Here is a 144,179-nt window from a genome sequence, read left to right on the forward strand (position 1 = left end):
CAAAATTGTTAAGTCCTTGTTCCAAGTGACTTCTGTCAGGCATACATACGATGTTCTTTTATGATTACCAGTTTATTAAAGTTTTTTAACCCTTGAGCCAATTTTTTTAAATTTATATTTTCCTTAAAAATATTTCACATCCTATGTCGTGGCTTAGGGGTTAACAATCTCGACTAGTATCCATGAGGACATGGGTTCGATCCGTGGCCTGGATCAGTGGGTTAAGGATCTGGTGTTGCTGTGAGCTATGGTGTAGGTCAAAGATGTGGCTTGGATCCTGCATTGCTGTGGCTCTGGCACAGGCCGGTGGCTACAGCTCCAACTGGACCCCTAGCCTGGGAACCTCTGTATGCAGGGGTGTGGCCCTAGAAATGACAAAAAAAAAAAATTGTCCAAGTCAATTTTCAAGATTAGTATAAAACTACACTGAATAATTCACTTCTATTTTCAAAGTCTCTCATATCTGTAATATATTCCCTTTATTTCCAATATTTTCTCTCTTCAGATTTGCTATTTATCTTTCTTTTCAAACACCAATTACTATTATGATCAATTTTATTTTCTATGTCATTACCTTCTACTTTTAAGTTCTCTTTAAGTTAATTTTGGGCGATTTTTTTCTGCTTCTCTGTGTCTATTTCCTTTTCTGATCTTGCCTATCAAAAGTGTATCCTTTAAGAATGTGCTGCCTTATTACCTCAGGGTGTTTACCCATAAAACAAAGCAAAAAAAAAAAAAAAAAAATAGAGCCTTTACGTTATTATCTAAGTGGCTACACTGTACTAATTTAGAGTCAGTCATAGTGGGTTCCAATTCCCCACCTCCTAGTTATGTGATCTTGGCCAAATGTGATTTCTTCATCTGTAAAGATAGAAATAATAATACAGATTAAGCTTATTTGCACATTAGTTAGCATAGAAACAGGCCCATATTCGTAACCCAAGAGACATCTGATTAAGACAAAGGGCCTCAGTTACCCAGTTTTTAAAAATGAGGGAACTGGGCTGACTAATCCCAAATTCCCTTCCAAATGAAAAATTTTACTTCAATCAGTGCATCCTGCAGACAATCAACCCACCCATTCACCCACACAATAATTAGTAAGCCCTTCCCTTGAACTAAGTATTCTAGATGTTAGGAATGCCACGATGAATACAAACATAGTTCCTACCTTCCAGAAGGACAGAAGGGGATGTAGGTGTGAGGATCAGCTTGTTAAATAGGTAACTACAATGCAAAGTGGTAAGTGGTCTAACAAAGGCTGTGGGAATTCAGAGACTTGGAGGAGTATGTACAACAAAACTCCAAGAACTAGGATGGGGAAGTTCCCTTGTAGTGCAGCCGGTTAAGGATCTACTGTTGCCCCAACTGTGATGTGGGTTTGATCCCTGGCTGGGGAACTTCCACATGCCATTGGTATGCCCCTCCCACAAAAGGTCTAGTTGGAAACCTAATTTAGGGACTTACTACTTAGTAGCTGTGTATGATCAGGCAATTAACTTTGGTGCATCTATCTGTAGAAATGAACAGTAATACTATCCAGGTAGTTTATGTTAAAGATTAGACAAGAAAACACAAAGCATTTGCCAGACTCAGGAACGCAACAAATGGAAACTATTGTTATAAAAGGCTAAAGAACGGTATTTGCCGTACTTCAAGAAAGGAAAGGCAGGGGTCAAGGGAATTTCCCAAATGTGTTCACAAAACAAAATTTGTCGGAAGGCAGTAAGGATGGGAAAAAACAGGGTGAGAGAAGAATCAAGGTGGGTGATGCTCTTGGAGGGCAGAGAATTCTAATTTCTCTAATTTCAATTGCTAGCGCAAAACCTGACCCATATACTTGCTATAAACATCAATGGAAGAACATACCTTAAGCAACAGGGTTGAAGAAAACAATCTGGGCCAAACTGCTGAAAGTAAACATTTTATAGTGAAAGGAACCTTGGAATCACGACACCTGGTGCGGTCTTTCGACCAATGACCGGTGTTTTATACTGGCTTTACAACTTACCTGCTGTTCAGCCTTAGCAATAATTACTGATACCTTGAATCTCCTCACCTGTAAAATGGAGATTACACCTACCTTACAAAATTAGTGTGAGAATTGGTACCAAGCGATTATCAACGAGCCTGGCAGTAGTAAAACCCAATAATGTTAGCGCTGCAGCTGCTAACTTCTCCTTTAGAGCTGTTTTCCATACTTATGAAATGAAAGGGTAAAGACACATTTTCTCCAATGCTCCAACCAGCACTAGATTTGCGAAGGACGAAAGGCCCCGCCCGGCCAGCGGCACACACACTCAGGTCACCTACGCCGACTGCAGTCCTGAAGCCTCCACCTGCGTCGCCGAGCCATGGCGGGCCCAGCGGATGCCTGGCCATTACACAGATAGGGTCTAGACAGAAGGGGGGTGAAACTGAGTGGAATTTCACCAAACACGAATCCACACCACCATCTCTAGAGGCGAAGCCCCGGAATAAAAAGGGGAGGGAGCTAAAGCGGAGAAAGCGCGAGAGAGCGGGGAGGCCGGAAGTGACGCACGGCCACGAGGAACCGGAAATGACCGCAGCACGCCGGAAATTCATTCGTTTCCAAGGCATCGGCTTCAACACAGCTCCAGCCGGGTAGCTGGAGTCGGGACGCTGGAAAGCGACTGGGAGAAGAGGGTACCCGCCGACGGCGGTCGCCGCCACAGCGAGTCGCGGGGAGTAGCAGCCGAAGACGGCGGCCGCCGCACCAGCCATCGCGTGTGGAGGATAAAAGGCCACCACGGCGACCAGTCCAGGGAAAGGGTTAGTCGTAGAGAAGACAGTGACCACCGCTGCAGGGTCTCGACGGGAAGAGTAAGTGAAGATGTCGGCTTCTCCCGCAATGATTCGAGAAGAGTCAGTGAAGACCTGGGTCACCGCCGCAGTGTCTCTCAGGAGAGAGTCAGGAGAGGTGGTAGCCACCGTCCCAGCAACTCTTGGGAGAGAGTAAGGGGAGACCGCAGCAGCGACGTGAGTTTAAGTGAAGTCGGAAGCCACCCCACTAGTGACTCTGGGGGAACCGTCAGAGAAGACCGCGAACTCTGCCTCAGTGGGACTTGGGAGGTGATCAGGGAGGTCCGGGGCCCCCGAACCAGCGACTCCGGGGAGAGAGGCAGTGACGACCGGAGCCATTGCCTCAGCGGCTCCTGGGACGGCGGGAGTGTGGATGGCGGTCGCAGCCTCAGCAGTTCCTGGGAAGGGGTAAGTGAAGACCGCGGCTACGTGGCCAGCGAATCCTCTGCGCTAAGCGTCCGCGAAGACGCCAACCACCGCCGCTTCTGGGACAGAGAAAGTGAAGACGAAGGTTCCCGCTGCCTGGGCACCTGGGAGGGATCGACGCAGGACGGCGGCCCCGGGCCTACAGACGAAGAGGAAGACAGCCGCTGCTGCAGTGGTTCGTGGGTCACAGCAAGCGAAGACCGCCGCAGCAGTAGAGGCCTGGACTCAACTCCTCCCCGGAGTCCAGGGGATCACACCATGCCTGGGGTGTCCGATTCAGGCCCCTCCACCTCCTCCACGGAAACTGCGACCCCATGTGAGTCAGACAACTTCGCTGGTCCTTGTCTGCCACACACCTTTTCTCACTTCAGCCCCACGGGAGCCTTCGCTCCTTCTGGCCATTCCCTTTCTCACCTGCCACCCCTCATGACCCCTAATTGACCTATTTTTAGTGTCCTAAAGCTGTTCACCTGGCCCGCATTCTAACTCACTTCAGCTGTCCTTACTTTCCATCTGCCCCGCATTCTTGAGACTTCTTTCCCAGCTGACATCAACTCTTGTTAAAATTAATGGACCCTTTTAAGTTCCTGGCATCTCTGCAGCATTTGACTCCGTGGATATTATTATATTATATATTGGACTTACCTAATTTTCTTCCTTTGACTCTATTGACTCTCCCTTATCTGTCTATCTTTCTCTCTATCCATCTATCCATTCATTCATGCATGCTGACTTTTCTTCAATCCTCTTCTAAAATGTTGCTTTTTTCCATGGATAGTGCCATCATTGATGCTTTTTTTCTTGTCATGTATCATGACTTCAACCCTACTGAGGACCTCCAATCTGTTATTCATTCGGTAAATGCTTATTGAGCGCCTATTGAAATATGAAATATTTTAATTAATGGAGTATGAAAATATGAAAAATATTGATAACATATATCTGCCTATGTGAGATAAGATGTGCTTTGTGTCAAGGATATGTGAGCAAAGAAGACGAGCACATTCCTTACCTTCTAGTGGGGAAGGTACATACTAAGCAAATAATGATTAATGTGGTGACTATTATAACACTCCTCTGAGTAGAGCGACCTTAGCGCCAGTAGGGGATGAGGTTGAAGATCAGAAAAAGCTGCCTAATAATGAGACTCAGCTAATAATGAGATCTCAACTCCAGATCTCTCCTCAGAGTATTATGAGGCTGCATAGGGTAACTGCCAGAAGTGTTGGCGAGCTCTTTACAAATCATTTTGATGTTGGGGAGCTCCCTGGTGGTCTAGTGGTTAGGATTTGGCACTTTTATGGGCACAGCCTGGGTTCGGTCCCAGGTCTGGGACCTAAGATACCACATCAAGCTACTGCATGCCATGCTCCATCTCCTCTCAAAAAAAAACCCTATCAATTTGAGGTCAAAAATTGTGCCTCTTTGTTTGGTTTAGGAAATGCTTTGATTGAACTATTTACTTCTTCCTTCAACAACTGTCTGTTCATGCTTAGATATCTTTATTGCTTCTGGTTCACAATGCACATCAACATATTTCACAGAACAGTAAGGCTGACAGTGCAGTCTTGATGTTTGGAACATTAAATCATAAAATATAAGACACTAAAATGTTTGAAGTAAAAATTGTGACCCGTCATTCCTTTCTTAGTGTAGGACATATGAAAAATTTATGAAAAACTTGATATGAAAAATATGAAAATATGAAAAATATTGATAACATGTATCTGCTTATGTGAGATAAGATTCTGGTAAAGCCTTTTCCCTGGAGAGTGGGCCTTTTTTACAGTGGGCCTTTTTTACATTGGGCATATTTCAAAATGGCTACTTCTCTACTTTACCAAAAACATGAAGTGATTTTTCTTGATTTTTCACTGTGATAACTTGGTGGGGTTTTGAAGTAAAAAATCTATGAAAATGAGGGGGCATCCTAAGACCATGGCCTGAGGAATTTTTCACTCAGGCCAGTAAATACCCAGCCCCTAGCAGTTTATCAAAATCACCATTTAAGTGTTTCTAGAAATTTATGGTTCCTGTGGCTTCTGCTCCAGATAAGCTGAACTTGATTGTGTTTCTCTGTATTTGCCTGTCTGTTCCATTTCAGGGTGACTGTTTGCCCTGAGACCTTAATTCTCTGATGAATCTAAGAAAGCTGTTTTCAGTTTGTTCAGCTTTTTGCCTCTATGTATGGGGGTGATAACTTCCATGCTCTTTACATACTGAAGAGCTAAAATCAAAGTCTGATTTTTTTTTTAGGGCCACACCTGCAGCATATGGAAGTTCTTGGCCTAGCGGGTCAAATCAGAGCTGTAGCTGCTGGCCTAAGCTATAGCCACAGCAATGCGGGATCCAAGCTGAGTCTTGACCTACACCACAGCTCACGGCAACACTGGATCCTGAACTCACTGAGTGAGATCAGGGATCAAACCCAATCCTCATGGATGCTGGTCCGGTTCGTTACTGCTGATCCACAATGGGAACCCTTGAAGTCTGATTAAGATATTAGTCACAAACATCTCGGCAGTAAATTATTTGGAAAGCCAAAGTGATTTTGTGTTTTCAGTTCAGTTGTTGCTTTAGTCTTTTTTTTAGTTTTGTAATGTATTTTAAGCAGTTGGATTTTTGTCAGTAGGTGCCAGGAAGAAGGTGCATTTTGGTAGTATACATGATGCAGTCCGAGCTGGAGATGTAAAGCAGCTTTCAGAAATAGTAGAACGTGGTGCCAGCATTAATGAAGTTGATGTTCTTCATAAATTTACCCCTTTACATTGGGCTGCGCATTCTGGAAGTTTGGAGGTAAGAAACTATATAAATTATTAAACTGAGATTAAGTCTGGAGCTGTTAGAAGTTTTGTAAATTTAGCAAACAGAACTAAGTCCTTAGGCTAGGCACTGCAAATATTTTTCTTTTCAATTCAGTCTAACATTTGGGTGTTTTGGTTACTATAGTTTTGTAATCAATTATCCTATAACTTGGTGGCATAAAATAACTTTTTTTTGGCTGCTCTCATGGCACATGGAAGTTCCTGAGCTAGGGATTGAACCTGTGCCAGAGCAGCAACCCCAGCTGCTGTAGTGACAATGCCAGATCCCTAACTCACTGTGTCACAAGGAAACTCCTATAATAACCATTTATTTATGTCCAGGAGTGAATCAGCAATTTGGATTTCAGGGACAGGTAGTCTCTGCTCCATTATATCTGGGCTTCAGTTAGAAGTTTTCAAAAGCTGGGGCTGGAATCTTCTGAGTGCTTGTTCATGCAGACGTATGGTGATAAATGCTGGCTATAGGCTGAGCACCTTAATGGCTTGCCATGTGGGCCTTTTTGTGAAGTCTCTACACCTGTGCTAGTTTGTGCTTCCTCACAGTGTAGTGGCCAGGTTCCAAAGGCAAGCATGGAGGGTAACTTACAGAGAATAACATAATACATTCCTGGCTCTATCAAATCCTAATGTTTTTGCTGTAGTTGTTTCAGATTTTTCAAAAGGAAATATGGACTTCAAATGTATCTGTGATATTCTGAGCACCCCTTCCAGCTATCATTTCCCTCCTTCCAACTCCAGAGATAACTATTACTCTGAATTTGGTGTTTATTATTACTTTCTATATCTTATGCTGCATTATATATGATTATCACTGTTCTAAATGAAATATAAATGTCATCATATTTTGTGTATCATTCAGTGGCTTTTTTTTTCCAACAGCGTGTCTTTGAGTTTTAACCACGTGGTTACATATATGCACTCTAATTCATTTCTTTCAGCCATGTTGTAATATGCTATTCTTAGGTGAATATCAGAATTTATTCCTTTCTTTTTTTCTTTTTCTTTTCTTTTTTCTTTTAGGGCCACACCCGCATCATATTGAGGTTCCCAGGCTAGGGATCAAATCAGAGCTACAGCTGCTGGCCTACATCACAGCCAAAGCAACAGAAGATCCTAGCCACGTCTGTGACCTACAGCACAGCTCACGGCAATGCCAGATCCTTAACCCAGTGAACAAAGCCAGGGATTGAACCCGCAACCTCATGGTTCTTAGTTGGATTTGTTTCTGCTGCGCCAGGATGGGAACTACCAGAATTTATTCATTTTTTGATTGATGAATATTTCATTGGTTTCAGTAGTGTGGGAAGTGCTTAGTGAGTATTTTATGCACAACTTCTAATTCTTGGGCTGTGTACAAAAGCTAGATGAAATTTTTCTTATGATTCATGGTTGCGTGTGGGGAGCTTATTTTAGCTATTACATTTCCCCAGCCTGTAGGGCTGCAATAGGTCTATTCACTATGTGTCTCTCTTTTTGCCCCTGCTGCACAAACAAAAACTGCTTTCTGTGAATATAAATTTCTTGTTTAGGCTTCTCTGCATCTTGGAACCAAATCTGGTTCAAAGAATCTCTCTCCACCAGTCTGTGTGCCCCATTTGAAATGTAGGGATTTTTGCTTTGGTCTGTTTGTGGCTTTCTTTTCACCTGGGAGAAGTGTGTCTTAATGGGTCTTTCTGTGCTTGCAGCCGTGCATGGCTATTTTCTCTTTGGTTTTCTCCCACATCCCTGTTTGATCTACACATTGGCAGCTTTCCCATCTGTTTGGTGGTTTCACATGTCTCCAAGTTTCATCAAGTTGGGGTTTTCTTGTCCTTTAAAAAAAAAAAAGATTTTGAAGCGAGGAGGAAATACTGATTTTACTCTGCCACTTTCAAATAGGATTGGACTTCTTTCTATATCATTTATTTCCTCTCTTTCCTGGGATCCTTTCAGCTTCTCTGGTACTCTCATTTAGTCTCTTTGGTTAACCTACTCTGCCTTCCCTAAAATTAGTGTTATTCTTTTTTGTTTTTTTCTTTTTAGGCCACGCCTGTAGCACATGGAAGTTCCTGGGCTAGGGGTCGAATCAGAGCTATAGCTGCTGGCCTATGTCACAGCCATGGCAACACCTGCTCGGAGCCACATCTGTGACCTACCCTGCAGCTCAGAGTAATGCCAGATCCTAAACCCACCAAGCAAGGCCAGGAATTGAACCTGTATCCTCTCGGAGACAACATCCGGATTTTCACCTGCTGAACCACAACAGGAACTCCAAATTAGTGCTACTCTTTATGCTTCTGCTAGTGGCCTTCTCTCTCACTTTACACACTCTCCCCAGGCCATTTTTAAATTTCCTTGGCTTTATCACTTCTACATAATAATTCATTGATTTGCTTTCCCTCCAGAATTTGAATTCTGGCTTATGCATCTAGTGCTTATCCATAGCTCATGCATATCTGACCTACATCTCAAATTCAACTGGTCTGAAACTAAATTGTTATTCTTTTCCCTTCCTTTCTTAGATTTCTAGGCTAATGTCCTTGGCATCATTATTGAGTTGTCTCAGTGTTTTGCAGAGGGTGTCAGCATTTGTCTAGATGAAGTTCACTTCATGATGCACACTGATGTAGTGAGAGCTGATCACTCGGTTGGTTCTGTTCCATTTTTGTCTCTCAGATTTGTCCTCTCCATCCTCATTTCCAGTCCTCCGCTGCCTTAGATCTACTTGATTTCCTTGTTTTCTGTCTTGTCTACCTTTAGTTCATAACCAACACGCATAATTACTGTGTTAAAATATAAATCTGATCTTGCTTAAGTCCATATGGTGACTTTTTCTACCCTGTAGGGTAAAGTTGAAATTGTTTAATATAGTAGACTTGTCTTTCCAGCCTCATCTCCCATCATACTTGTTTTATGCTGCTGTATTGGTGGCTACTGTCATTTCCCAAACTACTGTTTCATATTATCATAGACTTTGTACATGCATTTCATCTTCCTAGTCTCACCTTTTCCTTGTGGTTAGCTGGTTGAAATCCAGGTCAGGTAGCACCTACTTGGCAGAGCCTTCTGGGGTTCCCCCCTCAATATCTTTCAACTAGCAACTTTTTCTTCAATTTTATACATATTTTAAAATTGTGTTTATCACATTGAATTGTATCCTCTATTAGATTTTGAACTCTTTGAAGGTACAATTTAGGTTTTATTTATCTTTTTTTCCCCACAGCATCTAGCACAGTGTCTGGAATATTGGAATAACATTGCGGATTCTCAACAAATGTTTGTTGTATTGTTGAATTAAGTTTATGTTCTAGTGTCTAGCACAGTGCATGGCGGACGTTCAAGAAATGTTTGCTGAATTTGAGCAAAAATAAGTCTAAATCAGAAGGTTTTGGTGCTTTTCTACTTTCTCATTTAAGGATCATTCTCTTTTGAGTATTGCATTAATATCCTTACATTTTGTTATCCTTTCTGAAATTTCTTAAGACTTGTGGTACTTTGATAGTATAAAATAATCACGAAATTGAAGTTCTCTTGTGATGCAGTGGCTTAAGGATCTGGCATTGTCACTGCAGTGGCTTGGGTTCCCTTGCTCAGGAATTTCCACATGCTGTGGGTGCAGCAGAGAAAAACATCACTAAATTAACAACTGCTGAAAACTATGCTTTATTAGACTTCATTTTTTTTTCTCCTGTTGGATTGTTGCTGAAATATTGGCCACCTCTCTACACCAGTGCCAAATAGAAACACAGAGGCAGAGTTGGAGGAAACAGAAAAAGTAGCTTTCGTTGCCAGGCAAAGAGGGGAACACAGCAGCCTAGTGCCTCAAGGACTGTGACCGCCCCCTTGGAGGAGGTAGTGAAGAGTCTTAGAGTGTTTGAGGAACAGGGCATGATCAGCTCCTGGACATTTTCTTGGTTGGTGGCTAGTGAGGTCATATGGAGTCAGCGTCATCAACCTTCTGGTTCCAACCGGTCTGGGCTTTACGTGCTTGTGGGCAGCACAGAGTTGATTTCTTCCCCCGGTGGGGACTTCAGCAGCTGCAAAACACCTTCAAGGACATGGCTTGGAGTATTATCTATAGTCTTGGAAGAACTGAAAGTCCTCGACTTTGTTGAATGGCTGAATTATTAATACTGTTTTCTTTTTTTCTGTTTTTCTTTTTTCACTCTCTGATAAAATTGGTTCTTTGACTAAAGTTTGTAGAGAAAAAGTCAGGTGGAGGACATGAGTTGGGGAGATCCACTCTGAGAAGGCCTCAAGGGTACTGCTCAGTTACGAGAGGAAATATGAAAATATTGAGCGAGGCCAGGGATTGAACCTGCAACCTCATTGTTCCTAGTCAGATTTGTTTCCCCTGTGCCACGACGGGAACTCCTGTTAAACAAATTCTTTAAAAAATCATTTCTTTTAGTTCTCTAAAGGGCCGCTCCTGCAGCATATGGAGGTTTTCAGGCTAGGGGTTTAATCGGAGCTGTAGCCACTGGCCTACGCCAGAGCCGCAGCAATGTGGGATCCGAGCCGTGTCTGTGACCACAGCTCACGGCAACGCCGGATCCTGAACCCACTGAACAAGGCCAAGGATCGAACCTGTAACCTCATGTTTCCTAGTCGGATTCGTTAACCACTGAGCCACGACGGGAACTCCAATCTCTTTAAGTGGTTGTTTTTGACAACTCTGTCTAGCTTTATCATTATTTCTTGGGGGCGATTTGCCAGGTTCCTCACTTAGCCACTCTTGAAGTCCTGCTGATCGGTCAATTGTTTTTCAACAAACACGCAATGCAGTCCAATGGTGAACAGTATTTTTATTAAATGGAGCTGGCACCAGCTGGATAGTCACATGTAAGAAAACGAACCTCAACTCATAATTGATATCATATGTAAAAATGTACTGAAAACAGGTCTTGGACAAGTGTAAAACTTAAAAAATTTCTAAAAAATATATATGAAAATATCTTTCTTTTTTTATGATTTTCTTCCATTATAGCTGGTTTACACTGTTCTGTCAATTTTCTCCTGTACAGCAAGGTGACCCAGTTACATGTACATGTATACATTCTTTTTTCTCACATTATCATGCTCCATGATAAAGTGACTAGATATAGTCCCCAGGGCTATACAGCAGGGTCTCCTTGCTTATCCGTTCCAAAGGCAATAGTTTGCGTCTGTTAAGCCCAAGCTTCCAATCCATCCCACTCCCTCCCCCTTGACAACCGCAAATCTATTCTTAATGTCTATGATTTTCTTTCCTGTGGAAAGGTTAATTTCTGCCATATATTAGATTCCAGATATAAGTGATATCCTATGGTATTTGTTTTTCTCTTTCTGACTTCACCTAGTATGTCTCTAGTTCCAACCATGTTGCTCTGAATGGCATTGTTTTGTTCTTTTTTATGGCTGAGTAGTATTCCATTGCATATATATACCACATCTTCTTAATCCAATCATCTGTCAATGGACATTTACGTTGTTTTGATGTCTTGGCTATTGTGCATAGTGCTGCAATGAACATGTGGGTGCATGCGTCTTTTTCAAGGAAAGTTTTGTCTGGATATATGCCCATGAGTGGGGTTGCTGGGTCATATGGTAGTTATCTGTATATAGTTTCCTCCATACTGTTTTCCATAGTGGTTGTACCAGTTTACATTCCCACCAGCAGTGCAGGAGGGTTCTCTTTTCTCCACACCCTCTCCAGCACTTGTTATTTGTGGACTTATTAATGGTGGCCATTCTGACTAGTATGAGGTGGTGCCTAAGATTTGTATTTCTCTAATAATCAGTGATGCTGAGCATTTTTTCATGTGTCTGTTGGCCATCTGTATATCTTCTTTGGAGAAATGTCTACTTAGGTCTTTTGCCCATTTTTCAATTGGGTTGTTGGCTTTTTTTGCTGTTGAGTTGTATAAGATGTTTGTATATTTGAGAGATGAAACCCTTGCCAGTTGCATTGTTTGAAATTATTTTCTGCCATTCTGTAAGTTGTCTTTTTTTTTTTTTTTTTTTTTAATGGTTTCCTTTGCTGTGCAAAAGCTTGTCAGTTTGATTGGGTCCCATTGGTTCATTTTTGCTTTTATTTTTGTTGCTTTGGAAGACTGACCTGAGAAAACATTTGTAAGGTTGATGTCAGAGAAAGTTTTGCCTATGTTCTCTTCTAGGAGTTTAATGGTGTCTTGTCTTACATTTAAGTCTTTAAGCCATTTTGAGTTTATTTTTGTGCATGGTGTGAGGGTGTGTTCCGGTTTCATTGATTTACATGCAGCTGTCCAGTTTTCCCAGCACCACTTGCTGAAAAGACTATCTTTTCCCCCTTTTATATTCTTGCCTCCTTTGTCAAAGATTAATTGACCGTATGTGTCTGGGTTTACTTCTGGGTTCTCTGTTCTGTTCCATTGGTCTGTATGTCTGTTTTGGAACCAGTACCACGCTGTCTTGTTTACTGTAGCTTTGTAATATTCCCTGAAGTCTGGGAGAGTTATGCCTCCTGCTTGGTTTTTGTTCCTCAGGATTGCTTTGGCAATTCTGGGTCTTTTGGGGTTCCATGTAAATTTGGATTGTTTGTTGTAGTTCTGTGCAAAATGTCCTGGGTAATTTGATAGGGATTGCATTAAATCTGTAGATGGCTTTGGATAGGATGGCCATTTTTACGCTATTAATTCTAACTCAGGAGCGTGGAATATCTTTCCATTTCTTTGAGTCCTCTTTAATTTCCTTGATTAATGCTGTATAGTTCTCAGCATGTTAAGTCTTTTGCCTCCTTGGTCAGGTTTATTCGCAGTATTTGATTTTTTGGGGTACGATTTTAAAAGGGATTGTATTTTTGTATTCCTTTTCTAGTATTTCCATTGTTAGTATACAGAAATGCGACTGATTTCTGAATGTTAATCTTATATCCTGTTACTTTGCTGAATTTGTTGATCAGTTCAAGTAGTTTTGGGGTTGAGTCCTTAGGGTTTTCTATATATAGTATTATGTCATCTGCATGCAGTGACAATTTTACCTCTTCTCTTCCAATTTGGATACGTTTTATTTCTTTTGTTTTTGGATTGCTGTGGCTAGGACTTCCAGTACTTTGTTGAATAAAAGTGGTGAGAGTGGGTATCCCTGTCTTGTTGCAGATTTTAGTGGGAAGGCTTTCAGCTTTTCTCCATTGAGTATTGTATTTGCTGTGGGTTAGTCATAAATGGCTTTTATTATGTTAAGGTATGTTCCCTCTATAAGCAGGAAAAAATCTTTCCAAATCATAAATTTGACTAAGAACTTGTTGCTAGAATATATGAGACTCTCACAAATCAATAGTGAAAAAATTAAAAATCCAATTAGAAATGGGCAAATGACTTCAAGTAGATTACCTTAGGTAGTATAGCCATTTTGAAAAAAACTTCTTGAAGGTAGAATCTACAGGCTTGAACATATAAAGACAGTAACACTATATGTAGTGCAGAACTCTAGTACTGTATTATATTGAGACTTAGTTTAATTAAATAAATCTTAAATGCGGAGTTCCCTTTGTGACTCCGCAGATTAAGAACTCAACATAGTTTCTGTGTGGAGGTGGGTTTGATCCCTGGCCTCACTCAGTGAGTTAAGGATCTGGCATTGCTGTGGCTGTGGTATAGACATGCATCTGCAGCTTGGATTCTACCCCTGGCTCAGGAATTTTCATATGATGCAGGTGTGGCTGTAAAAAGAAAAAGAAAATTTTTAAAATTTTAAAAAGCTTAAATGGATATGTATATGACTCCCTCCCTTTTTAAGATATGCTATTTATTTTTTTTTAGAAAGTAGTAGAAAAAAAAAAAAAAAAAAAACAACAAAACGGAGTTCCCATCGTGGCTCAGTGGTTAACGAATCCGACTAGGAACCATGAGGTTGCGGGTTTGATCCTTGTTTAGTGGGTTAACGATCCGGCATTGCTGTGAGCTGTGGTGTAGATCGCAGACGCGGCTTGGATCCTGTGTTGCTGTGGCTCTGGTGTAGGCTGGCAGGTACAGCTCCAATTAGACCCCTGGCCTTGGGAACCTCCATATGCTGCGGAAGCGGCCCAAGAAAAGACAAAAAGACAAAAAAAAAAAAGAAAGTAGTAGAATAACAATATTTTCTCTGATACAGAAGTTTCTGAGCCCATTTAATCTATGGCAGAGTTTGTAAATTAGCAGTCATTCAGTGAATTTGACCACACATGCATTTTGTTTGTCTTGTAAAGTATTAGCTAAATGTAAGATTGGGACCAGTATTTCAGTCATCTCAAAAACTGGCTAGGATTCAGTAGGATTTCACCTTTTGAGCAAGGAATGTGGTCTCCTGTTTGCCCCAGCTCCTACCTCTCCCTATTGTTTACCTAACAGTAAGACCAAATGAGGGTCACCATATCATAATGCCTGTGCTTTTGTTTGGGGTATAGCTGGCCCCCCCATTTACTTACGATGCTTCTCAGGCTGTAGTATTTCATGAGTACAGACTAACCTAAAGATATTAAAATGTTAAAAATGTCTATTAACATGGTTAATGTGTATTTTCTTAATGTAGTGTCTTCATTGGCTCCTCTGGCATGGGGCTGATATCTCACAAGTAACCGGGAGGGGTTGGACAGCAGCTCACATAGCCGCAATCAGGGGACAGGATGCTTGTATGCAGGTAATAATAACTTTGGTTACTTTTTAAAAATTTGGTAAGTTGAATTATTTTGGCATACTCCTATTGGGCTGTTGCCTTTCTTCTAATTAATTTCATAGATTAAGTTCTGTGTTCTAAACAAAAACGTACTGGATTCTAGGACTCATATATTTGGGCACCAACTGTCACTCAAACACATTGTCTAAGAACAGAAATAATTTTATCTCTTAAGTAGTTGGATGTTTGGGTTCTTTTAAGGGATGTCATAGCATGCCTAGATGATCTTCTTTATAGCTTGCCATGCCTAAAATTCCTTTTTTATGTATTTCCTGGCCAGAGTTATACATAAATATGTGGCAGGCTCTAGTTTATTAGAGTAGCTAGATTTAATCAGTGTGGTGAAATGGACTGGAACTTGGAGGAATACAGATTTGTGTATGTGAACTGTCCCTGCCTGTAAGAAGCCTGAGACTATGGAATGACAGAAGCTCTCCCCAGTGAGTTAAAAAACAGTGCAAAGTACAGTCTGTGAATAAGGTTCTCATGAAAAGTATAGACGAGAATTGCAGAACTTACAGGGGAGCCACAAATAGAGGAAATAAAACTTCAGCTAATCCTAAAAGAATGGGTTGATTTGAAAAAGATAAATAGTGGAGTTCTCTTGTGGTGCAGTTGTTTAAGGATCTGGTGTTGTCACTGCTGTGACTCAGGTTTGATCCCTGGCTTAGGAAATTCCATGTGCCGCGGATGTGGCAAAAAAAAAAAAAAAAAAAAAAAAAAGCGAAGAAGCATTGTGGGAAGGGAATGTGGTTTCAGATGCAAATAAAAATAATGATTTTCACTTGTTAAACCGTTTTTTCATAGTCTTCCATGTATCACTTCATTTAATACAACAATCTTATGAGTTCCCGTTCTTGAAGACTAGGAAACAGATTCTGGGAGTTAAGTACTTTGTCTAAAGTGACAAAGTCAAGGTTTGAACCTAGACTTTGTCCTATTAACCTCTATGCTATATATATATATATATATATATTTTTTTTTTTTTTTTTTGGCCACTCCTGCTACATATGGAGGTTCCCAGGCTAGGGGTCCAATCAGAGCCATAGCTACTGGCCTGAACCACAGCCAAAGCAGCGCAGAATCCAAGATGCATCTGTGACCTACACCACAGTTCATGGCAACGCCAGATCCTGAGCAAGTCAGATTTGTTAACCACTGAGTCACAACGGGAACTCCTTTAAGCTATAATTGTATGAGAAGTCTTTTTGTTTTTGTTTTTGTTTTGTTGTTTTTTGGCCATGCTGTGGAATATGGAAGGTGAAGTTCCCAGGCCAAGGATTGAATCTGAGCGGTGGCTGCGACCTATGCTGCAGCTGTAGCAACTCCAGATCCTTAACCTGCTGTGCCACAAGGGAACTCTATGAGAAGTCTTTAAATTGAATAAATGAGATGTGTTCAGGGAATATACCATTATATGAGTTTGATTGAGTGTAGATGGTTTGTTATGTGGAATGTTAATGAACTAAATTTGAAAAAGCCATATTTGTAAAACATCTTAGAAATAAAATAAAGGTTCATTTGTATAGGAGAGTTATCTATGAATAGAGTATGTGCGTGTGCAAATGTACATACACATGGACGTTAACAGGGGAATATGTTGCAGGAAATTATTTAAGCTAGGTATAGCTAGGATCTAAGATGAAGAGTTTGGAAGCAAGAAGACCAGTTAGAGACTCTTGGTATAATCACTAACCATAGAAGGTGAGATTTTTGGTATACAGTTATAAAAAGAAAGAAAATCATTGAAGACATCTTGCAAAGCAGGTATTGACAAAGCATAGTGAGAATGTAAAGTTCTGAGTCAGAATGACAGGTAAGGAGTTCCCATCATGGCGCAGCAGAAACAAATCCAGTTAGGAACCATGAGGTTGCATGTTCGATCCCTGGACTCACTCAGTGGGTTAAGGATGTGGCGTTGCCGTGAGCTGTGGTGTAGGTCACAGATGTGGCTCGGATCTTGTGTGGCTGTGGTGTAGGCTGGCGGCTGTAGCTCCAATTGGGCCCCTGGCCTGGGAACCTCCATATGCTGCAAGTGCAGCCCTAAAAAGCAAAAAAAAAAAAAAAAAAAAAAAAAAAAAAAAAAAAATAATGACAGGTAATTATGGCATTATAGATAGATAGATAGGGACATTTGAGAGGCAGGGGAGATTTAGAAGGAAAGATGCTGAGTTCAATTTGGCACATTGTTGAGGTTCAGGTGCCTATAGGTCGTTCACGTGCAGAAGGGCCAGGCAGTTAAAAGGGTGCTGGAGACAAAGATTTCAGGAGTAAAAAGCGTAAAGAAGAGTGTAGAGTATTGAGGATTGAATGTTGACAAAGATTACTGATGGCAAAGGGAGGAATCAGAGAAATTAGTGAAGAATGCCAAGGAGAAAGAGAGATAGGAGAGCCAAGATCCATTAGGACTGTACAAGTGAAAATAGAAGTTTAAGAAGTTAGGCAGAATATCTGTTCCAGGATAAAACACTTAAGGAAATGCCGGTGAACTAGAGAACTCGCCCTAGGGGAGGATGGCTGTATTTCTATGCAATGACAGGGATGGCACTCAGTTTGCAGGTGGATTTGAAGTTGAGGCAGTGAGGCATTAATTTGAGAAGTAGGCCGCAAAAGGAAGGAGCAAATAAAACAACTTAAGGGGATATCAGGGTCAAATGAAACATTACTTGATGCTTTTTTTCCTTTAAGTATTGGTTTAACTCATTCCCTCTGCCTTGATTGGCCTCTTCCCCAAAGTGACCTCTTCATTCTTAGAGCTTTTGTGAAGCTTTTTGTGTACTATATTGTGTTATTGTTATCTTGTCAGGGACTTCTTTGTATAGTTTATTATCTTTGTCTTTATACATATCCTAATTCCCTAAATTGATATGTCTTCATATACTCTGCAGTGACACAGTAGGCACTCAGTATATGGTTTGTGATGACTATTGGCTAATTTGCTAGTGGGAGTCAGACAGAATGATGGAGACTCTTCTTCCTAAAACACTTGATAAGAATTATGACCAAGTAAACTTTTGCTGAGATACTGGTAGATATAGGCTGGTTACAAAACAAAAAAATGTTGGAGAGAGATAAAACTAAAGAATACTAGCTAATAATTTTTTAAAACAGTTACTCTGTATATTATATAAAGTGGCATGTTATGTATCTGATATAGGAGTTCCCGTCATGGCTCAGCAGAAACAATCCGACTAGCATCCATGAGGATGCAGGCTCAATCCCTGGCCTTACTCAGTGGGTTAAGGATCTGGTGTTGCCATGAGCTGTGGTGTAGGTTGCAGAGGCAGCTGGATCCCGCCTTGCTGTGGCTGTGGTATAGGTTGGCAGCTGCAGCTCCAATTCGACCCCTAGCCTGGAAACTTCCATGTGCTGTGGGTATGGCCCTAAAAAGACCAAAAAAAAAAAAGTCTCTCAAGCATTTTTTTAGGACTAGCTAAATATTTCTCACTTTTTTTTTTTTTTTTAATGTGTCCACAGGTTGTGGAAGTTCCTAGGCTAGGAATTGAATCATCACCATAGCAACGACCATCACCACAGCAGCCACAACCTCAGATCCTTAACCTCCTGAGCCATCAGGGATCTCCAAGAATTTCTTAAACTTTGCATGTAGCACATATGCAAGAACTTATATGATAACTTAGCTATAGTTTAGTAAATGGCTTGCCTTTAAATAATCTGCCTCTGCTTTTATGATTTAACATCTATATTCATATGAGCTCACTTTTCCTTTCTCTTCTTCTAGGCTCTTCTAATCAGTGGAGCAAATCTGGCAGCTCAAGATGATCGTGGATGCACTCCTTTACACCTTGCTGCAACACACGGACATTCTTTCACTTTACAAATAATGCTCCGAAGTGGAGTGGTGAGGGATTCCTGTTAATAAGAGAGAATGTATAACCATATAGATGGACTAACATTTGGTACTCTGGCTATCACTTCCTCACTTTTAAAATCCCTTATATGACTTTGAGCAATTTGATCTCTCTTTAGCTTTTCCATCTTAAAATATGGGAGCAATAATTTAGACAAATCAACAACAACAAAAACACCCAGTTTACTGGTACAAAATATTTTGGAGGCTGTCAGTTTAGAGTTTAATAGGGAAGATTCTGAAGCTTCCAAACATATCTTAACCAGGGATTGTAAGCCTTTCTGAATTGCTGTATTTACCTATGGGTTTTTTTGGTTTGTTTTTTGTTATGTTGGGTTTTTTTTTTTTTTTTTTGGCTCTTATTTCATACACTGATTTAGAAAGTGATTTACATCTCCAGAAATTTCATTTATTGTGATAGTTGTTTTTAATATTACCCGGTGTTGTGGAAAAAAAAAAAAACTCTTTATACTCTCAATATGATTTGATCATTTGAATCCATCTCTTTTCATTTTATAAATCTAGAACTTGTGACCAGTAAAATGTTGCTTAAGCTCCTCTTTAAAAACTAGTTTTTGGGAGTTCCTGTTATGGTACAGTGTGTTAAGAATCTGACTGCAGCAGCTTGGGTCACTGCAAAGGTGTGGGTTCAATCCCTGGCCCAGTGCAGTGGGTTGAAGGATCTGGTGTTGCTGTGGCTGTGATGCAGGTCACAGCTACAGCTTGGATTCAGTCTCTGGCCTGAGAAGTTCCGTATACCACAGGTGTGGCCCTAAAAAAAATTTTTGGTTAATTATGTTCTTTTAAAGACTTTAAAATTTCATTGCTATCTTATTAGCTCATATGTCCAAATCATTGGTTGCAGTAAATATTTCTGTTATAGTTAATATTTGCCATATAGCTTTAAGAATAGCCTCCAGTTTTCATTTGCAGAGTTAAGATGCAAGACTGTTTCCCCTACAAAACAGAAAGAAACTAAGTCCTCGTGAAATGTTACCTCTAGGATCCCAGCATGACTGATAAGAGAGAATGGAAACCTGTGCATTATGCAGCTTTTCACGGGCGACTTGGCTGTTTGCAACTTCTAGTTAAATGGGGGTGTAGCATCGAAGATGTGGACTGCAATGGAAACCTTCCAGGTAGGTATTTGAAAAAGCAAATATTTGGTCTTTTCTGTTAATGTAAACTTTTAAAATGTTGGGTCATGTTTAAGAAATTTAAGCTGTCATCATTCTAATAGCTCCTAAAAGGACTGAATAGGTTGGCATGAGCATTTATCTTGCATTGTGTTTGTTATGTACCCCCCTCGAGATTGTTTTTTGTTTTTGTTTTTTCCTGGGACCATATCAGCAAAGGAAAAATTGGCAAAGTTAAACTTGGATTTACACCCCCCTCCAGTTGTTTGCTTCATCTACTGTCCAGTGTTATTGTTTAACTTCATAGGTGTCTGTTCCACGGACTTCTTAAAAAAAAATAGTACAAATAGTGGACACTAGTGTATTTGATTTAATTTTCTCATTGCAGTTGTCTAGCTTGTGATCAACTAGATTGAGAAAGAGGATAGTCTCCTTCATGTCCTTTTTCTGGTTACTACCAACTTCCAAAGTTAATCACTACCCTCAATAATACACTAGTGTCTTTTTGTGTGCAGCTTCTTTTGATTTTTCAAAGTGGTCGTTAGCAATTTATACACCCACGAGCTGTGTATAAGGCTTTCAGTCACTCCTCTTTCTCATTAACTTTTTTTTTTTTTTTTTTTTCCGGGCTGTGCCTGTGGCCTATGGAAATAGTTCCCAGGCTAGGGGTTGAATCAGAGCTACAGCTGCCAGCCTACACTGCAGCCACAGTAATGGCAGATCTGAGCCACCTCTGTGACCCACACCACAGCTCACAGCAATGCCAGATCCTTAACCCACTGAGCAAGGCCAGGGATTGAACCCAAATCCTCATGGATACTAGTTGGGTTCATAACCCACTGAGCCACCTGTGGTCGGAAATCCCTCACTAACATTTGGTACTATTCGTTTTGTTAGTTTTAGTCATTCTTTTGAACATGCGGTCATATCATGTGGTTTTAATTTGCATTTTCCCTGATGACTAGAGATGTAGAACATTGTTTCATATACTTAATGGCTGTTGGGTTGTTTTCTTTTGTGAATTACCAGTTCAAAGCTTCTGCTTTTTTTTTTTACTGTCTATTTTTAAAAAAGTGAATTGTAAGGGTTCTTTATATATTCTAGTGATAAGCTCTTTGTCAGTTACATTTATGGCAAATATCTTTCCCACTTAAGTATCTTTTCCACTCTCTGCCTTGCCTTTTCATTCTTTAGAGATTTCTTTTAACAAATGGAAGTTTCAATTTTAATGTAGTCCAGTTTCATAATCTCTTCCTTTGTGGTTAGTGCTTTCTGGATCCTGTTAAAAAATCTTTCCCCACTCTGTCATCATGAAGACACTCTTTTATATTATCTTCTAGCAATTTTTATTATTTTACTAATCATTTAAATCTCCCAACCTCCTGCAGCTGACTTTTCTGTAACAAGGTTTGGGGCAATTACATTCTTTTTTAGTTCTTTATTGGATTTGCCTGATCACTTTTTAGTCTCTTACTGTCTGCTCATTGAAAAAAAAAATTCAACTCTTACTTCTTTAAACATATATAAATAGTTTGTAACCATGTGTAGTATATTTTTAATAGTGTAATGTAGAGGTTAAGAATAGCCTCAGGAGTTCCCATCGTGGTGCAGCAGAAATGAATCTGACTAGGATCCATGCGGTTGCAGGTTCAATCCCTGTCCATGCTCAGTGGGTTAAGGATCTGGTGTTGCCGTGAGCTGTGGTGTAGGTCGCAGACACGGCTCGGATCCTTCGTTACTGTGGCTGTAGTGTAGAATGGCAGCTGTAGCTACAATGGGCCCCCTAGCCAGGGAACCTCCATATGCCATGGGTGCAGCCCTAAAAAAAAAAAAAAAAAGGCGAAAAAAAAAAATGTAGCTCAGAGCTAAGACTGCTTATATTAAGACTTCTCTCTTAAAAATTATTAATTCAAAATGTATTTATTAAGCATCTGTGTATCAGTCTGTCTCCTAGATTCTGGGAATATCACTGCAAATAAAACAGAAAAAAGTCTCTACCTTTGTGTGGTGGTGAAGGGGAAGACAGACAGTAATAAAAGTTAATGAACAAAATACATTTATTAAATAGGGATATGTGTTTGGATTAAATAGCAAAAAAGAGTAGAATGTTATAGATATGAAGTTTAAAATAAGGTCATCAGGGAAGCCTTCACTAAAGAGGTGAAAGTTGAGTGAAGACCTGGAGTTGAGGAAGCAAGTCTTGTGGGTGTCTTGGGGGAAGAACGTTTCAGGAAGAGATAACAGCAAATGTAAAACTTCTGAGGCAGAAATGTGCCTGGTGTTTTTGAGTAACAGCAAGTCGTAACAGCAAGTCAGTGTGATCGGAACGGAAGTGAGGGGGTGAATAATAGCTGATGAGCTCAGAGACGTAACAGGAGCCATTGAAGGACTTCGAGCATGGGTGTGACTATGATCTAACTATATTTAAGAGCCCCATTGTGGCTATTATGTTTATAATACTAAATTGGAGTGAGGGCGTGGGCATGCACTGTCAGGCACTTGATGCAATAATTAGGCTACTGCTTGGTTGGGCCAGAGTAGAGGCGGCAAATATAGTGAGAAGTAATTGAGGTTCGTGTAGCTTTTAGAGATAGAGCCAATAAGACTCGTTGATTGATTAGAGGTGAGGAATGACAGAAATAGGAATTAAGGCTGGCTCCAGGGTTTTTGGCCCAGTCTTCATGGAAAGAAGAGTTTCCATTAACTGAGATGGGGAAAGCTGTGTAAGGAACCTGTATACAAAAAGGGTAAGGAGTTCAGTGGGTTTTGGGGTTTTTTTTTTGTGGTTCCCCCACCCCCATTTTCAGCCACACCCATGGCATATGGAAGTTCCTTGGACCAGGGATTGAATCTGGGCTGAATCTGTAACCTAAGCCACAGCTGCAGCTATATGAGATCCTTAACATTCTGTGCCAGGGAACCAGCAATGCCACAAAGGCAAGCCAGATCATTAACCTACTGCGCCAAAATGGAAAGTCCTTATTATTGTTATTATTTTTGGTCAAGTCCACGGCATGCAGAAGTTCCTGGGCCAGGGATCGAATCTGTGCCACAGCAGTGATCCAAGCCACAGTAGTAACAAGGCCAGATGCTTAACTGATAGGCCACCAGAGAACTCCAAGAGTCCAGTTTTTGATAAGGTAGTTTAGAAATGCCTATAGCTCATTTCAGTTTATATGGTGATTAGGCATATAGAGGAGTCTGAAGTTTCAGGAAGAGTTTTTAGTGGAAGGTTCAGCTGAGAAAGTGTGGAGTGGCCTGTGCTAGCAGCCTGCCTTTAGTTGGACATTGTGACTTGTTTCTCCTGAGTTGTACTGGTTGCTTGGGCACTGCCCACTTCTCCAGAGATAAGATTTGTGTATCAGTTGGGCTGTTTCCCAGTCACTTCTCAAGAGGTGTAAGGGCTCTCTTGTTCTTTGTAGTCGTTGCCTCTAAGCTTGTGATACCTTAGGGCCATTCCTGTTTTTTGCAGATTTTGGGTTATGGCCCTCAGTCAGTCTGATTCATTATATTTTCTTTCAGGGATTCCTTAACATTTCTTGTTTGTTCATGGTGTTCTTGTGTATTTTTCTCGTTCTTTATGGCTTTAAAATACAACTTTCCTGGAGTTTCCATTGTGGCTCAACAGTAACAAACACGGCTAGTTTCCATGAGGATGCGGGTTCAATCCTGGCATCACTTACTGGGTTAAGGATCCAGCATTGCTGTGAACTGTGGTGTAGGTCGCAGATGTATCTCGGATCCAGTGTGGCTGTGGATGTGGCCAGTGCCTCCAGCTCTGATTGGACCCAAAACCCCGGTAACTTGCATATGTGGCAGGATCAGCCTTAAAAAGTAAAAACAAAAAACCCAGCAACTTTCCTATTACTTTGAAGAATTTAAGAGGAGAAATAGATAGTGTGTGTGCTTAGTCGCAGTTTTGATCCAGTCTTCTTGTTGACAATAAAAATGTTTATGGAAAAGTGACAAAATACATATTGATAAAAATGACACCAGCCATATTTGCATAGTGACTATTTTGGTTTACTTCTTCCACTTTTCCCCCAAAATATAAAGATAAATCAGCCTATATGTCTATCGTCTGTCTTATATGGCAAACTTTTTTTTTTCATTGTAATTTTAAGCTACAAAATTGGTATTTCACTTTCCAAGAAAATGTTCTGGGGCCTGCTTTTTGGTGACCCTCACGTGGCCTTTCTACATTCATGGTAAGTATAAGTACTTAGCCATTTTATTTATTGCTGTGGTGTGACTGGAAGGCTACCTGAGTAAGGGCCTTAAGCTGGAAAAATGGTCTGTTAGCTCTGCATACAGTACATCCCTGTTATATGGGTTAGGGATAGGCATCTCCCTAAGAGGATCAGAATAAGTGTGTTATTTCTTTTTTCAAGTTATTTTATGGTCAAGTTGAAAATAAACTTATTTCTTTTTTGTCTCACCTATAGTTCACTTAGCAGCCATGGAAGGCCACCTTCACTGTTTTAAATTCCTCCTCAGTAGGATGAGCAGTGCCTCCCAAGCTTTAAAAGCCTTCAATGATAATGGAGAAAATGTGCTAGACCTGGCCCAGAGGTTCTTTAAGCAGAACATTTTACAGTTTATCCAGGGGGCTGAGTACGAAGGAAATGATCCGAAAGATCAGGAAAGTAAGTAATAAACCTAAAGTGTCTTAGCATTTAATAAGTAGAATAAATTGAAAAGGAAGAGAAGTTAGAAGGCAAATGCTATATTAAAACATGTTACATATCATTGTCCACACTTTCATCCAGATTTTCTTCTTTATATGAAATATTACAATCAGAAATAATATAGATACTAATGTAGTAAACACTCATCTATCACTGGACTTTTTTCTTGTCTTTTCCTTTTTTTTAGGACTGCACCCCACAGCATATGCAAGTCCCCAGGCTAGGGGTCCAAAAAGAACTGCAGATGCCAGCCTATGCCACAGCCATAGCAACTCGGGATCAGAGCCACATCTTTGATCTACATGGCAGCTCACAGTAGCGCTGGATCCTTAACACACTGAAAAACGCCAGGGATCACACCTGCATCCTCATGGATACTAGTTGGGTTCATTACTGCTGAGCTACAAAGGACTCCTCTACCACTGAACTTAAGAACAAAATATTATCGATACAGTTGAAGTTTCTTAGTTCTGTCACTCCCTTTTCTCCTTCCTCAGAGGTCTATAGATTTATAATTCCATTCTTTGGTTTTATAGTATACACACACATACACACACACTTGAAAAATATGTAGTACTATTTTGTGTATTTTAGAGTAAGAGACTAAACAGTTAAAACAAGAAATCGTAAAATTCAGCAACTTAAATAAGTTTATTTCATTTATATGGTACCCCATGTTTGAGAGTGACTGTTCTGTGCAGTCATTCAGGGACCTACTATGTTCGCAGCTAGCTCTCTTTAGTTGTTGCTGATTCTGCCAGAGATGGAGAGAGAATAAGAGTATAAGCCAGGATTTTCAATATCTAATTTGCATTCATCACCTTTTTTTTTTTTTTTTTTTTGCATGCATGCCCACTGTATGCTGAAGTTCCTGGGCCAGCAATCAAACCTGCACCATAGTTGCAATCTGAGCCACTGCAGTGATGACACCAGATCTTTAACCTGCTACTCCACACTCATGAATTTTGCTTACTTCCTTTTGGCAAGAATTTAGTCATATGGCCACACCAGGCTGCAAGGAAGACTGGGGAACTTAGTGCCTAGTTGAGAGGCCTCAGCTCAGCTGCAGCTCTCTTACTATTGAAGTAAAGGGATTGTAGCACACAACTAGTGGTCTTTGAAACTTCATTGAAGACTTTATAAAAATGGAGTTCCCATCGTGGCTCAGTGGTTAACAAATCAGACTAGGAACCATGAGGTTGAGGGTTCGATCCCTGGCCTTGCTCAGTGGGTTAAGGATCTGGTGTTGCCGTGAGCTATGGTGTAGGTTGCAGACACGGCTCGGATCTGGCGTTGCTGTGGCTCTGGTGTAGGCTGGTGGCTACAGCTTTGGCTAAACCCCTAGCCTGGAAACCTCCATATGCTGTGGGGAGCGGCCCTAGGAAAGGCAAAAAGACAAAAAAAAAAAAAAAAAAGACTTTATAAAAATGGCCTAAAACAGTATGTATCCCCCTTCTATACTTGGTTTTTTCACAAGATAGTATGCCTTTTGAGATTTATTAGATAGAAAGCTGTATCCTAGTTTTTCTGTTTGTGTAGTATTGCATTTTATAAAAAATATTATTCCTCCGTTCTCCAATTTGACATTTTGATTGTTTACAGTTTTCAGTATTACAGTCAATATGAAATGGATATTCTTGTATGTGTCCTTGTGTACATGTACAAGAGGTTCTTAAGAGAAGTGCTCCACTACCTTTTTCACACACAGCCCACGTAGAAAATGCTGTTTGTGTGCACACTGGGGTCGTTGATTGAAGCTTCTTGAGGTGCTGCCTCTTTTCTCTGAAGGTTAAGAGTTAAGAGCTCTGCCTTGGTAAATCGTTGAGAAACTACTTCAGTTTTTACTTGATGAGATGTGCCCGTCTTCAGCATCAAGTAGATATAAATGCTGCATTCTTCATGAAAGTGTTTGTAGAAATTTACGCTCTCATCAGCTGTGTTTGGTGAGAATTTAGAGAAACAATATTCAGTATTGTCAGACTTTCAAAATTTCTGAAGAGGTTTAATTTGTGTTTTGATTAACCCTAACCCTAACCTTTTGATTTACTAATGAGGGTGAACATTGTTTCATATTGGCTATTTAGTTGTCTCTTCTATCTGTAGAACTGTGTAGTCTTTTTTTTTTTTTTTGTCTTTTTGCCTTTTCTAGGGCTTCTCCCCACGGCATATGGAGGTTCCCAGGCTAGAGGTCTAATCGGAGCTGTAGCCACCGGCCTACACCAGAGCCACAGCAACGCGGGATCTGAGCCGCGTCTGCAACCTACACCACAGCTCATGGCAACACCGGATCCTTAACCCACTGAGCAAGGCCAGGGATTGGAACCCGCAACCTCATGGTTCCTAGTCAGATTCATTAACCACTGCGCCATGATGGGAACGCCTCTTTGTCCTTTTTTAAATAATTAGAGTTCTTTCATATTGTCTTATTATCAATCTTTATTAAATTTATCTGATACAGATATTTTCTCTCACACTATGGCTTGTTTTTTCACAAATGATATCCTTTAAAAAAAATCTAGGAAGCTCATGTGTGGTGCAGCAGGTTAGAGATTGGATGTTGCTGCAGCTGTGGCACAGGTCACAACTTAGCATAGGTTGGAACCCTGGTTTGAGAACTTCCACAGGCTGTGGGTGAGACCCCCCCCCAAAAAAAAGCTACTTTATTAAAGTATTGTTTACATACAGTAGAGTGTGTTTATTTAAATTATGCAGTTCAATGAGTTTTGATATGTCATGAACCCACCACCACAGTCAAATACAGAACACTTCCATCACTTGGGTTTTTCATACCCCCTTGCAGATCGTCCTTCCTTTCATCCTGGACCCACACACCCACTGATTTCTTTTCTATCACTGTATGTTAATTTGAACTTTCTAATGGAACTCGATTCATTCGTGTTATATATATCAATAGTTCACTCCTTTTTTTTTGTTTGTTTTAGGGCTGCACTCGCAGCATATGGCAGTTTCCAGGCTAGGGGTTGAGTTGGAGTTGTAGCTGGGGGCCTACGCCACAGCCGAAGTAACATGGGATCCAAGCCATGTCTGTGAGCTACTCCACAACTCACAGTAATGCTGGATCCTTAACCAACTCAGCGAGGCCAGGGATTGAACCTGCATCATCATGGATGTGAGTCAGATTTGTTTCCACTGAGCCACAACAGGAACTCCGATAGTTCATTCCTTTTTATTGCTGAATAATAATCCTTTGTGTGGATTTTGTTTATACATCCTGTCTTATTGATGTCTGTTTATTTGCCAGTACTACACAGTTTTGATTATCGTAGCTTCATGCTAAGACTTACAGTCAGATAGTTTTTTTTTTTTTAATTATAGTTGATTTAGGAGTTGCCATTGTGGCTCAGTGGATTAAGAACCTGACATATATCCACGAGGATGCAAGTTCAATCCTTGGTCTTGCTCAGTGAGTTAAAGATCCAGCATTGCCAACAGCTGCGGCATAAATCACAGATGTGGCACAGATCCCACGTTGCAGTGGCTGTGGTGTTGGCAGCTGTAGCTCTGATTCAACCCTTAGCCTAGGAACTTCATAAGCCACAAGTGTGGGCCTGAAAAAGCAAAAAAAAAAAAAAAAAAAAAGGCAAAAATTAGTTGATTTACGACACAGTGCTAGTTTCTGCTGTACAGCAAAGTGACCTAGTCATGCGTGTGTGTGTGTGTGTATGCATACACATTCCTTTTCTTATGTTATCTTCTATCGTAGTCTGTCACAAAGACTGGATATAGGTTCCTGTGCTATACAGTAGGACCTCATTGCTTGTCCATTCTAAATATAATAGTTTGTATCTACTAACCCAGAACTCCCAGTCCATCCCGTTCCCTCCCCCATGGGCAACCACAATTACGTTCTCTATGTCTGTGAGACTTTTAAGTGGTAGATAGGTTCATTTGTGCCAAATTTTAGATTCCACATGTAAAGTGATATCATGTGGTATTTGTCCTTCTCTTTCTGACTTACTTCACCTAAGAGAATCTCTATTGCATCCATATCGTTGAGAATGGCATTATTTTGTTCTTTAATATGGCTGAGTAGTATTCCATTGTACATATGTACCACATCTTAATCCATTCATCTGTAGATGGACATTTAGGTTGTTTGTATGTCTTGGCTATTGAGAGTAGTGCTGCAGTGAACATAGAGGTGCATGTATCTTTTTGAATTATGGTTTTGTCCAGATATATACCCAGGAATGGGATTGCTGGATCATATGGTAATTCTATATTTAGTTTTCTGATGAATTTCCATTACTATTTTCCATAGTGGTTGTGACCAATTTACATTTCCACCACTTGTATAGGAGGATTCCCTTTTCACCACACCCTCTCCAGCATTTGTTATTTGTAGACTTATTAATGATGGCCATTCTGACGGTATGAGTAATACCTCATTTTAGTCTTTCACCTCTGTGGTGAGGTTTATTCTTAGGTATTTTTTAAAGTGTTATTTGAAAAGGTATTTTTTTTAGTAAGTTGATTTACAATGTTCTGTCAATTTATGCTTTTCTTCCACCCACCCTCCCTCCCCCCATCCCCCCATCCCTCCCTTTCTTCCTTTTTGGCTTTTTAGGGCTGCACCCATGGCATATAAGAAGTTCTGAGGAACTTTAATACTGTTTTCCATAGTAGTTGTGCCAAATTATATTCCCACCAGCAATGTAGGAGGCTACCCTTTTCTCCATACCCTCTCCATCATTTGTTGTTTGTGGACTTACTAATGATGGCCATTCTGACAGGCATGAGGTGGTACCTCATTGTAGTTTCGATTTGCATTTCTCTAATAATTTGTGTGTTGAGTAGTTTTCATATGCCTGTTGGCCATCCATATGTCTTTGTCTATTCAGGTCTTTTGCCCATTTTTCAATTGGGTTATTGGCTTTTCTTGTCAGATTATATGAGTCATTTATATATTTTGGAGATTAAGGCCTTGTCAGTGCATTGTTTGTGACTATTTTCTCCCATTCTATAGGTTGTTTTCTCCCATTCTGTAGGTTGTCTTTTTTTTTAATGCTTTCCTTTGTTGTGCAAAAGCTTATCAATTTGATTAGGTCCCCTTGGTTCATTCTTGCTTTTATTTCTGTACTCTGGAAGACTGACCTAAAAAAACATTTGTAAGGTTGATATCAGAGGATGTTTTGCCTGTGTTCTCTTCTAGGAGCTTGATGGTGTCTTGTCTTACATTTAAGTCTTTAAGCCATTTTGAGTTTATTTTTGTGCATGGTGTGAGGGTGTGTTCCGGTTTCATTGATTCACATGCAGCTGTCCAGTTTTCCCAGCACCACTTGCTGTAAAGACTATCTTTTCCCCCTTTTATATTCTTGCCTCCTTTGTCAAAGATTAATTGACCGTATGTGTCTGGGTTTATTTCTGGGTTTTCTATTCTGTTCCATTGGTCTGTATGTCTGTTTTGGAACCAATACCACACTGTCTTGTTTACTGTGGCTTTGTAGTATTTCTTGAAGTCTGGGAGAGTTATGCCTCCTGCTTGGTTTTTGTTCCTCAGGATTGCTTTGGCAATTCTGGGTCTTTTGGGGTTCCATGTAAATTTGGATTGCTTGTTGTAGTTCTGTGCAAAATGTCCTGGGTAATTTGATAGGGATTGCATTAAATCTGTAGATGGCTTTGGATAGGATGGCCATTTTTACGCTATTAATTCTAACTCAGGAGCATGGACTATCTTTCCATTTCTTTGAGTCCTCTTTAATTTCCTTGATTAATGCTGTATAGTTCTCAGCATGTTAAGTCTTTTGCCTCCTTGGTCAGGTTTATTCGCAGTATTTGATTTTTGGGGTACGATTTTAAAAGGGATTGTATTTTTGTATTCCTTTTCTAGTATTTCCATTGTTAGTATACAGAAATGCGACTGATTTCTGAATGTTAATCTTATATCCTGTTACTTTGCTGAATTTGTTGATCAGTTCAAGTAGTTTTTGGGTTGAGTCCTTAGGGTTTTCTATATATAGTATTATGTCATCTGCACGCAGTGACAATTTTACCTCTTCTCTTCCAATTTGGATATGTTTTATTTCTTTTGTTTTTTGGATTGCTGTGGCTAGGACTTCCAGTACTTTGTTGAATAAAAGTGGTGAGAGTGGGTATCCCTGTCTTGTTGCAGATTTTAGTGGGAAGGCTTTCAGCTTTTCTCCATTGAGTATTGTATTTGCTGTGGGTTAGTCATAAATGGCTTTTATTATGTTAAGGTATGTTCCCATTTTGGTAAGAGTTTTCTTCGTGAATGGATGCTGGACTTTGTTAAATGCTTTTTCTGCATCTTTTGAGATGATCATGTGATTTTTTGACTTTTCCTTTGTTCATGTAGAGTATGATGTTGATGGATTTGCATATGTTGAACCATCCTTGTGAATCTGGGATGAATCCCACTTGGTCGTGATGTATGATCTTTTTTTATATGTTGTTGGATTTGGTTTGCTAAAATTTTGTTGAGAATTTTTGCGTCTATATTCATTAAAGATATTGGCCTATAGTTTTCATTTTTGGTAGTAGCTTTGTCTGACTTTGGTATTAGGGTGATGGTGGCGTCATAGAATAGAATGTCTTTGGGAGTGTTCCTTCTTCTTCAACCTTTTGGAAAAGTTTAAGAAGGATGGGTATAAGTTCCTCTTTGTATGTTTGGTAGAATTCGCCTGTGAAGCCATCTGGTCCTGGACTTTTATTTGTAGGGAGTGTTTTTCTAGTGGTCAGTCTGTTCAGTCAATCTATTTCTCCTTGTTTCAGTTTTGGCAGGCTGTAAGTCTCTAGAAAGTTGTCCATTTCTTCTAGGTTGTCAAATTTGTTGGCATATAATTGTTCATAGTATTCTCTTATGGTTTGTATTTCTGCAGTATCCATTGAGATTTCTCCTTTTTAATTTCTTACTTTGTTTATTTGGTTTTTTCTTTCCTCTTCTTGGTGAATCTGGCTAGAGGTTTGTCAATTTGGTTTACCTTTTCAAAGAACCAGCTCTTGGTTTTATTGATTTTTTTTTCTATTGTTTTTTGAATCTCTATTTTATTGATTTCCTCTCTGATCTTTAGGATTTCCTTCTTTCTATTGACTTTAGGTTTTGTTTGTTCTTTTTCTAATTCATTTAGGAGGTGGGTCAAGTTGTTGATTTGAGATTTTTCTTCTTTTCTTTTTTTCGAGGAAGACCTGTATTGCCATGAATTTCCCTCTAAGCAGTGCTTTTGTGGCATCCCATAGATTTCTAGTGGCTGTGTCTTCATTATCATTTGTCTCAAGGTATTTTTAAATTTCCCTCTTGATTTCCTCATTGACACATTGGTGTTTTAGTAGCATAATGTTTAGTCTCCATGTAGTCAGTTTTTTTCTCATTTCTTTTCCTGAGGTTGATTTCTAGTTTCATGCCATTGTGGTCAGAGAAGATCCTCAAAATAATTTCTATATTCTTAAATTTGTTGAGGTTAGCTTTGTTCACCAGTATGTGGTCAATCCTTGAGAATGTTCCATGTGCACTTGAAAAGAATGCATGTTGTAATTTTTTTGGATGTAATGTCCTGAAAATGTCAACTAAGTCTAAGTATTCTATTGCATCATTTAGGATCTCTGTTGCCTGTTGATTTTCTTTGTAGATGATATGCCCATTGATGTGAGTGGAGTGTTAAAGATTCCTACTGTTATTGTATTCCCATCAATTGTTCCTTTTATGTCTGTTAGTATTTGTTGTATGTATTTGGCTGCTCCTATATTGGGGCATATATATTGATACTGTAATATCCTCTTCTCTAATGGTTCCTTTTACCTTTATATAGTGTCCTTCTTTGTCTTTTTTTATGGCCTTCTCTTTAAAGTCTATTTTGTCTGGTATAAGTATTGCAACTCCTGCTTTCCTGTCTTGTCCATTGGCATGAAATATCTTTTCCCATCCCCTCACTTTCAGTCTATATGTATCCTTTGCCCTAAGGTGAGTTTCTTGTAGCCAGCATATTATAGGCTTTTACTTTTTTATCCCATCTGCCACCTGTGTCTTTTGATTGGAACATTCAGTCAATTGACATTTAAAGTAATTATTGATAAATATGTATTTATTGCCATTTTAAACCTTGTTTTCCCGTTGATTGTATGTTTTTCCTTTGTTCCTTTCTTTTTTTGGTTGGTTGATTTCCTTTTATTTTATGCTTGTGTCCTTTTAGTTTTTGTGAATGTAATGTTTGGTTTTGATTTGTGGTTGTCTTGTTTTTCAAGTATGGTAACCCTTTCCTGTATGTGCTTGCTTTAGCCTGGTAGTCATATAGGCTCAAACATAATATAAAAAAAATTATAGATATTCTTACTTTCTTTTCCAACATTCTATGATTTTGAAGTCCTTTTTCAGCCTCTTCATGTGTGTCCTTTTGCTGTTCCTTATGCTTATCATCACTTTTTACAGTAGGTTTTTTTTTTAATAAATCTGTATATTGGCTTATTTAAGTGATTTTTTTTTCCAATTTTGATTTCCTCCATTCTGTTTCTTCTTTTTTATTTAGAGAAGCAATTTCAGGAGTTCTTTTAGAATGTGTTTAGTATTGCTGTACTCCTTTAGTTTTTGTTTGTTGGAGAAATTCTTTATTTTTCTTGCCATTTTAAATGATATTCTTGCTGCGTAGAGTATCCAGGCTGCACATTTTTCCCTCTTAGAACTTTTAATATATCTCGCCACTCTCTTCTGGCCTCTAGTGTTTCTGTAGAGAAATCAGCTGATAGTCTTATAGAGGTTCCCTTATAATTAACGCTTTGTTTTTCTCTTGCTGCCTTTAGAATCCTCTCTTTATCTTTAACTCTTGCCATTTTTATTATAATATGTCTTGGTGTGGGTCTCTTTGGGTTCAACTTGTTTGGGGCCCTCTGTGCTTACTATATCTTGGTAACTGTTTCCTTTAGATTTGGAATGTTTTGAGACCTAATTTCTTCTAATATATTTTCAATCTCCTTTTCTTTTTCTTCTCCTCCTGGAATTCCTATTATGTGTAGATTGGCCCACTTTATATTATTCCATAGATCCCTTACATTGTTTCATGTTTTTTCATTTGGTTTTCTGTCTGCTGTCCTGATTGGGTGATTTCCATTATTGTATCTTGAAGTCACTGATTCCTCTGCATTATTCATTCTGCTGTTGAGTGTCTTTAACTGAATTTGTGTCTCTGTAAATGACTATTCTCATTTTTCTTGGCTCCTCCTTATATTTCATATATGCATATTATCTGCATTACTGTTTATATGTGCTCTTAATTCCTTCATGTTCACCCTTAATTGCTTCAGTATTTTCCCTATCTCCTTTTTGAACTCAGTGTCTATTTGACTGCAGAGGCCTATTTCATTGTTGGTTCAGCTGAATTCTCCCTTAACTGGGAATTGTTCCTGAGCTTCTTCATTTAGCTTATGTTTTTATTTTTCTGTGAGTTTAGGGAACCCAACTACTGTAGTCTTGGAGGGCTATTTCTATGCAAGAGCACCTGTTTGTATTTTGGGGAGGTTACTACTTATTTTTGGCATGGGAGTTTAGATATTTGCTGTCTCTTTCTTCAGTGTGAGCAGGCTGTTATCCCCTTGATAGGGTACTCAGTGTGTTTCCAGGGAAGAGGAGGCAGTGGACAGGGCTAGTAGTCAGTGCCTGGTTGCTGGGCTCTTGACAGTAGCAAGGACCTGCAGGAAGGTGGTTTAGGCTACTCCTAGTTGCAGGCCCTGGGAAGTGGTAATGGGCCTCAGGCAGATTTAAGTTTTGCCTAGAACATTTGGCAGTGGCATTGATAGGGTGTGTGAGTTCCCAGGGGAGTGAGAGCAACAACAGGTGATGTTCTGTTGCAGTGCCCTCCTCTGTGGTGCCCTCTGAGATGATTGGGGCCACAAGTGGTGCCTGTTCACGGACCCCTAGTGGTGGTGGGCCGTGCCCGCTTCTGGTGTCAGAGATAACTGTGGTGGTTTGCCCCTGCCACCTGTAGACCATGAAAGAAGCACCCCATCCTGCTTAGCTCACACAGGAGGTGCTGCACAGGCTGCTTCTAGTTGTAGGGTCCTGGGAAGTGACAGTGATCTGACATGTGTAGGAAGTGCCCAGAGTGTTTGGCAGTGGCAGCAGCAGGGCAGGTGTGTTCCCAGGGGAGTGAGATCAACAAAGGATGGTGCTCGGTTGCAGTGCCCTATTTTTTGCTGACCTCTGAGATGACTGGGGCCGCAGGTGGAGCCTGTTCACAGAGACCTGGTAGTAATGGGCCACACCCTGCTCTGGTTTCTGAGATGACTGTTGTGGTTTGTCTTTGCTGTCTGTGGATCATGCAAGAAGCACTGTGTTGTGCTTAGCCCCCTGCTGCCCTTAGCCCATACAAGAGGTATCCTGGCACCTATAGCCTGCACAAGAGGTGCCTGGTCTGTAGCCAAGCAAGCGGTGTCTTTCCACCCTTAGCCTGCGCCAGAGGTGCCCCATCCTCTGAGAGCCTGCATGTGTGCAAGGAAAGAGGTTCCTATGGTGATCTGCCCATCCTCCTATTGCCCTCCCCAACAATGGCACCTTACTTCTCCTCCATAGGACATGGGCTCAGACCTCCTCCTGGATTCCCACGGCTGTAGTGTTTGGCTCCCCAGCCCATGGCACACTGCTCCCTAGCCCCTCAGGCTTTCTTCACGCAGTTCTGCAACCCTAGTCCTCTCCCTGGAACTGACCTCTGGAGCCTGAGTCTCAGCACCCAGTCCTTGCCTAAACAACTCAGGCTGTGGTGTCTGGGGGCTGTGGTGCAGATGATCTGTGCAGCTTTCACTTTGCTTTGCTGCTGCACTTTTTTCAGTGACTTTGAGGTCCGTCCATCTTGGCTGATCTCGCTGTTGGTAAGGTGACTTCCTAGGGTATGGGTTCCTTTTCTCTATAATAGCTCCCCTCTCAGGAGTGCTTGTCCTGTCCTATTTCCTTTTCTCTCTCTACATGTCTGTCTTTTTTTTTTTTCTTTTGATCTACCCAGTTATGTGAAGGGTTTCTTGCCTTTTTTAAAAAAATGATTTTTATTTTTTCCATTATAGCTGGTTTACAGTGTTCTGTCAGTTTTCTGCAGTATGACAAAGAGACCCAGTCACACATACATATATGTACATTCTTTTTCTCACATTATCCTCCATCACGCTTCATCACGTGACTAGATATAGTTCCCAGTGCTATACAGCAGGATCTCATTGCTTATCCATTCCAAAGGCAATAGTTTGCATCTGTTAACCCCAAATTCCCAATCCATCCCTGACCCTCCCCCTTGGCAACTACAAGTCTGTTCTCCATGTCCATGATTTTTTTTTTCTTGCAGTTAATTTTTAATGTACTTGGAGAAACAGCAGTGTTCTAGCTAAAAGCCTGTGTTTTGTGTGACAAGTGTATATCGTCTCAACAACTCTTTGAATCCCTTTCCTTTTTATTTTTTTAATAATGGTTTTTATTTTTTCCATTATAGCTGGTTTACAGTGTTCTGTCAATTTTCTACTGTACAGGAGCATGATAATGTGAGAAAAAAGAATGTATACATGCATGATTTTCTTTTCATTTGTGCCATATATTAGATTTCAGATATAAGTGATATCATATGGTATTTGTCTTTCTCTTTCTGACCTACTTCACCTAGTATGAGTCTCTAGTTCCAACCATGTTGCTGTGAATGGCATTGTTTTGTTCTTTTTTATGGCTGAGTAGTATTCTATTGTGTATATATACACTACATCTTAATCCAATCATCTGTCGATGGACATTTATGTTGTTTCCATGTCTTGGCTATTGTGCATAGTGCTGCAATGAACATGTGGGTGCATATGTCTTTTTTTTTTTTTTTTTTTTTGCCTTTTCTAGGGCTGCTCCCACGGCATATGGAGGTTCCCAGGCTAGGGGTCTAATCAGAGCTGTAGCCACCGGCCTATGCCAGAGCCACAGCAACACGGATTCCGAGCCGCATCTGCAAGCTACACCACAACTCAGGACAACGCCGGATCCTTAACCCACTGAGCAAGGCCAGGGATCAAACCTGCAGCTGCATGGTTCCTAGTCAGATGCGTTAACCACTGCGCCATGATGGGAACTCCACATGTCTTTTTCAAGGAATGTTTTGTCTGGATATATGTCCAAGAGTGGGATTGTTGGGTCATATGGTAGTTCTCTGTTTAGTTTTCTGAGGTACCTCCATGCTGTTTTCCATAGTGGTTGTACCAGTTTACATTCCCACCAACAGTGCAGGAGGGTTTCTTTTTCTCCACACCCTCTCCAGCATTTGTGATTTGTGGATTTATGAATGATGGCCATTCTGACTGGTACCTCACAGTAGTTTTGATGTATATTTCTCTAATAATCAGTGATGCTGAGCATTTTTTCATGTGTCTGTTGGCCATCTGTATATCTTCTTTGGAGAAATGTCTACTCAGGTCTTTTGCCCATTTTTCAATTGGATTGTTGGCTTTTTTGCTGTTGAGTTGTGTAGGTTGTGTATTTTAGCCCTCGCCAGTTGCATTGTTTGAAACTATTTTCTGGCATTCTGTGAGTTGTCTTTTTTTTTTTTTTTTTTTTTTTTTTTTTAATGGTTTCCTTTGCTGTGCAAAAGCTTGTCAGTTTGATTAGGTCCCATTGGTTTATTTTTGCTTTTATTTTTGTTGCTTTGGAAGACTGACCTGAGAAAACATTTGTAAGGTTGATGTGAGAGTATGTTTGCCTATGTTCTCTTCTAGGGGTTTGATGGTATCTTGTCTTATGTTTAAGGTTTCTTGCCTTTTTTGGAGGTTTAAATTCTTCTGCCAGTGTTCAGTAGATGTTCTATGTGAATCATTCTACATGTAGATGTGTTTTTTTGATGTGTTTGTGGGAGAAGGTGAGCACTATGTCTTACTCCGCCATCTTGATCCTTCTCCAGATCTTGTTTTTTAATCCAATCTGCTACCCTGTATCTTTAGCTTGGAGCTTTCAGTCCCTTGACATTTCTGGTAATTAGTGATATATATGTTTTAATTGCCATTTTAAACCTTGTTTTCCAGTTGACTCTCTCTCTGCTTTGCTCCTTTCTTTTTCTTATTGTGGTTGGGTGATTCCTCTTCCTTTAAGCCTATGTCCTTTTCTTTTTGTTTTTTTGTGAATCTGTGTTTGTTTTTGATTTATGCTTGCCCTGTTTTTTCAAGTATGGTAACCCCTTCCAATAACTGCCTGCTTTAGCCTAGTAGTCATATAGGCTCAAACATATTCTAAAAAAAAAAAAAAAAAAAAAAAAAGTCTAGATTTTCTTACTCTTCTTCCCTACATTTTATGATTTTGATGTCCTTTTTTACACCTTCACATTCATCGTTTTCCTTTTCTTTGTGATTATCATTGCTTTCACAAATAGTTTTTTTTATTTGTATGGCTTATTTAAATGATTATACTTTCCAATTATTATTTACCCCATGCTTTATTTTCTTACTCCTTTCCTATATGGAGGAGACCTATCAGTATTTCTTTTAGGATAGGTTTAGTATTGCTGTATTCTTCTAGTTTTTGTTTGACAAATTCTTCGTTTCTTCTTCTATTTTAAATGATAATCTTGTTGGGTAGAGTATTCTAGGTTGCACATTTTTCCCTCTTAGAACTTCAAGTATATCTTGCCATTCTCTTCTGGCCTGTAGTGTTTCTGTAGAGAAATCAGCTGATAGCCCCATGGGGGTTCTCTTCTTTTTTTTTTTTTTTTGTCTTTTTGTCTTTTTTGTTGTTGTTGTTGTTGTTGCTATTTCTTGGGCCGCTCCCGCGGCATATGGAGGTTCCCAGGCTAGGGGTTGAATCGGAGCTGTAGCCACTGGCCTACGCCAGAGCCACAGCAACTCGGGATCCGAGCCGCGTCTGCAACCTACACCACAGCTCACGGCAACGCCGGATCGTTAACCCACTAAGCAAGGGCAGGGACCGAACCCTCAACCTCATGGTTCCTAGTCGGATTCGTTAACCACTGCGCCACGACGGGAACTCCAGGGGTTCTCTTCTAATTTACTCTTTATTTTTCTCTTGTTGCCTTTAGAATCCTCTCCTAATCTTTAAATTTACCATTTTTATTATAATGTGTCTTAGAGTAGGTCTGTTTGGGTTCAACTTGTTCAGGGTCCTCTGTGCTTCCTGTATCTGGGTATTTGTTTTCTTTAGATTTGGGAAGTTTTCAACCACAATTTCCTCAAATATATTTTCAACCCCCTTTTTTTCTTCTCCTTTTGGCATCATGAGTATGAATATATTGGCCTGCTTTATATGATCCCATAGATCTTTTATATTCCTTCCTTTTTTTTTCATTTGTCTTCCTGTCTACTGTCCTGATTGGGCCATCTTCGTTATTCTCTCTTACAAGTCACTTATTTGTTCCTCTGCATTTTTTTTTTTTTTTTTGTCTTTTGTCTTTTTGTCTTTTGTTGTTGTTGTTGTTGCTATTTCTTGGGCCGCTCCCGCGGCATATGGAGGTTCCCAGGCTAGGGGTTGAATCGGAGCTGTAGCCACTGGCCTACGCCAGAGCCACAGCAACGCGGGATCCAAGCCGCGTCTGCAACCTACACCACAGCTCACGGCAACGCCGGATCGTTAACCCACTGAGCAAGGGCAGGGACCGACCCCGCAACCTCATGGTTCCTAGTCGGATTCGTTAACCACTGCGCCATGACGGGAACTCCCCTCTGCATTATTTATTCTGCTGTTCAATGCCTTTACCTCAGCTTTTGCCTCTGCAAATGAATTTTACAATTTATCTTGGTGCCTCCTTGTGGTTTCTAGTTTCTTTTTAAAATACTCTATGTTACTTTGATAGCTATTCTTAATTCCATCGGTATTTTCTTTACCTCTTTTTGAACTTGGTGTCATTAGACTGCAGAAGTCTGTTTCATTGTTTGCTCTGTCAGGGGAATTCTCTGGTTCTTTTAACTGGATGTGGTTCCTGTGCTGCTTCATTTTGCTTATTTTTTTTTTTCTCTGTGAGTTTAGGGAAAACGGTTATCTGCTGTGGTCTTGCAGGGCTACTTTTATAGGGTGAGTGTCCCTGAATATCTTGTGAAGTCTTATTTTTTTGGTGTGAGAGCTGCTTTTCAGTTTGGAGTTTGCTGTCTTTTTCTTCAGTGTATGCCTCTCAGTAGGGGGTGTGCCAGTGTATGGCCTGTGGGTGCTTCCAGGGAGGTGAGGGCAATTGGTAGCACTCAGTTGCAGGGCCCTCCATGGGGGCAACCCCTGAGGTGACTAGGGCTGCAGGCACTGCCTGGTCATGGGACCCTCAGTGGTGTTGGGCCGTGCCCACCTCTGGAGTCCCAGATGGTTGCAGTGGTTTGCAGCTGCCCCCAAAGCTGGTGAAGGAGGTGTTCTGCTGCCTGAGAGTCTGCTGCACATGCACAGAGAAAGAAGGACCCAAGTTGGTTCCCCCCCCGCCTTTAGCCTTCCCCAGCAATGTGGGCTTACTTCTGCAGGCACAGGCCTCCTCTTCTCCCTCGGCTATGGTGCGTTGTTACCCAGCCTGTGGAGCACTGCTCCCCAGCACCCCCGGGCTGTTTCCACACAGACAACCCTAGTCCTCTCCCCAGCACTGACCTTCAGGTCGCAAGTCTCAGAACCCACCCCTGGCCCAAGTGTCTGAGGCTGCAGTATCCTAGGCGGTGGTACCGATGGTCTATGCAGCTTTCTCTCTGCTTTGTCCTTCTCAAATTGGCTGCTCTGCTTTCCTCCAAGGCTTTGAGGCTCCACCTTCATCCCACCTGATCTCCCAGTCAGTTAGGTGGCCTCTCAGAGTGTGGATTCCTTTCCTTTTTCACAGCTCCCTCTCAGGAGTGCTGGTCCTGTCCTGATTCCTTTTTTCTCCTTCTTTCTCTCTCTTTTTCCCCATTTGTTCTACCCAGTTGTGTGGAGGGTTTCTTGCCCTTTTTTGGAAGTCTGAGATCTGCCAGTGTTCACCACATGTTCTGTGTGAATCATTCTGTGTGTGCGTGTGTGTGTGTGTGTGTGTATTGATGTGTTTGCGGGAGAAGGTGAGCTCTATGTCCTACTCCTCTGCCATCATGATTCCTGCCCTGCCCCTCACCCCCCATAGTTTAAGGCTCCAACTTTGTTCTTTTTATTTTTTTGCCACACCTACAGGCATGCGAAAATTCCTGGGCCAGGCATGGAATCTGTGCCATAGCAGCAACCTGAGCCATTGTAATGGCAATACTGGATCCTTTACTCAATTCACCACAAGGGAACTCCCAACTTTGTTATTTTTAAAATACTCTTGGGGTGTTCCAAGTTGTGTTCTTTCCATATATAAAAATGAGGTTAGCTTTATCTCAGGGTTGTTAAGAGAATTAAATGAAGGAATCCTTACAAGTGCTTACTGCTATTCCTAACATTCAGTAAGGGCTCAGGAGTTTCCATCATGGCACAGCAGAAACGAATGCGACTAGGAACCATGAGGTTGCAGGTTTGATCCCTGGCCTCGTTCAGTGGGTCAGGGATCCGGTGTTGCTGTGAGCTGTGGTATAGGCCACAGACGTGCCTCAGATGTGGCATTGCTGTGGCTGTGGCATAGGCCAGAGGCTACAGCTCTGATTTGACCCCTAGCCTGAGAACCTCTATAATGCTGTGAGTGCAGCCCTAAAGAGACCAAAAAAAAAAAAAAAAAAAAAAAAAAAAAGAAAGAAAGAAAGAAGAAAAACCACAGTAAGTAAGGGCTCAATATATGTAGTTGTTATCATTAAAAACATTTCATTAAGTATTTCCTATATGCTAGGTACTAGGTCAGGTGCATTCACATCTGTACATGTATATGTATACATGTATGTACACACACATATGCACACATATGTACTTTATCTGCTTCTAGTTCTTTTGCTTTCTTCACTTCCTTGTAAACAGAGGAAGTGGTTTGTACAAATGCAGGACTTCAGACCAAGTATGTCTCTATACAAAGGGTTGAAAAATGACCATCTGCTTGTGTTTTGTGGTGGCCCAAGGGAAACAGGGAATATGGCTGAGACTAGTTCTGGTACAGTATATTCCTGTCATGTTGGAGATCCTGAGGGATGGGAAGCCTGGATCATTATTAATAATCTTACTTTGTGATCCTCTTTTTATTACTTGTCATTGCATCAGCTAAACTAATTCCAATATAACATAGTCATACTTGAGTTAATGTTGAACCTGATATGTGTGACTGATTAAGGCAGGGAAAAAGAATCAACTCCTGTGTTTACTAAAATGCTGATTTTTTTATCCATAGCTTTAGCGTTTCCAGGTCATGTGGCTGCTTTTAAGGGTGATTTGGAAATGCTTAAAAAATTAATACAAGATGGAGTAATCAATATTAATGAACGTGATAATAATGGATCTACTCTTATGCATAAAGGTGAGTTGTGTTTCAGTTCTGATACAATTGCTATTATTTGCCTTAGAAAATAACTGTTCTTCAGAAACACATGAGAATGTATGTGTTTTCCGATACCCTATGTGATGTCAGTTTACCTCATATGGTATATATAGTGCTTAATTCTCGTAAATGTGATATTCCTTTTATGATATCAGATGCTCACACATTATTATATTTAAGGGTAATTCCAAAAGAAATTCTCTTGCGACACTGCCGTATTAGTTAAGATGTGGAATTCACTGCCAGAGAAGTTTCTGAGGACTAACATTTTCTTTGGACTAACAATACCTACTAATTCATTAAAATGGAAATGTCTCTCTTGAAAAAAGGTATAGCAGAATTTTCTTCTGTCTTGCATTCTGCAAAAATGTTTGTACTTTCATAGAAATATCAATGAACAATACATTTGAATGAATTTTCAAAAGGTCTGCCACTGCTCTTTGTACTCACTTTCCTTTTACATGGAATTCTAAAATACTGATCTTTTGATTATTTTTTAATCACACTTGATTAAATTTTGAACTCAGGAGTTCCCGTCATGGCTCAGCAGAAACAAATCTGACTGGTATCCATGAGGATGCAGGGTTGATCCCTGGCCTTGCTCAGCTGAGGTGTAGGTCGCAGACATGGCCCGTATCTGGCATTGCTGTGGCTGTGTGTAGGCCAGCAACTATAGCTCTGATTCAACCTCTAGCCTGGGAACTTCCATATGCCTCAAGTGCGGCCCTAAAAACAAACAAACAAACAAAAAAAACAAACCCAAGAACAAATTGTCAACTCGGTGTTGGAAATATTACACTCTAGGATTTATTCTTGACAATCATACTTTTTTTTTTTTTTTTTTTTTTTTTTTTGTCTTTTGTCTTTTGTTGTTGCTATTTCTTGGGCCGCTCCCGCGGCATATGGAGGTTCCCAGGCTAGGGGTTGAATCGGAGCTGTAGCCACCGGCCTACGCCAGAGCCACAGCAACTCGGGATCCGAGCCGCGTCTGCAACCTACACCACAGCTCACGGCAACGCCGGATCGTTAACCCACTGAGCAAGGGCAGGGACCAAGCCCGCAACCTCATGGTTCCTAGTCGGATTCGCTAACCACTGCGCCACAATGGGAACTCCGACAATCATACTTTTATTTATAAAATCAAAAACCAGATTGGTTAACCTACTGCTTGTATATTCCCATCCTACTTCACTCATGATTGTACTATAAGTTTCTTCATAATCAGTGGCAGATAATTCTTTTCAAAGTCTTAGAGTAAAAAGACAGTAGTTTTGTTAATACAGTCTTGTGTTTGAATTGGACTTTATTTCATAAGTAACTTCTGATAATCCCAATCACAGATTATGTTCCCGTTGGCTCTGTTCTTAATCATTAACATTTACTTAATTAACAGTGTATCTCAAGTATAGAATCTAAGCACCATGTGTATCAGTAGTTTTATGAGCGAGAGGATGGGTGGAGCAGGAAGAAGAGGAATGTGAAAGGAGTTTCTCTTATCATAGAGAGGTTGCCACTTTGGTAAACAGCGTACCCTAGACTTGGAGAATTTCCCTGCATCTTTTTTTGCTGACTGTCTAGGCGTAAAACTCTTCACTATGAGATTTATGAATGAGGAGGAGACCTAAAATGTGCATAAAATGTCTTTTTTTAAAAATTGTGTCTGTGGCATGTAGAATTCCAGAGCCAGGGATTGAACCCATGCCATAGCAATGACCCAAGCTGCTGCTGTGACAATAGTGGGTCCTTAACCCACTCTGTCACCAGGGGAGCTCCTAAAATGGATTTTTTTTTTTAAATGTGGGGGTTCCCACTGTGGCATGGTGGGTTAAGAATTTGGCTGCAGTGGTTCAGGTCGCTGCAGAGGTACTGGTTGGATCTCCTGTCCCGTGCAGTGGGTTGAAGGATCTGGTGTTGCTGCAGCTGCCACCGAGGTTGCAACTGTGGCTTGGACTCGGTCCCTGACCCAGGAACTTCCATATGCTTCAGGTGCAGCTGTAAAATTAAAAAAAAAAAATATGGTGCCCTGGAGCAAAGCCCCCCAATTTATATGCTAGATATAACCTGTTTTTATTGCTGATGTGTATGTGAGGTGTTATTGTAGCACTGTAGCAGAGGATAGGCTCACTTGTGGTTGTTATAGAACATCTTTTAGGAACAGTCAACTTCACTTATGGCTGGTTTTAGCCTCTCTCACCCATTTATCTACCACTTGAGCTGAGATGGAAATGAGGGTCTCGGAAAAAAGTTCTGAAGAGGTTGATGTACAACACGGTGTTTGGGATGCAGCCTTTGTGAGAAAGTGGGAGAGTGAAAGTAAGGAGGAACCAGAAAGGTTTGCCCTTGACCTGTTCTCTAGCCTCTCTGTCCATTAAGGACTCCTGGGTGTGGTGGGTCAGATGCTGTGGTAGAAGGGTGACAAGTGGCCACATCTTGGGGGAGGGGTATTTTGTGTACATCACTCTATTCCTAGGGAATATCTATATGTTTAGGTCATACCCAAATTGGGTGAATAGCAGTTGATGTCTCCATGTAACTTAATTCATATTTTCCATATCTTGTCAATCTAGCTACTCTCTACTTCGTTTTCTTTCATTTTAATTGATTCATTAAATAATTGTCTATGATTGAGGCATTTGTCTTAGTCACTTACTGATTGTTAAATCCAATATGACTTCTCTTTTCTCTTTTCATTCATTTGTTCTTTTTTTTTTTTTTTTTTTGTCTTTCTGTCTTTTTAGGGCCACACCTGTGGCATATCGAGGTTTCCAGGCTAGGGAACAGCCATAGCAACGCAGGATCTGAACCGCATCTGTGACCTACACCATAGCTCATGGCAACACCAGATCCCCAACCCACTGAGCAAGGCCAGAGTCGAACCTGTGTCCTCATGGATACTAGTCAGATTCATTTCTGCTGAGCCATGATAGGAACTCCTCATCCATTTGTTCTTAAGCCATAATTATTTCAAATAATTTCTTAAAATGTCTCACCACTGCATAATTTTATTTTGTTAAATTAATCATCAGCATATCTTAATCAATATACAATAAGGATTTGGGGTAAAAATACTTTAATTGTATTTCATTGTAGATAAATTAACCTTCCCCCGACTCCCCATTGTAAACATTACCTATGAAAGTATTGGGTTACACTCATACTGTTTTATAAAACTCACCATTATCTGTGATTCATAAATATGACCGTGTAACTCTTAGGGACAGAGTGTGTCGCTCTTTTTGTCTAAAGTGGGGTTATTTCTAGAGATCTGGAAATTCCCCTAGTATTCTCTGTTAGCTGGTTTTGGATTTGCTTAGAGAAGCCTCAGGCTCTTCAGGAGCCAACTCTGAATTTGGCCAATGGCTCTGAGTCAAGCAGAGGAGAGCAGGACAAGAGTTCTTAAAAGATCTTTCGTAAGCTGGGCTACGGGGCCGTAGTGAGAGGGTTCCTTTGTCACTGGGTCTGACTTTGTGTCCTTTCCTCTCTGTTGCCAGCATTGGCGGTAGATTGACTTTTTCAGGCATCAAAGTCATACCAAAGTTCATATTCTTTGATTCATTTTACTGAAGCACATGTATATTCTGCACCAACCATGTGCCTGCACCATGAAGAGAGTATGGGGCCCAGACCTTACTGCTAAGGAGCTACATACTTATACCATACAGCTAGGGAATTGTAAAAGTCAGGATGTGATTAGTGGCAAAACTTATCTGGCTATTAAAAAACATGCAGTAGTATGGAATTCCTTTTGTGGCACAGCGGAAATGAATCTGATTAGCATCCATAAGGACAAAGGTTTGATCCCTGGCCTTGCTCAGTGGGTTAAGGATCCAGTGTTGCCATGAACTGTGGTGTAGGTCGCAGACATGGCTCGGATCCCTCATTGCTGTGGTTGTGGTGTAGGCCAGCAGCTACAGGTCTGATTTAACCCCTAGCCTGGGAACTTCCATATGCCACATGTGCGGCCCTAAACAAACAAACAAACAAACAAACAAACATGCAGTAGGAGTTCAGGAGTAGATATTGAAGAACAGAAGATCTTGCTAAGGGTTAAATCATAGGAATTCAGAAATAGTACCTTATGTTTACATGATACTTCACAGGGTGTAAAATTGCCATCACATTTAATCCTTATTGTAGTTTTATGAAGCAGCAGTGTATTCTCCTTATAAATATGAAATCATCTCTGTAAAAGATGAGGAAATTGGGGTCCAGAGGGATCAGGTTTATTTTTTTATATATTTTTAAATTACAGATAATTTACAATGTTTTAGATGTAAAGCAAGGTGATCAAGGTATTCATATACCCACACACACATTTTTTTTTCAGATTCTTTTTCATTATAAGTTGTTACAAGGTATTAAGTATAGTTCCCTCTGCTATACGGTAGATCCATGTTGTTTAACTCTTTTATATATAGTAGTGTGTATCTGTTAATCCCAAATTCCCAATATATCTCTTTCTCCTCAGGTTTCTTTCTTTCTTTCTTTTTTTTTTTTTTTTTTCTTTTTAGAGCTGCACGTGTGGCATATGGAAATTCCCGGGCTGGGGGTTGAGTCGGAGCTATAGCTGCAGGTCTACACAACAGCCACAGCAATGCAGGTTCTGAGCCGTGTCTGCGACCTACACCACAGCTCATGGCAACGAACCTGCATCCTCATCCTGGATTCGTTACCATTGAGCCACAACAGGAATTCCTTCTCTTCAGGTTTTTTGACTGAGGTCACACAGCTAATAGAGCAGAATTAAGATTTCATTCACTTTTTCATTCACTTATTTTTTTATCAACTCTATAGACATTTATCAAGGGTCAGTGTGTGAGCCACTTGCAAAGTTCTCTCCTATCCTCCAGTCTATCGTTTAGTAGACCTACACTCAGATCTTTTAAGTTTTTTGAGGGTTTTTTTTTTTGTTTTTGTCTTTTCTAGGGCCGCATCTGAGGTATATGGAGGTTCCCAGACCAGGGGTCTAATTGGAGCTGTAGCCGCTGGCCTACGCCAGAGCCACAGCAATGCGGAATCTGAGCCACGTCTGCGACCTGACCTCCACCACAGCTCATGGCAACGTCAGATCCTTAACCCACTGAGTGAGGCCTAATTGGATTTGTTAACCACTGAGCCATGACGGGAACTCCAGTTTTTTGAGTTTTTTATGCATGGCTTCCCTGAGTCTTGAGATGGATCTAGAAGGATGGGTAGAAGTTAGATGAGCACATAACTGAGTGATAGGCACTGGGTGAGAAGACGCATAAGCAGAGTATGGAGGTGAAAGTTAATATTGAGTGCACTTGTGTTTAAGGAGAGGTGGTAAGCAGTTTAGGTAATCAAAGAGGGGCCTGTGAGTTTGTGGTGAGGGTCAGAGGGATAAGCTATTTATACAAGATGGCAAAAGTTTTCAAAGCCTTTCATGTTCACACAGACTGCTTTCACATTCTGGCCTGATACAGGGCTAGTCAGGAGCTGTGGATACAGCAGATGAGCACTGAATTAGGATTCCAAAAAACCTAGGTTATGACTTCAAATCCCTTGCTTATTGGCTGTGTGATGTTGAATAACCTCTTTGAACTTCACCTTTTATATTTTATTATTATTAATTTTTTTTGTCTTTTTGCCATTTCTAGGGCCGCTTCTGTGGCATATGGAGGTTCCCAGGCTAGGGGTCTAATCGGAGCTATAGCTCCTGGCCTACACCAGGGCCACAGCAACACTGGATCCGAGCCACGTCTGCAACCTACACCACAGCTCACAACAGCGCCAGATCCTTAACCCACTGAGCAAGGCCAGGGATCGAACCCCAACCTCATGGTTCCTAGTCAAATTCGTTAACCACTGAGCCCCGACAGAGACTCCCAACTCTTATATTTTATGCAAAATTCTCCGCTTAGAGGCTGAGTGCTGCAGATATTTGATTAAATATCTAATGAATGAATAAATGAGAGAGAATAAAACATCTGTCCAACCTACTTTTGTTGATTATCGCAGGGACAAGTATTTGCAAAAATACTCTGTAATGGTACTGTCCAAAATTTTAGAAAATTGTTACTAGTAACAGTAACTTTTGGTGTGCATTTACTGTTTTGTTTTTACAGCTGCTGGACAAGGTCATATAGAGTGTTTGCAGTGGCTAATTAAAATGGGAGCAGACAGTAATATTACCAACAAAGCAGGGGAGAAACCCAGTGATGTGGCTAAGAGGTATCCCTATCTACTTTGTTTCTTTCTTTTGTTCTTAAAGTTTTGCATTTACTCTGCTATACTCAGAAGTCTCTGAAGGTTTCTGGAATTATAGGACTTGGTTAAGTGCTGATGGAATGATAATTTTCAAGTTAAATCAACATTTGAGAGTGTATCAGCTCTTCTCTCTAAAGCTGTGATTCTCACCTGGGAGGTAGTATTGTCTCCTTTGCTGGGGGCGGGCGGGGCATTTAGAAGTGTGGAAGTTGTGGGGGGGAGTTGTCACAGTGACAGAGACCTTCTCTAATATTTACTGAAGTCAGGTCCAGGGATACCAAACATTCTACAGTGCTCAGAACAGGCGGGTACAATGAAGAATTGTCCCACGCAGAGGTTGGGAAATACTGTGTGATAAAAAGAAGTAAATAAAAGGAGTCACACGAATTTTTTTTTTTTTTTTTTTTTACAACTTTGAATCTTTTTTCTTGAAGTATCTTCATTAACAGTGTTGTGTTAGTTACAGGTTTATACCAAAGTGATTCAGTAATATATATGTAATACATATATATATATATGTATATATCTACATCTATTTTTTTTCAGATTCTTTTCCCTTATAGGTTATTAGAAAATATTGAGTATAGTTCTCTGTGCTATATAGCTCTTGCTGGTTATCTATTTTGTACATAGCAGTGTGTATTTGTTAACCCTTACCCCCTAGTTTATTCCTCTCCTCACTCTTTCCTCTTTAGTAACCATAAGTTTGTTTTCTGTCTGTGGATCTATTTCTGTTGTGTATATAAGTTTATTTGTATCATTTTTTTTAAGGTTCCACAAATAAGCAATATCATATGACATTTGTCTTTCTCTGGCTTACTTCACTTAGTATAATATCTATGTTCAAAAGGAAAAAAAAGAAAAGGCGAGTTTCTGTTGTGGCTCAGTGGTCAACGAATGGCTGGGAACCGTGGGGTTGCAGGTTCGATCCCTGGCCTGGCTCACTGGGTTAAGGATCCAGCATTGCCGTGAGCTGTGATGTAGGTTGCAAACGCAGCTCGGATCTGGCATTGCTGTGCAGAGGCTACAGCTCCCATTAGACCCTTAGCCTGGGAACCTCCATATGCTGTGGGTGCGGCCCTAGAAAAGACAAAAAGCCAAAAAAAACCAAAATCTGTGTTCATCCATGTTGCTGCAAATGGCATTATTTCATTCTTCTTATGGCTGAGTAGTATTCCACTGTGTGTGTGTGTGTGTGTGTGGTGTGTGTATTCCGTTTTTATATGTATAAATCACATCTTCCTTATCCAGTCCTCTGTTGATGGACGTTTATGTTGCGTCCATGTGTTGGCCATTGTAAATAGTGCTGGATTGAATACTGAGGTGCATGTGTCTTTTCGAATTACGGTTTTCTCTGGATATATGCCCAGGAGCAGGATTGCAGGATCATATGGTAACTCTATTTTTGTTTTTTTAAGGAACTTCTGTGCTGATTGTACCAATTTACATTCCCACCAACAGTGTAGGAGGGTTCCCTTTTCTCCACACCCTCTCCAGCTTTGTTATTTATAGACTTTTTTGTCTTTTTTTTTTTTTTTTTTTTTTTTTTGACTGCTCCCGTGGCATATGGAGGTTCCCAGGCTAGGGGTCGAATCGGAGCTGTAGCCACTGGCCTACGCCAGAGCCACAGCAGCGTGGGATCCGAGCCGGGTCTGTGACCTACACCACAGCTCATGGCAACGCTGGACCCTTAACCCACTGAGCAAGGCCAGGGACCGAACCCACAACCTCATGGTTCCTATTTGGATTCATTAACCACTGCGCCACGATGGGAACTCCAATTTATTTATAGACTTTTTGATGATGGCCCTTCCAACTGGTGTGAGGTGATACCTCATTGTAGTGTTTTTTGTTTTTTGCTATTTTTTTGAGTTGATTTATAGAGTCACATGGATTGTGAAACAAATTTTAATATTTACATTTGAATTAAATATAACACCTATTATTGAACATCTCCAGCTCATTCATGTCAGGTCCTCAAGGAGTAATTAGTCCATTCATTTGTTCATTTGGTTGTTTTTCGTTCAACTTCCTGTATTCTTACCATGTTCCAAGTGCTTTTAGCATTAGGATTATAAAGATAAAAAAACATGATCCTTGCCCTCAAGAAACTTAGAGTCTTGTGGAGAGACAAATGTGCAAATATAACTTTTAATAATTATCATTATGTCATATTCCTTGTTATGCATAAGGTACAGGAAGAACATAGGAAAAGTGCCCAAGTATTTCTCGTTGAAATTTGTGGGGAAGAAATATTAATACAGAGAATATTAAGGATTATAAAGAAAACTTTGGCGGGGGGGCAGAATTTACATAGAAGTCAGGGAAAACTTTTTTGGTTTTTTTAGGGGGAAGCAACATTTATGCTGACACTTGAAGGAGGAAGAGTTGTAAGTTAACATCTCGTGTGTCTGAGGAACACACGTGATTCAGAACTGCTGTAGTCTAAAGTAGGAGAGTGGATTAAAATTGCTTATGAGGCTTGACAGGATGCAATGGCCTAATTATTCATTACATTGTCATGCTATTTTTTCTTTGTGAGTTCATGTTCCTTAAAATTTTGTCTGTGGTATCTTTTTGAAGCTTGGAATGTGATCTTGTTTTACCACATACTAGCATCATTATCAATTCAGGCCCACCTTATCTGTATTTTTTGTTGTCTTTTCTAGGGCCGCACCTATGGCATGTGGAGGTTTCCAGGCTAGAGGTCTAATCGGAGCTGTAGCCACCAGCCTAACCCCAGAGCCACAGCAATGTGGGATCCGAGCTGCCTCTGCAGCCTACACCACAGCTCACAGCAATGCTGGATCCTTAACCCACTGAGAGAGGCCAGGGATCGAACCTGAAAACTCATGGTTCCTAGTCAGATTCGTTAACCATTATTTGTATTTTTAAAAAGATCTTTATCAGGATATGGTTAGCATACAATAAAGTATGCATATTTGAACAGCACAAACCAATGGATTCTGATATATGTATACACCTGTGAAATCATCACCACAATCAAGACAGCGAACATTCAATCACCCCCAATTCTCCTTGTAATTTCTCTCTTCCCCAAGCAAACACTATACTAATCTGCTTTCTGTCACTGTAGATTAGTTTGCATTTGCCAGAATTTTATATAAATGGAATCATAAGTAGTAGTTTTTTTTTTTTTTTTTTTTGTCTTTTTGCCATTTCTTGGGCTGCTCCCGTGGCATATGGAGGTTCCCAGGCTAGGGGTCGAATCAGAGCTACACCTGCCAGCCTACACCACAGCCACAGCAACGCGAGATCCGAACCACATCTGCAACCTACGCCACAGCTCACGGCAACACCAGATCCGTAACCCACTGAGCAAGGCCAGGGATCGAACCTGCAACCTCATGGTTCTTAGTCTGATTCGTTAACCACTGAGCCATGACGAGAACTCCGTAAGTAGTATTCTTATATATCTGGCTTTTTTTTACTCAGCATAATTCTGTGTGTTAGTGGTTTCTTTCTTTCATATTGCTGAATAGTATTCCATTGGATGTCGAATTCCATAGTATTCCACAGTTTGATTATCCACTAACCTGTTGAAGTGCACCTTGATTGTATCTGTTTTTGGGCTTATGAATAAAGCTGCTATAAACATTCACAATACAGATTTTTGTGTGAACATAAGTTTTACGTTCACACGGGTAATACTTAGGAGTCGGATTACTCGGTCAAATACTAAGGTTGTGTTTATAAAAAACTGCCAAAAGTGCCTTCCAAAGCAACTGCATCGGTTTGCATCTTCACCAGCAATGGATGAGAGTTTCTGTGTTTTTTTGTTTTTGTCTTGTTTAGGGCTGCACCAGTGACATATGGAAGTTCCTAGGGTAGGGGTGGAATTGGATCTGTAACTGCCGACCTATACCACAGCCCCAGCAATGTGGGATCCGAGCTGTGTCTGTGACCTATACCACAGCTCACGGCAACACTGGATCCCTGACCCACTGGGCAAGGCCAGGGATCAAACCCTTGTCCTCATGGATACTAGTAGGGTTCATTACTGCTGAGCCACAGCGGGAACGCCCCTGTGGCTTTTTATTTCAACAGCATTTGATATTGTCAGGCTTTTTTGATTTTCATAATTTCAGTAGGTGTGTAGTGGTATCTCACTGTGGTTTTAATTTGCTTTTTCCTGGGAATTCCCATTGTGGCTCAACAGGTATCATGAGGATATGGTTTGGTCCCTGACCTTGCTTAGTGGATTAAGGATCTGGTGTTGCCATGAGCTGTGATGTAGGTTGCAGATGTAGCTCAGATCCCATGTTACTGCAGTTGTGGCATAGGCCAGCAATCAGATCCCATTTGACTCCTAGCCTGGGAACTTGCGTATATGCCAAAGTTCCTAAGAGAGAAAAAAAAATTTTTTTTTAATTTGCTTTTTCCTAATGAGAATTGATTCTGGGAAGCTTTTCATGTACATATTTGCCATTTGTATATTTTCCCTTGGTGAATTGACTATTCAGATCTTTAGTCCACTCTTAAAAATTGGGCGGCTTTCTTATAGTTGAGTTTTAAGAGCTCTTTCTATATTCTGGATACTAGTTCTTTCTCAGATTTTTGTTTTGCAAAAGAATTACTCTCAGTTGTGGCTTATTTTTTCATTCTCTTAACAATGTCTTTTTTTTTTTTTTTTTGGTCTTTTGTCTATTTAGGGCTGCACCCGAGGCTTGTGGAGGTTCCCAGGCTAGGGTCTAATCAGAGCTGTAGCTGCTGGCCTACACCACAGCTACAGCAACACCAGATCCTTAACCCACTGAACAAGGCCAGGGATTGAACCCACGTCCTCATGGATACTAGTCGGGTTTGTTAACCACTGAGCCATGATGGGAACTTCGTAACATTGTCTTTGGAGAGCAAGAATTTTTATCAACTTGCTGTTTAATGAGTTATGCTTTTGGTATTATAGCTAAGAAATCTTTGACACAAAGCCACAAACATTTTCTCTTACGTTTTCTTTTCGCTGTTACATAGGTTTTACATTAAGGTTATTGTCCCTTTTGAGTTAATTTTTGTATATTGTATTATAAGTTAGGCATCCAGCTTTTTTTTTTTTATATGGATATCTAATTGTTCTAGCACCATTTGTTGAAAAAGCTGTCCTATCAGTATCATAGGGGTAATTTAGGTCTGTGAGTGTATCTGAAGTTACTCATAATTTCTGGTCCACATTTCATTTATGCCCAAAATGCTGAGTGTGAGTATACTGTTATAGAAGAAACTTGAATCTGGTGTAAAGCAAGTACTCAGTAAATAATAGAGGTTGAGTTACAACCTAGTAATAGAGATAATGAATTCTATTAATCTTACAACTTCCTATGATAATTATTATAGTTAGTGAGTTGCCAGTACTTGGTGAAAGGTAAGAATATATGTGTGCATGTGGTTATATAAGTGAGAAAAATAGGATTTGAGACTTTTGTGTTTAGTAATGCTCATTTACTAAGAGAGAGTATTAAACATTTTGGTTAGCAAAACTGTGGGGAAAACATGCAGATTACATATATATATAATCATAACAACTTGAAAACCAAGGGTAAATTACTAGAAGCTTCATGAGATGTGGGAAAGATAAAATAGAAAATGTGGATAGGAAGCACATTATTTTTTTTTTTTTTTTTTTTTTTTGTCTTTTGCCTTTTTGTCTTTTGTTGTTGTTGTTGTTGCTATTTCTTGGGCCGCTCCCGCGGCATATGGAGGTTCCCAGGCTAGGGGTTGAATCGGAGCTGTAGCCACAGGCCTACGCCAGAGGCACAGCAACGCAGGATCCGAGCCGCGTCTGCAACCTACACCACAGCTCACGGCAACGCCGGATCGTTAACCCACTGAGCAAGGGCAGGGATCGAACCCGCAACCTCATGGTTCCTAGTCGGATTCGTTAACCACTGCGCCACGACGGGAACTCCGGAAGCACATTATTTTTCCATTAAATCTGAAAGCCATGCTGAGTACTTCGAGGGTTGTAGAAGGATGATGATTAAGGGGGATAAAGCTGTAGTTTTCCCTAAAACTGGAACCAGAATTAATTCTACAAACTAAATTTGGCCTGGGAGTTCCCTCTGTGACACAGTGGGTTAAGGATCTGGTGTTGCTGCAACTGTGACTTAGGTCATAGCTGTGGCTTAGATTTGATCCCTGGCCCAGGAACTCCATATGCTGAGGGTGTGAACAAAGAAGAAGAAAAAATAAATTAGGCCTTCAGGAAAAGGTAGTAAATACAGGTAATCAGGTAGGGTGGTTTTGTACTTTCTACTCAGTTGAGCAGCTGTTTGGGGGCACACCAAATATGCTTTTGATATTGGTTCACCTCTTCCAGTTGGATTTTTGCCAGTAAAAATTATGGAGTCAATCTGTAATACGACTGCTTGTCTTTAGTTTCCAGTGACTGAATTTTCCACATAGCTGGATATGGGTCAAATTGTCACTGACCATCAGGTACAGTTTTGCTTTTTTACTGGTGAGTGAGTTGGTGGCCTAATGCAGAGTGTAATTCCCTAAATTAAATGAAAACTGAAATTTCAACTAGAAAAATGTTGTGCATCTTGTTAATTAGTAATTCTTTTCTACAGGTTTGCCCATTTAGCTGCAGTAAAACTATTGGAAGGACTACAGAAATATGAGGTAGATGATAATGAAATTGATGAAAATGATATTAAGTTTTTTATAAGACATGGTGTTGAGGGAAGCACTGATGCCAAGGATGATTTAGGACTCAGTGAGTCGGATAAAACAGATGCCAGAGGTAAGTGCGCCAACTGTTTCATGATTTGTCCTTTAAAAAAAATACCGGAGCCAGGGAGTTCCCTAGTGGCTTAGCAGTTAAGGACTCAGCATTGTCACTGCCTGTGACTTGTGTCACTGCTGTGGTATGGGTTCCATCCCTGGCCTGGGAACTTCTGCATGCTGTGGCACAACACCCCCCCCCCCCCATTCCACAGCCATTTTTACCACAAATTTGGGAATTATTCTAAAAACAACTACTGTCTGCAAAAATAAAATAATATTTTTTGGGGAGCCAGAACTAGTACAATTTTTTGTACTAGGGATTATTGAACATGTAAAGAATATAAGGAGTTTCCTGTCATGGCTCAGTGGTAATGAAGTTGGCTAGGATCCATGAGGATGGGGTTCCATCCCTGGCCTTGCTCAGTGGATTAAGGAGCTTGCATTCCTTTGAGCTGTGGTGTAGGTCATAGATGTGGCTTCGATCTGGCATGGTTGTGGCTGAGGTGTAGGCTGTTAGCTGCAGCTCTGATTTGACCCCTAGCCTAGGAACTTGCACATGCCACAAATGTGGCCCTAAAAAGACAAAAAACAGAATAAAACAAAATGAAACAAAATGTGAGACCTGGTTTCTGTTCTTCAAATAGGAAAGGGATGTTTTCATGCTACAGTACCCTAATTTCACTTCTCATGATAACTCTCAGAGAGCCACAGTTCACATGAGTGGATGCGAACTGTTTCATTGGCCCCCTTTCATAGAAAAAAGGTGAGAAGGATCTGTTTGAACAGAGACTACTGAAAACAGAGGCAGCTGTAGTAAAGTAAGCAGAGTTTGGGTACTGGATTACTTATCAGAGCTTTACTTCTTTCTTACTGTGTTACTCTCTGAGCCTTGGTTTCCTTATCTATAAAAATGAGAATAGGAGTTCCTGCCATGGTGAAGCAGAAATGAATCTGACTAGGAACCATGAGGTTGCGGGTTCGATCCCTGGCCTCACTCAGTGGGTTAAGGCTCTGGTGTTACCGTGAGCTGTGGTGTAGGCAGCTACAGTTCCGATTAGACCCCTAGCCTGGGAACCTCCATATGCCATGGGTGTGGCCCTAAAAAGACGAAAGACGGAAAAAAAAAAAAAAAAAAAAAAGAGAGAATATTAGAGAGTTCCCTGGTAGCCTACTGGTTAAGGATCTGGCTTGGTCACTGCTGTGGTACAGGTTTGATTCCTGGCCCAGGAACTTGCACATGCCATGGGCACGGCCAAAAAAAAAAAAAGGAAAAATATTAATGTAGTGTCACCTCCACAGAGTTATTATAAAGGTTAAATTAATGCACTAGAGAATAGGAAGGCTTAGCCCAGAGTAGAGGCTTAGTAAATGTCAACTCCCTTCCTCTTGATCTCTGGTAAGTATTTTATTTAAAAATTTAAAAATTTATTTATTTTTTAAAAATTTTATTGGAATATAGTTGGACTTACAATGTTGTGTTAATTTCAGGTGTACAGCAAAGTGATTCAGTTGTACGTATACATATATCCGTTCTTTTTCAGATTCTATTCCCATGTAGGTTATTACAGAGTGTTGAGTCATTTTCCCCTGAGCCGAACAGTAGGTCTTGTTACCTATCTATTTTATACACAGCAGTGTGTATATGTTAATCCCAGCATCTTAATTTATTTTTCCTGCTCCACATTTCCCCTTTGATAGCCATTAGCTTGATTTCTAAATCTTTGAGTCTGTTTCTGTTTGGTAAGTTTTTTGTATCATTTTTTATTAGATTCCACATTTTAGTGATCTCATATGATATTTGTCTTTGACTTATTTCACTTAGTATGATAATTTCTAGATCCATCCATGTTGCTGCAAATAGCATTATTTTGCTCTTTTTATGGCTGAGTAATATTCCATTGTGTATATGTACCATATCTTCTTTATCCAGTCCTCTATGGACGTTTAGGTTGCTTCCATGTCTTGGCTATTGTAAATAGTATTGCAGTGAACATTGGGTGCATGTATGCTTTCTTATGGTTTTTCTCCAGGTATATACCCAGGAATGGGATTGCTGGATCATATGGTAGTTCTATATTTAGTTTTTTAAGGAACTGCCATGCTGTTCGCTATAGTGATTGCACCAGCTTACATTCCCACCACCAGTGTAGGAGGGTTCCCTTTTTTCCATACCCTCTCCAGCATTTATTGTTTATAAACTTCTTGATGGTGGTGGTTCTGGCTGGTGTGAGGTTCTAGAAAGTATTTTCATTATTTTGGCAGGAAGAATTCTGACAGTTGTTCCAAAACTACATTCTCTAAGGGAACTTCTAATTCATGTCTAAATTAAAAAAAATTTTTTTTGGACTTCCCTTGCAGTGCAGTGGGTCAGGGATCTGGTATTGCCACTGCTGTGGTGTGGGTTCAATCCTTGGCCTGGAAACTCCTGCTGTGGATACTGGGGGAGTGTGGTCTGGGGGTTAGGCGAAGAGCTCCCAGAGCCCTGTCAGCCAGAACCTCACTCTCCAGGGAATGGTGGAAGCCTCTTCCTTGGTGAATGCAACCAGAAGCTGCTCATGTCAGGGGCTCCCAACAGGCAGCCCACCTAGGTCACTACAGTGAGCTCAGAGTCAGTGATCCCTTCAGAATTTCTTGATAGCCTTATTGTATTTTTGTTTTTTAGATCCTGGAAGTTCCTAGGCTAGAGGTCAAATCAGAGCTGCAGCTGCCAACTTGCACCATAGCCACAGCAACACGGGATCCTTAAGCCACTGAGCCACAATGGGAACTCCAACAGCCTCATTTTAAATAGCTTTATTGAAATATAATTGATGTATGATTCAGTTAACTCACTTGAGGTGCACAATGAACAGTTTTAGTATATTCAGTTTTGTGCAACCATTATTACAATAAATTTTGTAACATTTCTATTACCTCAAAAAGAAACCTCCCATTAATAGTCAACCCCTATTACCCTACCCTCCTCTCCAGTCCCCCAGACTCCTCCAATTAGATCCTGTTAATCTACTGTCTAAGTTTGCCTTCTCTGGGTATTTCATACGAATGAAATGATACCATGTGTGGTCTTTTGTGGTTGGCTTCTTTCCCTTAGCACAGTGATTTTTCAAGATTCATATGCACATTGTAACATGGATCATTACTTCATACTTTATTCCTTTTTATTGCCAAGTTATATTCTTGTGCAGATATGCTATATTTTATATATCCATTCATCTGTTGTTGGACATTTGAGTTGTTTCACATCTTGTCTATTAAGAATGCTGCTGCTATGAACATTCATATACATGTTTTTGTGTGAACATATGTTATCATTTCTCTTGGATGTATACCTAAGAGTTGGAATTATTGCATTACCTGGTAAATCTATGTCTAACATTTCGAGGAGCTTCCAAACTGTTCTTCAGAGTGACTGCACCATTTAATTAAATTAATTAATTAATTAATTTATTCTTTGTCTTTTTGCCATTTTTTGGGCCGCTCCTGCAGCATATCGAGGTTCCCAGGCTAGGGGTCTAATCAGAGTTGTAGCCACCGGTCTAGCCACAGCCACAGCAACTCGGGATCTGAGCCGCATCTGTGACCTACACCACAGCTCACGGCAACGTCAGATCCTTAACCCACTGAGCAAGGCCAGGGATCGAACTTTTGCAGCCTCATGGTTCCTAGTTGGATTCATCAACCACTGAGCCATGATGGGAACTCCAATGACTGCACCATTTTATTATACATTCCCACCAACAGTGCAAGAGGCTTGCAGTTTCTCCACATCCTTGCCAATACTTGATAGCATTTGTCTTATTGATTTTAGCTGTTTTAGTGAGTGTGTAGTGGTATTTGGTGGATTTGATTGGTGTTTCCATAATGATTAATGATGTTGAGTATCTTTTCATATGTTCATTGATCACTTATATATCTTTTTTGGAGAAATGTCCATTCAAATCCTTTGCCTATTTTTCAGCTATGTTATTTCTCTTCTTACTATTGAGTTGTAAGAGTACTTCCTGGTGTTAGTCCCTTATCATGTGTATGATTTGCAGGTATCTTCTCCTATTCTCTAGGTTATCTTTTAACTTTTTGCTTTTGGCCACTCCCACGGCATGCATAAATTCTTGGGTCAGGGATTGAACCTGCACCACAGCAGCAGCCTGAGCTGCTGCAGTGACACCACCAGATCCTTAAACCACTGTGCCACAAGAGAATTCCCAAAAGTTTTACATTTTGATGAAATCCAATTTATTTTTTATTTTGTTTGTGCTTAGATTTCTTTGTGTTGGTTGTACTGAGAATTAGCAAGGATTTCATAGATCAGAAAATGAAGTTGATTTGTAGAATTTCAGTGTCTTCTGAAGTTAAGTAGGAGAGATTTTTCAAGTGATCATTGTTGGTGAATCACAGAATTTTTTTGTCCTTTTGTCTTTCTAGGGCCGCACCTGCGGCATATGGAGGTTCCTATGCTAGGGGTCCAGTCGGAGCTGTAGCTGCCTGCCTACACCAGAGCCACAGCAACGTGGGATCCAAGCTGTGTCTACGACCTACACCACGGTTCACAGTAACACTGGATCCTTAACCCACTGATCGAAGCTGGGGATTGAACCTGAGTCTTCATGGATGCTAGTTGGGCTCATTAACTGCTGAGCCATGACGGGAATTCCGAATTTTTAAAGGATTTTTCAGGAAAGACCAGGAAGTAAGGACAGTTTCTTACTGTGGTGTGTTTGACACAAATGTATTCTTATACCCATGCCATAGAGTAAGACTCTCAGTGGTGCCCAGCTGAGGGTGCTTGCAGCTAGTGAAGGTACTAGATATGGAGTCATGTGCTATTTTCTTTTTTTTTTTTTTAATTTTTTGTTACTCAAATGAATTTATCGCATCTGTAGTTGTATAATGATCATAACAATCTGATTTCACAGGATTTCCATCCCACAGCCTGAGTACATCCCCCCACCCCCCAAACTGTCTCCTCTGGAGACAAAAGTTTTTCAATGTCTGTGAGTCAGCATCTGTTCTGCAAAGAAGTTCAGTCTGTCCTTTTTTCAGATTCCACATGTCAGTGAAAGCATTGGATGTTGGTGTGTCATTGTATGGCTGACTTCACTTAGCATGATAATGTCTAGGTCCATCCATGTTGCAAAAATGCTGATATTTCGTTCTTTTTAATGGCTGAGTAATATTCCATTGTGTAAATGTACCACATCTTGATCCACTCCTCTGTCGATGGACATTTAGGTTGTTTCCATGTTTTGGCTATTGTAAATAGTGCTGCAATGAACATCTGAGTACATGTGTCTTTGTGAGTCATGGTTTTCTCTGGATAGATGCCCAGGAGTGGGATTGCTGGATCAAATGGTAATTCTATGTTTAGTTTTCTGAGGAATCTCCATACTGCTTTCCACCATGGTTGCACCAATTTACAATCCCACCAACAGTGTACTAGGGTTCCTTTTTCAACACACCCTCTCCAGCACTTCTTGTTTGTAGACTTTTAGATGATGGCCATTCTGGCTGGTGTGAGGTGGTACCTCAGAGTGGTTTTGATTTGCATCTCTCTAATAATGAGTGATGTTGAACATCTTTTCATGTGTTTCTTGGACATCTGTATGTCTTCTTTGGAGAACTGCCTGTTTAGATCTTCTGCTCATTTTTTGATAGGCTTTTTTTTTGATATGGAGCTGCAGAAGGTGTTTATAAATTTTGGAGATTAATCTCTTGTCAGTCGATTCACTTGCAAAGATTTTCTCCCATTCTGTGGGTTGTCTTTTCGTATTGTTTAGGGTTTCCTTTGCTGTGCAGAAACTTTGAAGTTTGAGTAGGTCCCATTTGTTTATTTTTGTTTTTATTGTCAATACTCTGATAAGTGGATCTGAGAAGATGTTGCTGTCGTGTATGTCAGAGAGTGTTTGGCCTATGTTTTCCTCTAGGAGTTTGATAGTGTCTGGTCTTATATCTAGGTCTTGAATCCATTTGGAGTTTATTTTTGTGTATGGTGTTAGGGAGTGTTCTAATTTCATTCTTTTCCATGCGGCATGTGCTGTTTTCTTGTCCCTATTTAAATTTTTTTTGGGGGGTCTTTCTGTCTTTTCTAGGGCTGCACCAGCGGCATATGGTGGTTCCCAGGCTAGGGGTCTAATTGGAGCTGTGGCCACTGGCCTACGCCACAGCCATACCAACACCAGATCCTAGCCATGTCTGCAACTTACACCACAGCTCACAGCAATGCCGGATTCTTAACCCACTGATCGAGGCCAGGGATCGAACCTGCAACCTCATGGTTCCTAGTTGGATTCATTAACCACTGAGCCATAATGGGAACTCCTTGTCCCTATTTAATTTTATTCCAAGGCAAAATACAAAGGACTGGACAATCTCCTTGGAACTCTAGGTTTTGCCAGAGCACCTCCAGGGGATTAGTTGGATTCCTTGTCATCCCAGACTCCTGGAACTGAGCCTCAATTCAGAGCATTCTTTAGTGAATTACATGTAGCGTCAAGGCATCACACGATGCATAATCACTTGAGGTTTGACTCCTGGATGTTACTATCACATGACATCCAGCATCCAGTTCACTTCAGGGACAAGGCACTCAGTGTTGTTCAGGTGGCCACTTCTATCTTGACAGGACTCTTGTGAGGGTTAAAATGTATAAAATGCTTAGTGTAGTGTCTGCAGATCACGGGCACTGCACAAATACACGATGGCTCTTGTTTTTGATGAAAAGGTTTATCTTTGTTAAGATCTCTCTTTGTGGAGCTAATTCCAATTAATACTAGCTCTTACTTCCAATGACCCCATAGAATAGTTCTTTCAAAACATAGCCTTCAGATATTAAGAATTATATAAACATAACATGTAACATTAAAAAAAAAAATCTGCCTTACTTGCTTGCTAGTAGTTACCATGGTTCCCAGACCTGTCTGCCTGTCAGAATTGTATGAGGAACTTGTACTGAGTACCAACCAATACCAGAATCTGTAGGACTGATATGGGTCTAAAACATACACATTTAAAAAAAAACAAAAAAACCCCGGAGTTTCTACTGTGCTCAGCAGGTTAAGAACTTGACATAGTGGCCATTAGGATGTGGGTTCCATCCCCAGTCTTGTTGATTGGGTTAAGAATCTGGCATTTGGAGTTCCCTTTGTGGCTCAGTGGTTCACGAACCCGACTAGGATCCATGAGGATGTGGGTTTGACCACGCTCAGTGGGTTAAGGATCCGGCGTTGCCGTGAGCTGTGGTGTAGGCTGAAAATGTAGCTCAGATCTGGCCTTGCTGTGGCTGTGGCCTAGGCCGGCAGCTGTAGCTCTGATTCAACCCCTAGCCTGGGAACCTCCATATGCTGTGGGTGTGGCCCTACAATAGAAAAAAAAAAAAAGAATCTGGCCTTACCTCAAGCTGCAGCAAAGGTTGCAACTGTGGCTTGGATCCGGAGTTGCCATGCCTGTGGCATAGGCTGGCAGTTGTAGCTCTGATTCACCCCCTAGCCTGGGAACTTCCATATATCCCAGGTGCAGCCCTTTAAAAAAAAAAGGAACCTTTAGTTGGAGTTCCTGCTGTGGCACAATGGGATCGGTGGCATCTCTGTAGCACTGGGATGTAGGTTCATTCCCGGGCCTGGCACAGTGGGTTAAAGATCTAGCAGGTGTGGCATTGGTCGCAACTGTGGCTTGAATCTAAAAAAAAAAAAGTACCCCAGTTGATTCTGATGTATGCAATTTGGATCCTCCAGCTCTTAGCTACTGAGGGATAAGTCAGAGTGGTAAGTATCAGGGAGAAGAGGCTGTGATTTGTGAACCTGGCCATAAGGCAGTTTTTCAACTTGTACACTGAGGACATTGGGGCCAGATATTTCTTTGTTGAGGGGGCTTCTCCTGTGCATTTTCAGATGTTAGTAGCATCTTGTGCCTCTAGGTGCCAGTCACATACTTCCCTCCAAATCCCGAGGTTTGACAAGTAAAAAGGTCTCCAGATGTTGCCAGTGGTCCTTGGAGAAGACAGTCACCCCAGGTTGAGAACTAGTACCACAAAGCATAGAAAAATCAATTTGATAGTTGGAGAATAGCTAAAAGGAGCTCTCAACACACTTCCTTCTCAGTATTCTCTTGCATGGATATTACAAGTGACTGATGATCAAATTTGGGAGCTGGATTAGTTCTGGTTTATTTTAAATAAATCAAGAATATTTCAGTTTTTCTATCTTTCTGACATACAGTAATTATGCGTGGTCCTGTAATATTGCACCAGTCCTAAAACACTGATAGCCAGCCCGCCTGCCTTCCTTCCTCCCTCCCCTCTCTGTTCATGGTATTAATAGTCATACCCATCTGATGTAATCTCTAATAGCAGGAAAAAAAATCCCCTTTAGGTATTTCATTGCTTGCTCACCCTAATATTCTTTTACTGATATTTATCCTTCTGTGTAGATGCTACCCTCCCTCTATCCCCTTCCCCAGGCCACACAGACACTGGCTCTCGAGGAAGAATATGCTCCAGGACCAGCATTCTGTGAACACATGCACCATTAATCTGTCTAAACTAGATTCCCATTCAACTCTGTCTTGCAGTGAGAGCTTATAAGAAAATCATAGAATTGAGACACCTCCTGGAAATTGCTGAGAGCAACTATAAACACTTGGGAGGAATAACAGAAGAAGATCTAAAGCAGAAGAAAGAACGGCTTGAGTCTGAAAAGTAATGTCCTCAAAATTTTAACATACTTACGTTTCTAAATGCCATGTGAGAGTGTGTTGATGAACCGTCTATTTTTTCAGCCCTACCAAAGAGTGTGAGTTCCCAACCTGCTTTCCTCCTAAGCCCCTAGATGTTAAGATTTTTCAGATATTGTGGTAAAAGATACATAAGCAGAAAATGGATCATCTTAACTGTTTTTAGGGTAGAATTCAATGGCCTTAAGTACATTCACATTTTTGTACATTCCCGTCTTAAGAATTCTTTTTATCTTGCAAAGCCAAAACACTATAAGTAGCATTTTTTTTTTAGATTTTTTTTTTGAGACCACAGCTACTTAGACCTTTTCAATTAACAGTCTATAGCCATTCCTATCAAACTGGTCTGCTTGATCACAAGTCTGCCACCCAGTCCTGTGTTCACCCACGGTGGCCCCCCTCAGATGCTCCCAGTCATGGGGCATGAGTGCTTGCACAGTCCCTCAGCCCTTACTTCCTGCACCTGCCACTGGCTCTCCGCACATCTGATACCTTGTTAATTAATGGTATTTAGGACAGAGGAGACCTAGTTCCTGTTTCCTCCCACTGCCTCTCTGCTTGTCTCTGCTTTCCACTGTGGACAGGGAGCACAGGACACAGGAGGGGCGACATCTGGTGTAATGAAGAACAGTGCACGTGGCTTCTCCGCTTTCCCTGCCCTTTCCTTTGGCTGGGTCTTTTTGCTTCATACTCTTAGAACCTCCTGTTTGCCTTTCATTCACCTTTTTCTGAATCTAGTCTCAGTAAGAGGGCTGGTAAATATGCTCAGAGGAACATCTAAGTCTTTGATAAGGATTAACATGGGTAGTTGGGAATTTGAACAGAAGACAAAAGATCAAGCCAGAATACTCTATCTTGTGATGGGGTTTTAGACACTAAGAAATTGTGGTAGACCAAAAAAAATTTTTTTTAATGTTAGGAGCCTTTTTGGTATCTCACAAATTGCATCATATAAGTAGCTAGCTGTCCACTGGCTCAATACTGATTAAAGTGTTTGAGATGTCAAATATTTTTAGTATTGGCTTTTGCCCAGGACCCTAGCTGAAAGTTCTTAAATCCCTTGTAGTCTAGAACAGTACTTCACAGTGAAACAATTATTTCCTAGATAATGAGCTTTAATTTTTGTTCCCTTGTCTTTCAAGGCAGATGACTGTACTGCTGCATACATTGCTTCTGCACACACTGTTAAGCTAGGTGCTAGATAAGCCTTTTATATATATTTCTTGCCATCTTCACAGCTCCATGGGCTATTATCTTACTACATGGATTAGTAAACCAAGACTAACCTTATAGGTTAAGTAACCTGTATAAAGTCACAAAGGGAGGACTAAGGGTGGGAGGCGGAGCCAGGATTTGAGCTTGAGTCTGTAAGACGCTAAACCTACTAGCCAAGGTCATTGCAACTCCAGTAGTCTTTAATGGAATTTTTAATTCTGATGTTCACATTTTCAGTGTGAAATGGTTATACTATTGATGTAAGTAATGTGAACAGAATTTTTTTTAATCATTGCTTTAGTCTTTTTGCTAGAATGTTTCTTACTAGTTGAGACTGATGTTTCTTCTCCGTAAGCCTTAATTCTTCTCTAGCGTTTCTTTCCCGCTTTGTTTTAAGTACATTTTAAGACATTTATTCTTGGGTATGAACTCCTCATCTTAGATCTAATGGTAAAGAAAACCTGGATAAGTATTGGTTTGAGGGATATCCTTTTTATTTTGTTATTAATAGGTTAGCTGAAACTCAGAATACAGGAAAAGATGGTCGTATTACTCTGGGGCTGATTTTCTTTTCTCATTTGCTGAATTCTAGGTTTCCACAGTAGCATTCTTCTTCTCTCTGCCCAACCTCAACCCCACTCCCTTGCATACCACAGCATACTACTGTATGCTCTTAGATTGCCTTCTTTGGGACCGGACGTCCAACTCTGCAGGCCTTGGGAGTTCTGTTCCCTTCACCATGGGGCAATAAAGCAGAAGAAAACCCTGGTTCAAGTCATAGCATCACTTGTCTGGATTTATTTTAACATTTTCCTGTTATGTCTCCCAATTTCTTGTCTCTGCTCCCTAACTCCCCACCCCCATACCCTGCAGTCTCTTTATCATGTTAAAACGTAAGTCAGATAAATCTCATACATTGTTGATTGAAAGAAAACAGGCACACAAATGTATATAATGTACAATTTCATTTGCAAGCAGAGACAAAGCTGATCTAACATGATAGGTATTCTGAAGTGTGATTGCCTGTGTGAAGCAAGGACTGCCTGGGAAGGGCATGAGGGAACTCTGTGATGATGGAAGTATTTTATACCTTGGTAGTGGTGGTGGATGCAAGGGTTTGCACATTAATGGAAACTCACTGAATTGTGCACCTAGTACTTGTATAATTCACTCAAAGCAAATTTTACATCCTAAACAAACAAAAAAGCTGAACAAAGCAAAAGAAATCTACGTCAGATTGTGCTGTTTCTCTGCTCCGAGCTTCTGATGGCTTCCCATTTCACTGAGTTAAAGCCTAGTCCTTGCTGTGACTTACAAGGCCCTCCTTGCTCTGGCCCCCTTTTACCTCTGACTCTGTTCTAGCCACACTGGCCCCTGCCTAGGGCCTTTGCACTTGCTCTTCCCTCTGTCTGGAATGTTCTTCCCCTGAAGTCTACTTGATTATCTCTCTTATTTCCTTGGGGACTTTGCTCACAAGCCCCTTTCTCAGTAAGGCCTTCCCTGGCCAGGTATATGAAGTATTATTTCCCTCCTCAACATTTTCTATTTTCTTTATTTTTCTATTTCTTTATTTTTTTCTCTCTTAGCATTTATCACCTTCCAACATACATATATTTACTTATTTATTTTCTTTGCTGTCATCCTCCACTGATAAGGTAAGCCTCACAAGGGCAGATCTGACCTGTTTTGTACACTACGCTGTGTCTAGATCATAGTAGACTCAATACATATTTGTTGAATAAATGATTTCTTATTTGCTTTAAATATAATGTATGAATACTTCACTGTTATAAAAAATAATTGCTAGTTGGCACTGGAGATTGACTGGAAACAAATTTTCTGGACAGGACTATCAAAGAACTGCAGGGCCAGCTGGAGTATGAACGGCTACGTAGAGAAAAATTAGAATGTCAGCTGGATGAGTATCGAGCAGAGGTGGATCAACTCAGGGAAATGCTGGAAAAAATTCAAGCCCCCAACTTTGCAGCTGTGGTTGGTATCCTTCATGACACATTTGTCTTAAGAAGTAGTATACAAAAGTAGCTAGGAGTATAAACTTCCGATGGGGCTATGTGGGTTTGAATACTGGCTACAACCCATTTTGACCTGGACGAGTCATTTAACTTTTCTATGCCTTAGATATAAACTGGAGATAATAATTTTGAGTGTTGTAAGGATTAAAAGCATGCATGTGTGTGTATATTACTCTATAAACTTTATACACATACACACACACATCTATCTATCAGCTATAATTGCAGCCTGGCTCTTAAATGTACAGTAAGGTTTTTTTTTTCTTTTTTTGACCACACCCATGGCATATGGAAGTTGCTGGGCCAGGGACTGAACCCGAGCCACAGCAGTGACCTGAGGTGATGCAGTGACAAAGCCAGATCTTTTAACTGCTAGGCTATCAAGGAACAACTACAGTACGTTTTTTGCTTATTTTTTTATTATATAAGGAAAAAAACCTTTTCTTTAAACTCAGTGAATTTTATTACATTCATAATTGTTCAGCCATCATCACGACCCAATTTTATAACATTTCCATCCCCAGCCCATCCTTACCCTCATCCTGTCTCCTTGGGTAACAATAAGTTTTTCAAAATCTGTGAGTCAGTTTCTGTTCTGCAAATAAGTTCATTGTATCTGTCTTTAGATTCTACTTATAAATGATGGCATATGATCTTTGGGTCTCACTGTCTAACTTCACTTAGCATGATATTTCTAGGTCCATCCATGTTGCTGCAGATGTCATTATTTCATTCCTTCTTATGGCTGAGTAATATTCCATAGTGTACATGTACCACATCTTTATCCACTCCTCTGTTGATGGACATTTAGGTTGCTTCCATGTCTTGGCTGTTGTATATAGTGCTGCAATGAACATTGGGGTACATGTATCTTTTCGAGTCATGGTTTAAGGTGGTACTTCATAGTCTCTTTAATTTGCATTTTTCTAATTAGTGATGTTGAACATCTTTTCATGTCTTTTTTGGACATCTGTATGTCTCCTTTGGAGAACTGTCTGTTTAGATCTGCCCATTTTTTGATGGGGTTGTTCGTTTTTTTTTTTTTTTTTTGGTATTGAGCTGCAAGAGGTATTAATATATTTTGGAGATTAATCCTTCGTTGGATGCTTCATTTGCAAAAATTTTGATTTTATGGGTTGTCTTTTTGTTTTGTTTAGGGTTCCCTTTGTTGTGCAAAAACTTTTAAGTTTAATTAGTTCTCTTTATTTTTGTTTTTATTGTCATTACTCTAGGAGGTGGATCTGCGAAGATATTGCTGTGGTTTATGTCCAAGTGTTCAGCCTGTGTTTTCTAGTAACAGGTCTTATATTTAGGTCTTTAATCCATTTTGAGTTTATTTTTGTGCATGGTGTTAGGGAGTGTTCTAATCTCATTCGTTTACATGTAGCTGTCCAGTTTTCCCAGCACCACTTAGTGAAGGGACTGTCTTTTCTCCATTGTACATTCTTGCCTCTTCTATGAAAAAAATTTTTATAAGCAGAGTCATCAATAAGAATTCTAAGACAACTGCAGAGGATGTATATTTTAACATCCTAAATATCCAAAATAAACTGCTGTAAAAAGAAAGAGATATGAAAAACGCAGAGAACAGACGCACAAAAGCATCTGGAGGATAGAGAGTGAAAGTGACAGCAAGAAACCCCCAGTGGTGCTTGTCTTTCAGGCCATCTAGTCAGAGTAGAGAAGGAAGAAAGTGTGTCAGGGAGGCTTTGGCCCTCATGTTCCTCTGCTAGTAAGATGTGGCCCTTGTGGACAGCTGTGTGACATAGTGTGGGAGCTCACGTACATTTCATGTTTCCCTTCCATAGGGAAATTTTTCTTTAGTCCTTGTGGGCGAGTTAACTTTGCTTTAGATCTGTATCACCTCAAACATGATCTATAATAACTTCGTAGCTCCTTTTAATGTTGTACAAACTAACCACTAGTCTCTTTATTAACTACTTTAAAAACATTACAATGATACATGTGCTTGTTGTAAAGTGTTAAAAACAGGGCAGATGCTCCTCCACATACAGAGTTCTACTCTCTAGAGGAAGCTACTGGTAACAGTTTGGTGTGTCTCATATTAGACAACATTCTGTTCATCTGCAGTGACATATGTGTATTTCTATATGCAAATTCAAACCCATTCTCTGGGTTTTGGTATCTCACCAGTGCTTACTTTTCCAAGGGACATCATGAAGCATAATAATTAATCCATTCTCTCTACTTTTGCAGTGATCCATCTGATACCAGTTTAGCCCCGAGGACACTTAGGTGTGGAGAAGCTAGCAGGTGCAGTCTGGTGGTGTTGGCTAGCAGACACACACCTTTTATAAACCATGGCTGGCAGTTCAAACCGCTCCCCCTCCCCCTTGTGGCAGGAACTCTGCTAGCTCGGCTCCTCAGAGGCAGGAAGCTATGTTCTTCACCAGCTGCCTAGATTATTTGGAGATCACGAGCTGCACACCTTTTGAGTTAATCCAAATTGATTTTCTACATAGAAAATTTTGGTTTTTAGCTATTTAAAAATACTCTTTTCTTGCCTCAAAGCGTTTTTGTTCCCAGGGTTGAGTTCCATGTCACACTCTAGAGCACTTCTCCCTAAAACCTTGCTCTCTAACCTAGGTTCTCAGCGCTGTCCCTGTCCCCTGGGCAGGCCTGCTGTAGGTTATACCAGTTTTTGTAAAAGAGCAAATGGCACTGACTTGTCATGCCAGCTGTTTATTTTCTCTTCTCCAAAAGTCTCTGGGTCTCAATTTCCTCATCTTTAAAATGGAGATAACACCTATCTCATGGGATTGGATTGCTATTAGATGAAATACAATGTAGAAATGCTGAGGTGGTTTCTGTTTCATAGTATTTGTAGTATATTCTCCCCTCCTCATATCCTTTTGTCGTTTTTCTTCCTTTCTGTTTTCTACATTTGAGTTGTATAAACACAGTCAGTAGATAAATAAATGTGTAGAGCCCTATGCATCTGACAGTAGGAGGAATTAATTTATTTTGGAGTATAAAATGAACTTTTGATTCAATGCATATTTATATTGTCTGCAAGAGAGTTCTGACTAAATCTTTCTCCTGCCACCTCCTGGTAAGGAGCTATGATTGCAATGTATCTTTAAGACTTTTTACCCTGTAAAAGAATCTGTAGTAGTGTAATTTTTAGTGAGAAAAAAAAAATTCTAGGATAGTTTGATATAATGCACTTAAATAGTTTAATAATAGGAACTGGTTTTGATAATAACTATTTCTATAGTGCCTTCTCAAAACATAGTGTTATCTCAGCCTGCATTAACCTACCTCAGCAGCCTTACTTTCTTCTATTCTCCTGCATGTAGCCTACCTTTTGTGATCTTGCCCCACACTTTCCCACCCCCAAGCCTTTGTTCATTTTTTCTGTATACCTTGAAGGCTGTCAATTCTGCTTCTCAAAATAACTTTGGGAACCATCTTGTTTGTCAACCTTGTCCTAACCCCTCTGGCCACATACTTCTCCTTTCAGCAAGCACTTTGTACCTCTCTTAGGATACCTCATAATTTGTATTAGTTTGATTGGCTACTTTACCCACAGCACTGAAAATGCAAGTTCTGTGAGATCATCTAACTTGCCTCGAGGAAGAACATCATCATCGACAACAGTTACTGAGTATCTGTTATGTGTTGGGTTCAGTACCAAGAACTTTATATCTGGCAGATGTTATTATCTTAGTTGTACAAATAAGAAGCCAAATCTCAGAGAAAATAAGGAATTTCTGTAAAGTCACACAGCTTGCTGGAGGGGTAGTCATGATTTGAATTTAACTGCTTAACCCCAAGTCCATGCTTTTTTTTGGGGGGGGGGCACTTCCACAGCATGTGAAAGTTCTTGGGCCAGAGACTGAACTTGCATCACAGCAGCAACCCAGGCTGCTGCAGTGATAACACTGGATCCTTGCGAGAACTTTCAAGTGGAACTCTTCTTCATCACTGGTGGTAGTGTAAATTGATCTTAAATCACTTTGGAAAATTGTTTGGTCATATCTGTTGAAGCTGAATGCATACATACCTCTGACTCAATTCCCACTGTGGAATAAATACATGTCTCTTGATGTACAGACGGGCACCAAAAGACATGTACAAGAATGTTAATATAAGCACTATTATAAATACCTCCCAAACTAGAAAAAACCCCACAAATATTCCATCGACAGTAAGAGTAAATACATTTTGGTATAATCATACAATGGAATGTTATAAAGCATGGAACTGTATGGATTACTGCCTTACACATCAGTGAGGATCAATTTCACAAACATAATGCTGAACAAAAGAAAATTAGACAATAATACTGTGGAATTCCCATCATGGCTCAGTGGAAACAAATGTGCCTAGCATCCATGAGGATGCAAGTTCAATCCCTGGCCTTGTTCAGTGGGTTAAGGATCTGGTGTAGCCGTGAGCTGTGGTGTAGTTGACAGATGCAGCTTGGATCTGGCATTGCTGTGGCTGTGGTGTAGGCCAGTGGCTACAGTTCCGATTTGACCCGTAGCCTGGGAATGTCCATATGCAGATGCAGCTCTAAAAAAACCAAAAATAGTACTGTATAATGTCATGCAGTCCCAAAATAGGTAAAATAAATAAATCAAGGTAATGGAGGCAAATGGTTGCTTCTGGGATATGGGTAATGTTCAATTTTTATTTACTTATTTATTTTTTGGGGCCGCTCCCGCGGCATGTGGACATTCCCAGGCTAGGGGTCTAATCGGAGCTACAGCTGCCAGCCACAGCCACAGCAACGCCCAGATCTGAGCCGCTTCTGCAGTCTACACCATAGCTCACGGCAACGGCGGATGGTTAACCCACTGAGGCCAGAGATCAAACCCGCAACCTCATGGTTCCTAGACGTATTTGTTTCCGTTGCGCCATGATGGGAACTCCTCAATTTCTTGATCTCAGTTTTGGTCACTTTGGGTATTTTCACTTTGTAAAAATTCATCACACTGTACACTTTTTGGAGTGTTCTTTGTATATTGTACTTAACCTGTGGTGTAGGTTGCAGACGTGGCTCAGATCCTGAGTTGCTGTGGCTGTGGTATAGGATGGCAGCTGCAGCTCCAATTTGACCTCTAGCCCAGCATCTTCCATATACTGCAAGTATGGCCCTAAAAGAAAAAAAAAAAAAATTAAACTAGATGGAAACTATAATAGCTTTGTCAGAGATACCTGTCCACAGATTGAGGCAGCACTGAACTCCTCATAACTTCTACCTCTAAAACCAGTATCATGCGTGAAGTCTCTGGTGTTAAGCTTTGGGTCATGTTTGCCAATCAAGAATGGCCAACCCAGAAGTGGTAATATCCCATAAATCTTTAACTTACCCTTGTTTTCTACCTATACAGACATGGAACTGGGCTGATAGTCTCTACCGGGCTTCTCTGTCCTCTGACAGCATAGCCTCTGAGCCTGCAATGGTCCTTGGAGCAGTCTGAGAGCTTATGTGAATTTATCCAAGCTAAGCTGTTAGTCTAGGGAAATTCCCTAAGTTTGTGATTTCCCTCTTCTTGTTCTTTTTTTTTTTTTTTAAATCGGTTATACTGTTTTGACACAGTTAAGAGACTGTTCTTGTAATCACGAAGGTGGGATTTATCTCCTTTTAGTTGCATATGCTTTCCAGAACTTGTCAGTTTGCATGGAATTTTTTAAAAAAACAATTCCATATACCCAGGCAATAATTTTAGACACATAATCTCTTTCAGCAGTTTCATAAACAGTATTATTAATCTGTCTAACACATCTGTAAATTCCTTCAGATGGAAACTAATATATATTTAAAATACATTGACTTGGCACACAGGGTTATTGTTTAACACTTAGAATTGCTTCTGGTGCCTAAGAACCATGATTCATGCATTAAGTATGTCAGTATTGCAGTATCTCCATCCTCTTTTCCCCAGTTTGGTAAAAACACATATTAGGGAGAAATGTGTTTCTGGCTATAATTTATAGTGAGGAAATGAGTAATCTTGAAGAGTGTTCCCCAAAGGCAAAAATGTCTAGAATTTGGAAGTTTGGAACTTTTAGTAAACACTTACTGGAGGCCTATCAAGTGCCAAGCACATATTTTTAACTAGTTTACAGTAAGGCTTGGTTTGATAGAACAAGTTTCCTATTTGGTGCTAATAGAGGCTTTGGTATTCCACCATTTCTAGAATATTTGGGATTTTTAACCCCCCCCCCCCAAAAAAAACCCTACATGGGAGTTAGCATGTATGAAAAGCAAAGGGAAAATATTACTGTTTCTGAAAGTCTTGTAATGCTTTTAAGCACTAGAAAATTGGCTATCTCTGACAAGTAGCTTTCTCTCTTGCTAATTTTGTTCTTTCTCTAGCTCCATTCTAGTTGGACAGGGTTAAACTCCTGCCCTACCTCAGGGTCTTTCTTCTGGGGACACCTTTACATTCATCCCCTAAAGATCTTGAGGACCTCCTGAGACCTGGGGGGTGAACTGAGCACTTTTATACCTGCTACCCCAGCACTCCATTCTCCGGAGTGGGAACCAGATCTCCTGTCTTCTGTGTACTACAGCATGGTATACACAGTGTACAGGACTCTCAGGAACTGAAGGAGCCAGCACAGCTTTGGCTGGAAGACAGGACTAAGGAATGGTTTTAAAACGAAACCTTTGGTGTCAGACAAAATCCATTTAATGCTGTGACCTGGGAGAAGGTTGTTTAACCTCCTTGACTTCTGTTCTTGCATCTCTAAAATGTTGGTAACATGACTGATTTCACCTTGTTACATATGTAACGTGTGAAATATAGTGCCATCGAATGCTAAGCCCAATAAAAGGTTTGTTGTTACTGGTCCTCAGACTGGTTGGCAACCTTTTTCAAAGGAAGGGACCATTATATTACCTTAGGTCTTCAGGGCCCGGCCACGAGGAGGGAGGGCTAGCAGATTCTCTATCTGTTCCTCAAGTTTGCAGCTAAGTGGGGGAGGGAACAGTCATGTGGTTGTTTTCCCAGGTGGTGTTGGAATAATGGGAGCTAGCTTCTACGTTTCTACACTACTGTATGAGCTAAGCCGACTGACCTCATTGGCAGAGGTGTAGGCGGGAGCATTTTGGGGAATGCTAAATCCAGCCGTGGGCTCTCCTGATGGACAGGTGCCTTGTGATGTTCCTCAAACTCCTGCATTCAGATCTGTCCTGCCCAACTGGGTGCAGAGCATTTTTTGACCAGAAGAATTCAAAGGTGGTTGACATCTAGTGAGTATCGACTGTTTCTAGTGTTCTCTTGCTCCTTCCCATAGCATTTCTGTAATGAATCTTCTGTGCTGAGAATACCAGAACAGATGAGAAATACTCAGAAACAGGTAGCAGGGCAAAGTGGAACATGAGACAGGAGCAGTCGAGGGATGTGTGAACAGAAGAGGAAGTGCAGGACCCAGGAAATCTGATTCCTAGCACAGTGGAGCTGCAGAGGATCCAGAGGATGGCATGCTAATGCTGTGTTATTTTCTTTGGTTATATGTTGTGAAACGTTGGTCTAACATAGAAGCAGAAATAGTAAGGTGTTCTGTGTGTTGGATACATGAGGTAGAGGTGGGAGTGGGTGATCTCTCAGGGTGCCTCCCAGGCTGATGCGTCAGCACAGTGTGATGCCCGAGCACTTCAGACATAAGCATTGATTCACACAAAATCCTAAAAGAGTTACAAGCCAAGAGTTGAAAGTATTAGCATGGTTAATTTTTTCCTTTTGGAACAGACAATGTAGGAAGATGAAGATGTGTCTAGCATGGAAATCTTATTTGGCTCTTTTTTCCTCTGTAGGAAGATGACTCTTCTTGTGAGTCAAGCAAAGAGAAGAGGCGAGTGAAGAAAAAGGTGTCTTCTGGGGGAGTTTTTGTGAAAAGGTACTAATCAGTGAAATAACTTTAAACTTGATTTAAAAAAATTTTTAAATTGATATGAACGTACATCTGTATAAATTCTTCTCAGAATTACTCTGACATGCTGTTATTCCAATTCTGAAGGCAGAAATATGTCATATAATGTCAAAGGGATTAAAATTACAGGGGCTGTTGTATTACCCCTCCCAACATACTTTTTATGTATTTAAGTAGTAGGCAAGTCAAGATGCTGGATTTGAGTAATTAATTTTGCAAGTATTCACATAAACTTTAAAATAATACAGTGTAATATTCAAAAGGTCTATTTATAGATAATAAAGACTAGAAGTTCTATTATAACTTCGTAATAGAATTATATATTTTTTACTTTCTAAAGTAGAATTTTAACTAGTGTAGATATAGCTCCCCCCGTGTTTCGACTTGATACTTTATAAGAATTTTTAAAAAATATTTTATTGAAGTGTAATTGGTATATAATGTGTTAATTTCTGCTCTACAACAAAATGATTATTATACATATACACATTTTTTCATATTCTTTTCCATTAGAGTTTATCATTGGATATTGAACATAGTCCCCGATGCTAGACAGTAAGACCTTGTTGTTTATCCCTTTGATATAGAATAGTTTGCATCTGCTAATTCCAAACTCAACCCATCCCATCTCCTTTCTGCTCCGGCAACCACAAGTCTGTTTTCTATGTCTAGAAGTCTACTTCTGATTTGTAGGTAAGTTCATTTGTGTCATATTTTAGATTCCACATGTAGGTGATATTGTATATTTGTCTTTCTCTTTCTGACTTACTTAGTATAATCTCTAGGTCCATCATGTTGTTGCAAATGGCAATTATTTCATTCTTTTCCAGGGTCGAGTAGTCATTCCATTGCGCATATATACCACCTCTCCCCCCACCCCTTTTTTTTTTTTTTGGCCATGGCCATTGCATATGAAAGTTCCTGGGCCAGAAATCAAACCTGTGCCACAGCAACAGCTGGAGTTGCTGCAGCTGACACTGCTGGATCCTTAACCGCTATGCCACATGGCAACTCCTGTTTCATTCTTCTGTGTACACCCATCTTCTTAATCCATCCGTTGATGGACATCTAGGTTGTTTCCATGTCTTGGCTGTTGTGAACAGCATTGCTATGAACACTGAGTGCGAGTGTCTTTTGGAATTACAGTTTTGTCCAGACATGTGTCGGGGGTAGGACTGCTGAATCATATGACAACTCTGTTTTTAGTTTTTCTGAGGAACTTCCATACTGTTTTCTATAGTGGCTGCACCAGTTTACACCCCACCAAGACTACAGAAAAGTTGTTCCCTTTTTCTCTGCACCCTCTCCAGCACTTTTTTTTGTAGATTTTTTTGATGATGGTCATTCTGATTGGTGTGAGGTGATACCTCATGTAGTTTTGATTTGTATTTCTCTAACAATTAGCAATGTTGAGTGTCTTTTCATGTGCCTGTTGGCCATCTGTACGTCAAATTACTTGATTTTTAAAAAGCATCTGAACTCGGGAGAAAAAGACCACTAAGTTTTAGAAAAGGACAACTTTACAATAACAACAAGATAGCTCACTAAGGAAAGTTCATATAGAATGGAAATCAGCTGTTGAAGATTTTTTTAAAAAACCCCATAATGTGTTTGCTGAAAATACACATTTAAATAATCTGTTTTAGAAATCAACCAGTGTTCTGTCTTGCAAGCTTTATAAGAAAGGAATAATAGGACAGGCTGAAAAACATGTGGCTTTATTCTTTTTCCCCTGTGACTTTGCTGATCAAAACCCAACCATGGCTTTCATTTCAGTTCTGCCTTCAATTCCGTCACTTTTTTCACTCCACCTATTCCTTTCTTGAGCTAGCAAGTGAGTGGCTCTCTTGGGGCACAAGTCTAGACCCTGCCTCCTCCTTCAAGATTTGATTACTGGCTTTGGGCTTGCTTCACTGGCAACAGCCTTCTCACCACACACCAGACTGCCCCTCTTTAGACCCTGGCAGGTGTCTCACATGGACGCTAAAGGCCATTTTGGTCCAGTATCATTAGGACCAGTTTGCCCTGACATGAGTGCATGTGATGGTTAAGACCAGCTCAGCCTGGTCTGGAGCCTATAAGCAAGTGTTCGTATCCTTTTGGTAACCTTTATAGTCATATTGTCAGCTTTTCTGTGGTTTCCCATAGGCTTTCAATCTGTAGTAAAAGTAGTTGTCAAGATCTACTGGGCACTTACTATGTGTGATCTGTGCCAAGCCCTTTACATGTATTATTGCTTAATTCTCCCCATGGCTCTATGACAGGTATGCTAGTCAATATGTGGAGATTAAGTAATTTGCCAAGAGTCCCTCAGCAATGTGGAGCTAGGATCCTAACTTTGGGAGGGAAATTTCAGAGTCTGCATTCTTCTTGGAATTCCCAAATCCAGTATTTCTCTCAGCTTCTGGAACTACACACAGCCTTATTTTTTCCTTCTAGCCTGGGGACCTTAAAGTAATCCCAACCCTGGAAATAGTTTGTTGTACTTGCTCCAGTTTTATCAAGGCCGTATCTCTAGTCTCTGTCTGTACCAGTGAGGTAGGAAATACCAGAAGAGTGCTGTAATAGAAGCAGGCGCCCTGTGGCAGAGTTCCCTGGCTGTCTCCCAATAGCTCTTCTCCCTCTTTTCCAGAGTATTAGTATGTACCTGGCTTGTGGGTGCTCAGGATAAGGACTAGGTTCCCAGTCTCCTTTGCACGTAACAAACCAAGTTGTGGCCCACAGAATGTGAGCAAAAATGGTGTGTATAAACTTGGTGTCATGTCCCTAAAGGGAAAGGGCTTTCCCCACATCTTGCCCTTTTCTTCTGAAATGAGTCACTGAACCTTGTGAATGAGGGCATCACCATAAATGGTGGAGCAGTAAGAATAAAAAGGAGCCTGGACCCATGAAAAGATGCTCAACATTGCTAATTACTAGAGAAATGCAAGTCAAAACTACACTGAGATACCACCTCACACCAGTCAGAATTGGCCATCATGAAAAAGTCATAACAAATGCTGGAGACGGTGTGAAGAAAAGGGAACAACCTTCCTACATGCTTGGTGGGAATATAAACTGGTGCAGCCACTATGAAATACAGTATGGAGGCACCTCGAAAAACTAAAAAGAGTTACCATATGGTCCAGCCATCCCACTCCAAGGCATGTATCTGGAAAAGACGAAAGCTCTGATTAAAAAGACAAATGCACACAATGTTCATAGCACCACTAATTACAATAGCCAAGACATGGAAGCAACCTAAGTGTCTATCAACAGATGAATAAATAAAGAAGATGTGGTATATATACAATCGAATACGACCCAGCCATAAAAAGAATGAAATGATGCCATTTGCAGCAACACAAATAGATTTAGAGTGAAGTCAAAGAAAGACCAATATTACATGCTATCACTTATATGTGAAATCTAAAAAATAGCAAAGGAGTTCCTACTGTGGCGCTGGGTGTTGAGATCCAGTATTGCTGGAGCTGTGGCACAGGTCACAGATGCAACTTCAATTTAATCCCTGGCTTAGGAACTTCCATATGCTGTGGATGCAGCCATTAAAAAAACCAAAAAAACATATATATATATGAACTTATTTACAAAATAGAAACAGAGTCACAAACCTAGAAAACAAATATATGGTTACCAAAGGGGAGGGATAAACTGGGAGTATGGGATTAACAGATGTGTACAACCATGTATAAAAGATCAACAACAAGGATTTAGTGTGGACCACAGGGAACTGTATTCAATATCTTACGGTGTTCCCGTCGTGGCTCAGCAGAAATGAATCTGACTAGCATCCATGAGGATACAGGTTTGATCCCTGGCCTTTCTTGCTCAGTGGGTTAAGGATCCAGCGCTGCTGTGAGCTATGGTGTAGGTTGCAGATGCAGCTTGGATCTGGTGTTGCTGTGGCTGTGGTGTAGGCTAGTAGCTACAGCTCTGATTTGACCCCTAGTCTGGAACCTCCATATGCCACGAGTATGGCCCTAACAAGACAAAAAAAGATATATATCTATGTATAGATATATCTTGTAATAAACGGTAATGGAAAACAATTAAAAAAAAAAAAAAGAAACCACTTTGCTGTACACTTGAAACCAACAGAACGTTGTAAATCAACTATGTCAATTTTAAAAAGAAAAAGTGGCCTGGACCCTGACGCATACTTATGCTTGAACTAGGTAAGAGAGAAATAAAGCTTATTTAAACTTTATTATTTTGAACCTAATGATGTGCTCAAATTATGTATATTTATTTAATTAAAAATCACATATACCCATTATTTTCATAGTAGGTGTGTTTTCCAAGACTAAAAACTAACTGTTGAACACCAGATACCAAGTGTTCAACAATTCAATTCTGACACGACCCAGAGTGTGACTTACAGAACTCAGGAAGCCACTTTACTATTACTAGTTTATTTAGGATCCGGATACATTTCGGGAACAGCCAAATGGAAAACGCAAAGTATGACGTGAGAGGTAGGTGGGAGGTGTGCTACTCTCCCAGCACCTGGGTGTTCATCAGGTTGGCACTGGTGGTGGAACTCAACCTAGAGCTCCTCCCCTTTCCCGCCCCTTCCCAGAGGTGGACATGGGGGCTGAAAGTTCCATCTCTGTAATCATGATTTGATCTTTCTGACAGTCATCCCCAAGCTGAAGCTATGCACGGGGTCACTCCTAAGAGTCTGCGAATTTTAGGAGCTATGTGCCAGAAAAACAAAAACTCCTAATCACCCTATCATTCAGGATATTATGAGTTTCAGGAAATCTGTGCCACGAACTGGGGACAAAAGCCAAATATTTATCATGCCATATTTTGTTAATACAACATAAAAATGGAAGTGGAAAAGGTGTTAGAAAAGAGATATAAACAGAAATTGTACCTTTTTCCATGCCTCAGTAGATAGCCCATCCCTTGAGATAAGTCAGCTTGGAGATGACTTGGGTATTAAGTAAGCAAATGAAATCTAGAGTGAAAAGTCTGACTTACCTGTTGTGTTGTGTGATCTTGGCGACTTCACCTGGGTGAAGTTACCATTGTGTGACCTTAACTTCACTTAGCTTGCTTCTTCTGCTATAAAAATGTGGATAATATCATCTATCTAAGAAGACTTCTACGAAAGATGGGTGAGTTGATATATATTATTTAGTATATTTGCTGCTGTATAGTCAATGTAGCTATTATTCTACAAAATGACACTAATTTCAGTGTTGGTCACCAGAGACTTTTCCATTGCCTCATGATTTTCCTTTGTATTAAAAAATATTGGGGGAGTTCCCATTGTGTTAATACCCCTGAGAATGCAGATTCAATCCCTGGCCTTGCTCAGTGGGTTAAGGATCCAGTGTTGCCGCAAGCTGTGGTGTAGGTTATGGATGCAGCTAGGCTCTGGCATTGCTGTGGCTGTGGTGTAGGCTGGCAGCTGCAGCTCTGATTTGATCTCTAGCCTGGGAACTTCCATACACTGCCCACAGTGGGGTGCAGTCCTAAAAAGAAAAAGAAACTGGGGACTTCTGGTCCAAGACGGCAGAGGAGAGGGACACGGAGCTTACCTCCTCCCACAAATACATCAACAATATATCTACATGTGGAACAGTTCTCACAGAATACCTACCAAATGAGAGCTTGGAGAAGATCTCCTCCAACCAAAGCTGTAAGAAAGAGCCCCCATGTGACCTAGGCCAGACAAAGGGAAAAGGGAGAAGAGGAATCAGGATGGGACCTGTAGCCCTGGGAAAGAGCTGTGGAGGAAGAAAGCTTCCCTCACCCTGGGAACCTCCTTCATCAGCTGGGCTGTCTGCAAGGACAGACGGGGAGCGTCAGAGGCTGGTGAGGGCATGGGAGCTGGTCTGTGGCCCTGCAGGTTAGGGAAAGATGAACACAGATGGTGGTGGTCGTATTGCTGTACTTCCTAGGCTGCCCAGGGACTGCAGCTAAAACTGAGGCTTCAGTGGACAGACCTGGGGAAGAGGACTCTGATTGTATGGAGGCTGCCCAACAGCACATGGGGCAGGTGCAGGATGGAGCTCAGATCTGATACCACAGCCTCATTATCAGCATGCTTAGGGTGGGGTGTGAACTCTGTGGGTGCCTGCTTGTGGAGGCAGAGCTGAAATCTGAGCTGACTGCTGGCTATCTCACTGTGGTTTCTGGGGCACAGCTTTGGCAGCTCTGGAAGACTTCTGGATTGGGACCATATGGGCGCCTGAGGGCCCTCTGGGCGGACTGTCTGCAGGCTAAGGGATGTGGCACCAGTGGATTCATGAGCTGATGGTCGTGCATGCTCCAAGCCAATTCCCAGGGCCCAGCTGAGGCAGCCCCAAAAGGGCAAAGCCAGCAACCGTGATCTTTGTGGGTACACACACTGAGTGGCAGGAGCCATCAGAGGATCTCTCACGTCCCAGTGGGCAGCCTCTGGGGAGGAATACACAATGGCTCTTTTCATAAAAGGAGCACTCCAGTCCTGCCTACTTCACACCACAGAACTGGATCTGGGGACTTCTAGTACAACTAGGGAGCAGACCCTGCTCCTGACAGGGCTGTGACATCCATAAAACAAAAAGAAGCCCCACTCAACATCGAGCGCAGGCTCTGGTCACCACACAGCCAAACACACCCCCTGTCAAGGAGACAAGGGCCAGCACCAAAAATACTGGACTCAAGCAGGCTACATAGGAATGCTCCCACATAAAAACCGCCTTTCAAGACCTTGGTAGAAAACTGCTTCTTCTAAATTCAGAGTCAGAGAAATAAAAAAACAGGGGAGTTAGTCCCATTAAAAGAACAAGACAAAGCCCCTGAAGGAACAATGTAACAGACCTCTCCAGTTTTCCAGCTTCAAAAGTAGGTAATAAAAATGCTGAAGGAATTAAAAAAGGCTATCGATGGAAATGTGGATCACAGTAAGAGGAACGATAAAGAGGAGCCCATCAAAATTAGACAACTCAATTGCTGGGATGAAAACCAAACTAAAGGCAATAAGGAGCAAACTAACTCAGAAGAATGAGTGAGTGATCTGTAGATAATAATGGAAATCACCCAATTAGAATAGCAGACAGAAAGACAAATGAAAAATGAAAGCAACACATGAGATCTATGGAATAATATAAAATGTGCCAATCTATGCATAATAGGGATCCCAGAAGAAGAGAGAAGGGCACTGAAAATGTATTTGAGGAAAATTAAATCCCAAAACTTCCCAAAGTTAAAACAAATAGCCACATACAAGCACAGAGGATCCTAAGCAAGATAAACCGAAACAGACCTGTGGCAAGGCATATCATAATAAAACGGCAAAAGTTAAAAAGAGGATTCTCTAAAGGCAGCCAGAGAAAACGAGGCAGTTACAAGGGAATCCCCATATCACCTGATAGCTCTAGAGAAACTCTGCAGGCCAGAAGAGTGTGGTAAGATGTAGTCAAAGTCCTGAAGAGGAAAAACCTGCAACCTAGGATACTCTACCCAGCAAGATTATGATTTAGAATAGGAGAGAGAAAGAATTTCTCAGATAAGCAAAACCTAAAAGAATACAGCAATATTAAATTTCTTTAAAAGAAATACTAAAAGGCCTTCTCCAGAAAAGAAGCAAGAATCTATAGGAAAGAGAAAATCATAATAGGAAAACTAAATAAATAAAAGGATTGAAAACAAATAAGCCAATACATAGGTTAAAAAACAAAATCTGTGAAAGCGATTATAGCTACAATGAACAGTAAAAGGGAAAAACATGAAGATGTAAAAGGGGACATCAAAAATCACAAAATGTAGGGAAGGGAGTAAGAAAATATAGGTCTTTTAGAATGTGAGCTTATACAATAACCAGCAAGTATAAATAGAGTAATGGGTTAACATACTTGAAAACCAAAAATATAAAAGTAGACTTCACAAAAACCAAATAAAGGTTCTCGAGCATAATACAAAAGAAACTCATCAAACCACAAAAGGAGACACACAAAAAGAAGGACCACAGATGAAATACAAAGTCACAAAGTCAACTGGATAAAAAGTTTTAAAATGTCAATAGATACTTATCAATATTTTAAATGTCAATGCACTAAATGCTCTGATCAAAAGAGAGTGGCAGATTGGATAATAGAACAATAAGCTACAATATGCTGCCTACAGGAGACCCACTTTAGAGTGAAGGACACAGATGGAAAGTGAAGGGATGGAAGAAGGTATTTCATGAAAATGGAAATGACAGAAAGTGGGGGTCGCAATAATCCTATCAGACAAAATAATAGACTCTAAAAGGCCGTAAAGATAACACCATGTAATGATAAAAGGATCAATACAAGAAAAGTATAGTACACTACACTTGTTAACATCATATATGCATCCAACATATGAGCACCTAAATACATAAATCAAATACTAGCAGGCATAAAGGGAGAAGCTGATGGGAACACAATATTAGGAGACTCTTATACCCCACCGTATCAATGCACAGATCTTTCATACGGAAAACCAGTAGAGCACCACACATCTTGAATGACACAACAAAACACTTAATTGATACTTATAGAACACTACATCCAAAAAAACCAGAATACATATTTTTTTCAGGCACACATGGAACATTCTCTAGGGCAGACACATACTAGGACACAAAACAAGTTGTGACAAATTTAAGAGAATAGAAATTATTCCAAACCTCTTTTCTAATTGCACCTCAGTCCATTTTTCACAAAACTAGAATAATCCTAGAATTTATATGGAACTACAAAAGACCCAGAATAACCAAAGGAATTCTGAGGGGGAAAAAAAGCTGCAGATTTCAGACAATATTCAGACAATACTAAAAAGCCACAGTAATCAAAGTGTACTGGTACAAAAACACACACATGGATCAATGGAACAGAACAAAGAGCCCAGAAATAAACTCACATATTTATGGTCAATAAATTTTCAATAAAGGAAGCAAGAATATACAATGGAGAAAAAGACTGTCTCTTCAGTAAGTAGTGCTGGGAAAACTGGACAGCTACATATAAAAGAATGAAATTACAACATTCTCTAAAACCACATATAAAAATAAACTCAAAACAAATGAACTGATATAAAGACCTAAATAATACCTTTATTTACCAATAAAACTGATATTGGAGAATATGGCTAATATCATCAATACAGTAAACCTATCACTGAACCCACACACTTACTGGACAGACTTACTCACCTTGTCCCAAGCATCACTGTACTAGAGCAGGCCTCACCTTGCAGAGGCTGAGCTTGACCCTACAGGAGCAGAGAGCAGAATGAATGCTCTCTGTAGACAGGTGGATTCCAAACAGGAATGGGGAGAAATGGTGGGGCTACTGGGGCCTTGTTTCTCCTCTCACCTCACTTAATCACCTAGGGCAGGGCGGCTGAAGGAAGATTACAATGTTACACTACTGGAGCTTCCCTTCACATAGAGGAAAGAAGTATTCCCTCTCGATATTTTAGCCTATTTTAAATTGTAACAAATGAATAATTTACTTGTTTACTGTCTATCTTCTCCTTCTAAGACTGCCAATTCCATGAGAAAGAAGCCATTTTCACTCTGTACACATGGGGACGAGCAGGTGGTCTGGCTCATAGCAGGAATTCTTACTGAGTGAACAAATGCAGAATTTGTTATAAAGGAACCTATATGGTCTTTATTAATCCAAAGTAAACTAATCTACATGTGTGGCACGAATTTTCTTACACCAGAGGATTCCGATATAAAAATGAATCAGAATGCAACTAGATAATGTTAAAATACAGAGTTGGTTTTGAAAACAATTCAGGAGTTAGATCTTTGAAGAAAATTTAGTTGGAAAGCCTCTGGTTCTCCCTTGCTGGGCCATCTTTTGATGCTGTACACTTCAGATTCCCCATTTATAAATAAGTGATAGGGATCATTGAGTATCTAATAATAGATTATGAAATCTTTTCAATGATTAGCACTTTTTGGTCTTGGACTCTTAATTTGGACAAAACTGAAGGTCTGAGATAAAAATGTTTTGTACTTTCCTTGAAATTACATATATACTATTAATAGATGCTATTATCCAAGACAAAAAGTAGAACTAGTAACAACAACACAAAATACGAAATTCCCTATGATTTTCTTGAGTAGGGATTTTATATCAATAGACATAAGCTGAATTTTAAAAAGCTTTGTTTTATGTATAAATTTAAGATGGGTGCTTGAAAAGCATGGATAAACGGTTTCTATATAAAAAAAATTGTTTTTTGTCTTTTTGTCCTTTTTAGGGCCGCACCCGCAGCATATGGAGGTTCCCAGGCTAGGGGTCTAATCAGAGCTGCAGCCCCGCTGGCCTATGCCACAGCCACAGCCATGCAGGATCCAAGCCGTGTCTGCAACCTACACCACAGCTCACGACAATGCCAGATTCTTAACCCACTGAGCGAGGCCAGGGATCGAACTGCAACCTTATGGTTCCCAGTCAGATTCATTTCTACTATGCCATGATGGGAACTCCAAAAAAATTTTAAATATATGTAATGAAGTTCAAGAGTTGGCAACTCTACAGCTTTCATACTGAGTGTCATATACTTGTCCTAGATTATGTATTTTAAAATTACTGTTTCAGTTCATTACCAAAAAAAAAAAAAAAAATCCAACTCCAGCTATGCGGTAAGTTGCTTTTAAAAATCCAAATAACTTTGTTATAATAATATTTTATATAAAAAGGTAACTGCAATAGTTATCAGAAAAGGTGAATACAATAACAAGTATATAGGCTTGGGAATAGTTTTCAAATTTGCAGCAGATACCAAAGCCTGTATAATTTACAGTTGTTCCTGTGAACACAAGAAAAACACTGGTTCAATTTCGATGAGCTATCAAGAGGATAAAGAGAAAAAGCCCTTCTATTTCAAATCAATCTGGTTTTGAATGGCATGTTTTCAACATAAAATAAAGACATATAAAACAACAGAAAAAATATACCTTCCCATTCTAAAACGTTTCCTTTTAGTCCATATGTACTTTAAGTAATCTTGTATTAAGTTTATACTGCACTTTCGGTGTTCAAAGTAAATCCATCCTGGCAGTGTTCGAAGAGGTCAGCAGCAGCAGGAGTAGGAGCATAATATAGAACGTTCCCTGTTATTTCCAGAGTCTATAAAATCCCAATGCTATTGCCAGGCAAGTAAACACTGAGGCTGTGAAAAGAAGAAACCAAGTTATAGGTCCTGCATTTGTGATGATCTTGAAGAGACAAACAGAATGATGTCATCTTAAATTTTAAATGAAAAGCAAATAACAATCCAATCAATTTTCTAAGGTTTTTCATTCCCTGGAAAATTAAGCTAAGGATAAAGGATATCCGTTAGGACAGAATTAATATCATTTCTTCTTAAAAACTTTCTGTATTTTAAACCAGAATAAGGATGACAGTAATTTTAAAGTATAGATTATATGTCAGTTAGAATCTATAAACAGTATTTAAAGTCATTAACATTTGCATTAATAACAATGACTTAATTTAGATATAATTTTTAAGTGAAAACCTACTTTCCTTACCTACATTAGTAAAATAGAATCTGTGTCATCCATGAGGAAATTTTAATTGCCTTTTCAGTACATTTGAAAATGATTTCAGGGGATTCCCTGGTGGTCTAGTGGTTAAGACTCAGTGCTTTCACTGCTGTGGCCTGGGTTCATTCCCTGGTATGGGAAGTGAGATCCCACATCAAGCTGCTGCATGCTGCAGCCAAAAAAAAAATCATAACTGCTAAAAGTTTAAAAATAAAAAATGAAATATTAATGAAAATCATTAAAAAAAACTCAGTGAAGTAGAAGAAAAGGCAGAAAATGCATCAGGCTTTTTAATATACTGCCTACTCTTTATGTTACATCATTCTAGATAGAAAACCTTTCCGTTCTCCTTAAAAAAGGAAATCTGGATGAAGCTTTTATCTGGATGAAGCTTTTAAGGACTCCTTAGTTTCTAGTTTGTTTAACTAGCCATGACTTCCTAGATTAAAGACACAAGAAGTAGCCTTTAACCCTATTTTGAATATGTAAATCTAATTATACACTATCCCATTTGATCCTACTACTTACTGAATCTTGGTTAATGATTATTTCCTTAATTTTAAGAAATAGGATTAGGTCTATGATACAGTGGGAAGCTGCACATTTGAGAAGAAAGAATGACACTAAAGAGTTTGTCTTGTTGCCACTGGTCAAGTATTCATTCTCTTATTTGATCCTGCTTTTACCATGTTCCAGGAAGTACGGTGAAGAATTGCATACTCAAAACCCTATGAGGTTGGTGACAGCTTTCCCGCTGTAAAGAGGAGGCAACAAGCCCAAAGTTGTACTGCTAGCCAGTGGGAGAAGCAGGACTCAACACCATGTATACCTGACTCCAAAGTAGTAGTAATTGTTTTTTAAAAATAAAGAGTAGTGCCTTCAGAACTGTTAGTTGTAAATCCTCAGTGAAAAAAAGAAAGGAAGGTAACTCAGGAACAGTATTTTCCTGAACAGATTTGCTGATTTCCATTCCCACTGCCACTAAGTCTGTAAGTCTGCCTTGTATATATCCACGACTGAATGAAAACTTTCTAGAGCCCATCACCATGTTCAAACTGAGGGAAAAGGGACTTTATTTTTAACTAAGATACTGATTCTTAAGAGAAATACACTAGAAGAATCTGAGTGGAATACAAAACACTTCCAAACCTGAGTTGCCTGGAGATCTATTTTGAAAGTGGGAATCATCACTCTAAACTGGGATGATTTGGAATTTCCCCCAAAAAGATCTCCAGTACTTCTAGACTTTGCTAGATAGGGGCTTTCAAAACTTGTTTTAGCCTTAGAACATTTTCTTCAAAAGGATCTTCAGCAGAGTTCCCCGTCGTGGCACAATGGTCAACGAATCCAACTAGGAACCATGAGGGTGCGGGTTCAACCCCTGGCCTTGCTCAGTGGGTTAAGGATCCGGCGTCGCCATGAGCTGTGGTGTAGGTTGCAGACGTGGCTCGGATCCCGTGTTGCTGTGGCTCTGGTGTAGGCCGGCGGCTACAGCTCCGATTAGACCCCTAGCTTGGGAACCTCTATATGCCTCGGGAAGAGGTCCTAGAAAAGGCAAAAAGATAAAAACAAAAAAAACCAAAAACAAAACCCAAAAGGATCTTTAGCAGAAACCCAGTATTTTAAAGAGATAGAAGCTAAGCCATTCAAATGGAAGAGAGAAAGAGGGTGCAGAGGTGTGCCTCAGCTGATGGCTCCCCCTTTACTCCGGCTGCCACTTCAACATAATTATTGGCTACCCAGAAAAATCACTGATGGTAGAAATCAGCAATTTTATTTTGGACAACAATAATATAGAAAATTTTAAATATGTACATCTTTGGACCCCAAATTTTAGATGTGCAGAAACAATTTATTATACAGAAATATTAGCATGAAGGCACAAGGGTATGTGTGTGTGTGCAATACTGTTTTTAATAATGAAAAAATTGAGAGCAAAATGTCTGGTAATAGAGATTTGGATAAATAAATTTTGGTATTTTCATGCAATAGAATACTGTGCTTTCTAGTAAAAAGATGTCTATATATGTATTCGTGTAGAAAGATAGTCAAGATATTTGATTACATTTTAAAAGATGCAGTCTGTAGGGTCTAGTTGCTACTTAAAAAATCTGTATCTGTAATGTTCACATACAGAAGGAAAAGCCTATAAAGATATATGCTAATAAGACTAAATACATATGGGGAAGGAGAGGGCTTTCACTATTACTATAATGCTTTTGAATATATGAACAATTTAGAAAGAAAATATATTAATTTTTTATAAAAAGAAAAAAGAAAACTACTACCTGACTGGGGCATTTTTCCTAACTTTGGGCTTTGTAAATGGGTCGAGTCACACAGTACTTGAACTCAATGTGTGACAAAAAAATCTAATTTTAGGTAGTATCTCTACTCTGTCAGCTGGATTCAAGATAGGAGGTAATTTTCACTCCTTTGCTTGTGGTGGTTTTTAATGGCCTATATCAATTTTAGTGATCTTTCTCTAAAAATTTTCTTTTTTCTTCATTGTGGAATACCCAGTTTATCTTTGTATCATTTTGTACTTGTGTTTATGTCTATCTTTGACGTCCATATGCTTTTTACTATTAGGAGGATGCGGATATTGCATGATTGGTTTTTTGGTTTTTTTTCTTCCATTTTTGGCTAGCCTGTGGAGTTCCCAGGCCAGGGATCAGATCCAAGCTGAAGTCGCAACCCAAGCCACAGCTGTGGCAACACTGGATCCTTAACCCCTGTGGTGGGCTGGGGATCCAACGCAAGTCCCAGTCCTCCCAAGATGCCACCGATCCCACTACGCCACAGCAAGAACTCCAGATACTGCATGTTTTACATCCTAAACTTAATGCCTATTAAACTTTCTCCAAGCATAGCCAGGGACCAAAGAATAAAGGAAACCTATTACAGCTTCTTTTGTTTCTTCTGTGCCCCATGACTACCTTGGGAAGTAAGGGCTAACAGATTGAGAATCAAATGACAGTACTATCTTTTTCTGACAAACACAGCCTTACCTGCAAGGTAACGAATTGTCTCAAGCTTGTTAGATTCCATCAGCGTTTTTAAAGAAGCAATTTCAATGTCAATTTTGTTACTGGTCTCTGAAATAATACCTCTGGTTTTGGTATCCTGTAGTAATTCAGAGTAAGATAATTAAAATTTGTCCCTACATATTATGGACAAAAATTTACTTTAGAAACCTTCACTATGGGCTCATTTTGTGTTAAGAAAGTTTTAAATGGGGAAATACGGTAAAAAGGGGCAGTGATATTAAGAAGACATTACAGGAACATTAAGAACTGGCAAAAAATACTCCTTCTACTTTGATATTTGGAAACTACTTAGGATTATTCATATTCTGGACACATCCTACTAAAAACCTTAATAAGATACAGGCATACCTCATTTTATTGTGCTTCGCAGATACTGCATTTTTAAAAAAAATTCAGAGTTTGTGACAATCTCAAGATAACCAAGTCTAACCAGCATTTTTCCAACAGCATTTGCTCACTTCATGTCTGTCACTTTTTTGGAGGCCATGCCTGTGGCATGCGGAAGTTCTCAAGCCAGAAGCAAACCTAAGCCACAGCAGTGACAGTGGCAAATCCTTAATACTAGGCCACCAGGGAACTCCTCTTCGTATTACATTTAAACTTTTCCATTATTATTATACTTATTACGGTGATCTGTGGTCAGTGATCTTTGATGTTACTACTGCAAAAAGATTACCACTTGCTGAAGTCTCAGAAGACAGTTAGATCTTTTCAGCAATTCTTACTTTTTTTTTCCTTTTTAGGGCCGCATCTCTAGCATATGGAAGTGCCCAGGCTAGGAGTTGAATTGGAGCTGCAGCCACTGGCCTACGCCAGAGCCACAGCCACAGCCACATGAGATCTGAGCCAGGTCTTCAACCTACACCTAAGGCTCATGGCAGTGCCAGATCCTTAACCCAATGAGTGGGGCCAGGGATTGAACCCACATCCTCATGGATTCTAGTCAGGTTCACTACCACTGAGCCACAATGGGAACTCCACAATTCTTAATTTTTAACTAAGGTATGGATATTACTTATTTAGACATAATGCTGCTGCACACTTAACAGACTACAGCATAGTCTAACTTTTATATGCACTGGGAAACCAAAAAATTTGTCTGACTCAATTTATTGCAATATTTGCTTTATTGCCATGGTCTAGAATTGGACTTGCAATATCTCCTGTATTTGAGACCTAAATATATGAGTATAAACTAAGAAGCAAAAATATTAGTCATAGAACTATCATTTTATATGTATAAAGTCCCTAGAATATCATGGTTAAAACTTTAAATAAATTTTCCAAAAGGAAAAACCAACCAGGTTTGTAATATGAATTGGCATCAGTATTAAAGGAAATGGCAGAAATGTTTGTTGGGTAACACTAAGTGCCAGGTGCACAGGGATTAAGTGGTAGGATGAGAAATAAGATAAATTTAGAGGTCAAAAATTACCTGTGAGAGAATTTGTTGACTTCCTTGTTTATCTCCTCTATCTGCCAAGAAGTAAGAGAAGGGAACCGGCTACTTGGCAAGGCAAATGGGGGGTTCTCTGGTGCTGCAACGGGTTAAGGATTTGGCATTATCACTGCTGTGGCATGGGTTTGATCCCTGGCCTGGGAACTCCTGCATGCTGTGGGGGCAAATGGGACCTTTACTTCTACTGAATTATAATCAAGAGCGATGTCTCATGTTAGAATATAGACCCAGTGACTTTTATTTTTAAGGAGAGAACAAGCCTGAGTCAGAAAGCTGGGTTTTCCTCAGCCATAGAGATTAAGTAATGATTACAATTTAGGATTACTGTGAGGTTAACAGTACTTAGGAGTATGGAGATTAGAACACAGGTTCATATACCAGCTCTACTATTTAGCTGTGTGACCTTAATGTCCTCTACCGCATTTTCCAAATTGGTAAAATAGTAGTAAGAGTGCCTTCCTCACCGAGGCTGATATGAGGATTAAATAAGTTAAGACAAAAAAGTGAGTAAAACAGTATCTGCTATATAATAAGTGCTCAATAAATATTTACTATTATTTTTAAATAAAGGTAATTATTTGATCGAACCTAGGCACTCATTTAAATACTAATTATGATTCCATGTCTTTAAAAAGTTTTTTTTCCATATCAAAATGGCTTAATTAAAAAAAAAAGTATGCTAAAGACTGGATTCTCACTCAGAAGTCACAGATCAGATATTATCATCCACCTGGTGGCAGCTTCCCTCCAAGGAGTGGTTAACTATAATAGCCATGAGGAAATCAGGGATTCTACAGGGCTAGCTTGTTAAAGTCAAAACTTATAAAATGATACACATAAAGGCAGTTACCACACAAGGTGTGAGAACTATACAAAAGAAGACAAACTTTTACACAGTAGCTTACATTTTTGGTAAACTCTGTGGATGCTTCCATAAGTTTCTTTTCTTGATCTGTAAACTAGAGGATATGGTTTATCAGGAGGTTAAAAAGAAAAAAAGACCAAAAGGAATTAAAAAAAGAGTAAGTAATCAAGAAAATACATTTAAAAGCACATTACCATGTCTATTACTCTGCTCCTTTCTAGGTTGATATCCAGTTTATTATCTGCTCTGATTCGACTAGTTTCATTCTTTAAAGAGAATAAAAATATTTAAAAAGTGATCTTGTAATGAATACTTTCCCGGAATCAGTAAAATATTCTGAAGGGGGGAAAATTTTTTTTCACTTACCATCAGTTGTTGCTTAACTTGTTCTAATTCAATTTTCATTTTCTAGGTATAAAGAAAGATCACATAGAATTGGTGTTAAACCAAAATTCCTATTATGATTTAAAAAAATTCTGAAACCCTGCATAAGCAAAAAAAAAGGACAAACCTGGATTTCTAATACAAAAGTTGATTAAAAATAAAGACAAAAAAGAATAATAATTCATCTTATTCAGAAAGTAATTCTTGTGAATATAATATTAGAAATACATTTATATTTTAATACGTGGTTCCCCCTTTATCCATGGGGGATATGTTCCAAGACTCCCAGTGGATGTCTAAAACCTCGAATAGTCAGTCCTGACCTTATATGTGTATAGTTTTTCCTTATATATTAATCAGTGGGATGCATGCACAGTATAGATACACTGGAAAAAGAGATGATTCATATCCTGGGGGGATGGTAAAAGATTTCATCATGCTATTCAGAACAGTGTGCAATTTAAGATTTTCAGACTTCAGTTGATCACAGGTACTAAAACCGTAGCAAGTAAAAAAGCAGTAAGGGGGGAACCTACTGTATTCTACTTGAAAAAAAATAATTGATATTCTAAATTTTAAAATATTTAAGCTAGTTTATAACAAAGTTCTGACTGAATTACAGGAATATTTTTCTCTTAAGTAACAGAAATAATTATTACATCATCCAAACAAGGGCCACACCCACAGCATATGGAAGTTCCCAGGCTAGGAGTGGGATCCGAGCTGTGTCTGTGACCTAACCACAGCTCAATCCCCGACCCACTGAGCAGAGGCCAGGGAACGAACCCGCATCCTCATGGATTCTAGTCAGATTCATTTCCTCTGTGCCACAAAGGGAACTCCCAACAACTAGAAATTTTATAAAATACAACTCTTATTCTTCAGTATTCAAGAAACTATGATATATACATAAGAAAGATTAGGTATGGCTAAACATGTATATTTTTATCTAAAAGCTTGTAAATCATTACTTATTAACCACATTAAGTAATTCTTTGAGTCCTATGATTCACTAAGTATAACACTTGTGAAATCAGTTGTTTTATTAATAATAATTTGAGACTTGATTACCTGGTTCTCTGCTCGTAGATTTGCAAATTCACTTTTTTCTAGGATGACCATGTCTTTTCTGATGGAGTCCAAATGAGCCATTAGTTGTTGTACTGTTATTTCCTAGAATGCAAAATTAAAATTACCTACTGATCTAGGTAAGGCTATGCCCTTACATGGAATTGTTCATGCAACTTTAAAAGAATTTTTTATCTTGCTACAAAGCATAATGAATGTTTCTTGGCTAAAAAAAAAACCCATAAAAATATATGAAACCTATATTTCTGAAATATCAAAATGAAAAGTAAATGCAGCAGGAGATTCAAGGAAGAAAATGTTATCTCCCACTGAGGAAAAACAAATATCCAGGTCTTTTCAATGAAAGAGTCCCAATAAAATGCAGTTTACACTTGTCTCTAATAGTTCTTCAACAAATAATTTTATTTATTTATTTTAAAACTATCTACATGAGAAAGCTTTTAACTGTTCATTGCTTTGAAGGATCTTCTACCATCAGAAATTAATAGGATATTGAATGAGACTTGGAAGTCAGGCAGTATAAGACAAAATAGGTTGAAGTATGGCTTAAATAAGTACCACTTGTCAGTATAAAAATTAGTTTTGTTTAAATTTCTGAATATCCTTCCTATATTTGGCACCTCAAAGAGTCTATGAAAGAAAAAGTAGCCCCATCTGATAGATTTATAAATTTTGGCTTCTTTAGGGAGGGACATTTTGGTAGAAATGATTTAAAACAGCCTCACAGGAGTTCCCGTCATGGCTCATCGGAAACGAATCTGACTAGCATCCATGAGGATGCAGGTTTGATTTCCTGGCTTTGCTCAGTAGGTTAAGGACCTGGTGTTGCCATGAGCCGTGGTTTAGGTCTCAGAAGCAGCTCGGATCTGGCATTGCTGTGGCTGTGGCATAGGCTGGCAGCTATAGCTCCAATCAACCCCTAGCCTGGGAACTTACATGTGCTGCAGATGTGGCCCTAAAAAAAAAAAAAAAAAAAAAAAAAAAACGAGCAGCCTTACAATGAAAATAAAACCACTAAATTCAAAATCATGTAGCTTATTGACTCATCTTTTATCCCTCATTATCAAAAGAAAAAGCAGATGAACGTATAACCTTGAAAAAGGGTTTACAAACAAACAAAAAAAACCCACAAACAAGAACAGTATCACTAGTGGAATAAAAAACCCCAAAGTGGAGTTCCCCAATGTAGCCCAGCGGAAACGAATCCGACTAGTATCCATGAGAATGTGGGTTCGATCTCTGGCCTCAATCTGTAGGTGGGAGATACAGTGTTGCTGTGGCAGTGGTATAGGCCAGCAACTATAGCTCCAACTTGACCCCTAGCCTGGGAACTTCTATAAGCTGCAGGCTGGGCCCTAAAAAGCAAACAAACAAAATCCTTAAAGTTTAGTAGTAGTATTCCTACATCCAATCCTACATTTTAAATGTAAGATTAAATGGTCTTGGCAGCATTAAAAATTTGTTTTAATTCATTGCTATTATACTTAAAAATCTGATTTCAGAGTAAATAACTATTAAAAGTAGTTCAAGGAGTTCTCTTGTGGCACAGAGGGTTAAGGATCCTGTACTGTCACTGTAGCAGCTTAGGTTCCTGGTGTGACATGGGATTGGGGCAAAAAAAAGTAACTCCACTAGCTCTTTCAGGGTATCACAGAGGTTTGGGGAATTAAATGAGTGGCCTTTTCTTTAGTAGATGTAGTAGTCTGTTATGATTCTGAATAAATTTATCTAAAATAATGCACAAATTTGAGTTAAATCTAACGGCTCAATGCTATTAATTCTAAATATATAACTAATTGGAGGTTATAGTAAAAATCTTTATAAAGCTTTTGCTCTTTCACGACCTTTAAAGTAATAAAATTTTATGCAAGAAACAATGTAACATAATTTTATGTAAGAAAGAAACCCATTTTTCTCTGCTATGAAATATTTATTTGGGGAAGAAACCCTGAATTTGAAAAATTAAAATTAAAAATATAACCATAGAAAACATATTCTTAAACACACTGAATTCATGACTAACAGATTATGAATTATTATTCCACAGTTAGGCTTATTTTATTCTGGCCTTTATATAAAATTGCTTTTTGTCCATAGCATAATGATAACTCTTGCAAATTACTCAACAACTCCGGTCCTCTCTTTCACGGCAAAATAGAATAATTAGTTGGTATTAAATAAGAAAATACATGATAAGAGCTCAGTACTGTGTCTTTCACTGCTTAAGTTTTAGTGAATGGTATTATCTGATGTTTAAAGATTTGAGTTACTGGTCAAATTAGAGCATCTTAGGTGATTTAGGAAGTCTCTCCAAGTCATGTAAATCCTTTCCAGCTTTCCAGTTTATGAAAATTAACCAAACACACATGATTGTAGTAAGGTAGTCAGCCCTTCTACTATGGTGGGCTTTCTATGGGGAAAAAGTTGTCTCACTAACAACCTATCACTATCAGCTGTCAGTCAAATAATGTAATTATACAATGAAAGATGTGACAAAACTGCATTCTCTGTGCTACCATAGTTTTGTGATAACTCTTCACACAATTCACCTCCTCAATCTCTCTGGATACTGACTTCAATAAAGGTTGTTTCTGTTTTTGGTCCCTTTCGAGAGAGTAAGAAGACACAGGTGTGTTTGCGGGGGGGGGGGGGGGGGGGGACGGTAGACAGAGATGCAGTTATGAAGAAAGACTAACAAAACTGTCATGAAATGATAAAAATAAAAATATTACCTGTTGAGCTTGAGTGACCATCTCCTTATAGAGAGTATCCAGGCTGACATTTGATAATGTGGTTAATACTGATACAATTGTTTCTGCTTGTGCTTTGTCAAATCCTATAAACAGCAAATAGGTGTTTATATTTTTTTTAAAAAGTGAACATCCTCTCAGATATAACTTTCATCATTTAAACTGCCACATAGTTGACTCTTGAAAAACATGGGTTTGAAATGAGTGGGTCCACTGAGATGCAGATTTTTCTCAATAGTAAACAGTATCATACCACATGATCTGTGGATGGTTGAACCGTGGATGTGGAATTGTGGACACAAAGGGCCACTATACAGATTTTTAAGTGTGCTGGGGGTCGGTGCCCCATCTCTCGTGTTGTTCAAGGGTCAATTGCAGTCTTTAAAAAAAAAAGGTTACAATTAAAAATCAACAGATTATGCTAAACTACTCTCTAAAAGCACTTTCCAGTTTTAATTCCACTGATCCACTACCTCACTTCTTTTTTTTTTTTTTTTTTTTTTTGTCTTTTTGCTATTTCTTTGAGCCGCTCCCGTGGCATATGGAGGTTCCCAGGCGAGGGGTCCAATCGGAGCTGTAGCCACTGGCCTACGCCAGAGCCACAGCAACGCGGGATCCGAGCCGCGTCTGCAACCTACACCACAGCTCAGGGCAACGCCGGATCGTTAACCCACTGAGCAAGGGCAGGGACCGAACCCACAACCTCGTGGTTCCTAGTCAGATTCATTAACCACTGCGCCACGACGGGAACTCCCCATTACCTCACTTCTATATCAAGATGGGCATTCTTAGTCTTTGAGTGTATAATTGGCATAAAAATGGTATTGCATTATTATTTTAATTTATACTTAACATCTACATTTCCTTGGTCAAGCATCTTTTTTTTTTTGGCTGTGTCCCTGGCATGTGCAAGTTCCCTGGCCAGGGATCAAACCCATGACATAGCAATGACCCAAACCGCTGCAGTGACAACACAGGATCCTTAATTCACTGCACCTCAGGACAACTCCTCAAGCATCTTTACATATATTTATTGGTTATTTATATTTATTCTTCTGTGAGCTGTTTGTGCCCTTTGTCCATTTTTTCTATAAAATTGCACAACTTTTCTTAGTTCATATGAATTCTTTGTGTATTAAAGCAACAGGCTCATTGTCATATATGTTGCTAACATTTTTAACCTCACAGAATGGATTATATCCTTCTGATACCGAGATTTAAATATTTCTGTAGGTCACCCCTGTTAGTCTTTATTTTCACTGCTTTTGAGTTTTATGTCTTGCATTCTTACTCTAAAAGTCTCAAACTATTTATACATTGTATTTTTTATAGTTTTTCCTTTCCTTTTTTTTACATTTAGCTTTTAATCAACCTGGAATTTATTTTTCAGTAAGAGGATCTATGTCTTTTTTTTTTTTTCAAATGGCCAGTAATTTATCACAGCTCACTTCTAAATAGTCCTTCCTTTCCCTACTTTGCCTTTATTACTTTCTAAGACATATATTACTTTCTAAGGTACATAAGGCATTCTATTCCATTAAATCATTCTATTCCAACACTTCTATTCCCACAGTATCACATAATTTAAATAACTGTTACACTATCTGGTAGTTTTTTTTTTTTTCCAGCTACACCCCAGGTATATGGAAGTTGCCAGGCCAGGGACTGGATCCGAGCTGCTGCTGTGAAACATACCACAGCTGTAGCAACACCAGATCCTTAACCCATGGGAATTGAACCTGTGGTGCCTCAAAGACAATGCCGGATACTTAATTTGCTGTGCTACAGTGGGGACTTCAGTATCTGGTAACTTTTTTGTGCTTGCTCTTTGGTTTTCTTTTCTAAAACATTGTTCTTTTTAGTATCAGCCTAGTTTTTTTTACATAATTGGAATCATTCTGCACATGTATATTTCTATAAAGCTTTTTCAACTTACATTTCTTAAGCATTTCTGTTATCAGTAAATATTCTTCAAGCTATACCATTTTAATGACTAAATTATTCCATTGTATGGATGGCATTTATTTATTTATATTTTAGGGCCGCACCCACGGCATATGGAGGTTCCCAGGCTAGGGGTCAAATCACAGCTGTAGCTACCGGCCTATGCCAGAGCCATAGCAACACTGGATCCAAGCCGTGTCTGCAACCTACACCACGGCTCATGACAACGCCAGGTCCTTAACCCACTGTACTAGGCCAGGGAATGAACCCGCATCCTCTTGGATCCTAGTCGGGCTTGTTAACTGCTGAGCCATGAAGGGAATTCCTGGATGGCTTATATTTAACTAATGACTCTTAACTGTTCATAATAGGTAAGTTGTTATGAGTGCTATTAAAATTTTCAAGAGGGACCCATATGACTCACCATGAGTTTCCAAGTTCTGAACCAATGCATGGGTATCAAAAGTTAATTTCCTTTGTTCTAAAGGAGTTATGTCCACTCGCCTCATATCATATCCTTCCTTGGTTGCAGTGGTTAAGAAGTCTGAAAAGATAATTTTTTGTTGTTATTAACTATGAGAAGCATCACACTTTAGTTTCTAAAGCATTTCCCCCTCTTTACAATACACTTCCAGCTCTTCTCTCTAGGAATTCTATTATTTCAAACAAGATAAATTACTCCTTTGAGCCCCCTGATTCTTTTTTTTCCTGGATGTTTAGGGCCACACCCAAAGCATATGGAGGTTCCCAGGCGAGGGGTCGAATTGGAGTTGCAGCCGCTGGTCTACACTACAGCAACGCCAGATCCTTAACCCATTCGAGGCCAGGAATCGAACCTGCATCCTCATGGACACTAGGGAGATTTGTTTCTGCTGAGCCATGATGGGAACTCCCTCTGATTCTTTTATTTGAAAGATCTCTAATATTCTGTAATAGCAAACATTCAATGTTTCCTTTCAGCATTTCAAAATTTTAAGAGTCAGTGTTAACACTGTAACATATATCAGAAGTTTTGGATATCAGTGCCACAATCTTTAATTACTGGAGAGTAGAAACCGCCCAACTCTCCTGAGTGCTCAGAGGTCTTTTATTGAGTTATGATAATTTTTGTACATATATTCCTGTCTAAAGTAGCTTTCTGTTCACCCACTCTTATATAAATCTACAGTTTATTTCCTACATAGTTCTCGGTTCTAATTGGAAATTATGTTTACTATTTGGCTCTTTGAACCAGAATCTAAGTTCCATGAGGCCTGGACTGTGGTTTCCCTTACTGTAATTTTCAGTACCTAAAACAGTGCTTGGCAAATAATTGGGTCACAATATTTTATTGTTGAATCAATCAATGAATTGGATTTTAAATCCTGGATTACTTAGTAGTGTGAACACAAAAGAGCTAGGAAGTTTTTCTCATTTTTGACATAAATGTCTTATTTCAATAAATTCTCATGATGGGGTCACTTTGCTATATGGCAGATATTGGCACAACATTGTAAATCAGCTATACTTTAAGGAAAAAAAGAAAAAAAAAGATTCAAAGAGATGCTAAAAAAAAAAATCCCCAATTTTTAAACTAGACACAGGATGGTCCTTTTCTATTGGTGAAGAATTGTATTTAAGAAGTATTTTTGGGGGGGAGAACTTTGCCCACATAATAACTTTATTACTATTATCACGCATTAAGTAAAATAACTGCTAATAACTACAAACATAAGATGCTATACCTCCAAGGCAAGGTGGTATTAGCCACCTTTTTTAGATACCAAGCCTAGGAAAGGTAAAGCCTGAGGTTTTGCCTAAGGTCACAAAATCTCTGGTGGAATCAGGATTCAGATCCAGGTCTTCTGATGCCAAAGCCCATGCTGTCACCCCAGACTGTCTCTTTTTTATCCTAAGCAACCTAAGACATCTAAGTACTTAAAAGACCAACTTCAGGTGTTACTGCTGCAACCTCAAGTATTGCTTTTCTGCTAGTATAGTATAACACAAATGTGATCCCTTCCTAACTATTTTTCCAGCCAACATCTGAGTGCCACGTACTGTTAGGGATGATGAGCAAAACCAGACATAACAGATGCCTTTTTTTTTTTTTTTTTTTTTTTTAGGGCAGTACCTGCAGCATATGGAATTTCCAGGCTAGGGTTCAAATCAGAGCTGCAGCTACTGGCCTACACCATAGCCACAGCAATGTGGGATCTGAGCCACATCTGTGACCTATACCATAGCATATGGCAACACTGGATCCTTAACCCACTGAGCCAGGGATCAAACCCGCATCCTCATGGATACTAGTTGGGTTTGTAACCCACTGAGCCACAACTGGAACTCCCAGATGTCTTCACTGACATTACAGACTAGTAGGCAGTAAATAGATGTTTTAAATCTAAACATAAACTCTAAATTCAGACGATGAAAAAGTAATGTCGGAGTTCCCGTCGTGGCGCAGTGGTTAACGAATCCGACTAGGAACCATGAGGTTGCGGGTTCGATCCCTGCCCTTGCTCACTGGGTTAACGATCCGGCGTTGCCGTGAGCTGTGGTGTAGGTTGCAGACGCGGCTCGGATCCCGAGTTGCTGTGGCTCTGGTGTAGGCTGGTGGCTACAGCTCCGATTCAACCCGCAGCCTGGGAACCTCCATATGCCGTGGGAGCGGCCCAAGAAATAGCAACAACAACAACAACAACAACAACAACAACAACAAAAAAGACAACAACAACAAAAAAAAGAAAAAGTAATGTCCAGTCCTTTAGATGAATTCTGGTTAACAAGATTTAAGAGGAAGCAGATGTAAAGGTGGATCAATTTTGAACACACACTCATTAGCACAGTGATTAGCAATCGTTTTGGCTTTGAGTGCCATCTAGAAGAGTTAAGCAGTGTGCTTCTGTGTGTTACTATTAGACCTAAGGAAGGAGAGAAAGGAAAAATTAGAGGAAAAGGGGGCAGACTTCAATGGTAGGTTCAATAACAATTGCATTAGGAATAATGACTGGTACTCTTAATTCCCTGACTAGAGGTTTTGTCTTTTATTTGGGGTTTAGTGGAAAAAAATCACTAGTAATATTCTATGTTACTATTTTCACACCGATTATTCATCTTAAAATTCTCATGTTATGGATGAGGAAAACCGAGGCTCAGAGGAGCTAAGTAATTTGTCTGACATCTTATGGTCTCAGAGTAAGGCAGATTAGTATACAGTTCCTCTGACTTAAAGTCAACAAACTATGAATATCTTGTGCGAAGAGAAGCTTCCGACTTGTTGACTGGAGAAAAAAAAAAAAAGCAGAACCTAAAAATTGAGAATTATGTTTTATTTATTTGGCATATTTTCTAAAAATTTACACTTAGAAGACAGCCTCTCAGATCTCTGAGACTGCTCTGAAGAGTAAGCGAAGACTGAAGATATATATGAGTTTTGCAACAAAAACCAGGTAAAACATCAGGTAATAGATTACTATTAAAGAAAACAAGCTCAAGTTAATGAATTTAGTACTTTCATTTCTCCCTCCCCCCCTTTTTTTTAAGTGATTTTCTATGTATGGGAACATAAAAGGTCCTGGGCTCATCAAAATCATTCCTTTGATGTGTACTTGAACTATCTAGGGCCATAACCTCCATCCTGAATCCCCTCAGGGCACAGAGATGGGGCAGCTGCAGTGGCTGAAGGCTGCAACAGCCTTTCTTTACTGATATGGCAGGCAACACTTTTCATCCACAATGCCTCCCCCTTGGTCATAAATTCAACCAAAATTCAGGGTGCATTTCATGACCAATTTTGTCCCATGGTGCTAGGAAGGCTCATTCCTAGATGAGGCAAAAATTCTGTTGATATGCCATTTAATGTGTTACCTTCTGGATTAGACCCTGTTGATAATCTAAAATTCTCTGGATTGCCTATTAGTTACTAGTTTATTATGATCCAAGAAATGTTTTCCCTTACTGCTTCTTCCCATATTTAGAGCTATACTATTATAATTACTCCATGTAGGATATGTAGAGATGATCAATCAGTTAGTAACATTAATGAAGTCATAGTATAGCAGAGAGCGACACAAAGCATAAATAAAAAACAAAGAACTAATTAAAACAACGATTAGTATAATTAGTTGTAATCTGGTTGCAATAAACCATCATATCCACAGGGGAACCAGCTGGAGAAGCCAAATTCTGGAAGTTCAGGAGAGAGAAGTGACAGATGTTTCATCTTTGTTTACAAAGGTATATACTTTATCAACTCGCAGGTTATAGCATAAGAGGAAAGGTTTTTCTGGAAAACAAAGACTAAAAGCCAATATATTTCAGAAAAAGGCATAAAATTATAAATCATGTTTATCAGTTAATGGAGCCTCATATAATTCCTGAAAATCTGAATGAAGTCATCAGTTTTCCCACTAGGGTTTTCTAATTTCTTATTCAGTTCAGTGGTATGATCTAAAAATTATCAGAAACTTGTATTTGTCAAAGAGTCCTTTTTATGAGTTTTCTTTAAGATCTTCAATGTACAAAAAGCATGAGAGTAAAACAATGATTGTCCACAAATAGCAAGACTTAAGATCAGGCGTGGTTAAAGATGTGATTATATGACAAGAAACTCTGACATATAACATATGACATCTGTGACACATAACATTTCAAGATAATAATGAATTATAAATGATAACACTACACCAGGGAATACCAGACTTTTAGGAATTCCAGATAAAATTTCGAATATCTATATTAATGACAGGGCTGTCTATACAATATAACCTAAGGTTCATCTCCAAACACATGACAATGCCTGTCAAGTAATTTAACATACCAAATAAGCCTATTAGTTTAAAACTCCTCTCTGAGATGTCTCAGTGTTCTTTCAAAGCATCCCAGAGTTAGCCGGAGATCAAAAGAACTTTAGTGAGAATTTGATATTTGGGCAGTTTGTCAAAAATATCAAAAAAGGGAGTTCCCGTCATGGTTCAGTGGTTAACGACCCACTGGGAACCATGAGGTTGCAGGTTTGATCCCTGGCCTCGCTCAGTGGGTTAAGGATCCGGTGTTGCTGCGGCTGTGGCGTAGGCCGGTGGCTATAGCTCTGATTAGACCCCTAGCCTGGGAACCTCCATATGCTGTGGGAGCGGCCCTAGAAAAGGCAAAAAGACAAAAAACAAAACAAAACAAAAAATCAAAAAACGTTTCAAAACATTTGGTCAAATAGGATCATAGGTCACTGTGAAACAATACTCATTCACTTAACCAAAATGACAAAAGATTTCAAAAAAAAGTACAGGTCAATTAAAGGCAAAGAAACACAGGCTGTACTCCAAGAAACTATGTTCCTTAACAGAGAGAGGAAACAAATCCAGTCTTGCACCAGCCTACTTTTAACAACAAAATTCGTTTACCTAATTAAATTTAATCTAATCTCAGCCTGACAATGTACAAAACTCCTTTTTCAGAGCTCCCTTTTTACAAACCTTCCACAACTTTTCATATGCATATTAATTTGTCTTATTTTCCATCCAAAAATAACCAGCTCTAGGACAAAATTGTACTTTCCCTTTAACAAAATGTATTTCAATTCCTCATACCTTCCTCTGTTGTAAATACCCATCCTACTTGTCTTGAATACTGAAATGTTTCCCTTATTATTTTTGTTAGCTTTAATTATATATCACAATTTTAACCCTTAAAAACCTTAATCTCTAGCAAAAACTGACAAGCAGCAAGTAATTATAAACTGTCAGTCATACCAGCATTTCCTCCTTGGAATATCCCATAACCTTCAGAAACATGTAATTTCTTTCCCCAATGTGGTACAAGATGTGTCTAATAAACCCAAATATCTTTAGTTTCCCTCTCACAGAGAGATAAAAGCAGGAAAATTTACATCAGTTTTGCAACTAATTTTCCAATATTTCATCTTCTTTGAAATGACCCAGATATTCAATAAATTTCCATCATGTAACTTAACAAAACTCAAGTTAACCAAAACCTGGAAAACATAATTATTCCTAAAGAGTTGACCTGAAAACTATTCTCTCATTTACCTTTATAACTTATAAAAATATTACCACACCAAGGTTTTTTTTTTTTTCCCTGACAAACTCCGTAATAGAAGTAACATGGACATATTGACCTTCAGTAAACTTACTTTTATAGTAAAAGATACATCTATACTGATTAAAGCAGCAAACTTTAGTTAGTTCCTGTATCACATGACCTGAAATTCATTGTGGCCACTTTCTTTCATATTTAGAAATATTTAATTTGTAAGCATTTAAAGTCAGTTAACAGAGCTCTTTAATAAATTTAAATTTGATAACATTTCTCAGAGGTAAATATATTTCACATGTATAATGTGTACACATATATATAAACAGACAAACTAGAGATTTCATAGCTTCACTTTAAAAACATAGTTATGCCCACAACTAACATCATACTTAACAGTGAAAAGCTGAAAGCATTTCTTCTAAGATCAGAGTGAAGGATGTCCACTCTTGCCACTTTTATTCAACATACTTTTAGATGTCCTAGCCACAGTAATCAGAGAAGAAAAATAAAAGGAATCTGGAGTTCCTGTCGTGGCTCAGTGGTTAACGAATCCGACTCGGAACCATGAGGTGGTGGGTTCAACCCCTGGCCTCGCTCAGTCAGTTAAGGATCTGGTATTGCTGCGAGCTGTGGTGTAGGTTGTAGAGGCGGCTCAGATCCTGCATTGCTGTGGCTCTGGTGTAGGGTAGTCGCTACAGCTCCAATTTGACCCATAGCCTGGGAACCTCCATATGCCGCAGGATCGGCCCAAGAAAATGGCAAAAAGGCAAGAAAAAAAGAAAAAATAATAATCTGAATTAGAAAAGAATAAGTAAAACTCACTGTTTGCAAATGACATAATGCTGTATGTGGAAAATCCTGAAAATGCTATCAGAAAACTTATTAGAGTTCATTGATGAATTTGGTAAAGTTGCTGAATACAAAATTAATATATAGAAATGTGTTGCATTACTATACACTAACAATGAAATATCAGAAAGAGAAAATTAAGGAAAAAATCCCATTTACAATAACATCAAAAAATAAAATGCCTAAGAATAAACCTACCTACCTATGGAGGCAAAAACCTATCCTTGAAAACTGTAAGACACGGATAAAAGAAACTAAAGATGCTACAAACAGATGGAAAGATATACCATGTTCCTGGACTGGAAGAATCAATACTGTTAAAATGATCATTTTACCCAAGGCAATTTATAGATTCAATCGCTCAATCCCCATCAAATTACCAATACCATTTTTCACAGAACTACAACAGATAATTTTCAAATTTTTATGGAAACACAAAAGACCCTGAATAACCAAAACTGGACAGATACATATAAAAGAATGAAATTAGAACATTCTCTGACACCATACAAAAATAAATGCAAAAGGAGATTAAAAAAAGTAAATGTAAGACTAGATACTATAAAACTCCTAGAGGAAAACACTGGCAGAACATTCTTTGACACAATTCATAGCATATTTTTTTTGGATCTGGCTTCTAGAGTAATGGAAATAAAAGGAAAAAATTTAAAAATGGGACCTAATTAAACTTAAGTACTTTTGCATTGCAAAGGAAACCATAAACAAAACCAAAAGACAACCTATGGAATACAAGAAAATTTTTGCAAACTCTGCAATGGACAAGGGATTAATTTCCATGATTTCCAAACAGCTATATAGCTAAATATCAAAAAAACCCCACATAATCGAATTAAAAATTGGGCAGACGATCTAAATAAATTCTAGACTGAGAGCTTGCTCTCTTTCAGTTAATTTACAGATGTTGCCTCACTTGCATTTTTTTATAGGAAGAAATCTGATGTCAGGTTCATCTTTTTGCTCTATACTTAGCATGGCTATTTAATTTTTTTTTTCTGGATGTTTTTATTAGAATTATTTTGATCACTACTTTATTTTTATTTTTTTGCTTTTTAGGGCTGAACCCACAACATATGGAAGTTCCCAGACTAGGGGTCCAATTGGAGCTGTAGCCACTGGCCTACACCACAGCCACAGCAACGCAGGATCCAAGCCATGTCTTTGACCTACACCACAGCTCACCGCAACGCCAGATCCTTAACCCACTGAGCGAGGCCAGGGATCGAACCGCAACCTCATGGTTCCTGGTTAGAGTCATTTCATCTGAGCCACGATGCCACGATGGGAACTCCTGATCACTACTTTAAATAAAGTTTATAATTAGTGCCGTGGTTTAGTTTTCTTCATGTTCCTCGTACTTGAGTGTTGAGCCTCTCATGTGTCATTTTACATTTTCTCTCAAATCTGAAAATATTTCAATCATTTCTTCAAATTTTTCTTGCCACTTTTGACTTTTACACAGGTATTAGGCCTGTGTAAATTAAAATGTCTCAGAACTCACTGGAACCTTTTTCCTACCTCCTCCTCCCCCACATTTTTCCACTTTGGATAGTTTTTATTGTATTTTCAAATTTTCTAATCTTTTCTTCTGCAAGACTAATTTGTTAGGAATTCTATCTAATGCAGTTTTCATCTAAAACATTTTACTCTTGATATCTAGAAACTCAAATTGATCATTTTCTTCATCCATATCTTCTAAAATTTTAAAGATGTACATGTCTGCTAATTCTTACATCTGTCAGTTTTGCTTTGGTTTTAAATGACTGATTTTTTTTTTTCATTATGAGTTGTGAATTCCTGATTTGCTCATGCCTGGTGATTTTTGACTGGATGCTAAATAATATGATTATTACATTGTTTGATGGTGGATATATTTATAATAAATCTTTTTTTTTTTTTTTTCCTGTCTTTTCTAGGGCTGCTTCCTGCGGCATATGGAGGTTCCCAGGCTAGGGGTCGAATTGGAGCTGTAGCCGCCACCAGCCTACACCAGAGCCACAGCAATGCGGGATCCGAGCTGCATCTGCGACCTACACCACAGCTCACGGCAATGCCGGGTCCTTAACCCACTGAGTGAGGCCAGGGATCGAACCCGCAACCCCATGGTTCCTAGACGGATTTGTTAACCCCACTGAGCCACGATGGGAACTCCCTCCCCCCGCTTTTTTTTGCTTTTTAGTGCTGCAATTATGGCTTATGAAAGTTCACAGGCTAGGCTCAAAGCTACAGCTGCCAACCTATGCCACAGCCACAGCAACATGGGATCCGAGCCACATCTGCAACCTACACAACTCAGCAACGCCAGATCCTTTAACTCACTGAGTGAGGCTATCTATGCATCCTCATGGATATTAGTTGGGCTCGTTACTGCTGAGCCACAATGGGTATTTCCTATAATAAAATCTAGAGCTTCATTCTCAATGTATGGGTATTACTCAAAAAGAGTTCGATCTTTTTAGGTCTGAGTTTTAATATACATTATTCACAGGCAGGGTACTGCTCAGTGAAGGTTATTTATCCCCCACCAGTGAGGTAAAATTCTTAAAAATATTCTACCCAGTGTCCCATGAATCATGAGTTTTTCCCATCTGCTGATAGAAACAGACATTATTCCTGGCCCTGTAGGAGTGCTGGATACCAGTCCCCATTCACATGTATGCATTTTGTATGTGTGTGTGTTGGCGGGGGGAGATAGTTCTTTCTCTAGCCTCAGGCAAGTTGTCTTATATGTATGCACTGACAGGTATTCAGTTAAGTACTCTAAGTGGATCCTGTGCTCATCTCTGAAGTGCTCTCTCTATGCAGCATTCTCCTCTACTGAATCTGTCTGTGAACTCTAGTCATTTTGGTCTCCACAGACTGTCAGCTCCATCTCTTCAACTGTAAGAATGTGCAGGGATGGTAACCATTTTATTTGGCTTAGAATGGAAGCATAGTCCAGGGCAAATCAAACTATATTTATTTGTCACCCTATCACTAGGCTCTGGCTGAGCTCCCCTTCTCTGTACCACAGCCAGAAGCTCAAGATAATAAGCTAGGGTAATGAAAGTCTCCCTAGAAGGTAAATCTGGTGCCTGATATTCCATCTTAGCCAGAAGACAAAGACTAGATTAGATAACCTTCCTTATACATAGATATTTCTTCAGCACTCTCCACAACAGCCAACTCTTAACAAGGATACTTATGGTTCATACCTTTAAAATTAAGCAATTAAGAAAAACCCACTTCTTGAGTTGTGAAATGGATGGATCTGATAGGTTGGGGATTTTTGTAAAATCATGGGGTCTCAACTAAGATCCATTCTAAAGGGAAGAAACTGGAAATGGAGAAAATGAGGGAAATGTAACCCTGCTGCAAGAGAGCAGATGCAGGGTATAGGGATAATGGACAGAAGGACAGTTTGACTCAGTCTGTGAAGATCATGGCCTGCAACGCAATGGTATTTAAAGTTTATCCTGCAGGCTAGTGGCTGTCAACCCTATCTATATACCAGACTCCACCATGAAGATTTTGAAAAACATCTATATCAAAATACAGCTTTTAGAGTTATTTGTGTAGTAGTTCTGAGGTACAGTCCAAGCCTCTAATGCTTTAAAATCTTAAAAGGTAGCCCCGATGCACAGATTTTTATGTCAAAGCATCCGGTATAGGTCAAAATTGCTATGAAAACAGTAATAATAATAATAAATATATTCACTGGAACACACCCTCACACCACGCACAAAAATAAACTCAAAATGGCTTAAAGGCTTAAACATAAGATAAGACACCATCAAACTCCCAGGAGACAACACAGGCAAAACATTCTCTGACATCAACTGTACAAATCTTTTCTTAGGTCAGTCTCCCAAGGCAACAAAAGTAAAAGCAAAAATAAACCAATGGGGCCTAATCAAATCGACTCTCATACTAAGTGAAGTAAGTCAGATGGACAAATACCGTATGATATCACTTACATCTGGAATCCAGCTCATGGCAACGCTGGATCCTTAACCCGAGCAAGGTCAGGGATCAACCCGCATCCTCATGGATACTAGTCAGGTTCAGATACTACTGGCTGCAGTGAAGGTGGGCAGCTGCAGCTCCAATTTGACCCGTAGTCCGCAAACTTCCATATGCTGCAGGGGCAGCCCTAAAAAAATAACAACAACAACAACAAAAAAAAAAAAAAAAAAAAAAAAGAAGGAAAGAAAACATAAAACTGAAGTAAATTGTACAGTTCATACATAGCTGCCGCTCTTCATTTACCTCCCTTACTGTCAAAATAGTTTGCTTTCTTTCCTCTGATTAGGAAACCTGCAGAGGCAGCTGGCTTGTGATATTCTGTGTAGGCATGTTATAAGTAAATCATGTACAGAAGCTAGGAAATCACTTCTCATATGGCTCAAGTCAAAAATATTTGTCTCAGGTGAGATCAAGATGGTGGATAGAAAAATGTGGATCTTACTTCCTACTCATACATCAAAAACACATCTACATGGGAAACAATTTCATAGAATACCTACTGAATGTTGGCAGATCTCATACAATCAGAACTGCAAGAAAGATCAACCATGAGGCTGGGCAAGATGAAAGAAAAAGAAAAAAAAAAAGGAATCAAGATGGGACCTGCACCCCTGGGAGAGAGCTGTGAAAGAACAAAGCATCCCTCACTCTGGGAATCCCTTTTACTGGCTGGGAGATCAGCAAGGGCAGAAAGGGAGGCATCTTCAGAGCCTCACAGGAGTGTGCAACAAGCTTGCGGCAGGTACAACAAAGAGAGACCCATACAGATGGTCCTGGCCACCATGTTGCATTTCCCCAGCCTGAGACATGCATTTGCTGCGGCACACAGGGACCAGGTGCTGAAACAAGCTTCAGTGGACAGACCTGGGGAGAGGACTGGTTGTCTGAGTGGAGATGATGGAGTGTGGTCTGGGCCTTAAATGGGAGTGTGTGCTAGATCAAGCCCGGGTCTGCCGCAGATGACTCACTGTTAACTCCTCTGAAGAAGGAGGAGTGGGGCCCCCAGCAGCCTCGTTTTCAGCATGCTCACAGTGGTGCAGCTCCAACTCTGGGAGCATGCATGTGCCAATGGGTTGCCCATACCAGGAGGAGTTGAACCAAGTCATGTATCTGAGTCTGTGAGACTCTGGCAGATTTATGCCACTGATGCCTACAAGCTCAGAGCCTGTGGGGAATCCAAGTGGATTACTGGTCCTCCTGTGGCTGGGGTAGGTCCAGCATTAGCAGCTGACAGCTTTGCAGATGCACATATGAAGAGGCAGAGCAGGGGTATGGGCTGACTGCTTACTTAGCTCCCGTGGCAGAACCAGTGCCTCTCTTTCAGCAGGTCTGTGCCGATAGCTTTATGATCATAGTACCTGAGAGAAATCTAGGCTCACTGCCTGCATTCCCAGGGCTGAAGTGGGGCCAAGGGCAGTGCCAACAACAGTGTACTTTGTGAGCCCTTAAAATAGGTCACAGGAGACACCATGGAGCACATTTCCTTGGAGAGCTCCGGTGGAGGAATAATCAATAGTCCTCTCCCAGGACAAGGGCTCCAGTCCTGCCTACCTCACACCACAGCTCAGAAATGGGTCTGAGGACTTCTACTAAAATAACTGGGGAGCAGACCTTGCCCCTGACAGGTCTGTGACAACCACAGAGCAAAGAGGTCCTGCTCAACATTCAGTGCAGTTTCTGGTCACTACACCACCAATCACATCCCCTATCAAGGGGATAACGGCCAGCATATACAAGGCAGGCTCCAAACTAAAAGAGCCCTGGCATCAAAAATACTAGACTCCCTCAGGCTACACAGGGACACTCCCATATAAAAACAGCCCTTCAGGACAATAGATAACTCTTTCTCCTAAATTCATAGAGTGAGAGAAATGGAAGTAAAATGAAGAAGCAGAGGAACCACTCTCAATTAAGAGAACAAGAGAAATACCTTGAAAGAGTAAACAATGAAACAGACCTCTCCAGTCTACTAGACCCAACGCTGAAAGAATTAAGAAAGGCTATTGATACACATGCAAATCACTGTAATAAGGAATTAAGAGTCTACAAAAGGAGCCAATCAAAATTAGTCAACTCATTTGCTGAGGTGAAAACCAAACTAAAGGCAATAAATAGCAAACCAAATAATGCAGAAGAATGAATAAATCATCTGGATGACAGAATAATGGAAATCACCCAATAAGAAACTAGAAATCAGGAGTTCCCTTCGTGGTGCAGCAGAAACGAATCTGACTAGGAACCATAAGGTGGAGGGTTCAATCCGTGGCCTTTATATAGGTTCTATATTTATATAGAACCACAAAAGACCTAGAATTGCCAAGTCATCCCGATAAAAAAGAACAAAGCAGGAAGCACAGCTACCCCACACTTTAGACAATACTTCAAAGCTACAGTAATCAAAACACCAAGGTAGTGGCACAAAAACAGACCAAGGGATCAGAGAGCCAGAAATAAACCCACACACCTACAATCAATTAATCTTCCACAGTGGAGGCAAGAATATACAATGGGGAAAAGACAGTCTCTTCAGCAAATGGTTTTGGGAAAGCTAGACAGCTTCACATAAATCAATGAAGTTAGAACACTTTTTCACACCAATGCACAAAAATAAACTCAAAATGGCTTAAACACTTAAACATAAGATATGAAGAGAACATAGGCAAAACATTTTCTGACATAAATCATACCAAGTTTTTTAGTCTCCCAAGACAATAGAAATAAAAGCAAAAATAAATACATGGAACACAACTGAACTTATAAGCTTTTGCACGGCAAAGGAAACCATAAACAAAGTGAAAAGAAAACCTACAGAACAAGAGAAAACATTTGCAAACAATGCGACCAACAAGGGCTTAATTTGCAAAATATATAAATAGCTCATATAACTCTGTAACAAAAAAACCCCCAAACAACCCAATCAAAAAATGGGCAGAAGATCTAAACAGACATTTCTCCAATGATACAGATGGCGAGTGGGCACATGAAAAGATACTCAACATTACTAGAGAATGCAAATCAAAACTACAACGAGGTAACACTTTACCATGGTCAGAAGGGCCATCTTCAAAAAGTCTACAAATAATAAATGCTGGAGAGGGTGTGGAAAAAAGGGAACCTCCTTCACTGTTGGTGGGAATGTAAATTGGTGCTGTCACTGTGGAAAACTCTATGGAGGTTCCTTAAGAAACTAAAAACACAGTTACCATAAAATCCAGCAATCCCACTCCTGGGCACATATCTGGAGAAAACTGTAATTTGAAAAAAATACATGCACCCTAATGTCCACTGCAGCACAATTTATAATAGCCAAGATGGAAGCAACTTAAACATCCATCAACAGAGGAATGGATAAAATGTGGTATATACACAATGGACTATTACTCAGCCATTTAAAAAAAATGAAATAATGCCATTTGCAGCAACATGGATGGACCTAGAGATTATCATACCAAGTGAAGCAAGCCAGACAAAATCTCATATGGTATTACTTACATATGGAATCTAATAAATTATACAAATGAACTTATTTACAAAACAGAAACAGACTCACAGACTTTGAAAACATACGGTTACCAAAGGGGAAAGGTTGGGGGGAGGAATAAATTAGCAGTTTGGGATTAGCAGATACAAACTACTATATATAAAATAGATAAACAACCAGGTCCTACTGTATAATTAAAGCAACTATATTTAATATCTTGTAATAAGGTATAATGGAAAAGAATCTGAAAAATAGATATACATATATATCTGAATAACTCTGCTGTATACCAGAATCACGATATTGTAAATCAACTATACCTCAATTCAAAAAAAGCACAAATATTTACTGCTAACTTTAGACCTGCAACCTCAGTGACATGGCTCATTATTAATACATATATTTCTACATGCTGGTCCATTGATATGTGCTTTGCTAGTTGCATCACAATTACTAGGATTCTTTTTTTAAAAGCAAAAACTTAATTGGAGAAGGGCAGATTAAGAATGCATTCCCTGATGGCCTAGTGGTTAAGGATCCAGTGTTGCCACTGCTGTAGTGAGGGTTCAGTCACTGGTCTGGGAACTTGCACATGCCGTGGATGTGGCAAAAAAAAAAAAAAAAAAAGAATGCATTTGTCCACAGGCACTTCTATAGGTGTTTAATCTGATTTATGTGAGTGAAAATACTGGGATAATTAAGGAAATCCTCTGTAGTGAAGGATCCCTGGAAACTCTCAGGTAAAGAGAGCTTGCAAGGGATGGGTAACACAAGTCTTGAGAGCTATTTATAAAAAATTTAAGGACTGTTCTGTTTTCCTTTATTAAATATTTAAGGGTTTTTTTCATTTTGCAAAAAGAAAGCTACAAAAGCTTTAGTCACAACCTTGTTCATTTTTTAAAAACTTCTGAAATAATTAGGTATAGCCATGTTTATGTGGTTATGTTTTGCTATATCATAATTTGAAAATGTGATGTGTGGTAAATCTCCTGTTTGAAATTCATAATGTTCTCAGATATGCTTGGAGTTTTGGTAACTTTTAAAATAGTTATTTTTTTTCCTTTTAGTCACAAAGTCAACCATGGATTTTTACGGGTTTTTTTTTTTTTTTTTTTGGAATGCTAATTTTCCTACAAAATGTCTGAGGTTGACCAGTTTAAGAAAACTTAAAACTTGTAAACTCTGTACTTTCATAAAATTTAAACTTGAAAACTTAAAAAAAAGAGAGAATTACCAGGATTAATTTATTAAATAATAAACTAACACAGAGATTCCTGGGCTCCACCTCTAGAGACTGACTCAGTGATTCTGGAGGAGAGAATAAAAATTTGTTTTTTTAAGATACCCTCTAGTGTTTCTGATATTCTGCCAAGTTTGGGAAGTAGTAGTGTACTAGGAATCCATCCTACTGGTCACAAACTTAGACAAATAAAATCACCTTCCTGTACCTTCTTTTATCTTTAAAAACAGAACTGCACTAGATGATAAGTAAGATCCTTCCTTGGGTATGAGGTCAAGGTTTCCTAACTCCTTGATGACTGATATTACTAGGGAAGCTTAAACTGCCTGTACACAGTAAACAATCAATAAACATTTGTTAGTAATGAAGGAGACAAATTATATTAGTTGTAAGGAGCCACTTAGAATTTCTCCAAAAACACTCAATTGGGTTAAGGGAACAAATAACGTTAAGACATTGTTACTTATGGTGATGCATTTTCCAGTATGGTAAGTACTTCAAAGTTCATTCTCCATAAAATTTAATATTGTGTTTTCATGTGATTATATAAACAAAGCATAGCTCCAAATGTTTTCAAAGGATTGAAACTGGACTGATTTCACAGGGTTCAAAAAACGCTCTGTCCTTACACTAAGTAACTATGTAACCAAATATCTTGTGGAGGACCCTGGGAGGTAAACAGCATCTTACAGATGAGGGATCAACAAAAGCAGACTTGCTGTGTGACTAAATTAAAACAGAGCAAGAGCACAAGCAGTGATACCGGCGGCTCAGCTCACCCAACAGGAAAATTTTAAGTGGAATAGACAATGCTGAGGTTAGTAAATGCCTACTCGGCACACCACCTCGGAGTCTAAAAATTAGGGGAGGAATTCCCCTTGCGTCTCAGTGGTAACCACCCGGGTAACCAGACTAGGATCTTCCATCTCTGGCCTCCCTCAGTGGGTTAAAGATCTGGCAGTTGCCGTGACCTGCCTGTGTTGCAGACACTGCTCGGATTTGGTGTGTTGCTGTGATTGTGGCGTAGGCCCGCAGCTGCAGCCCAATTTGACCCCTAGCCTGGGATCTTCCATATGTCAAGGGTGCGGGTCTAAAAAAATCAAAACCACAAACAAAAATTAGGGGAAAAATATTCCGTAAACATCTCTCAGTAAGGCAGCTTTCCAGGAACACACTGCTAACAGGTGTGCGGGCCAGTCAACACACCTGTAGATTTGGGCAGTCCCGTTTTCTTTTCTTTTCTTTTTTTTGGAAAAGGCTACCAGGTGATTGCAGAGTACTGAAAACTATAGAGGACCTGAAATGTACGCTGTAGTTTACCAAAAGTCTGGGCCCCAAGATACCACCTAAGTACCACAGTTTAAGTTTTAACTGGCCGCAAAGGCTATCTGCGAACCCAGATTACCTTATGGTTACTCCAGAGGGCTGCATCGTCAGCCACATTTGATAATTAAAAGGTTCGGAAAGACGCCTGGCGGGGCTCTAATGGTGGAGCCTGGCTTTCAGAGGCGCGCTTTAAGAGGAGGAAGGTCCTGCCCAAACCCCCGGAGGCGAGGCCCTGCAGTAGGGTCGCCCGGACCCGCAGGGGCCTGGGAGGAGGGCGTGGCACCCTCGCCTCCCGTTCCCCGGGAGCAGACAGAAACCCCGGGTATCGTCTCCCTACGGAGCACGGAGGCATCCGAGATACGGTGTCTTTCCTCACCTCTCCGTAGGGCTGACGGGAAACGCCTGCGGGGAGCTGAATCCCAGCGGCGCCCGCTGCCTTCAGAACGCAGGAGCAGCCAAACCCTGCGGCTCCACATGTCCTCAGTCTTCCGGTAGGCGGGAAGGGGTAAAGGCTGTCAGAAGCGCGCTCGGGTTTTCGGGCAAGGTAGTTCTGGTGCCGCGAGGATGCTGGGAAATGTAGTTCCCGGCCTGTAACACACGCATACGCCGACGAAGGTTCCTAGCGCACCCCCGCAAAGCCGGGCCTCTTCACAGGCTGACCCACGATTCATTAGCATGGCTCAGAGCGGCTCCGCTTTTCCCACCGTCCCTCCCCAGCCCGAGAACGCCGTTACCACCCTAAGAAAGCGGAATCTTGTTTGAGGACCTGCCGGCGCCCATATCCTGGCAATGAAGTGTACAACTCCACAGCCAACTCACACCGGAGAGCCTACGGCCATTCCGAGCTTGGCTCGACCGGAGACGGAAGTCTAAGGAGAACGGCACTCTGGGACCTGCAGTCCTCGGCCGCTGAGCAAAGGAGAGGGGGCGGTATCGCAGAGGTCTTCTGGGAAGTGTAGTCCAGCCAACGCGTCATTCCTGCCCTTTCGCCCTCTCGTGGACAGGAAGACGAAATTTCTTTGTTTTAGTTGCTCTCTTCAGGAAAATTGAATTCCTCTGTTTCTAGGGTGGAGCTGATTTTCACCATTTATCACTGTCAGACCTCAGTTACTCCAGACTTTGCCCCACATGGTAAAATGCTGAAAATAACACACAGGAGTTGTGAAGTTCAAATGTACCAGTATATTCTTTGTGAATTCTAAAGTGGTAAACAATCATTAGGTTTTAGTGGCTTAATTATTCTTGCAAGGATGTAAACAGTTACCACTGGATTACTCAGTCTACAAATTGGTTGTCATAGCTTTGTGAGCCTCAGCTGTATGACAAACACCATCCAAAGCAGTAGGCACATTAAAAGAACATTTGATTCCTGCCAGGGCTTTAACAAGAAGAGGAAATATAAATGGCTCTTTAAAAATTGAAGAAAGGAGTTCCATTCCTGGCTCAGCAGGTTAAGAACCTGAGTGGTATACATGAGGATGCGGGTTCCACCCCTGACCTCGCTCAGTGGGTTAAGGATCCTTTGTTGCAGTGAGCTGCTAGCGGTATAGGTTGCAGAGGCAGCCCAGATCTGGTGTTGCTGTGGCTGTGGCATAGGCTGGAAGCTGCAGCACCAATTCGATCCCTAGCTTGGGAATCTTGATATGTCGTGGGTGGGGCCATAAAAGACAGGGAAAAAGACTCCCTCTCTAAAAGCAGCCTGGTTAATCCATACCTCAGAGGCTAATAAGGTAGCAGGAAGTGGGTCCTGATTTATTCACTGTGGAGGACTGCTTTTATTGCATTTTTACCCTTATGAGCCCCCAATCTAAACATATCTTACATTCCTCACCAATCACATGTATGAAACCATTACATATATCCCTATTTTCAATTAATTCAGGACATAACTACTATTCAGGAAGTGGCAGATCAGCAGTGACTATCCAACATCAAGGGGGTGAATTCCAGCTGAACGCAAAGATGCTTGTCAATTGGCAAATTGTCGTTTCCAGCTTCATCTCCAATAGCAGCACAATTTCCTTAGGCATTCTGCAATGCCTGGGCCCTCCTGAGGATCCCAAATACCTTTCCTCTGATGCCAGGAGGTCAGAGGTCCCGGGGTGGACATAGTTGCATGAGATGGCCAGATTTCCTCCAGCTCTGTGAATGTAACTCTGGTGACTCCAACGAGAATGGATACAGCCTGGGCCACTTATATCAGTCATTTCTTTTCTCTCAGAATAGCTAATATGAAGAAATCCCAGTTTTTTTTGGGGGGGGGGCTGCATCCACGTCTTGTGGAAGTTTGTGGGCCAGGCATCAAACTCAAACCACAGCAGTAACAACGCCAGATCCTTCACCCACTGAGCCGCTCCCCGCCCCCTTTTTAAGATTGTTGAATGAGGCATTGAGAGAGACAGACAGGTGGGACTCCGTTTCCTTCCAGAGCGTCCTTGGGAGTTCCTGACACTAGAGGGCGTACCTGGACCTAACAGAAGATGTTGCCCTTTTTCCTGCAATGAATTTTCCAAGTTTGTGTAACCTTCAGTGAGAGGAGCCCATTCTCACCAAAGCTTCGTGTTATTTTATGTTAATATCACATTCTTCATGGCTTGAAAATGATCGCCACCCCCTGTCCTCCACAAATCTGGGGAGAAATTTTTTTCCTGATGGAACTAGGGGGCTGACAATGAAAACCCATCATAAGTTTGCTAATTACACTGAATCAAAGGAAAGAATGATGAAAAGAAAGGGGGGGTGGGAGAACTGTGAAACTTTTTATATCTTGCAATGTTACATCATCTTTGGTAGTGTCTCTCATTGATTTTTTTCCCTTTATTCCTTCAACTAATCCTGATTGAGCAGTGCTTACTTAATAATGCCAGGCACAGTGTTAAGACATGAGAATCCAGACAGAGTCCTGCCTCCCCTATGCAGAGAATACCCAATCATGTCTCTGGGTCTGCCACAGGAAAACGTCCACTACCTTTCACAAAGAATTCCCCATCCACTTCAAAAAGGAACAGGGAGTTCCCTTGTGGCTCAGCAGTTAAAGAACCTGACTAGGATCAATAAGGATGTGGGTTTGGTCCCTGGCCTTGCTCAGTAGGTTAAGCATCCAGCATTGCTGTAAGCTGTGGTATAAGTCACAGATGTGGCTCAGATCCCAAGTTGCTGTGGCTGTGGCGTATGCTGGCAGCTGTAGCTCTGATTCGACCCCTAGCCTGAGAACTTCCATATGTTGCAGGTGTACCCTTAAAAAAAAAAAAGTCTTCCCTCAAAAGGTTAAACACAGAATTACCGTATGACCCTGCAATCCCATTCCTAGATGTTTATCCAAAGAATGAAAACAGACTCTCAAGCAAGTACCTTGAGAGCAGAACTATTAATATTAGGCAAAATAAAGAAAAAGCCCAAATGCATCTATTAAAGGATGAATGGATAAACAAGTGGTGATATATATGAAAGAGAACATTTCTTGTGGAAGACTCAGAGGTGACAAAGAGTATCCTCTACGGATTAATGGAATTTGTTTAGACTGGATAGGAGAAAATTGGAAATGGAGAAACAACAACACTGAAAACTCCTATGGACAGGAGGGGATGTTTGGAAGGCAGGAAAAGTAGCCTATGACGGGGGACTCCAGGCGGTGGGGGTTCCTGAAGATGGCACTTCATCTGGAGGTTGGCTTTTCCTGAAAGCACGAGGGACACATGAAACACTGCTCAGCTCTAAGCAGCTGCAGAAAGGCAAGCAGGATTGTGAACCTCTCTTAAGTTGGAGCACTTTATGGATATTTGCATTGGATAATTAGGAATAATGGCCACTAGAACCAGAGAAATATTGATTTCATGATTCTCTGAGCACTGAAGTCCTGAATGTGGTACCACTATAGAAACAGAGACTGAGCATTCTCAAAACTTCAAGAGTAGGACGTGGGCCCTGTGGGGCCTAGAAAAGGATTATGATGCAGAATCAGGATGACACACGAAGACCTGGACAGGAAGAGGGCAGAATGTTCTTTTCTTTCTTTCTTTCTTTCTTTTTTTTTTTTTTTTTTTTTGTCTTTTGTCTTTTTAGAGCCACACCCATGGCATATGGAGGTTCCCATGCTAGGAGTATAATCGGAGCTGTAGCTGCTGACCTACACCACAGCCGCAGCAACTCAGGATCCAAGCCTCATCTGGGACCTACACCACAGCTCATGGCAACGCCAGATCCTTAACCCAGTGAGCAAGGCCAGGGATCAAACCCACATCCTCATGGATACTAGTGAGGTTCATTAACCACTGAGCCATGATGGGAACTCCCATAATGTTTCTTTAAGACATACTTGATGGAGCATCAAAGGGTTTCACCATTCCTGAAGTTACCTTCCCACCCCACAGTGGTGGCTATAATTGATTTTATGTATACCAATGCTTAAATAATTTGCATAGTCATCTGTATATAGTTTATTCCATAGGTTCGGTTTGTTCATTCTCAACTTTTTCTGCAGCCTTGGTAAGATTCCAAACTTTGAGTCATGAAGATAAGATTCTGATGTCCAGAATGGGCAGCTCAGTTATGCAGCCTACAGGTGCAAAATGCAGAGTGAATATATACAGCTTTTTTCTGTATTCAAGACCTTGACCTAAACACTATTTATGTTGCCAATGAGGTCAAGTGGATGCCAAGATGTCAGTATGGCATCTGACAAGAAATCCAGCTCTTAAGTTGATGGACACATGCAAAAGGTCTAGTCCTTCTGGTTTAAATTATCCAGGCAATTCCTATAGGTCACTCCTAAATTTACAGCATAGCACAATAGAAATGTCTGAATTCATTTCCTTTTGGAAAGGTAGGCCCCGGAAGGCATTCACATCTGGGTCTGAACTATGAAGCCCATGGCTCTGGGAAAATAAGTGGTTTCTTCCCAGAACGTCCCACCAAGGAGAAGAAAATCTTGGAACCAATCTTGCTTTTGCCTACAAGTGATCAAACTGTCATTATCACATTTAAGGGGTAATTGTTCCAATTGTACCAGAAGGGGAGGCTCCAGCCCTCGTTGTTCTGCTGACACAAACAGAACGTCTGTGAAGATGGAATAGTGCTTCCAGAACAGCTTGCTTTGAGCTTGTTCTTTTTATAGTGAATCCAGGGTCAGGGAAAGGTGCTGTGTGGGCAGGCCTTGTTGGGTCTATCAGGGATCAGCTTCTGAGGCTCTTTCCCCTTCACAGCTAAGCCATTTAATACCCACCTGCAGCCACAAACCCAGCCCCCGAAGTGGCACCCATATTGACCTAAGGCTTTAGGACTTGAACCATTCTTATAGGATCCTAGGACTTGGACAGGAGGCCTGGTAGTTCTCAGATACCCCACAGGGCAGATGAAGAGGTGGGGAGGGGGTGTCTATCCTGAGATGCTTTCATGGGGGCTGGATGAGGACCGTAGCATTTTAATAATAGCTTCCTTCCTGCCTCTATTCCTCATATGGGAACCTATCAGAGGCTGAGCAACTCCTGTGTTCTAGGCATCACACAGGGTACTTGCTTAGATGCCATTTAAGTTAGGCAGTAGAATCCCAGGTAGTTGGAGCATAGCGGACAGAAATGAATGGGATAGAGTGTTTGGGAGTTGTCCAGGTGAGCAGTACTCATCTGGGAGTACTATGGGCTTGAGTTCTGCTGTTGGCTTTCTGTCTCTGGAGCAATGAAATAGCAAAAACCAGTTGGGGATGGTTGGCGGGGGTAGGACCCAAAGCAGACACCAACCCTGAGAACTACTTGTGAGCAATGGGGGTGAGCCTAGAGAAAATGATGGTGGGATGATGGGGCTGAGACCGTACGTGGGGGCCCAGGAATTCCTGTTTCTCTGCCCAGTCACAGATCGCTGTGGGAACGGGGCAGGGAAATGGTGAGAAGTGAAGCAGCCCAGAGCAGCTCTAACGTGGGCAGGTCGGCAGAGGCCGTCTTGCTCTGCCTCTAGCAAGTGGGCTCTTTTGTTTGCCTGGGCTCTTTCTACACTGGTCTGTCCCTCTCACTTGAGGTGTAAGATCTGGGGTTCTCAGGTGGACTGACAAGGAAGGCGCAGAGGAGGCCACTCAGGCAGCTTTTGTTACAGAACCAAACTTGGGTCCACTACTTGAGGTGAAGTAGGACCAATCTACTGACACCGGGCTGGGGGAAAGGAAAGTGCAGTGTTTATTGCAAGACACTCCACATGGGTCCAAGCACGAACAGGCAGCTCAGGCTCAAAAGACCTGAACTCCCTGATGGCTTTCAGGGAAGGGTTTTTAGAGACAAAGTGAGGGAGAGGGTTGCAGGGTGCCTGATCAGCTTGCGGATATTCTTCTAATTGGTTGGTGGTGAGGTAAAAGGGTGGTATTTCCAGAGTCAACCTCAACAACCCGCTGGTTCCAATAGGTCTGGACTGGTGGTTGGCATGCAATTAACTTCTTCCTCCTTATGGGGATTTTGGTGTCTGCAAAACAACTCAAGGATATGGCTTAGGATATCATCTACAGTCCTTGAGGAGCAACAAAAGTCCTTGACTTCCCTTTATGGCTAAACTCTCAGTATTTCTCTTGCTTGGTGATTATCCTTTGCTTCTGCCTTTCCCTCATTTTTCTGATTAAATTTGCTCTTTGAAACTCAGGGAAGGCCTAGGAGGCTAAAGCTTTTCTACAAATAAGAGGCAGGGGTCATGGGGGTGCTGTTCCTGGGAAAGCTCCCTAGGGTCCAGCTGAGTTTTACTCTGAACCCATGATCCAGGGTGTGTAGACGAAGGAGTGGTCTGCGTGCATTAGTGTTTATGACCTCCTAGCAGTAAAGGGTGTTCTTTAGCCAGACCCTGCCCCAGGCTTTTACTTCGCTCAGGAATCCTCTGGATTGATGGGAGGATGGGATACTGTGTCCAACCGTCTGGTTTGATAAATTGTTGAAAATACACACCCTTTCTCATTTATTCTTTTTACAGTTGCACCTGTGGCATATGGAAGTTCCTGGGCTAGGGGTCAAATTGGAAATGGAGCTGAGGCTTATGCCACAGCCATGGCAACAATGGATCCAGGTGGCATCTGTGACCTACACTGCAGCTTGCAGCAATGCTGGATCCCTAACCCACTGAGTGAGTCCGGGGATCAAACCTGCATCCTCACAGAGACTATGTCGGGTCCTTAACCTGCTGAACCACAATGAGAATTCCTCATTTATTCTTTGCAATATTTCTATAGCTAAGTATTCTTATTCCCATTTTACAGATGAGAGAACCGAGGCCTAAAGGAGTTAACTTGGTCAAGGTCTTATCTAATCATGGTCACAAGTGGAATCAGAGTCCCAGTGGGTCTCTTGGGCCCTCTTCACCATAGCCAGCAAATGACATAAGTAAAGGAAAATGTTCTCAAGAAGCTGTTTGGCAAATTATTCCTAACAAGATATTACCCTGGATGTCCTTTTAATATTTTTATCTTCTTCTGGTAAAAACAGCACAGATTTATAATTTCAACTGCAAGATCTGTTCCCAAATGAAAATAGCCATGACATCTTTTTATACAAATATATATGCATTTCTCACGAACTGATATGTTTTTACCAGGCTCCAGATACTGGAGTGAAGTGGTTTTAGGAAAATTGTTTTTGGCAGCACTCGCTTTTGAAATAAACGCATTATTGTTATATTTAAAATCCATTTGATAAAATTCCTTAGTCAAAGCAAAGATTTACTTAGCTGAATTTTCCGGCGGAAGTGTTAGATATGTCTGCAGCTGCAGCCTCCCGGAGTATAATCACCATGTGTTCTTTCAGCTGAGGTGAAAAAAAAAAAGTCAAAATAATTCCACTATCTCAAGAAAACAATTATTTACATCTTGGGATATTTACTTATAATCTTTTTTCTTATGGGTTCTTTTCTTTTTTTCTAATTTTTTTTTAAAAATTTTGTTTAATTTTTTTGTCTTTTTCCAGAGCTGCATCTACCACATATGGAGGTTCCCAGGCTAGGGGTCTAATCAGAGCTCTAGTCACAGCAACACAGGATCTGGGCCATGTCTGCGACCTACACCACAGCTCATGGCAATGCCAGATCCTTAACCCGCTGAGCAAGGCTAGGGATTGAACCTGCAACCTCATGGTTCCTAGTCAGATTGGTTAACCACTGAGCCATGACAGGAACTCCTGGGTTCTTTTCTTTAAAGCATAGTTGCAATAGAAAGCAGTGTATGTATAATTTTATAGTTAACTTTTCAAAAATGTAATATTAGCTGCTTATTAACTGTTTAAAATAAATTGTATATTATCATTTTCTCATGTCGGTACAGAGACTTTTCATTTGTTTCTGTTTAAGTTTTATTGAAGTATAATTGATTTACAAGGTAGTGATAATTTCTGCTGTACAACAAAATGATTCAGTTTTACATGTACACACATCCATTCTCTTTCAGATTCTTTTCCCACATGGAATATCACAGAATATTGGGTAGAGTTCTCTGTACTATACAGCAGGTCCCCTGATACAGACTTTTAAATCATTATGTTAGATGATATAAATTGGATTGTTTAAACCAATTTCTTTTTTTTTTTTTTTTTTTTTTTTGGTCTTCTTGCTATTTCTTGGGCCGCTCCTGCGGCATATGGAGGTACCCAGGCTAGGGGTCGAATCGGAGCTGTAGCCACCAGCCTATGCCAGAGCCACAGCAACGCTCGATCCGAGCCACGTCTGCAACCTATACCACAGCTCACGGCAACGCCGGATCGTCAACCCACTGAGCAAGTGCAGGGACCGAACCCGCAACCTCATGGTTCCTAGTCGGATTCGTTAACCACTGCGCCACGACGGGAACTCCCAATTTCTTATTGTTGGCCATTTGAGCCTACTTTCACAAGCAATATAACGTGTTCGGAGTTCCCGCTGTGGCTCAGTGGAAACGAATCTGACTGGCACCCATGAGGATGCAGGTTCAATCCCTGGCCTTGCCCAGTGGGTTAAGGATCTGGCATTGCTGTGGCTGTGGAGCAGGCTGGCAGCTGTAGCTCTGTTTCGACCCCTAGCCTGGGAATTTCCATATGCCATGGGCGCAGCCCTAAAAAGGCAACAAAACAAAACAAAAAACCCACCTGATATAGAGTCTTTTCTTTTCTTTCTTTTTTTCTTTTTACAAGCAAGCAAAGTTATTATTAAAGGAAATCAGATAGCTCCCAGGGTTGCTGGGAGAGAGGGAGAAGAGCCCCCCTTCTCTACTGTCCTATAGGGTTTTTTATTCCTTAAAGTTGGTGGGGGCGGGGTACCAAAATGGGGTCCAGGAAGATGTGGTCTTCTCCCATTGGCCTTGCTCAGTTACCTATATCAGTCCTTGTCCAACATGGTCCTAGAGGTGGGAATGTCCTATAAGCCTCATAGTTCCTTTGACCTTTTCCTCCCATAAACTGACTCACAGGGGATTAGGGATTCATGTCCACCTGGGTGTAGGCACACTCCCTAGAGTAAACAAGGCCTGTGGGGAATAGCATTTCTTATAATAAAACAAGGCTTGTGGAGATGATACTCCCTGGAGCCCTTAAGCCATAAATGTTAATCAATGGCCACATCAAAGAATGCATCAATCCCACACTGGGCATATATCCGGACAAAATTCTACTTAAAAGAGACACATGCACCCGCATGTTCATTGCAGCACTATTCACAATAGCCAGGACATGGAAACAACCCAAATGTCCATCGACAGATGATTGGATTCGGAAGAGGTGGTATATATACACAATGGAATACTACTCAGCCATAAAAAAGAATGACATAATGCCATTTGCAGCAACATGGATGGAACTAGAGAATCTCATCCTGAGTGAAATGAGCCAGAAAGACAAAGACAAATACCATATGATATCACTTATAACTGGAATCTAATATCCAGCACAAATGAACATCACCTCAGAAAAGAAAATCATGGATTTGGAGAAAAGACTTGTGGCTGCCTGATGGGAGGGGGAGGGAGTGGGAGGGATCGGGAGCTTGGGCTTATCAGACACAACTTAGAATAGATGTACAAGGAGATCCTGCTGAATAGCATTGAGAACTTTGTCTAGATATTCATGTTGCAACAGAACAAAGGGTGGGGAAAAAATGTAATTGTAATGTATACATGTAAGGATAACTTTTTTTTTTTTTTTTGTCTTTTGTCTTTTTTTTTGTTGTTGTTTTTTTTTTGTTGTTGTTGTTGTTGTTGCTATTTCTTGGGCCGCTCCCGCGGCATATGGAGGTTCCCAGGCTAGGGGTTGAATCGGAGCTGTAGCCACCAGCCTACGCCAGAGCCACAGCAACGCGGGATCCGAGCCGCGTCTGCAACCTACACCACAGCTCACGGCAACGCCGGATCGTTAACCCACTGAGCAAGGGCAGGGACTGAACCCGCAACCTCATGGTTCCTAGTCGGATTCGTTAACCACTGCGCCACGACGGGAACTCCAATGTAAGGATAACTTGATCCCCTTGCTCTACAGTGGGAAAATAAAAATAAATAAATAAATAAAAATTAAAAAAAAAAAAGAATGCATCAAAGCCTATGCTTCTACACTGATGACCTGAGTTAATATTCTGCCCCAATCTCCCCTCTAGGAGTTGGAGACTCTAACTGCCGGGGAGCAGGGGGAGTGAAAGGGGCAACCGCTCTGATTGCTTCCTGCTGAAAAGGGGAAAGCAGTTAGGTCCCCATTCATGGGACAGCTGAGTGGGCTTCGAAACATTATTTTGGATACCCCTTCTATGACCATCTGAAGGTTGATAGCTTTTAATCGGGATGTAATGAAATGAGAAATACATTAATTATACAGGGTCTAAATTAAAGGATCAGGATCATGATGATGGCTATGGTGATAAAATATTTCCACCAGGAGGAGGAGGTCAGCCAGTTCCAGAGGGCGATTACAAAAGCTGGAGCTGAATCTGACATCTTATGAATCTGCTGCTGGAGATCTTTAGTTTCTCTGTTTACTAACTGATGTCTCAGTGTCTCTTTTGACTTCTATTAAACCTTGTGAGCACAGATGTATTGGATTGGATCCAGGATGAGCCCCCAGAAAGATGGTACTGGAATCTGGTTCTTGTTCACGGAGGTTGAAGAAGGAACTCCGCAAACACACGGGCAGCAAGCAACCAAAGTTTTTATTAAAGGAAAGGAGATAGCTCCCAGGGTTGCTGGGAGGGGGGAGAAGAGCCCCCCAGTATAAATTTTTTTGGAGGGGTCTTTTTGCTTTTTCTAGGGCTGCACCCGTGGCATATAGAGGTTCCCAGGCTAGAGGTCTAATTGGAGCTGTAACCAGCGGCCAATGCCAGAACCACAGCAACGTGGGATCTGAGCCGCATCTGTGACCTACACCACAGCTCCTGGCAACACTGGATCCTTAACCACTGAGCAAGGCCAGGAGTGGAACCTGCAACCTCATGGTTCGTAGTCAGATTCATTAACCACTGAGCCATGACGGGAAGTCCTGTTTTCATTTTTTAAAGATAAACTTAGAGAATTCACTTTATTGCATCAGAGTATAAACATTTATTATTACTCTTTAGCTATATTGCCATATCGTTTTATTAATAAGTTGTATGAATTTATTCTAGCATTTATTATTTATTAATAAGTTGTATAAATTTATTCTAGCATTTATTTATTTATTAAAATTTATTTATTTATTTTTGCTTTTTAGGGCCGCACTCAGGGCATATGGAGCTTCCCAGGCTAGGGGTCCAGTCGGAGCTACAGTTATTACAGCTGCCGGCCTACTCCACAGCAATGCAGGATCTGAGCCGTGTCTGCCACCTACATCACAGTTCACGGAAATGCCAGATCTTCAACCCACTGAGCGAGGCCAGGGATTGAACCTGCAACCTCATGGTTCCTAGTTGGATTCATTTCCGCTGAGCCATGATAGGAACTCCCCAACATTTATACTTTGAAAGCACCAGTTTCCCTGTACCCTCACTAGCACCAGACCTTATCACAACAAAAAGTTCTTTTTCCTTTACTAATTTTACATCTAAAATAGTACCTCACCATCATTTTAGTCTTTATTTCTTTGATTATTAATGAGGTTGATTATTTCTAGTTCTAAATCTTCTGCGTGAATTTTGGGCTCATATCCTTTGACCAATTATCCATTGGGTTCTTACATTTAAAAAAAATTGTGTATACAGTATATGGTATAGGATTTTTAAATGTATATGCTAGAGATAGTAATCCTTCCTCCAATATAATGCTATGAATATTTTTTCATAACCTGTCATTTCTTCTTTCTATGTCAACTCTTTAGAAGTATGTATCATTTAAAAAGAAACAGCTACAAATCCACGAGCTATTAAAATAATCATGCCACAAAAGATTGCATTGAAGGGAGGGTGCAGTGCAACCTGGATAAGACCTGGGGACAGGACTGGAGAAGGAATCCAACTTACTCTGCTCGGTTGGAGAAGGCATAACCAGAGTAAACGACAGGAAGTTGTAGGAAATAAATAATAGGTGACCTTGATTATGTGTCAGGATCCATTAATCCTCACCACTTTAAAGGAAGAACAAGTACAGCTCTTTCCAGTGAACTTACAGGACCTGCCTAAGGTCATACAGACAACCAGCGGCAGAGCTGGGCTTGAGCACAGGCCTGAGCTGGACCCTAGAACCCAAGCTCTTTCCATGGACTGTGGGATGGAGGCTGGTCACTTCCTCCAGCAGGGCCTCAGTTTCCTCCTAACATGAGGCTTGGAGCAGATGTCCCCCAGGGTCATCTTGAGTGGTTGAAGGAGGAAATGTTGGGGGCTAGAGCTGCTGCTCCTCACAGGCTCTCCCCAATCCTGGGAGACCAAAAAGCTCAGAACTAGAACAAGCCCCCTGCTAAACACTCTTTCTGCTAAGGAATGCTGCTTTTCTTTCTTTTCTCGTGCTCCCATTCGGCCTCCCCTAAACACCGAGACTTATGCCATAAAAGGAAAGCCCTGTCCAGTACCTGAAATGGTCTAAGTGAGAGGTCCAGTCTTCAGGTCATATGAAACCTTAGAACTGTTTGTATTTACTAGATCTGTATCTTAGAGAAGACCCTCCCCACCCGGGTCAGAGCCTAGTGCTTACACAGTGGGAGTTGGGGAGAGGCTCATGTGGCTTAATGTCCATTCCTAGGTCTCTGGTATATTGGTGATGCCAGACCTGGGTCCTGTCATTTAACAGGAAGGAAGCTGGCAGCAGTCTCACCCCTGTGACTTTTTCCATCATTTAAAGCGGAGACAAAGGACACTCACCCAAAGAGAAAAATTAGATTAGGCAATTTACCAGTTCACAGAATCCACTCAACTGTTCTGTCCTTTTCTTTTCTACAGAGCCATGTTCCCATCTGCCTTCTGTGGGCAGTGGCTGGGCAGGCCAGCCTCCCTGTCTGCAGAATCCCTCGCCATGGGAGACCCTGCCCAGGACCTGGGATGCCCCTGAAAGTAAAGGCAGAGGGCTGTTTCTATAGTTCATTGATGTACCTGCAGTTCATTTCCACTCTCTCGGTCTCAAGGGGGCTAAGAGAGAGGCAGAAGCAGCTTCTGATGTCAGAGTTCTCCCCAGCTACCTGCCTCCTGCCCCAGCTGTTCTGCTGGGCCCTCCCCATTCCCCCAAAATAAGCAGAAGAAGGGGCATGATTGGCAGCTGGGAGGGAGCAACACCCAGAGCTGTGCCTCCCTCATGGAGTACCTGCTACAGCAGCTTCTAGCTTTCCTAGCCTGTGAGAGCATTCAGTTGGGAAGCAAAAGCAAGAAGGGGAGGCTTCTGCTTTTTTTTTTTAAAGCATGCATTTTATTATAAATGTATGGCTTGTTTGGAAATAAAGTATGGAAATATATAGAGTTCAGATTGAAATTATTCTCTAATACTATGTCATAAAGACAACCACTGTTAGTGGTATTCTCTTCCATTGTGCTGCAGTTTTCTTTCATCATTTATAACCATGTAACCAACTATCTCAAACATCTTTCCAAATCAGTAATACAGGTCTATTTTATTCTTCTTACTAACTGAAGAGTATCACAGGTTTGGGTAAAACATTCTCCTTCTAACTGGTATTTCTATTAACGGATTCTTCAGTTACATCCAATTTTTTTTTTGCTATTAAAAACAGAACTGCACCAAACATTCTTGTAGATATTTCTTAGTGCACATATGTGAGAACGTCTATGGGAAGAATTCCTAGAAGTGAACGGCTGAGTCAACGGCTGAGTAAAAGAGTTTATACATTTAAAATATTGAAATCTATTGTTATTTTGCACTCTAAAACGTTTTATTAATTTGCATACTCTTATGAGAGTGTTCCTTAACTTTCAGTAGCTCTTACCAGTACGCAACATGTGAACTGCCTAAATCAATAGCTCCTGAGTTCTCCAGAGATTGAACAATTCTCAATAACTCTTTCAATGCACGTCAATACACCGTTTTCTATGCCTGGCATGGATGCTATAAGCCTGGGTATTCAAGGGTGTCTAAAGTTTAAATAACACTCTATACCCATCTTAGAGGAATTTACAAGTGGGAGAAAAGACAAGTAAATGAAAGTTTAAAGATAATGTGCCAGGTATCAGGATAGGAATACATTCTGAGCAGGTGTGGAACAGTCTCTGGGGACCTTTGGGGAAGGCTTTCCAGAGGAAGTGTGTTGGAGGCATGAATATGTGATGTGACAAAGAATGGAAAGAAAAGTCTGGTGCCACAGAGTGGCTGTAGAGGTCAGTCTATACTTTACAAAGTCTTGTGACTCTCTCACTGACCCTTGAGGCAAAACAAATGAGAACAACATCAAAGATTGGCATCTTGAAAACAAGATTGCTGAAGCATTGATGTTGCTGATGGAAAACCATCAGCTCTGACATTCTCAGGACTGGAGCCTCGGGGGATTTTGGGGAGAGGCCATAGATGGCTTGAAGCAAACAACAAATTACAGCCTGGGAGGGCTAAAACATTTATGATTACTTTATGTGCTTAGGAATGGCTGTGCTAGCATATCTTGCTTCCAATCTATTTGAAGTAAAATACCGATGTATCCCCTGCATGTACAAGGAAGAAGAAAATAGTAAATAAAAATCATGAGTTGACTCAGAGGGTTGCTATTGCCTCTTGAAGGTGGTAGCCCCCTGATCCCCTCTCTATTTCTTTGTCTCTTTCTTCTTATTTCTGTGGCACTGCTGACTTGAGGAGCTGGGTTGATGAGCAGGTCTCATCAGAAGTGGCTCCTGAAAGATTAGTAGTTTTCCTGGGTAAGAAGTAGGGAAGGGCATTCCAGGCAGAGGGACACATATGAGCAAAGCTGGGGGTGTTCATGTGCTGACTGGGGGGTGGTTGCCTCGACCTGTGGGATGATCGGGGCAGTGGTGAGAAATTCATCAAGAGAGCTGGGCCGTGCTGTGAAGGACCCCAAAAGCACAGGCAGGGGAGAATGTGCAGATCAGGTGCAGAAAGGCTAGAGGGCAGAGAGCCTAGAGTCTCAAAGAGTGATTAAGAGATGGAGAGTCATTAAGTACAGGACGGGGAGGAGAAGGCAGGAGGATGGAGAATGTTTGGATACATCCCTCTGAAATTGCAGACTCTGCCTGGACCTGCAGGAATCGGACCTAGAAGCTGTCATCTTGGGCAAATTTATTACACTGGATGGCTAATAAAACTGTATTGATTTCATTTTGTTTTGTAACCAGCAATCCCTCTGCTGGGAGAAATGTCAAATCTGATGTGTCCAAGTGGAATGAACAATAAAACTTCTAGCTTGGTTCAACTGAAAACTGCTGTCTCAGGCTCAGAGCTGCTTGCACTCTGTGATGGGCCAAGGTGAGGCCTTTATTGGGCTATAATTCCCTTCTTGATTAGAAGCCTTGACACTGATGCAGGCTAGAGAGATTGGAGAGAATGCAGGGCAGAAAACCACAGGTAGGGCAATGACCTTATCTTAGACAAAACCAGGAGTTAGTGTGGGCATATGCATTCATTCACTCATTCGGCAAAGCTGTATGAGAATTTACTCTGTGATCAGCAGACTGCTAGCCATTAGAGACAAAAAATCTCTGTTCCCCAGGGACCCAGTGCAGGATCAGAGCCCAAAGAAATGTTTGGCTTGGCGTGGCCAGATCCTGTCTTCAACAAAACAATGGAGTTTGAGATGCTTGTCCTGGGAACCCTCTTCCTTTTCTCTATCTGATCCCACCCTGGGCTTCCCTGTAGTAGAGGGTTTGTCCCATTCTCCTCAGCTGACTACCAGCTTGACCTCATTAAAGCACTGACTGATGATCAGAGAATTTCTTTCTTTTTTTTTTTTTTTGTCTTTTCTAGGGCTGCTCTTGCAGCATATGGAGGTTCCCAGGCTAGGGGTCTAATTGGAGCTGTAGACACAAGCCTACACCAGAGCCACAGCAAACTGGGGATCTGAGCCACATCTGCAACCTACACCACAGCTCATGGCCATGCCGGATGCTTAACTCATTGAGCAAGGCCAGGGATTGAACCCGCAACCTCATGGTTCCTAGTTGGATGCATTAACCATTGCACCACGATGGGAGCTCCTGATGATGAGAGAATTTCTAATAATAGCTGAAGGAACCATCCTGATTTATTTTCCAATGTATGTGAGAGAAAGCTTGGGAAAAATATCTGGTCTTGGTTCCGGCTGGTCCTGGCCTGATTGCTCACTAGCTTTGTGACTTTGGAAAAATCACTTTTAGCTTTTCTGAGGCTCATTTTATTCACCTGAAAGTATGAGGCTTCATAATTCTTGTTCTGCTCTCCTCCTGGGATGATTGGAAGGCTCAGTAGATGTGGATGTGCTTTGAAAATTGTGGAGTGCAATACAAAAGCAAGAGCTTGTAACGACTCCCTGTGCTCTCTGCTGCTCAGAGACAGAGACCGGGATTGTTACTGCCGGGGGCTCACAATTCACAGGCTGCCCCTTTCTTTACCTCAACTCTGAAGGGAGTGGACATACCACACTTGGGCTTACCTCCTCCCATTCAAAGATGGTGGGCTCTGAGGCTAGCGGGCTTGAGCCAATTTCTCTCTGAAGATTTCTATGTAGATGGCAGGATAAGAGCAATTATGCTTGGGCTCTAGCAGGAGAGATTAGGTCAAACATTGGGAGGAATCAACCTGCTTTTAAGGGTTGAGACACTGGCCTGTGCAACCTTGGAACTTTCTGAGACCTGGAGGTTCCCCCTTCTGACCTCCTGTGTGACTCTGGGCAAGTTGCCATTTACTAAATTACCAAGGGCCTCTGGATCTCAGTTACTTCCTAGGGCTTGGCTGTATCAAGGTAATATAGTGTGTGTGCCAAAATGTGGGCTGAGTAGAATCTCCTTTTTTTGGAAACTGTTCTGATAGGAAAGATGGAGGCAGCTTGTGTTGTTTAATTTGTAGGGCAGGAGATAAGTTAGGGAACTTTGCTAGGCTTCTGCAAAGCCCCTATGGGGAATTCACATTGCAGATGGTACAAAAATTTGGTAAAATCTACTTAGTGGATTCTGGACTGCTGAAATGCTCTCATCTGTGCTCAGTTGGAGGAGAGAAAAAAGGCTTTTAGCAGGCTGCAGGTAACCATCTTGAGCTTTTCCCCACGGAACTTTTGGCAAAAAGAAAATTTTACTCAATTGTTTAGGACAAAGGGAACTAGTAAAGGAGATAGAGAAGTAGGCTTAGGTGTGAGAGCCAAGTTAATGTGCTATTGATAAGCATGTCTTCATGGAAGAGATATGAATGTTTCGACTGATTATTCACATCAGACAGAGAGAGGCGCCTGTCCTGTCTCTCATCAGGAGCGCTGGTGCCGAGACCTTCCTAAGTCACAGTCACTGAGGGACATCACAGAGGATGTGATGGTTGTGAATGCTGATGACAAAGATGAAGACGATGGTGCTGGGAGCTGACCTTCTCTGGAAACTACCATGTGCCAGGCCCTGTGCTAAGGGCTTCATTATGGATTACCTCACTGAATTCTCATCATCGTATCATTCATTCTTTTTTTTTGGCTACATTTGCAGCACGCCGAAGTTCCCAAGCCAGGGATCGAACTCGTGTCACAGTAGCAGCAACTCAAACCACAGCAGTGACAGTGTCAAATCCTCGAACCACTGTGCCACCAGAGAACTCCCATGTAATGCATTCTTTTTTTTTTTTTTTTTTTTTTCTGGTCTTTTTGCCATTTCTTGGGCCGCTCCCACGGCACATGGAGATTCCCAGGCTAGGGGTCTAATTGGAGCTATAGCCACCAGTCTACGTCAGGGCCACAGCAACGTGGGATCCGAGCCGCGTCTGCGACCTACAGCACAGCTCATGGCAACGCCAGATCCCTAACCCACTGAGCAAGGGTAGGGACCGAACCCGCAACCTCATGGTTCCTAGTTGGATTCATTAACCACTGCGCCACGACGGGAACTCCCCCTGTAATGCATTCTTATCCTCACTTGACAGACGCAGAAACTGAAGTTAGTGAAGGTAAGTACGTTGCTCAGAGTTGCCTTTCTAGGCAATGAGCAAACCCAGGCAGATCTACCCAAGAGTCAGCAACTTAATATAGTTTCTTAATTTGAATTACTTTCTAGCTCCTGCTCTAATCATTTCTGTAAGTTATTAGATACACGGATTAAACTGAAGCAGTGTATGGAGAGTTCCTTTCTTCTAATGCTGCCAGATGGCTGAGTTTTAAACCTCCTTTAAGAGAATCTCTGAGCTTTCAAATCAAAGCATTTTTATTGCTTGCAAGATAGCTTACTCTTAAATTTGAAACAGTCTCACAAGGGAGGTACTATTAACCCATTTAATAGTTAAAGAAATTGAGGCTCAGGCAATTTAAATCAGTGTTCCTCAAACATTAATGTATATATAAATCATCTGGGAATTTTGTCAAAATCAGATTGTGATTCAGTAGGTCTGGCTTGCAGCTTGAGATTCTGCATTTCTGACAAGCTCCCAGGTATTGCTGAGGTTGCTAGTCAGGGGACTGGATCTTGAGGAGTAACGTGGGTAACCTGGGGAATTGTTAAAGCCTAGTTTTTTTTTTTTTTCTCTCTCTCCTTTTTTTTTTTTTTTTTTTTTTTTTTTTTTTGCCTTTTAGAAGTGGAGGTTCCCAGGCTAGGGGTTGAATCAGTGCTGCAGCTGCTGGCCTACGACACAGCCACAGCGATGCCAGATCTGAGCCATGTCTGCAACCTACACTACATTTCACAGCAATGCTGGATCCTTAACCCACTGAATGAGGCCAGAGATCGAATATGGATACTACTAGTCAGATTCACTCCTGCTGAACCACGACAGGAACACATTGGGATTTTTACTGGCATTGCATTAAATCTGTAGATTGCTTCGGATAGTAGTCACATCTTAGCAACATTAAGCCTGCCAATCCGTGAACATGGGATGCACGCATTTGTGCCTTCTTTACTTTGTTTAAGCAATGTTTTGCTGTTTTGAATGTACAACTCTTTCACCTCTCTAAATATTTAAAACGTATTATTTAACCTTTAAAATGACCTTAAGAGGTAGGTCTGTTATGATCAATATTTATAAATGAAATACTAACGCATAGATTTTAACTTGCCCAGGATCAAATGGCTAGAGGTGGAAAGGCTAGAATTCAAACCTTGGCAATCTGGAAACATTTAGCATTCCTCTGAAATGCTTTATTATTTAGACAACTTTAGGAAACCAGCAGAGGGAGATGACAAGAGGCAAAGCTAGTTCAGTAACTCCAGAAAGGCTCAGGAAATGGAAGTACCAGATGCCTCAAGGTGAGGGATGAGGTTAAAAAATGGGATTATATTTGGAGAAGGAAAACTACCAGATTCTCTACTGCACCTTAACCAGGCAACCACCTCTGACATCCCAGCAGGCAAGGGGAAGCAGTTTATTTTTTGGAGAAATTGAATCAGACAGGCTCTGCATTCAAGACACCAAGGACAGTAGAGGACAGGCATCTTACTGAAAGCAGTGGGATTAAATGAAAGTCTACATGTTGGACAATGAGGGAAAAAACCCTCTTATTCCCACTAGGCTACTAGAAAGCAGACTGTCAGACAAAGATGGATTATAGAGGAGAAAAAGAAATGAAATTAGAGGATCAATCAAGAGATCCAATAGCTGACTAACTGATGTCTCAGTAGTAAATGAGGAGAGGGAAGAAAATTATTCAAGAGATAAAACAAAAATTCTAAAACTGAAGGATGAGTTTTCAGATATAAATAATTCATTGAGAGCTCAGAAAAATGAATTAATATAGCCCTACGCCAGGCATTTTATTGTGAAATTTCAGAACTCCAATTGTAAGAGGCCAATTGTTGGGGCCCATTTTTTTTTTTTTTTATTCCACTGTATTCTGGAGGCACTGTCCTCTGGCAAATAGCCAAGTTAAGCAGAGTAGTCAAGACCTTGCCTTCAGGTCACATTTATGTGTACTGTAGGATAAATGGAAAAGAATGACATGAAAATATGCATATTCATAATAGTCCATTGGCTGGAAGGGATACATGGGCTGTAACAAGTACTATGACACCTGCATACATCATGGAAAGGTAGACTTTAAAGGGTTTATAGTGATTTGTGTAAAGTTTTTAGGAGTGAGTAGTAATACACCCTACTTCCTTGTCCTACACAGAGCAAAGTGGCTATAGCAGTGTTCCTTAGATTGATTTTTATTCTCTTGCTCTCTGTCCTACAGTGGTTACTCAGATACTCTCTGACGAGAAGATCCTGGGACACTCATAACTATTCTTATCATAAGATTCTGTTAGGCTAGGAGTTCCCACTGCAGCTCAGCAGTAATGCAAACAAGTAGTATCCATGAGGATGAAGGTTCCATCCCTGGCCTCGCTCAGTGGGTTAAGTATCTGGCATTGCCATGAGCTGTGGTGTAGGTCGCAGACACGGCTCAGATCTGGTGTTGCTGTGGCTGTGGCTACAGCTTGGATGCGACTCCTAGCCTGGGAACTTCCATATGCCATGGGTGTGGCCCTAAAAAGACAAAACAAAACAAAACAACTGTCACGCTAAACACATCCAGGCTTTCTATTTGGAATTCTACTTCAGAAATAATAAATATGTAGTTCATTCTGCAAACAAGAACTTATAGGGATAATTTGAGCTGTCTTTGACAGTCAGGACAAATGAAGCTAAGAAGATTCCCTTTACAAGAGAATTGTCTAGTAACCTGTTGAGATGGAGATAAATCAAGAAGAATTATGATTTAGGAGTATGGGCTATCTTGTTTATTAAATTACTGTCTCTCAGCTTCAAATCCAACTTTCTATATTCTGTGATGCTGGACCTCTGCTTAACATTTTTCTCCATTGTAAGTTGGCACCTTTTGAAGTTTCTGCCACTAGGGGGCACTAGAAGGTGGTTAAAAGGCTGGAGGGAGAAGTGACTTCCTGTTTGGTTGTGGTTCTGGTCACTGTCATTCCAGCCAGGGCTTTTTGCCCCAGGGGGAGCAGGTGATTGTAGCCTCCAGCTTCTTTTGGAACTCCCAGCTCTGGTCTCATCCTCTCCCATCAGTGCTATCAGCAGTACGTAGGTTTGCCTCTCCCAGGGGTCTGAGCCTAGCTCCATGAAGCACCTTGTTTAGTCTTTTTGTTTCCTCAGTCTTAGCTTCCAACTGCAGTTGCAACCTTTGGATACCTTAAATGTTTCTTTTTCGCTCTTTCAGTCCTCCAACATCCATCTGACAGATTAAGAGCTGTTTCTCGGAGTTCCCGTCGTGGCGCAGTGGTTAACGAATCCGACTAGGAACCATGAGGTCACGGGTTCAGTCCCTGCCCTTGCTCAGCGGGTTAACGATCCGGTGTTGCCGAGAGCTGTGGTGTAGGTTGCAGACGTGGCTCGGATCCCGCGTTGCTGTGGCTCTGGCGTAGGCCGGTGGCTACAGCTCCGATTAGACCCCTAGCCTGGGAACCTCCATATGCCGTGGGAGCGGCCCAAGAAATAGCAAAAAGACAAAAAAAAAAAAAAAAAAAAGAGTTGTTCCTCTTTTCCTGACAGATACAAAGACTGATATAAAAACAGACCTGTGGACTCAATCTGGTTTTCTTATCAGATAGCTGAGAAGTGCTGTGTGATCCTTCTGGATAGAACTTCTTATCCTTCTCTCACTTCTGATACGTAAAATATGATTTAGTAAATTTTAGAATATATGGTTTTTCAGAAAGGCCACATGATACCTGATCGGATAAAAAACAGTAATAAGGGGGAATTTTTGACCCCTTTCCCTTACTGCTCACCTCTGGAATCTGGCCGCTGGAATCTGAGGGAATGCACTCCTTCTATACAGTTCTACACTCTGTTGCATGTAATTAAAACCCAATTCAAATGAGAGTAAACAAAAAGAGACAAGTATTGCTCATGTGCTGGAAAACGTGAAAGCAGAGCTAACTTCAGGTACTGCTGGATTCTGGAGTTCAGACATATTAAGACACAGTCTTTGCATGTCTGGGTTAGCTTTCCTCTATTGGCTTAATTTCCAGACAGGGTTTCTTTTTTTAATGAAGTATAGTTGATTTACAATGTTGTGTTAGTTTCTGGTTTCTGCAAAGTGATTCAATATATGTACATATATTCTTTTTCATATTCTTTTCCATTATGGTTTATTGCAAGATATTGAATATAGTTCTCTGTGCTATACAATAGGACTTTGTTGTCTATTTCATATATAGTAGTTTGAATATGCTAATCTCAAACTCCTAATTTATCCCCCCCGCCTCCTTTCCCCTATGATAACCGTAAGTTTGTTTCCTCTGTCTGTGAGTCTGTTTCTCTTTTGTAAATAAGTTCATTTGTATAATATTTTAGATTCTAAATATAAGTGATGTCATATGGTAATTGTCTTTCTCTGCCTGATTTACTTCACTTAGTATAGTATAATAATCTCTAGATTCAACCATGTTACTGCAAATGGCATTATTTCATTCTTTTTTATGGTGGAGTAATATTCCATTGTGTGTGTGTGTGTGTGTGTGTGTATTATATACATAATATGCCCCACATCTTCCCTATCCATTCATCTGTGGATGGACATGTAGGTTGTTTCCATGTCTTAGTTATTACGAATAGTGCTGCTATGAAAATTGAGGTGTGTGTATCTTTTTGAATTAGAGTTTTCTCTGGATATATGTTCAGGTGGGGTCTTTCTATGTAGTGATAAAGATGGCTGTACAGTTTGTTTTTAGAGTCTTAGGTCATTCTTAGAGCTTATGATTCTGAAGAAGAGAAAGTGAAATCTCATCTCCCATCTTCCACTTTCAAACATCATAGACATTGAACTTATTTGTTTTGCTTAGGCCATGTGCCCATTTGTCTAATTACCGTGGCTAGAAGGAAAAGATGGAACAATTGGCTGGGTCTGGGTATGTGCCCATCTGCCCCTAGGTTGGAGGACCAACAGATGCAGATAGAGAAAGAAGATGAATGAGAGTGATACTTGCTACTCTGGCTTATTTCATTTAATACACAAAAACTACCCGGCTGCGGTCTGAATGTTTGTGTTGGCCAAAATTCATATGTTGAAATCTAATGCCCAATGTGATGGTATTTGGAAGTGGGGCCTTTGGGAGATGCTTAAGACATGAGGGTGGAGCCATTCTGACTTGTAAAAGAGGCCTCGGAGAGCTCCTAAACCCTTCCACCATGTGAGGACACGAGAAGGAGGCGCTATCTGTGAACCAGGAAGTGGGCCCTCACCAAACCTTGAACCTGCCAGTGCTTTGATCCTGGGCTTTCCAGCCTCCAGGACCATGAGAAATTAATGTTTATTGTTTATAAGACACTCAGTTATGGGATTTTGTTATAGCAGAACAAATGGACTAAGAGACTCTCTATAGGGTAGGTATTACTAAATCTACTTTAACCTATTAAGAAACAAAGGCTCAGGAGGTTAAGCCATCCCAGCTAGTGGGTGGGATTCACACCCAAGTCTGATAACTCCAAAGCCCCTGCTCTTTCTATTCAAACACTCTGCTTATCCTAAAAACCATGTTCAAGAGAGTCACACTGGAGATGTCATAGTTTTTAGGTCCTGGAGGTTTGATCTTGGACCTAGAAAGAGAAGACACTGTCAAAAGGAATAGAAATGAGGAGCCAAGGTGAGAATGGGATGTAGGAGTCCAGGACTTTAGCTGTTAATGTGACTGGGAGGATGCCCAGAACTCTGATCAAAGATTGTTGTGTCCACACAAAAACTACTCGAACTGATCAATGAATTCAGCAAAGTAGCAGGATACAAGATTAACATTCAGAAATCGGTTGTATTTCTGTGTACTAACAATGAAATATTAGAAAAGGAATATAAAAATATCTTTTAAATCACAGCCCCCCAAATTAAATACCTAGCAATAAACCTGACCAAAGAGGTAAAAGACTTACATGCTGAGAACTATAAAACATTAATCAAGGAAATTAAAGAGGATTCAAAGAAATGGAAAGATATTCCACGGTCCTGGGCTGGAAGAATTAATATCATTAAAATGGCCATACTACCCAAAGCAATCTACAGAGTCAATGTAATCCTTATCAAATTACCCATGACATTTTTGACATAACTACAGCAAACAATCCAAAAATTTACATGGGACCATAGAAGACCCAGAATTGCCAAAGCAATCCTGAGGAACAAAAACCAAGCAGGAGGCCTAACTCTCCTAGACTTCAGACAATACTACAAAGCTACAGTAATCAAGACAGTGTGGTACTGCTACAAAAACAGACATACAGACCAGTGGAACAGAATAGAGAACCCAGAAATAAAACCAGACACCTATACTCAATTAATTTTTGACAAAGGAGGCAATAATATAAAATGGGGAAAAGATAGTCTCTTCAGGAAATGGTGCTGGAAAAACTTGACAGTTGCATGTAAATCAGTGAAACTAGAACACAACCTCACACCATGTACAAAAATAAACTCAAAATTGCTTAAAGACTTAAACATAAGACAAGACACCATCAAAGTCCTAGAAGAGAACATAGGCAGAACATTCTCTGACATCAACCCTACAACAGTTTTCTTAGGTCAGTCTCCCAAAGCAATAGAAATAAAAACGAAAAGAAATCAATGGGCCCTAATCAATCTTAAAAGCTTTTGCACAGCAAAAGAAACCATAAAAAAAGACAAGCCACAGAATGGCAGAAAATAGTCACAAGTGATGCAACTGACAAGGGCTTAATCTCCAAAATATACAAACAACTTATACAACTCAACAACAAAAAGCAAACAACCCAATCGAAAAATGGGCAGCAGACCTGAATAGACATTTCTCCAAAGAAGGCACACAGATGGACAACAGGCATACGAAAAAATGCTCAACTACACTAATTAGTAGAGGAGTGCAAGTTAAAACTACAACAATGAGGTACCACCTCACACTGTTCAGAATGGCCATCATTAATAAATGTACAAATAACAAATGCAGGAGAGGGTGTGGAGAAAAGGGAACCCTATTATACTGTTGGTGGGAATGTAAATTGGTACAACCACTCTGGGCATATATCTGGACAAAACTTTCATTGAAAAGGTACTCATTGCACCCATATGTTAATTGCATTACTATTCACAATAGCCAAGACACCAAAACAATCTAAATGTCCATCAACAGATAAATGGATTAAGAAGATGTGGTACATATATACAACGGAATACTACTCGGAATAAAAAAACCCAAAATAATGCCATTTGCGGTAACATGGATGGAACTAGAGACTCTCATACTAAGTGAAGTAAGTCAGAAATAGAAAGACAAATACCATATGATATCACATATCTAGAATCTAATATGGCACAAATGAACCTAGCTACAGAAAAGAAACTCATGAATACGGAGAACAGACTTGTGGTTACCGAGTGGGAGGGAATGGGATGGACTGAGAGTCTGGGGTTAGTAGATGCAAACTATAGCATTTGGAGTTGATAAGCAATGAGATCCTGCTGTGTAGCACAGAGAACTATATCTAATCACTTGTGATGGAACACGATGGAGGATAATGTGAGAAAAAGAATGTATATATATATGTGTAACTGGGTCACTTTGCTGTACACAGAAATTGACAGAACACTGTAAATCAACTACAATAAAAAATTTAAAAAATACTGTTGTGTAAAGGGCTTATCACCAGCCAGATGCTGTTTACCCAAGAGACACAGATGAGTTGCTTGGCTCAGGGTGAGCTTGTTGGTTTTTGATTCCAGATGAAGACACTGCTTCCCTTGACTTAACTAATTCTTGTTGGCTCTGGCTTCATTTTAGTCCCAAGGTACCTATATGGGGCTCTCTTCTTTCAGCACCTTTCTTCCCTCTGACTCTTCCTTCCCTCATCCTTCATCTAAGCATCAGGATGAAATATAATCCTCTTGGAGAGTATGGGTATGTGCCTTCTGGAAATGTGTACAGATTAATTATGAGACATGTGCTCCATCTCTCCTGCACAAAGGTGACCTTGTATAGACTCGCTCAGCCTGATTTTCTCCAGTTTATTACACTAGGTTCAGGGATAATTTTTCTATGGGGAAGCTCTGATTCAGAGAAAAAAATATGCAAGTGTAAAACCTATTTATCATTTAATGAGCAAGTATTAATTGAGCCTCTAACATGTACTTGGGCCTGTGCCAGGCCCTAGGATGGGTGGGGGAAGAGAAGAGAAAGAATAACAAAAAAGGAGAAGTCTAGTCCATGCCAATGAGAACCTTTACACCTAGCTGAAGACTTCAGGACAAGGAATAGAGAGAATATGTGAAGTTGAGATGATCAAACTTAATAGTTAAGTGCTCATTCATTAGAAAAATCTTTATTAGAACTCTCCTATATGCCAGGCACTATGCTGAGCACTGGTAAACCAAAGAGACATAAATTATTTTCTTTAAAGAGCATAAGTCTAGAAGGAGACATTTATAAATAAATAAAAAGGCCATTGCAAACATTTATTGGATGTTTGCTCAGTGATGGGCACCATACTGGATTTTGTCTTTTGAACTGAGGCTACGAAGATGAATAAAGACCAAAACTAATTCTTTAACAAGACCACAACCTCATTAATTAGAGAAATGCAAATCAAAACTACAATGAGGTAACACCTCACACCAGTCAGAATGGTTATCATCAAAGAGTCTGCAAAGAAGGAGTTCCTGTTGTGGCCCAGCAGTAACAAATTCAAATAGTATCCATGAGGACATGGGTTCATCCCTGGCCTTGCTCAGTGGGTCAAATATCTGGTGTTGCCATGAGCTGTGGTATAGGTTGCAGATGTGGCTGGGATCCAGAGTTGCTGTGGCTGTGGTGTAGGCCAGCAGCTGAAGCTCCAATTTGACCCCTAGCCCGGGAACTTCCATATGCTGCATGTGCGGCCCTAAAAAGCAAAAAAAAAAAAAAAAAGAAAAAGTCTACAGACAATAAGTGCTGGAGAGGGTATGGGTATGGAGGGTACTGTTGGTGGTAATGTAAACTGGTACAACCACTATAGAGAACAGTATGGAGGTTCCCTAAAAAAAGTAAAAAATAGAGTTACATATGATCCAGCAATCCCACTTCTGGGCATATATCCAGAGAAAACCATAATTTGAAAAGATACATGCATCCCAGTGTTCACTGTAGCACTGACATGGAAACAGTCTAAACGTCCATCAACAGAAGGGTAGAGAAGTTACGGTACAAAAATGCAATGGGCTACTACTCAGCCATAAAAAAGAATGAAATAACTCTACTTGCAACAATGATGCAACCAGAGATTATCATACTAAGCGAAATAAATCAGACAGAGAAAAACAAATACCGTATCACTTACATGTGGAAACTAATTTAATAAATGACACCAATGCACTTATTTACAAAACAGAAACAGATCCACAGATTTTGAAAACAAACTTATGGTTACCAAAGTGGAAATGTGGTTGAGGGGGTGGTGAGATAAATTAGGAGTTTGGGATTACCATATACACACCAATAAAACCAACAAGGACCTACTGTATAGTACAGGGAACTCTACTCAAAGTTCTGTAATAACCTATATGGGAAAAGAATCTGAATGACTTTGCTGTACACCTGAAACTAACACAACACTGTAAATCAACTATACTCCAATAAAATAAAATTTTAAAATTTTATTTTAAAAAGTCAAAGAAAAAAAGATCACGTAGCAATGGTGATGGAAAGCATGTAAATAGATATATTTTTCATGTGTACATGAAATATGATTGATAGACGTATGACCTGAATACCATGGGAACTCAGAAAAAGGAAAATGTAACTCCGTATTATATGAAGTGTCTACAGTAAAAGTGGGCCTGATGGGAAGAAGGTAAATCTGTGATGTGAGGATGGAGGAGTAGACATTTGTCATATGGACAAGACATGATTAGCGGAGGGAGCAGCATGTCAACTATTACGGCAATATGAAAAATTTATGAGGTGCTTGGCCCCTGCAAGTAGCTGTCCAGGTTTGGGGTAAGGATGAGTGGAAGGACCTGAAGGCTGAGATCAGTCAGGGGGCAGGTCATGAAGGGGCTTTAGGACATATTTTAGGGGCTTGGATTTTACCTAGAAAACAATGAAGAATCCCTGAAGCATTTTAAGATGGAAGATGAGCTTAATGGTTTTGAACTCAAAGAGGAGGATAAATTTGAGGCAAGAAGATCTATTAGCGGACCATTTTAATAAAATAGGTAAGAAACAAAGGTTTGGCAGTAGGCATGGGGTTGAAGAGGAAGGAACTAAGTCTAGAAATATTTGGGAGTTAGTATTTTTAGGACTTGGGTTTGTGGGGTGAGGGAAGAGAAAGGACCTAGAAAATTCCATGCTTCTTACTTGGGCATTCAGGTGCACAGTGCTGCCATTTACTGAGATTTGGGATAATGAGAGAAGTGACAGGTAATTTTATGTGTCTACTTGGCTAGGCTGTGGTACTCAGCTGTCTGGTCAAACACCAGTCTGGATGCTGCTGTGAAGCTTTTTTTGTTTTGTTTTGTTTTGTTTTTAGATATGATTAACATTTAAATCAGTAGACCTTGAGTATAGAAGATTGCTCTCTCTGATTGAGGTGGATGGGCCTCTTTCAGTCAACTATAGGTCTTAAGAGAGAAGACAGATCCCACAAGGAAGACGGCTTCCTCCACAAGGAAGAAGGCCTTCACACTCGAGAATGCAACCTTAACTCTTCCCTCAGACCCAGGCCCACCAGCTTGTCCTGCAGAGTTTGGTCTGGCCAGCCCCAAGATGGCATGAGCCAATTCCTTAAGTCTCTCTATGTACATCCTATTGGTTCTATTTCTCTGCAGAACCTTGACTACTACAAGAGGATACTTTTTGTTTGTTTGCTTATTTTATTTTGTTTTTTTAGGGCTGCACCTGCGGCATATGGAAGTTCCCAGGCTAGGGATTGAATCGGAGCTACTGCTGCTGGCCTACATCACAGCCACAAAAATGTGGGATCTGAGCCACATCTGTGACCTACACCACAGCTCATGGCAATGCCGGATCCTTAACCCACTGACTGAGGCCAGGGATCAAACCCACGTTCTCATGGATCTTAATTGGGTTTGTTACCACTGAGCCATGACGGGATCT

At 40.4% G+C, this 144,179-nt stretch overlaps 2 protein-coding genes across 13 annotated transcripts; one reads left to right on the forward strand and one right to left on the reverse strand.

Moving 5' to 3' along the window:
- On the forward strand, window positions 2,576-85,230 carry ANKRD42 (ankyrin repeat domain 42). Of its 10 annotated transcripts, none has more exons than XM_021062579.1 (14): window positions 2,576-3,565; window positions 5,882-6,045; window positions 14,580-14,687; window positions 18,466-18,585; window positions 19,598-19,733; window positions 23,855-23,938; window positions 24,176-24,376; window positions 41,626-41,751; window positions 47,859-47,964; window positions 54,588-54,760; window positions 63,307-63,433; window positions 66,531-66,675; window positions 74,509-74,591; window positions 79,035-85,230. In XM_021062579.1, exons 1-14 carry the CDS (start codon window positions 3,508-3,510, stop codon window positions 79,237-79,239), a joined length of 1,836 nt encoding a protein of 611 aa, XP_020918238.1. In that variant the 5' UTR covers window positions 2,576-3,507; the 3' UTR covers window positions 79,240-85,230. The 10 variants fall into 10 exon arrangements, 9 of the variants coding, with proteins under 9 accessions (XP_020918238.1, XP_013834649.1, XP_013834650.1 ...); XM_013979195.2 differs by lacking the exon at window positions 79,035-85,230 and adding an exon at window positions 75,212-78,846 and having other exon boundaries at window positions 5,879-6,045; XM_013979196.2 differs by lacking the exon at window positions 79,035-85,230 and having other exon boundaries at window positions 5,879-6,045; window positions 74,509-78,846.
- Window positions 83,499-116,135, reverse strand: CCDC90B (coiled-coil domain containing 90B). 3 transcript variants are annotated; one of them, XM_013979203.2, is made up of 10 exons: window positions 115,024-115,530; window positions 108,552-108,727; window positions 98,120-98,239; window positions 95,734-95,837; window positions 92,984-93,085; window positions 91,895-91,936; window positions 91,723-91,794; window positions 91,569-91,622; window positions 89,166-89,280; window positions 83,499-85,778 (listed from the first exon to the last, which is right to left on the reverse strand). In XM_013979203.2, exons 3-10 carry the CDS (start codon window positions 98,202-98,204, stop codon window positions 85,723-85,725), a joined length of 630 nt encoding a protein of 209 aa, XP_013834657.1. In that variant the 5' UTR covers window positions 98,205-98,239; window positions 108,552-108,727; window positions 115,024-115,530; the 3' UTR covers window positions 83,499-85,722. The 3 variants fall into 3 exon arrangements, with proteins under 3 accessions (XP_013834657.1, XP_003129766.1, XP_020918245.1); XM_003129718.4 differs by lacking the exon at window positions 108,552-108,727 and having other exon boundaries at window positions 115,024-116,135; XM_021062586.1 differs by lacking the exons at window positions 83,499-85,778; window positions 89,166-89,280; window positions 108,552-108,727 and adding an exon at window positions 90,107-90,742 and having other exon boundaries at window positions 115,024-115,534.

This window comes from Sus scrofa, chromosome 9, assembly GCF_000003025.6.
Source record: "Sus scrofa isolate TJ Tabasco breed Duroc chromosome 9, Sscrofa11.1, whole genome shotgun sequence".
Lineage (NCBI taxonomy): Eukaryota > Metazoa > Chordata > Mammalia > Artiodactyla > Suidae > Sus > Sus scrofa.

Coding starts and splice junctions, on each gene's coding strand:
- ANKRD42 (XM_021062579.1), top strand. CDS start 3,508: ATGCCTGGGGTGTCCGATTCAGGCCCCTCCACCTCCTCCACGGAAACT. Junction 3,566..5,881: donor CACGGAAACTGCGACCCCAT/GTGAGTCAGACA, acceptor TTTTGTCAGTAG/GTGCCAGGAAGAAGGTGCAT. Junction 6,046..14,579: donor CGCATTCTGGAAGTTTGGAG/GTAAGAAACTAT, acceptor TTCTTAATGTAG/TGTCTTCATTGGCTCCTCTG.
- CCDC90B (XM_003129718.4), bottom strand. CDS start 115,123: ATGTGGAGCCGCAGGGTTTGGCTGCTCCTGCGTTCTGAAGGCAGCGGG. Junction 91,795..91,894: donor AAGTTAAGCAACAACTGATG/GTAAGTGAAAAA, acceptor TTCTCTTTAAAG/AATGAAACTAGTCGAATCAG. Junction 89,281..91,568: donor CCACAGAGTTTACCAAAAAT/GTAAGCTACTGT, acceptor GAATTACTACAG/GATACCAAAACCAGAGGTAT.